The following is a 135,447-nucleotide window of genomic DNA, read 5'->3' on the forward strand; positions in this document are numbered from 1 at the left end:
ACTTAGGCTAATAGTAGCTTCCAATCTTAAAAAAAGCCTTTTCATGATGCTTTCAGCTCCATGAGTACTGTTTTACAATTTTTCAGGGAGTGCAAGTAATCTATGTACTCCTGAATTGCAGAATAAAGACAAACAAAAAAATTTTAATTTTCAGAAGTTTCCATGATGAATCCATGCAATTCCCTGGAAAAAAAGGTGGAGGACTTGGCAATTTGGAGTATTTTGCTGATATCCTACACAAACTACTACTCCTACACACCAGCATTGTGTTACCATTGCAAATGCAAGTTGACTGAACTCAGAAAAGAAAAAAATATTAACAGTAGTAATCATCATCATACAGAGAAGATACAAAAAAAATCATATTTCTTGGTCAATAACTTATGACAGGGGACTATTCATTTCCAGGGATTATCAGCTTCAGAAACCACTAGGTTTTTACCTGTTTCAGTGTATTGGTCCTAGAATTTGCAGATATATTTTCACAAGTGCAGGACAAAGCAAAAACCCAAACAATACCAACCTATGTCCCCAATAAAAAAACTTCATAAACCCAGCAGAGAGAAAGTAAAATTAAAAAAAAAAAATTTGATTTTTTTAAAACTCTACAGAGGTAAAGTGGTGCAGCAGGACTGACTGAAATTAGAATGGTTTACCTGGGCCTCACCCAGCCAGGTTTTTACAACTTCAAAGGACAGAAATCTTACTACCAGACTAGAGCACTTGTATCCCAGTGCCTAGCCACTCATAATTCCTAAAGCTCACACCCACACAGCACATTTCCCATAACCTTCCATTCCCTGACAATCCCTTTTTAACAGAGGAAAACAGCAAATAATTTTTCAACTGCTGTGTAAGGAACAGATCAGAACACTCTTGCACAGACCTGCTCTGTTACCCCCTAATCTGAGGGGCAAACACATCTGCTGGGCTGCCTTGCTTCCCCCTCCAGGGCCCTTGTGAGGACAGAACAAATCCTGCACTTGCAGCTGGGAACCTCAACAGTGCTCTGCTACTCTACAGAAGACTGCATCCACATGTATGAATGACTGATTAAATTATCTTGTTTTCTGTTCTTAAGTCTCCTAAGAAATCTCCCCAAGAGAACAGAGATGATTTGTTGATCTCACCCACAATTACACAGGAAGGGGTACCCAAGTGACTTTTACAACCTGGACATGCAAATCTTAACAAGGGTGAGATTGCATCTACTCATTTTGGCTCCTGAAATTAGCCAGATGTGTCCAATGGCAATCCTGAAGGAGTGGATGTAGCCCATCTGAAGATTCAGCTTTTCTCTTCTGGACAGGAAGAGCAGGAAGCAAGGAATTTTCTTACAAAGATTTTCTCAACAGAACATCCATTGAGGATCAGTGCCAAATTTTTCACTAATAAAAAGTGGCAACTCTAGCACAGAGGTTATGGACTTCCAGTTTAAATATCACTTTCATTCTGTCACATACAAAATCCTGTAATAGGAGCTCCTAAATCCTGTTTGGTTTAGGTCTGAATATGAATGAGTGAAGCATTTACCTGGAAGCCATGTTTTAGTAAATCCATAAATCTACCTACTGTTCAACTCTCCTAAATTACTGAAGCAGGAAGCAGCTTGCTGCTTCCTAAGAATTCACATCAGAAGAACATGTCACATTTTGGTGGATAAGGGTAAAAATAGTTGGTGTTGGATGAGATGCCGTTTGTCTTTCCTGACCTCACACACACAGATATGCATATTGTCAGTATGTGCTGCACATGGGCCAGTCATAATTTCTTTTTATACTCAGGCAACAATCTGTCAATAGAAAATATTATGAATGAAGCAAATACTTTTTTGAGAATCCATAATTGATTTGAAACCAAAAAGGCTACTGTGCCATAGGCAGCTCTAAGCCAAAACTTTTGCAGTAGCACAACACTGAGAATTGTGAGCAGAGCTTTAAACAGGCACTATCAGTTAAGGTTCTGAGGCATCCTCTGATATTTTTCTTCACACATTTTTTTGTTATCCAAGATACTTCTTTTCAGGCTTCTAAGGCTACTTCCAAAATCCTCCTTTTTTGGTACATCTGCTTTCCACACTTCAAGCCCCAATTGAAATAGTCTAAGTGCATAAGAGCAGCCACCCAATCAATAGCTCTGACATGTCTTTTAATTGAAGAATTAAAAGTCATAACTTTGCTTTAGTCCAAGTATTACTAAATTTATAGCCAAACTGTACTGGCAGCAGTCAGCAAGTAGGCAGCTTCCTGTCTTTGAGAGCACAGAAGCTGACAGATTTACTTCCCCACAGTATACACCAAGTGATCAGTTCCCTGTTAGCTCGCAATTCAGGCTTTTCTTTTTACCCACAAATGAGGAAGAGCTCACATTGCTTCAAGGCATGCTGTTTTCTAGCGGTACTCTAACTATTGCTATGCCCATTCTCAAGAGGCTGCTCTCATGGAAAGAAACAGTGCTGAACCAGGAGCATGGTACCAGCTGTCACATTTCTGTCTTCTTACCCTGCCTCAGCACACAGGGATGGAGTTACAGGGGAAAACCAACGCAACACCAGCACTGATATCTCTTGTAAATAGGAGTAGATCACAAGTGAGCTCTTTCTGTGATGGACTCTGTGGGTCCCATCCCTCTATTCAATTTGCAGCCTCTTCCTTCCACTTTTCAAGCCCATGACTAGTTTTGCCTATGAACACTGTACTAGGTGACTGGGATCAAGGGGATTTCTCATTTTTAATCACAGAACAGGGGTTCAAGGGAGAACCCTAATGCAGTCTACTAACAAGGATAGACAGTTGAGCAGAATCCATAGGAGGAATAAAGCAAAATCAGCATCTGGGACAGAAGGAAGAAAAAGGTGGAGTCTAGGAAGTTACAAAACCAATGTTGCTGCACTTAATCTTTGTGTCTGCAGAGATTATATATCCCTCTGTCAGCTATGTCCCACTGGTTAACTGACTGACAAAAAAAAATAATTGTTATTATCCAAGCTACAACTGAGTAGTTATTATTTTCCCTTCCCACTACTTCTCTGCTTCTCTCCAGCAGATACTCATTAAGATTGACCAAGTATCCTCCCTGATTGCCAATCCCTAGCCCTGCATTGCTGTCTATTAAAAACACTTCAGTTCCCTTTCTCAGTATTCACAGATATATATATACATCCAATCTCTGAGGAGGCTGAAACCTAGATTAAGAATTTGAAAGGAATTTAAAAACTACACTAATTTAAAAACTACTAGGAAAAAAAAAAGTTAATTAAAAGTTATGGCATCCCAAAGAACTAGTCAGTTGATCTCCTCTTGAGAATACTGCAGGCACTGCCTCCAGCTCCTCTGCTTTCTCATTATCGAAGGATCAAATCTGTAAGTACAAAAGAAACATGCATGCTCATTACTCCCTTCATAAAAACATCACCATCACTTGAGGGCACCCATCCACCTTCCAAGTTCATTCTGAAGGTGCTCAGCATGAACAATTTAAAGCAGATGTTCAAAGTGTACATCAAAGAATGGGACAAGGTCGAGTGTCACTTCATCCATTAAGTATCCCATAAAAAAAAGTACAGAAGAGTGACTGGTCTCCAAAGTTTATTAAAAATCAAAGAATAGAAAACTTTACATAAAAATATGTCAATTTTAGCTTCCACATAGTTGTCCACACAAAAAATTTAAACATTTTTTAAACCTGTAGCACATAACCACAGTGATAGCCAGGCCAATTCATTTGGTTCACCATGACTGAAGTGTTACATGATACCACTTTTCAAATGAGTTTTGCTTTAAAATGGACACTAGTATAAGACACCAATTAAAGCCTCTGAAGGCTCTTTAATGTAGTTATGCTCAATATTGCTAGTGTGTGAAGACTAAGCAGTACAGGCTCATGTAACAGCCCTTAGATATTACTTATGAATCAGCTCACAATTTTTAGAACTTTGTTATTGTGATGAGTCTGGAGCATTAAGACAAACTTTCTGCAAACAGATATGCACTACTCTAGTTTGGAATGTTGCCCTCTCTCCCCTCAAGGACCTGTTGTGTTTGACAGATTCAGTAATAACGTGAACTACTTCTGCTTCAAAGGCATACAGCATATTAAAAAGCTTCATGCTTGACACCTCATTTCAATATTCAGATACCAGTTTTAAAACCTTCTATATCTGTACACAGTATAGATGTCCTGTTAACAGTATTCTTTAGCTTTCTCTGCTAGTGGACTTATATAACTCACCAGTAGTTTTCTGTATAGCTTAAGAACTCTCACTTAAAAAAAGGGAAGTCAGAGGGCATGAGATGTGACCTACTCCCAGGACAACTGTGGTGCTTTAAAAACTCAGGGTTAGGCAGGATGTACATTTTTCAAAAAGTTAAAGACAGTGTTTGTCATGGCAATACACACTTGCATAGTATACCTGTATGCATCTGTAAATTAAGTGCCAGCCACTCATACTGTGTACAACACTGGGCTGTGCACTCCTGCAACACATTAAAAGATACTTCTTGTAATGCTTAGAGCAGCTGAAGTACTTTTTATATATTTGCTCTTAACAGAACTAATGCATACTACTATACAGATTCCTCAATGGAATCAACATATTTCCTTTCTCCACATTCCTTAAGCCGGGTACCTCTGTTTAATAGTGTTCTTTCAACCCAAACGTTAACAGGTTACATTACTAAAATGCATCAAAGCATGTAGTTCACAGCTTTTTAATTTCATATCAGGACTCGAACCAACCTTTTTCCCATTCCTCTCAAAAGTTTTACTTCTGGTACTACAAACGTTCGATTTGTTGTCTAGTTAAAGAAAATTAAAACTCATTGGTCAGAGCAAGACGATTGATAGAGGCCAGACAATGAGCTAAAAAACACAGGGTCAAAATGCTTTGGAGCTTAGTAAATTCTTAAAACTGTAAGCCAAATCGCACTTTCATTGTGAATCAAGAAGCCTCAAATATTACCAAATGTCATGTTTATAACACTGTTCAGACAACCTGCCAAAACTATGACCCCAACTTAGATAATGCAACCTGGGAAAGGATCTGTAAATTAAAAAACCTCTTCCCCTTAAATATAACTTATGTGATAATATGAAATTAAATTAAAAATTCCAAGTTATTGCACAAATCATACTTCCAATATTTACAGAGAAAAAAAATTGAGCTTTGAAAAAAAAAAAAAAAACAGGAGAGCAGCAAATTCACTTTTATGATTTCTCAACTTGATTTGCTGCAAAGAAGAAAAAAAAAAATAATTCCAAGGGGCTGAAGTTTCCTTCACTTCTAAAATAAAAGAAAAGGAACAGATATAGCCACAGCAAAAAAGCTACAGCATTTGTAAATGTCCTTGCAGTTCTATTGTCAGAGCTGCTTCGGCACTGAATGAACCATTGTGGGAAGGCAGAAAACAAACTTCCACATTGAATAAGGCTTCACAGATAAGCACAACTACTTCTTGAAGATGGACTGAACCACCACACAAAGAAACATGCAAAGAAGTCAGCTGCAGATATTTGGCAACACCAACAAAACGATGTGCTGGACGCTGGTCTCCATCCCTCAAGTGGAGTGGCACTCACTCACTCAGTCTGTCTGAACAGGGAAGGTCATTTTGGCATCTGCCATTATCTGCTCAGACTAATAGGCAAGCTGTCTCTGTGTTTTTTCCTTCTCCATATGTTACGATTGTACTGGTGGTGTCCACGGTTACCAACCGGTTGCCTCATGCCTCCACTGCTCACAGGGCTGTAGCTGTTGCCTTGGCTATGAGTTCCTTTCATGGAAAACTTCATTCCACTGTGCTGCTAAAAAAATAAAATAAGATAAGCATTTATTTAGGCATAAAAACAGCAAACAAAACATATATCACCAGTTGTATTTCCTCAACATATAAGTCACTTCCACAAAACACTGCTTGAAGCAACGGGTCTTTTCATGCTTGTTTATTTGTAGCTGTGCAAGTCCCAAGGCACTAACAGCTTACTAAGTGTTTTCTGAAGAAAATGTCCTGCAAATGAAATGGTGTAGATTTCAAAGCATCCTTAACACCCTTGGAATCTCAGTATGAAATATACTCACTGTACAACTCCCTTATAAAACCATAAGAGAACTTCCACATTAAATACTACTGTGACAGATGGGTATATTTTGGAGTATCTCAGCAAGAGCATGACCAGATGAGATACTTCATTTCTTCAGAAACATCATGAAGAAATGTCAGGGCATGATCACACAAGCTGATGCATGGGGAGTACAAGTCAACTTTCCCCATAACCTCAAGTCAGTTACAGGCAAACTAAACTAAGTATTGTTTGTGAGGAGCTTGTGAATCCTACTCATCTGATCATCAGCTTACACAGTTCCTAGACTGTACCTCATATGCAGACCAAGGCAAAACAATTATGTGATCAGAAATATAGCAGAACACTTTTTTGGGGGGATCTCCAATAAATTGAAACAAAAACTGCCCAGAAGGTTTAGTAGCGGCCTGAGTAAACCTACCCCACCATAAGGTACCACAAGCATCTCTACCACTTAATGGTACACAATAAGGAAGTTGGCTTAATGTGTACGTACTTAAATTAGGTACAAGAGTTTCAGAAGATGAAACAGAAAGACTTCCTAAATACTGGTAACACCAATGCAAGCAACCTTTCCTGAGTTTTTATTGTTATTGTCTGACAGCAATAACTCAACAGACAACTGACTGCCTGTAACAAGAGCTAATTCTAATCTTAAGGGGTTGCACAGGAACACAGAGCTAACATTTGGGACAATTGCTTAGAACACTGAAGTAGCAGCAGGTATTTCATATTCGGTATTTCCCAACGAGTGTGAAGTCAAAAGAAACAAGAACACCAAGCCACAATTGTGTGCACAAAACAAAAAGAGTTATTGAAAGCATAATTCCATAAGCAACATTTTACTGTCAAACTGTTACTACAGGAGACACTGAGCATCCAGAAAGACAAACTGATGAAGACCAGAGTTGAGGAACAACGACAGTTAACTGCAGGGTGGCAAAATAACCTTAAAATGATTTTTAATTTATACCGTGTCCTACAGCAACCTGATCAACCTTCACCATGCAACTTCTAAACACCAAGTGTTGTTCTCAGACTACCAGTGGCAAAATAAGTCAAGGACAAACAGAAAAACGAAACTCAAGCAGAGAATTTTCCATATTTAAGAGATACTACTTCCCAAACATAACTTATTGATACATGTTTCATAAATAGCTTCTAGTAGATATTTTAGCAAGTAAACAACATGAACCTATAAAAAATTAGAATGTTTTCTATTTTGGGCAAGTCGTCCTTCAAGCAAACACACCATGTCACATCCTTGTGCAAAGTTTTCTAGTTCAGTAAGTATAGCTCTGACTCAATTATATACAAACATTTATTTGAAATGACATCAAAACACTAAAAATTACCCTGTAATCGTAAAGTACTAAGAGTAGCCAGTCATCAAAGTGACCCTCAACTATGTGCTGAAGAAAGACAGAGGAAAACTTTAGTATTGCTACTGAACAAGCAGAACAAAACTAGTCAAGGATCATACAAACTTCCAGGAAGCCAATCTATTCCTTTCAGCTGAAAATGTGAAAAATCTGCGAATTTCTTCCTCCGTATCAGTAAAGATTCACCAAAAAAACCTTGGTGAATCCTCACTGATATTGAGGAAGATATACTCACTGATATACTCCTACTGGGAGCAGGATGGCAGGTGACCCCAAGATCAGACAAGCAGCACAGCAAGCATGACAAGTGCATCCACCTGTATCCTAAAAGATGTCATACCCCTTGTTTGCTCAAAAGGTAAACAAACCTTCAAAGAATGATTAATAACCTAGGCCAGAATGTGAACTCGAGCTTGTGATGACGCATTCTGCATTGTTTTTAGGCCATCAAGATAAACACTGTCAATCTACTGGAGCAGGATCTGAATCCATCAGTCTTAGGACTCATCAGCTGAGAGAGGTGCTTAAGGAAGTTGACTCAGGGACCACTTCAGTAAGAGATGATACCTTTATCTTTACCAGTTCTCAACTACATTTTGTTCACTTTTTTTTTACACCATCAGCTTTTAGCATCCTGCATCCTGTGCTATGGCATTTCACAGCTTAAATGAGCATCACATTTAATTTGGCCTACTATGGGATGATGTGTCAGTTCTTGGAGTAAGAAATTTCTTGTCATTCTGTTCTCTAACTTTTTCATATACAGCTGATGACCACACAGACCTAGATCATATACCTCATCTTGTTGAGGTTAAACAATCATTCTTTCTTCACACAGAAGCAATTTCATGTGTTTGATCACTATTGATATCTTTCCCTATTCTCCTTCCATTTGTGTTTTGACTTCCCTCTGATGAGGAAAGATATGGCAAAATCATACTCACTGCTGGTGCTCTGCAAGATGTCATCTTTACAAGAAACTGTCTGCTCAGGGCCTACCACTCTTTACAAAGTTTAAATTATTTCTCTCCCTCCTGATGCATCACCTTGAAATGTCCTTCTGCATCCTTTCTCAAGTAGCCCTTAAGGTGCTTCACACCATCAGCAAACTTCACCAGGCTTCATCCACTGCCTTTTAGATATTAGGCAGCACAAACTTCTGCAAGGCTTTCCTGGTAAACTTTATCTTTTAGAAAAATTGTTCCTCATTTTCCAATTAGTTAATTGTTTAAAATGGGACACATAACATTCACTTAGCTTCCTTCCAGACCTTTGATAAAAGAACTTACTTCATGTTTTTGGAAATCTCAAAAGGCTGCATCAAACACCTTTCTCCTGTGCACAAACTTCTGGATGTTCCCATGCTCAGGACTCACACAATCACTGAGAGATGATATCTGCAGCAGATGATGTCTAGAGAGATCAGATAATCCAAAAAGAAAGCCCTTCCTCTGTGATATGACAGAAATCTTCTATTTAGAAATTTCAACTTCTTTGGATCTATTTCTCTAGATAGAACAAGCTCTCCCATCTTAAGGCTATTGATTCAACAAATAGAACAGACAGTATGGGTTTGGTTTGTAGCTGTGTTGAATAATCTGCTACATCTGGAGGGTAAACTAAAGAATTCACATTTAAGCCAGAGGTGGGGGTGGGGGTAAGGTGGAATTCTTCATCACATACCAGGTTAAAAAAGCTTCTAGAAGAAAAAAACAAACAAAGAAACAAACCCCCCCAGAATCTAACAAAAACCACAACAACAACGAAACAAAACAACAACCAAAAAAACCAAACAAAAATAACCACAGAGGAAAATTTAAAAAAAATTAAAAGCCCCAGAAAAAAAACTCAAGAAAACAAATCTGGTTGCAATAGAGATTCCAACTAATTATTTGCTAAGGAAACCAAATTTCTATTCTTAAATACTGGCAAATTTACTGTACAAAACTGCTGACATTTAAAGACTGCCATTATTCAAAAAGAAAATGTTTAGCCAAAAATCAATCCCCTACAATTTGAAATAACACAAGTAACATAACAGAGCTGAAATCTAAACATAAACAGGCTTCTGAATTGTTTTGGTCTTTTGTTAGGTTTCTTTTTTTGCCTGATAGAATTTCTAAAGTAAGGAGAAAAGAAAGACAGAAAAAATGTTGGTAATAAAGTATCTGTGCTCAACTTAAAAATATATTACAGCACTACAGTGCTCCAAAATGATTGGTAAGTACTTACAGAGGTAAAGGAAAAGCTTAGAAAAGGCATAAGACATTTTGAAAGATCATATATTTAATATTTTGTTGTTAAGAGGATTAAATGCCATGACTGAATCTAGTCTGCAGCAGATCAGACTTGTAATCAAACTCCCACACCTCAAAATCATTTAATGTGAAATACCAGAGAAGTATTCAGTGCTACCTTAATGCACCATTAACACTTTATGTAAACCTTAAATAACATATTATGCATTCTCAAAATATTTCACAAAGTTTGCAAACTATTTCCAAATTCTCTATTTTAGGCTTGTAGCACTCACTTACTGACCTTCTGATCATATAATCTGTAAATACACTAAAAAATTTAACTTCTTTATGAAATAATCTATTTCATAAATAGTATGAAATAATCTAGTGTTTTGCAGAGAAATAATGGACAATGACCTAACCAACATTTTAGCCACAACTACATAAGCAATAAGTCAATTATTAGGCAACCTAGCCTCATTATTTTAGATTAGTTAATAGGATTCTGCAAGATATTTGCATGTGCTACCTGGGGGTACTCTTAACCTGGTAAGATTTGTATGTGGTTTAGAATTCTAAGCTGAAGTAGAGACAAACCAAAGTAAGTTATTCCAAAAGTTGTTCAGTACTGGCTATCTAGGGAAATAAGGCTCAAAGCACAGCAAACAAAGACACTTCTCTGTTTGGGACCTACAGGTCACTTTCAGCTACAACTGATAAAATCTTGAGTCCTGAATAGATTTTATAAAATGAGCCCAAATTCTTTTCTGCTGTTACTAAAAGGGGAAATTTATGGACCCAATCATAAGAACAGCAAAGAAAAGGAAAATCAACATGGGAAAAAAGAGCTCAAAAGCAAGAAAGATTTTATATGTTTCTCACCTTCCAGCACGAAAGAACTTGGAAAAATAAAAGCTTCAAGAGAGCAATTATTTCAATATTTTATATCTTATTTCACTTCATTATAGATTATTGGCAGAGCTACCGCACAAAGTTTAAGGTTCTCTTCACCTTTCACAACATGTTAGGCAGTATGAGTATGAGCAGCTCCAAGATAAATTAGTATTTGAGAGAGCAGAGGGCCTAGTCCCCAAAATGAAGGACTGACAGCAGGTAGCACCGTCAGCATCGCCACAAATACTGAACTATGTTATGGTAAAGAGAGCAGGATGACACACGAAATAAACACCCTTTTTGATCTTGTCAGTACTCAAGTTTCAAAACTGAGGGGCAAGAGTCAAAACAACACTACCAGAAGAGAGAACTCATACTGCAACTTTGCTGCTGTTGTGACATGGGCCATGAAGTGTATCTGCATACTTGTCACTACAGAGAACAAGAGATAATAGCTTTTTTAGCACAAAGCTGACAGTTTCAGACCTTAAAGAGAAATCTTACCTCACTGAGAATTCTCACTTTTGATTTGGAACAGAAAAACTATTACTACAGTAAGAAAAACCCTTTCCAAATGATAAGGTGATACCAATACATGTGAAAAAGTCTGCAGAGGAAATACATATGTGATTATTCAAATCAATCTCAGTTTGTGAGCAAAAAGCTGACTACAATGACACTAGAAGATAAAGCAGTACTATGTTAACAAAAGGAAGGTATGACTTCTGCATTTCCATAAGTATTTTATTTATGGTGGGTTTTTTTATGTTTCTAAGAAACTACTAGGTAAGACTTCCCTGCAACTCAGGAAGCAACCAAAAATGTGGCCAGAGGATTTCATACAGTCCTTTAAACATCTAGACTAGATGTTTATAAGGAGCCCTCTGGAGACCACTTAATCCAACATTCTGTTGTAAGCAGCCACATGAGGTTAGCCAGGGTCTGGTCAGGCTAAGTCAGATTCCATACATGGAAGGATAACACCACATAAAGACTGTCTGTGTAAATACAGGGCAACCTAGATGAAAAATTCCGTATTTACACAGACAGTCTTTCGTGTTTTCAGCTGAACAACCTCTGAAACTCAGATTCAGTTTTTCCTTCTCTTCTTTCCTTAGAAAAGGAAATAAAACATCATCTTCCCCTAAGTTCTGCATGTGTTAAAAACCAAACAATGTTCTGTCACACACAGAAGGTAGGAGTCTGTCATTTAGAATCAAAACTGTTTCCAAAGTAGACAACCATAGCCTACTTCCTATGATGTTTCCAAAGCAGGCAACCATAGCCTACGTCCTATGAAAACACATGGACACTAAAAAAATTACTCCACCCTAAATGAGAGCATTCTCAATTAAAAAAAAAAAAAAAAAAAAGTCATCTGGTTGAATGAAGAAGCCTTCAGTACCTAAACAGCTTAAAAATGCCATTGAACAAATCAGGTCATTTCTGAATTGAATTTGACATACTGAGAACAAGGAAGTATCTCAATACACAATTCAGCATACTTCTGCATTGGCATGAACTAAAATGTCTTCACAAACTTATCCTTCATCCAAGTTGAGCTACACTTTACTGTTTGTACTCATCTAAAAGAAAATTTGACTCGAGTCCCTGACCAATTTAGTTGCAATGCTGCTAACCTTCCAGCACTCATCTTAGAGACAGAAGCAGTATCAGCAATACTAGTGACACAAAGCAACACCATTAACAACTGCTCTGGATAAAAGCAAACTCTGAAACAAAGTATGCTAACCACAGAAGTGCCTATAATACAATAAAAAAAAAGGCAGTTTCTAAGTTTAAATGTTCTACCTTATTTGGCCAAACTCAAAAGAATCTGAAAAAAAAAAAATCTACTCCTGCAAGTCCCTTTACAGGTTTTGACTGTGGTATTTCAGCACTGACATTAAGGTTTCACTTCCTAGTTGTCTCTATAGCAACAAACATATTCCCAATCAGACACCACTCATCTTTACTGGAGACTTCCTCAGACACACTAAAAGCCAGCCAGTGCAGCAGAGGGACTGGTGCTTGCTGGTTTTAGATACTTTGGAATCAAAACATAACCCTTTGGGGGGGAAAAAGAAAGCATCTTAAAAGTTAAATGAAAGAGTTCTTCTGACCTAAGAAAAAGGAAACTTCTTCTCTCTTCATTTTGGTAACCTAGTGAACAGTAATCCAGCATGAATTAAACTTATCTCAAAGCAGCAACAGGGAATGTAGTCCCTTCCTCTCCTTGGGAAGTTACCAAGCAATTTCTGCCCCCTCTACTAATCTGGACATGCGTCTCAGCATCTGTTTCTCCGCTTATTTCTAATGGGCAGCACCGCTTCGTAAACTTCAAGTAAAATCTCAAACTGCTGTCAGCAGAGTAGAAGAATTATTACCTTGGAAAAATCATGGATGATAATGATCCTGAAAAGCACACAGACCTGTGCCAGGAGCTTAATCAGTCCCTGAACGACCTGGAAATTCTCCAATTAATTTTGCAGTACATAAACAGAATTGGCAATCACACCAAACATATTTCAAAAATAAAAATACCAGGAAGCTTTAACAGCAGCAAACTTGCCTAGAAGGCAGTAATTTGTTCAAAATACAGTTAAATGCTCTTGGCACCTCCTGCTTTTGAGAGTTGTATTCAACACCCAGGTACAGCTTTCCAAGCTGAACTAAGGTGGAAAAAGCTGAAGACACCATGCAGACAAATGAGTTCCTTTCAAAATTTTTTAATAGGAAAGAAGATTTGCTTTTAAGAAAGCATTAAGAAATCATGTGCAAATCTATCAGGGCAGGAGTCCTCTAAGATAGTAGAGTGCACCTATTAAGAGTTATAAGCTAGCTGAGTCTCATCAACTCAAAGAAAAGCCACCAGCCTAATCTAGCACAGTCATGCTCCAGAAAGTTGGAAGTGGAAAGGAGATACTTACAGTATTCTGGGTAAAATGATTTCATTTCCCCCTTCTGATTCAATCATGAACTTTATCAAAAAAACCCACTTCTACTTCACAAAATATAAGTTTTTGGTAAATTCAATGCAAATAGCCTATTATCCCATTTCTAAACTACAGGTAGCAAGAAATTCTTCTGATTTAATGTGCTTCTCAAAGGCATTAACATCTTTGTCAAGCAAAGCCACAAAAAAATTCCTGCTTTTAAACATTTAAGTACTATAAAATTCTAACAGAACAGTTAACAATCACTTGAAAGGACAGCCAAGGAACAGAAAGCCAGAAAAAGTGCTACAAAGCAGCTGTTTTCCAGGATTCCGAATTCTAGCAGACATCCAAAATTCACACAACACATTCTCTTCACAACTGTGGGAAACACTCTGAATGCCAACTTGTTTTGTACTAACAACTGCATGCCTCCTAGCTAGCTCCAGGGTACTTCAGAAAAGCAGAGCTGTTAAGGAAAGAATAACCTACACTAAGTTTGCATTTTAGATGAAGTTTAACTCTCCAAAAAACTTAAAATAACTCTCCAAAAAACCTTCTGAAGTTTCAGACTGAACTGTACTCGCTAGCCAGTGAATACTCAACTGCAGACATTATAATAGAAATATATTATTCTATTAGCTTCTCACTAATACATTTCCTGTGCAGGTAAGCTGGTATTGCCTAGGTGGGACTGAGCAGTAGGGAAAGAAAGGAGGGGAAGAACCTGTGTAATCAGTTAGAAGCTTAAAACCAAAGGCAAGTCAAGGGAAGTGATTATTTCCCCTCTACTCAGCATAGGTGAGGTCGCATATGAAGTGCTGGGCCTAGGTCTGGGCTCCCCAGGAACAGAGATATGGACAAATAGGAGAGTGTCCAGTGAAGATCCATGAAGTGCATGCTGAATCAAATAAAAAAAAAAAGGCATTAAGTTGAAAATCTCCTGGCCCTTGATTCCCAAGAACTCTGATAGAAGGACTTGGAGAAGTAGGAAGAGAACCTGACCAAAACTAAGTTTCAAAGAAACCAGCTCACTGTTTTGTTACCACAGGCAACCTACAACCCACAATTTGCATTAAGCCTCATGTGAGGTATGTTTGACTAATAGCTGTAATTATCAAGACTGAGGGAGTGTTTTCCTGCAGGAAGAGGCACTGAGGTTGTACCAGAATGGATACATTAGCCAAAATACATTCAGGTCCCACAATTATGCACATATTTTATTTTTTGGTAAAAAACTTTGTGCATATGTCCATAATTAATCTTCTGTTTTCTACCCTTAAAATGTATTACAGAATATTACAAGTGTAACCAAATCTAATAATTCAAAAGCAAGATAACAAAATAAGCCTAGAAAGGTCAGTACTATTCCTTAAAATTAAAAAAAAAAAACTCTTACAGCTCCACCACCTATATGGTGGTGGAAATTAAAGAGCCTAAAAATCTACAAATACCCCACCAGCTGGGCACCAGGATTCTCAACTACAACTTAAGGAGTCAGACACCTGACATTCCTCCTTTAACTTACTCCTTGGTGTCTGTGCTGCACAGGGGCCTCTTCTCCAAACCCTTTCCCACCCTTTGCTCTCCCCACAGCTGTGACACAGCAGGTAAGTACTTTGATGACCACATGAAGCTCAGCACATGCTCTATGAAGGCTATCCTCAGACTGACAGCACAGATGAGCTGCAGCTGCAGTGTGACAGAGTTGCTGGCTCATACCTGATTACTGGCGGCCACTATCAGGGCTCTCGGAGGCGCAGATTGGGGTTTACCACTTGGCAGGGGCAATGCGGGTGCTAAACTGGCCATAAGCTGAGTCGGTGCTTGAAGACTGAACTGGTAAACATTAGGAGCTGTGCAAGGTGGTGTATCTGATTCCTTTTGGCAGAGAAAAAGGGGAAAAGAAAAGCAACTTTACAGAAAGTACAGTATATACAGGCTATGCACGTGAAAATGCACCCAAATATCAACTCAAGTGAATACTGTAAACATAACGATTTTTGTTCAATAGTAAAAAAAAAAAAGTAAAATAAAAGCCAGCACTACGTTTATTTTATACATCTAGCAAAATTTTAACTGAACATCCATAACGAAGACAATATCAACAGGTCTATGGGAATCACAGGTCAGTTCCAGTCAGCACAAATCTAAAGCCAAAGTTATGTCTCTAGCAAATTCAAACTAGGAGATAAGAACTAAAGCTGGGAAAAAACAGAACAAGAACAGTAACACTCTGGGTGATAGAAGAGCAAGAATTTTAGGTGTCATGACAGATTCTGTCCTCAGAACAGTGTTCTGGAGTATACTGATTTATATGGCAAAGTTACTCACTGTAATTGTCACAGTCTTCTCCCACTCCACCCAGCAACAGCAAAGTTAGGGCTCCACCTCCCAAGAAACAAGTTGATGCTCTGCCCCTCAGGACCAGTATATACACACCAGTCACACATGCTACTGCTCTTGGGGAGTTCTGCTCCCCTCACTTTCCATCTGAAATCTGAGGGACAGTTCTTCAGGGAAAGCAAGATGAATGCAGGATAACAGAAAAGATGGAACTGATATCACTGATTACTATTCTTCCTCCTTCCAGCCTGGTCACCTGCAATCTCAGATGCATCCTAAGCAAACATATTGGTGATGCTAAAGTACTGTGTGTCTGGAGCACCTAACAGCAAGGAGGCAAGCACAGATCCAGGGCTTTGCAGGAAATTCTGAAGTCTGAAAATATCCAACTACCTGTTGGATATTTCCAGTTCTTAAATGATCAATTATTTTCTAAGTTGAGAAATGTGGAAAGCAAGCTACAGCCTTTTAAAACAACTTTGAACACAAAAACTCTTTTAAAACTAATTTTTAAGCCATAACATAATGGCAGAAGTAGCTTTCCCTATCTTTCACTGCCGGTTTTTACCACATTCTGAACTCCAAAGCATTCTGAACTTAAAAACAACGGAAAGACCTATTCTTTACCCCAAACCACTAGCGTTTTTTCCACTGCCAGCTGTTAGGTTCAAAATATAGCAAGAGATGGGGGTTGGCCAATTAGTAGTTTAGAAGTTACCACATTAAAAGGCATTATTGGCTCAGGTCATCACAGATCTTTACTGTTCAAGTAATTACTGAAGCGTTCTATTGCTCTGTCTCTAAAGATTAATTGCTTGGAAGCAAAGACTCTTCACTTAAATCACATAAACTTTAAATAGATCTGCAGCACTACTACTTGCCCTCAAATGGCCTTGTTTTCTAAATTAGATTCTTCAGTTAGAGAATAGGCTGCTCAAGAACAGAAACAAGAGAATGTTTAAAAGCTTTTCTTGGGGAAGAAGATTACAGAAGTGAGACTGACAACTGTGAATACTGAGCAGCCTAAGCAATGAGCTACTACAAAGCAAAACTTGCATCTCAGCTGAATTGAATACTCATGGTAGAAAGAGTCCTCAATAAAACCAATTTGTTAGAACAACCAGTCTTTTATTGGTCTGTATAAAGTTGTGCTTACTAAAAAATGAGATCTAGAAAGAAAGGAGCTGCTCTCCTATTAGTTCAACTAGTGATAAAAGTTACAGTATGCCTCTGTGAAGCAGATAACTGCATCATGAATTCACTAGAGACACATCATACTTGTAAAAACAATCTGTGCAGAAAGTTTCTTATTTATGAGATCAGATATTTATTCTTTAATAAATATGTCCATCATAGAGGGAAACTACATGCTGTAGCACTGACCAAAAATTAAGCTTAGTTGATGCCTGGAATAGGTGGCATTTTTCTCCTTAGTCAAATCCTACACTATCAACACTGTGGGAACACGCTAAGGTCTCCACAAAGATGAGTTTCCTTGGACACTTTTGGTCATGGAATTTATTTAAAAAGCTAATGAGAAGACAGGGAAATGAAGAGACAAGTTCTAAGCATGCTCACAAGTACCAATGAGCTAGCAAGTGGGATGGAGAAAGGAATCTTATTGTCTAGCCAAATCAATGTGCAAATCTGCAATGCAACCTTCACAAACCTGACCAAAGAACAATTTTAGTGTCTCCATTCAAAGGATCTCTTTTCTCTTCTGCTTAGATACAATTAGATCCCTGAAGGTTCACATACCTAACTCAGATGGGACACTTCTCATTAATGAGATTTCTAAGGGGCTTTAAAGCAACAAAAAGTTGCTCAAAAGAAAAAGAGTAGCAGATGGAAGAGAGCATCACAACATTAATTGAGATCAGAATTCACCACAAACTAAGCTTGTGTTGCTTTATTTTAATTTTTTAAAAGGTCTGTTTTTCTGCCTCAAGCGTTATTTACTGAAACACATCTCATACAGGCAGATTGTATCCTTTTTCTAAGGCAATCCTGGATTGCCAGTAGCATTACTGTATGAAGTTGATATTGACTGACTTATATTATTGATATTTTGATGCTCTTGATTTTTTAAGAGTATCAAAACACTTCCATAAAGAGCAGTATTACCCTTCTTAAACTGAAAGATTAAAATTGGATCAGAAAATTGAGCCCAATGTGAACAAATCTGATTTTCCATAAGCACAGCCTACACTGAAGGATTAAATGTTTCTTGGTCTTCTAGACCACATTCTTAAGTGTAACATGCAAACTTCAGATGTTACAGAAGTTCAGGTGACCTACAAGTAAATACATGGAGGTAACACTTTTAACACATTAGGTACACATCTGGAAGACAAAAGCTCTGACCACTCCTAGGATGTGGGCTACAGAGGTCAAATTAAAAAAGATAAATGTTGACTAAAGGGGTATGATCCCTCAATTGAGTTTAGCATATAATATAGGGATAAAGCTACAAGACTGCACCTCATAGCATTACCTCATCCTGCAAGGAAAATATCTTCTAAAGATATCCTTTTGGAAACCAAGAAAGACTAACAGATGCAGGTATATCCTCCTGGGAGGTTTCCATTTTAAAACATGCTCTTTAACCAGTTTCAACTTCCTGATTAACAACTTGGTATGTGGAAGGAAGAGTTCTACTGCTCACAGCCCTGATTACTGTAGACTGTAGTTTACTTTAATGCTGGAGGAAGGTATGGAAGATACCTAGAAACACTGATGAACTTCTGCCTAAACAGAAACAGTGAAACACTGCAGTCATATGAAAGATTAAGAACTTAAATCCAGGCTTCTCTTCTTGACACAGGATGAAAACAAAGTAAAATAATTTACTTTTCTGTAAAATACATCTCCCATTATAAGAAGACTAAGGACCCCATGACCAAGAGAATATTTACTTGCCAAAACCTCATTATTGACTCGGTCTGGCCATAAGAGCTTATTTCAATTCCAATTAGTAACTCAAGGCTTAAGATACCTGGTAACTTCTCAGTTAACAACAGCTACCATTTTAGAGCTTTCCATTTTCAAGACAGTATGCTTTCCTAAGAGCTGAAGTCACATAAGATTAATTCATGACTCCAGTGTGTTTAAGTTTGGCTCAATGCTAAAGGAGTCTAATTATCCTAAAGTCAGTACTCAGAAATAAAAACATAAAACAATAGAATGCAAGTTTCTTGATAATGTGATGAGTTTGTGTTTTCACCCTCATCTCTAAGAATGAACTACAAAAGTCTTGGCAAAAAGATCCTTATTGTTTCCACCCTCAAAATTTCTTCCACTAATTAAACAATTTTTTTTCTCTTTCCCACAACATGCAGGAGCTGGAAGCTGTGAGAGAACAATGACTATTTAAGTAAAAACTCTGTTCCATCTTTGAAAGCAAAGAACTGAAAAGTCTTGTTTATAGTTAACACTTTACACTGTACATTTTCAAGTGTTCCTCTCCTTGCTTACAATTACAGTGATTTAACAGATGAGTGCTGCCAGTCTTACTCCTTCTGCCTCTTTTCCCATTCCAGCCTTTCTCCATTACACCTGTCTTAGCATCTGACATTATTATGTGCTAATTCACAGAGGTGAACCACAGAAACAGTAATCACCTTCTTACTAGTTTCACTTTCTGAATCAGCTCACCACAGGAGTAAGTGAACACCAGTACAGAAAAGCAGGAGTAGCTAATGAAAGGAAATTTGGCTAGCAAATACATCATATTACTGAATTAGCTTAGTAATGTGCAAAACCACATTCCTTTGAACATAAAGCAACACCAGAGGACTTCAGACATTTCCTAGTTTGAAGCCATGCACAGCAGAACTTCAATGCATGCTCTCACTCGAATAGCTTAAGCTCCAGCCTACTGAACTGTGCTTGATAAACCACCATGCTTCCAAAGGTGACTGTATGATCACCTCCTGCCCTCATCCCGTTTCTTCCACAGTGCGTCATTTCCTTTCTTGGTAGGTGGAGCCATAACTTCAACTATGGTGTAAATAAGTAGAATGGAGACAAACAAAATTTCTACTTTTATGGAAGGTCACAAGATAATTTGCATCAATATAGTTGCTCCACTTCCACTGGCCAGCCTATAAATAATGTAAGTCTTGAATTAAGGTGAAATTGGTTGATTTTTCTGCCTTTCATTGCAAAAAGAAAAGATCTTGGTCATTGTGATTACAGAAGGGGAGAAATGAAAGAATATAGGATACAGAAGCAAACTGAAAAATATGCATACTCCAAAAGCATTAGTGTTTGTTTTACAGAAAGACAACTGAAAACATTATCTAATTAGCATGTACCAGATTAAACACAAGCCCTTCAACCACACCTCATTATACCCTGAGAGGCCTGACTGCAAGCTTATTCCATGTTCTGTCAATACTCACTGTATTTCAGATAAGCCATCTTAAATAAAAAAGGTCCCAAAAGTGCATAATTTAAGACTTCCTTTGTTGCCCCAATACTTTTATTTCACAGGCTTTCAACTGGTCTGTACTGCTAACAATATAAAAATATTTCCACTTTAATTTTCAAATTATGCACTGAATTGCAGGACTCCTTATGAAAGGTGAACATGCACCATACTAGACTATAAATACTGAATTTAGGTTTTCTTCCATCCTAAAATGGCTTAGGTACCTCTGTGGGGTTTTTCTTCCATGGGAGGGAATGTTTAGATATGCAAAATTACAGCTTAGACTTCAGCATCAGAAACTAGTCTGAAGTCGACTCTTAAAAAATTACATGCTCCTCTCCTTACTTCACTGACCTCACAGCAGTAAAATCCCACTTTACTTGCTGAATTACAGATTCTCTCTGCATCCTCTGCTGCTTAGAATAACTTATCAAATAAAATTACTTTAGAATTTTGTATTCAATACTGTGCCTCCTGCAGCTTTGTAGAAATTTACACCAAGTTGATATGGAGAAGAGACTGCTCAAGGAACTGATACAGAGGAACTGAAGAAAAGCATGAGACAGTCTAAAACTCCACACTGTCAGAGATACAGGTTAAAAACTTCAAAACCAAACATGGGGCCATACAGTGAAAGAGTAAAATAGCCAAAAGCAACACTGGAAAAATCTGTTCCCCTGTAATCCACAGGAAGTGTTCATAATCTGCATAGCAAGTATAAGAAAAAATATTATCCACTGCTAAGGATTTGGGGCCTAAACTCTTAAATGCCCCAAATCAAATGTCAATTAAATGCTTTTCCCCAGTTAACCCCAGGTTGTCTGCGTCTCTGCACTCAGTGTTGCCCACTGCTTTATTTGAAGACAAGCTGTCTGCAAGTCAGCACTTACATCTCTCTGAAGGCTAAATATTAAGAGAGCCTTTTTAAAGAACTTGCCTCTATTTGTTCAGGAAGGGGAGAAGCCTAAGACAAAACCTGCATTATTCTACACAAAGATGATCAACTATTCATACATATTTGAACAGTTACTTTGGTTAGGACACAAGAATATACAGGCACGTAAAAAGAAGAGAGAAAAATCTGTGTAGCTCCTGCTCTCAAGGCTGAGAATTTTATTAGGCGACCTCCTTTTGCCCCCACTCCTTATACACACAATTTTAACTGCAACTCTATAAATTGATCTGTCATTACAGTGGATTTAACAAGACTTCAAGAAGAGCTGTTACATATTCTGAAGTGTCTGTCCCTCTACTGAAGATAAGCATGCCTCATGCCTGCAAATTTAACCACTTTTAAAAAGCACAACATTTATCCAGACAAGATATGTCATACACTCTATCACCTCTCTGTGAATATGGAAGCACAACAGCTCCTGCTAATAAGCTGACATTTAGTCTGGCTAATAGGAAGGAAGGTGAGATGGCTGATAATTTCATCAGGCATGTTGAGTTCAACTACTAAACCACCATTACTGTAAAGCAAGTAACAGTTCCAAAAATGAGTGTGGATCTTGTATGCATTCAGCAGAACTGAAAGAACAATGAGTCTTTTTCTTATCAGACACATTTTTATATTAGTCTCAGAATGTAACATCCAATCAAGGTACCAAACAGAAAAAACTTCAATAGAATGAAAAGACAGATTCACAGAACACTGAAGGTTCTGCTCAGCAGCATATTCTCGAGCTGATGGGGCTGAACCATGGGCAGATCAAGCACTGACATTCTGATGAAAGGGTTATACTTAATTTCAAGAACCATCTGAAAGAAGCTATTGTAAATGTTAAAAAGTTAAAAAGAGGGGAGGATTGTGTACTCTCCAAAGCTACACTACAGGGGTACCTTGTTCACTGAAATTTTAACTACATTGGCATGACTGCAGAATTCAGAGGTCTTCATGAAATTATCTCATCACAGAAGCCTACACAACATGATCACCAGAAACACTGAGATAAGGTGTATGAAATTTGGTAGAAACAAACTTCTAAGACAACTTGGAGTTTCTGTGATGGACTGGATATGACATTATAGATCCATAAGGTACAGAAAAGGGCTTTAAGAATTTCCTATGAGCCATTTTATCTGCTACTGATATGCAGACACCACTGTCACATAAAATCTTAAGCTTTATTTGGCATAACATTATCAGAACTGCAAAACATACTTTGCACCAGAAATCAAATCAGACCAAAATGAGACTGCAAAAACATACCTAGGATTATTTCTTGGCAGAGACTGTTGATCAGGCAATAGATATTCTCTAGCACTACTCTAGGACTTCCTGAGCTAATGAAAAGCATTTTTCCACAATGCTTAGGCAACAAGAAATCCTGGTCACCAGTTACAGAGTGCAGGTCCAAAATGAAAAAAAATGCACACAGAAAAAAAAAAACCCAACCAACATAGCATTTTCAAGAGGAATTTGGTCATTGCTTGATTGTGAGACTGACATCTGTAACTACCCAAAACAAGTGGAGAGCTGGGGCTGAACATAGCTCATTTCATCTAGTTTCAGATTCTCATAGCAATCATTTAACTCAGTACCAAGGTGAGATTTCTTTAATGCCAGAGGCTTCTTTTCTGTTGTTAAACAGTTTCACTCTGGCTTCCATAAAGTAAAAAAAGGACACTTTGCACTGTCCTTGATGGCAAAGACATTTATAAAACATCTTCCATTATTCACTTCAACATTTGTTGGATCATGTAGGAACGCATCATATTGTACCAACTTACCTGTTTGCAGGAGTGAAGAATATACCTGCTTTTTTCAGGGCAGCAGAGGGCATTTGAAATCAGAAGAAAGCTTCATTGAGAGAGACTTACTACATAGATCAGTTTGATAATTAACATAATTGAAAAAATATATGAATGGTCTGATATTTCTGATAACCAGATTCCTTGTATCCATAAGGTTTTTCAATACATGTTCTTTAGTTTGCTCCTGATCACTAATATTTACATTCTTCACAGAACCAAGGTAACATGGCAGAAATTTTAGTACTCAGTATTTTGCACAGAACTGTATTAGAAATACTGCTGAGTGAGTCAGAGCTCTGTATTGACATGTACAGTAGGACAATCCCATAAACTGAACAGCTCTCCCACTAATAGTTACAGTGATACCCAAAGACAGACTTCTCTTCCATAACATCTTTGATCCAAAATTTACTGGCCCTTTGAAGAGCTGTCCTTTGTGATTAAGATTTTACAGTTGGCTAGAACACCTACTAAAGACAGCATGACTAGAATTTCATTGGCCAGAGAGTGCTAGACTAGGGCATTTTGTAAATAGCTTTGCTACTTTGGGAAATTCATAAAAGAATACCTTTTGTTAAAATTATGATCTGGTCTCATTAGATCAAGTTTTTCATTTTGGGCTGTGTAGACACACAATGGCCTAGAAGCACGTTCTCCTGCAAGCTAGTCCTAGATGTGCAAAGATGAAAGTAAACATCCTCCTGAGTTTCAGATAGTATGCTTAGAAAAAGCACATGAATTTAAATTATATAGGGAAAGAGGAGACTGTCTGAGAAGACAGTTCTCTTGTTCCTCAATGGTACTTAAGTTCTCATCTTTAAAAAGTTGCCACTAGTATGGAGAACTCAGGGTAGTAACTATAAGCTCTTATTTTCTTCCATTTTTCTGAGCATATACAGACATTGAGAGGCTGACTTCTAAATGTTAGATCTGGTTTATGACAATCCAGTCTTGAGAAAAACTTATTGGTCTGTTTTTCTGCTGCCGGAATAAATCTATAACCATTGCTTTAGCTGACAGACCCGTAAGTCCAAGACACCAGAAACAATTATCCATTCAGCTGCTGAGTCATATTTACAGATTATTAATGCAAAACCTGTAATGCTGTCAGAACTCCAAAGGAGCAAATCTTTAAAAACCAAACAGCATGCTGCATTGCAACCAACTACTAAACTATAGGGTTTAATAAAAATTCTAGGATCCCTATGAGCAATACTGCACTGCTCTGATAATGCCTACACACTCAATATATACTGCTAATATTGCTTCCAGGACATGTTGACAAATATATGCAAGGCCTCCAGACTTATCACCAGCAAACAGTGATGCGATGACTTCAAAATACAACTACTTCAGTGGATGGCTGGAGAGGGGCAATGTGAGAAAGTAATGTCACAAGTTTTCAAGCCTATTTCCTCTTCCTCAACACAAGTAAGCTGACTTCTATTATACTGGTAGGTAGAACTCAGAAAGGACCACTTCATCACTATTACCCATGAAACTGTAGCAGTAAATAGAAAAGCAAATACACTATCTAGTGTCTATGATTTAACAGATAGGATTCTGCATCTCACAAACAGCAAAAGATATTCTGCAGTCATGAAAAACACACCTCCTGAAACAATGTCTTATTGTAGAGTTTGTGCTTAAGGTTAACAGTGACATAGGAAATAACATCTTGCTATTAAAATAAAACCTTAATTATTGGGAAGAGTTCAGCAAGCTGTAACTCTGAGGTCTCCTCGGCTCCTGCATTTTCTTTATAACCAATACCTTACTTTCACAGTCCTCCAAGTACTGGAAAATTTCAGATTATTTAACTTTAAATAATTACAGAATCCTTCCTGAGGAACAATCCTTCCACAAGATCAGAGGTCACACTGCACGTAACTCTAAAGTGATGAGATGCACCATATTCATAATTACCTTCTTCTGAAGCTGAGAGAAAAGCTCATCACATCATGCCTATTAATAATGCATCAGAAGTTCTGGCACAAATACCAAATTGTCACACATGCCAGATGTTTCTCTGCTGCAACCTGGGCACAGCACTATGCCAGATCATGGCACAGATCACCTGAGTATGGCAGAATAGGCTTCTCTTCCTGAATCAGGTGCAGCTCAGGACTGCTCAGCCAGAACTTTCTCTTCTTCACAAGCCCAAGTAAGAGCAGGATGAACTCATCAGTCATTTTTTAGAAACCTGCCATTCCATTCCAAATTAAGTTAACATTCTATCAGTCTGCTAAGGACATGATGCCAATATATGACCTGGCCTTTCTCAAAACGACATGGACATGGTTTTTTATTTTGTTAGAAAACATAGCATTTCATTTTACTTTGTGAATGCCCAAGTAGATTTCAGTTCTATCTTGTTGAGATCCTTTTCACTTTTCATTAATTTCTCTGGCATCAGGCAATGAAGTTTCACCTTCAACATCAAGCTAAACTGGACTAAGGGGAGTTCATAACAACTCACCACCCAATGCTGTGCACTCCCAATGTAATAAGCAAATATTTGCATTTTTCATAAAATTTATTACAGCAAAATCTTTTCCACTGATATACTTAAACCAGGAGCATGGCTAATGGTATCACTGGCAAGTATCATGCTGTTCTTTGCTCATTAGCCAGATGGTACCAACTAAAACATTTGTCCTGTTTACTGAAGGTGGCATAAAAAGACAATTCAACGCCAGAAGAACTGTAGCATGAAGTAATTACAGAAAGTAACCAGAACATATATAGGCAGTGCTTGTCCCTCAAAAATTACTATATGTTTATTGAATAAAATTCCCAATTTTTAATTCCATATTTGATTAGTTATTGAAAGCAGTTAAGAAACAGGTATTTGGACCTCCCTTAGCATTATCCAGTTATTCACTTCATAGTTGACTGCATATTACATCTCCTTCCATCAATGCCTTTACCTAAGACAGAATACTTCAGAAGATTCACAATGAGCAGCTCATGCCTTACAGCTCTGTAATCTGCACTGCCCGATTCTGCACTGATTTAACTTTACACCAAAATAAAACCACCTGGCAGAACCTTAAAAGAGTCTGGGAACATACTTCAAGAGACTGCAGACTCCTCTTCCAGGAAGTTATAATAAAGCCCAGCAACTACTTTAAAATAAGGAAGCTGACAAGAGTTTATGCAAATGCCCTGTGACCACCAAAACATGAACTGATTGCTTGGCTGAAAATAATGAGTACTATTCACCTTCACAGCACAATATAATGTTCATGTTCAATTTCAGGTATGGGGAACAAGGATCAGAATTTGACAATGGAAGACTTGGCTTAATGGAAGGATATATGAAGACATTTCTCCTCTTCTACTTGATTAGCTACTGTTAAATTGGGTTGTTATATTTCATTACATCTAACTACTACCACAAAGGGTACCAAAGATTTAGGATGGAAATAAGACTCATTTAATTCAAAAACAAAAAAAATTGATTTCAGTAATGTTTCTGAGCAGAGGACATTACAGTTTTGCTGTAGCAGTTTAGGGACAGTATCCCATTAACTGTTATATATACTGCTGTATCAATTGAGGCTTTGAAGATAATCTCTGCTACTTACTAGATTAACCCGTTAAAAGAAAAAGCTTACAATGTCACTGCTGGAGAGAGATGATACAGAAGAGGCAGATGAACCAGAGGATAACTGCTGTGTGCTGGCCAATGACAATGCCAAGTGCTGATTGTAAGATGGTTCAGAGTCTCTGTTCTGCTGCTGTTCTCCATTGCAGAGAGCTATTGGGTCTCTTATTTTCAACCTATTATCTGTTAACAGAAAACATAAGTATCATTTAAGAGCACAGAATACAAACACATGGGCCTTGAAGTCTAAGAAGAGCTGCAGTTTAACAAGCTAACTGAAAAACAGGCTCAGAAAAACTAATTTGGGTTAGAAAGTTACAGGTTCCTTTTATTTTTTCCTGTATATCTGAATGATTAATTTCAAGGCAAGAGTATTTTGAATTACATCAAAGTCAAGAAAAAAATTTAAGTTGGTTTCCTGCTATACCTACCAAGTTCAGGTGATAAATTAATTTTGCTCCCCCACTTCTTTTTAATCCAGGCCCTGTAGTCAATCACTTCTTGGGTCACTTTGATGATTCTACCTAATGTGCTAAAAAAATTTTTCAATTAAGTATTAAACAAAGACTGTTGGTTACATATTTGCAAGCATTTTAACAAGCTACCAAATTACACTAAAAGTCAGTTTTAGATATCCCTAACCAAAAAATCTTTTTGAACCTTCTTTTTTTTAGCACACCATTTCATCCACTGAAGCACCACTTATATTCATATTATTTTTCTTTTACCATACTAACATGCAAGCAGTGACACACAGGTAAGATTTTTACTCTATATTTCTAAATGGTATGCATATTAACTATAAAGAATGCACATGCTGATAACAGTATATTTGATAAAAGCAATTTATGGTTCTTGCATTTCTCCATACAGAAAATTTTTCCACAGAATCTGGATTATAAATGGGATGTACAGAAGACAAAAAGCATCCCAGTACCACAACTGGCTGTGTGGAGACAGAGACCTTCACTAATCCTTGCTTCTAGATTGACAAGACAAAAGGTGATAAGACCCCCACAATTATAAAGGAAGTACCATGGATCGTGAGGTAGTGGAACAAGAAACAGACTGGCTCCAAAATAAGGTAGGATTTCCATAAATTCATAACAGTGAGAGGCTCAGAGAAAAAGCTTACCTGGTCCTGCTGAACAGTGACCAGTTATCAACAAAGTAGTGTTTTCCCAACACACTTTCCCAACACTCAGCTATTTGAATCGTACTTCTTGAGTCTTCTTGTTTGAGAGATAAATTTTCAAGCTTTGTTTTCATTAGAGACTAATCATTGAAACACTAACTGTAAACTCCACACTCAAAATACATGAAGAAATTACTATTGTACAAAAATGGGCTGTACAAAGTTACCACTGTGGAGCAGATAATGTTATTTTTATTCATCTTCAATGATTACATTAAAGTTTATTTTGTATTTCACATCAGAAAAGTACCTTGTACCAGTATGGAATTTTGTTTTAGTTTAGGTGTACAATGGGAAGGCAGGACATACAAAACCCTAATATATTTAGACTACCTTACTAGTTTTCATGCAATAGGTAGCAATAATTCTCCTACTATCCCAGCAATTACTATCTCATGCAAGACCAAGTATCACATGTTTCATGTTAGTCTTCCAACTTTAAAGACATGTTACTGTTAGGATTGAAAACGTCAGTCCAGTAAACATTGAACCAAATAATATCATCTAAATTACAAGTCCAAGTGCAGCTGCAGATGGGCCACCAGGACAGAATGCATGTCATCCACCATCCTATTTATGTAATGTGGATAAAATGATGCATGCTGGAAAATAAAATCTTGAATTTTACACACAGAATTACAGGTGTGCTTGTCAGCACTCAGAAATTAAAGATCTGGGTTATAATTAAAGATCAACTTTGGGAACCACAGTTCAATAGCTAAGCAGAGCACACTAAGAAAAGAACAAATAAATCAGAGGATCACATTTTGTTAATGTATACTCCCATGACATAACAGCATTTTAAATACTCAATGCAGTTCTGGTTTCTCAGTTCCAAAGAGTAAGTTGAGCAAGAGGAGACAGAATGAAGATGGGGATGACCAAAACTGCAGAGATTCAGCCGTGGCCCTAAAGCTGCAGTTCCCAAAAGAGCAACACCACTATGGGACTCAAACATGCACCAGCTGGGTCTCATCAGCACCAGGACAGGGAAGGAAATCTTGCAGTTAACAAGTTTCATCTGAGAAGGCCTTCAGAAAGAGTAGAGCTTCTACTCGAGGATTACACATAAATTTCATGACTACCACCAGCTGTGGTCTTACAACCAGAAAGTGAACATGGGCTGAGTAACAAGCTTATTTCATTTAAGGAGTTTGTCAAACATGATGCTTCTTCAGAGTATTGTCCTGGAAGTGAAGTGAGAGTCATGATTTCACATAGCAGAAGCAAAATGAACAATAGAGGTTGGCATTTTTATCAGACTGGGTGACTGATATACTGAAGAACAGGCAAAATGGGTGAAGTGACTGCTACACCAACAATTGTGGCAGAGTTGCACGCACAGAATGGGGGAATACGTTCTCTAACCAGAACCAGAATGGGGGAATATGCCCTCTCAAAGGGCACAGAGATCCCTCTTTTTTGGTACAAAGGTAGAAAAAGGAAATTCACTAAGTTATACGGTCAGGAGTCCAGAGGCAGATCCATGCTACGTTGCTTGTGCAGCAAAATTAAAGACGTTCATTATGAGACATCAGAAGCTGAAAGGTGATTAAGGTTATACTGACATACACTTAATAAAGTAGCAAAGAAAGAGGAAGCAAGTGTGATCAAACCAGGTACTGATCTCAAAAGAACATCATTTCCTATGTATGGGACTCAAGCACATCCATGGGTTCAAAGACCAATTTTTTAAAATAAGCATTTGAAAATTGTTCCTAAATTTATTTTCAACACTGAAAAGGCTTAGGAACAAAAAAAGCCCCTATTAATCTATCCTGCCTTTATTGTGAAAAATGTCATGCTTTTGGGGCTTTTATTTCAACTGAGGCCAGAACTTCTACAGATGTCTGAGACAAACAGTTCTTCAAATATGCTTGTTTGGAAGACTTAAAAAATACTGTTAACTGGTTAGTAAAATAAGACACATCTCCTGAGAAAGATGTCCCTTTAAGTTTTTTCCCTTAATATGATCATATAGTAAGACCATGAATAAACTATTTACCAAACCAGTTTATTTTATATATTTTATACATACATATTCTAATATTTCTATATTTATTTATGTCTATATTTATTTCTATATTTATATATATTATTTATTTATATATTTTATATAATATTTTATATATTTATAGTATATTTTATATAAGGAAGAGACCCAACAACTTTCCAAGCACTGAGATGGAAAGATCACTTTCTACCTGGCTATGGCTGTTTTGAAGACTATCACCTGTAAATGACAACTCCAGACATGCAGTAGGACACTGACTAGGCTTTCTCAAACTCTGACCTGTTGGCATGACAGGTCTTTCCCTTATCCAGCTGCATCACATCCAGCACAATACAGAGCCTAATTTATACTGAAGGGCATGCGACAGCAAACCAAGTCTTTCATTTCTCATTGCTTATGACCTCCTCAGCTTCCCAAATGTGGCCACAGAACTGTTTAGAGATGCAGTCTGAGCACACATTCCTAGCCAAACTATGTGACAGACCAGTGTGTGAGCCAATATCCCAATCTGCAAAACATAAATATTAACCTAAGGATGGATTTTTGTCACATCCAGAGCAGCAAAACTTAGGGCTGTGAAACGATACAGTACTACTCTCTACCTCTTGCCCCAAATGTGAACTTCTGATGCTTCTGATCTACCCGTCATCAGCCACAAGCTGGATCAACTTCTTGACATGACAGAAGTGTTGAGATACTTGTTTTCAGTCAGACCAAAAAGTCCATCTGACTCACCTTCTGACTGCAGGACTGCTAGATCTCATGCAAGGCAAGATTCAGACTGAGAGGGAAGGAACAGCACAGCTGACAGAAGATAGTACACAGGTACTTAGCCTGGGCAAGGTACAATATGAAATTACACCTTAATATAAAGGCCATGGATAGGGTGGTAACAGATAATCCACTATTTAAATGAACACTATTTAAATGAACAATAAGCAGAGCTTATTGAGAGCTTGCTGTCAAATATCTGCTAAGGTTTCCTGTGGTTCATCAAGAAACAGAACTGGAAAAATGGTCTCAAAACCAAGTCCAAAGAAGGGCAATGAAGCTGGTGAAGGGTCTGGAGCACGAGTCCTGAGAAGATCAGGTTGCTTATCCTGGGAAAAAAAGAAGCTCAGGGTTGACTTTATCATTCTCTACACTACCTGAAAGGAGGTTGTACCAGGTGGACATTGGTCTCTTCTCACCAATGATAAGTTAAAGCATAAGAGGCAATGACCTCAGGCTGCACTACAGAAGGTTCAGATTAGATATTATAAAGAATTTCAACAACAAACAGGCTGTCAAGCACTGGAACAGGGTGTCCAGGGAAGCAACGAAGTTACTGTCCCTAGATGTACTTAAAAGCCATGTAACTGTGGCACTGAGGGACATGATTTAGTGGTGAACACAGCAGTGGCTGGGTTAACAGCTGAACCCAATGATCTTAGGGGTCTTTTCCAACCTAAATGATTCTGTGAAAATATCATTCCTCACAGACTGAAGAAATGATCTCACTTGAGATGGCACACTCTCTTTCCCAGAGACAGGCTAGGGGCAAAGATCATATGAAAGCTGTTCAAAGCACATACCAATACCAATCCTTAAGCAGGAGATATCCTGCCCATAACTGTATTTCACAGCTAGATTCATGTCTCTGTGGCCCTAAATATTAAGACATCAATCACAATTTTCAGTCACCTTGTCTGAAGACAACACCAAACTTTACCTTGCATACAAGCTGTACAAGTTCAAAATGGATCAGTCTCTTATTTTTCTAAGAGGAAACTCCTTTTTCCAAGATGACAGGAAGCTGATTGCTCTAATAAAATCAACCAAACTGTCAATCAAGCTCTCCTAAGCCATTCTCAGGAGGGGATAGGTAAGATTGACTGAGGACAAAATAGTGTTAAGGTTATTTCTGTAGCTGTAAGAATTACCTTCAGGATTCAGCTGATTACTGTTTCCACTGAGAAGAAAGCTTTTCCACGATAGGAGATAGCTTTTAATTCCCACTACATCTCAGATGTTCTATTTGGAAGCCTGAATGACAATGGTGGTAAGAGTGATGTGAATCTATCCCTTATTATTCTGTGAGACTTGCTACCACAGAACATGATGAAGAAAAAGGCCTATGCTGCTGAAGGACTACTATCTGACTTTTTTTTTCCCCATTGGGACTATCAGAAGTAGCAACTCTTTAGAAAGCCCTCAATTAATGTAGACATATTTTAGTGTTGGACTGACCCTGAAAAAGAACTACAACAATCACCAAGAAAGATGTGAAATCTACCAAGTGTCATCTACAAAATAGAACTCTGGACACAGAAACCTTCCCTGGGAAGAGGAAATATGCATTCAAATCCATCAGATAATTCAAGAACCATCCCACTTAGGAACAGCTAGCCCCAGTTAGGATAAAACTGAATAAACTCAGCCTGGAGAGTTCAGCCTCCTGCAACTTCCTATCCTTTCAAGTCATCTTTGTTTAGCCTTGATCCCTCTAGTAGAACATAATGTTCTACTAGAAGCCAGTCCCTGGTCTTAAATGGAGCCCATTGTTTATAGGTACAGTTATGTTATAGTTTAACCTACCTACTAACAAGTCTAGAAAAGGAAAAAAAATGGATCAGGAGAAAGGACTCCCAGATAGCCAGGCTTTAGGTCAGGTCACCAGAAAGGTCTTTATACAGATCATGGACCACTCTGCCTTACAGCAGGAAGAGGGATCCACAAACATACCCGGATCACCCAAGCACATCAGGCTTAACTGAGACCACACATGGACTGCTGACTTGGCAACAAACTTGTTACCAAACAGCTCATCATCCACTTACAAGTCCTTTGGCAGTGACAAGACTGGTGCTAGGGGAACTATTTGTATACAGAAATTTGTTGAATGCTGTTCCCCTTGCAAGCCAGTGGCATGATGGGTTCTGAGATTCAGATGTCACTGGCACAGACAGCCCAGAACTCACAGACAGGTCAGACATGACACCTGAACACTGCTGCTGGGACTGCTCCACAGGTTTGCAGTTGTGAACAAAATTCAAACATTTCCCAGCTACAGTAACAAGTGCAAGTCCATGCAAAGCGCACATACTGATGACACCTGAGGCTCCCATTAGATGCTATACAAATATACTTTTTAATGCCTGTAGTAAATACATACACCTCATAATGACTATATTCTTCAGAGAAAAACAGAGAAGTTAATGGAGACCAGGACCCAAGACAAGCAGAACTTCAGGAATCCCTAGGTTACTCTACCTGTACTTAGGTAAGACCAAAGTTTCATTCAGTACCAAGAACTGTCAGCCAATACACATTTAACAGTGACCTTTAATATCTTAAGACAGCAGTCTCAAATGTCAGTGTGCAACACTCCATAGCCCCCTTCTGTACCTCCATCACAGTGCAGTCTCAACCTTTGTGAATTTAATACCACTGAAAACCTAAAGAATTTACAGGCACTCCTAAAGTACTGTCAGTTTTAAACTCACAAGTGAAAGACTGCGTCCACTTTGATGTAAGCTTATTAGAGGAAACTATTTCACCTTCCAATGACATTGATGCTGAAAGTTTACATCATGACTAGAGTTTGCAGTTGTACTGAAATGGTTTATGTGACAACTTACAGCCATCCTTCCCTGTGATTAGCTGGGGAGCTCAAAGCCATTGAGATTTTAGGGAAGTCTCAGGGAAGAAACATCTTCTGAACTAGCCCAAATTCACACTAATAGTTAGAACAAAAGGTGCTAGAGCAGATACATGAATGGAAATACCACGCCTGGAATACCAGGCATGGCAGCCATGCCTTCATTATCTTTCTCCTCTCTCTTTCAAAAAACAGAAATTGCAAAGGTGAGAGCTCAAAGTACTGGTTGTGTCTCTATGAAAGACACTAAGAACTGCATTTAAAATGGCATGTCTAAAAGCATGCTACTTTTAATGGCAGTTCTGGCAATACAATCAAACTGGACCGATTCTATTAGGTTTTTTTTAATATAGTATTTTAAGTCTTTAATTCTTAAATACATATCAAATCTTTTAAAACAGTTTATGGGGGCATTTATTAAAGAACCAGGTAAATTCTTAGCCTTGTGGTCTAGTTTTCTAACAGCCTAAACAAGTAATTTGATCACACACATTTCTTTCTGCCACAATACATACATGCATCATACTAAACATTAAACCAGCAAACCCTCCTTTGAAATACTTCAAGCAGAATGTTGGACTCATCCTGGATTTTATCATACTCTCTTCATTTAAGTGCTGCACATTGAGGCATTGTACTCTCATATTCCTGGGCGGGTTAAATTTCTGTGCAGATTTCAATACGACCACAGTTAAACAATAAATAACATTCCTTTTATTAATCTAGAACCAAACATTCCTAACTGATTACACAGACAAATGGATATTGAAAAAGTGAACTAATTACCTCTCAGAATCTCTATTTGGATATGATCTTGCAAGTGGTGATACTGCATGGCTAAGAACAATGTAGGCATAATCAAAAACTTGTTTCACTTGCATGGCACCGTAAGAACTTCTGCCAACGTCGTTTCCTGAAATAATGTGACAGTCATCAGATCATCTTTTTTTAATATCCGTTACCAAAACATTAGTCATACTTAAAGCTCAGAAGCCTCAACAATACAAGCTTAATTCTGTTTAAACCAGTTATCCCATCCTAGCCACATCAGGAACACCTAAGTGTGCCTATTTCAGCAAAAGAAGTTGACCTTACGAATGACACTTAACATTATGCACTCAGTTTACCACTTCTAAAATACTCGCATATAGTGCTTCAAAGAAACAGAGCACAGAGATCAGCTTAAAGCTTTTAGAGCTGTCTTCCAGAGGGAACGTACCAAGCTTAAAGAACCATGTCTCACTTACCAGTAGAGTTCCTGCAGGCCAAATTCAGTTTAAAATTTCATTTGTGTAACCTTCATTATGTCAGACAGACTCACGGAAAACCCTATTTAACCTTATCAAAACTACAGATTAATAAACCATCACATACAGATATTTATCTCCATAGGACAAGCCAGTTTTTCAAAAATCTATCATAAAAGATTCCAGAAGCTTTTATAGTACTGTTTTTTGATCAAGTTTGTAGCACTCTCAACTGCCCTACTTTAGGAATGAGTGACATTTTAATTGGAACTCTTTCCAAATCTATTGCAATGTGAACTGCAGAAGTTAAGAATGTTGTATACCTTCTGTATCAGTGACAATGTACAAGAATAGATCACCCATCTGATACCTAGAACAATCTTGCTGTTACTAGCAGAAGGCATTTGGGAGCTTCATGTGGATGTATTTGGCACCAGACAACAAAATTGACTGTCAGCATTCAATTTAAGAAGCACAAATGAAACTCCTTTCAAATTGCATAAAATATGGACTAGGTCTTGAGTGGGTAGAAAACTGCTTACAGTGCAAGGTTCCCTCCTTCAGAATGATGGGTGAAATGCTGTGAGAACACTAGAAAGGGATGAACCACCAAATATGAAAATCAGATCAGAGCCCATGAATAAATGAAATTAATGAAAAATATAAATTAAAGAAAAATCTGCTTTGAAAAATTGATGGGTAAAGGACAGAATCCATCCTTTGGAGGACAGAATCCAACACGGCTGAGATTGACTTTAGAGGAACGCTTCACTCCCCTGAGTGTTTTGTCCAGCTACTATAGACAAACCTGCTGAGCTTTGCCCATCCAGGGGAAGAAAACAGATTCCTTTCAAAATTCTCCAACCATAATGCCATTCTAGCAGGAAAGTATAATCAGTGAAAGCTAACTGAAAACATAAATGCATTTTGGGAAAACAATTTTTCCAGTAATTCACATGGTCAAATAAAAACCGATCAAGAAACACCTCCTGCTCACTGACGTAACAGAGTATCTTGCTCTGAGGGCACAACTGTGGTATACAGCAGCCACTAATTACAGAAGCCTCTCCAAATGGTTTATTTGCTATTGGACTCTATCCTGAAGTAAAAAAGAAATCAGTGTGGGCCTAGGACAGTGAATCTAGGAGAAACACATGGTAATGTTCTTCACAGAGGACTTCACAAAGGACTTACTCCAAAGGTGGCTGAAAAGTGACCAAAATATTTTAGTAGTCATAAAATCAGAAGACAATGTTAATTATACTAAAAAGTAATGATTAATTCAGTAAGGGCTTTTCAGAGCCCTTACTGTGTGTCCAGCCACATAATGATATCTAAACCTAGATATGTAAGATAATTAAATTCAGAAGCAAAACAGAAATGGAATACATACTAAAAACACATAATCGCACCTACCACTAAATTAAAGTCCATCTGTGGCTGGAGTTGAGGTTAGGGCTCTTTTCCAACCTAAATGAGCCCAATAAATTCACATAACACTAAGAATACACACTCAACATGCACTCAAAGAATCTTTATTAGTTTTGTCTAACCCAATGCTAGGCAGGTACATTTGGCATGTATCCTGCCAAAGTTGTACCAAAATGAAGACAGGGTTGCCACAAAATATTGGCTGTTTCTTTCATCAGTTGTCACTACCTCCTCTGTTGTGCCAGCAAAAGAAATCATAAGCCTTCCCTAAACCAATTAGAGTAAACTTGGGCAGTTTAGTTTTAATCAATGAAGTTGTGTTTGAGTCTTGATTGAAGCAGATTTGATAAGAGAGGCAGAATAGCTAATGCCACACCTTGCTTGGGGTTCCTGGATTGCCTCATTCTGCACCTGTAACTCATTCATAAAACTGTCTGAATTAACAGGTCTTAATCAATTATCCAGTCTGCAGAGCTTTTACTTGGGCTGCAGCTGGAGCTACTGTGAACTGATCTGTCAAGTCTGTATAAAGATGACCCTAGCCAATCCACAAAACAACATAGTAAAAGAAGCCAGAAGATCACACATTTGCATTTGCTGCCCTGAATAGATTTTCTTTTGAGAGATCACTCTCATTAGAGAACCATGTCTTACATAACTGAGCATCCTTCTTTGGTCACAATCTAGACTGATCAGTTAAAAGCACGCAACCCAAATGCTGTCACTCTTTAAAAAAATCATACATACTTCAATCCTCAGATGTACATTAGCAGATTACAATGGTGTGTGATTTCATGTATAATTCAATTCTTATTCTTTCTTACAAAGCCTTCATCCCTAAAGGAGCATGTCCAAAATTTCCATCACTTGCTATCAGTATTACCACTCCATCAGGTAGCCTTCCTTTACCTGAAGCGGTTTTAAGAACACGGCCTGAAAAGGTAAAGGTAAGACCATGAGCTAGAACTGCAGCAGACCCATTCACGTTAAGCTATTAGCTAGTAAACAGCTTTTTGCAACATTCAGCATTAAAGAGGTTCTTTCAAATGCTAACTTCAATGAACCTGGGTATTTTTATAAGCACTTATGTTTTATACACACACACAAACATATATTTGCAGGTTCTAATGATAAATAGCTGATACTGAAAAGCTGCAATGAATCATTCTGGGCAGCCACTAAGGCTAGAAGAGATAATCTCATAGATGTTGCCAATCTCAAATCTATTTACTTCCCATACTTGTGACCTATCAAGATGCAGAAGCAAGCAACATGAAGCATAATAAACCCTCCAAGTTAAAGATTCTCTTTTCCAAGGAAACACATTTAAGGTTTAGAACTTTCATTACTGCCCACAGCAATTAAGAATGAGGAACAAACTTCTCACAAATGGAGCTGCACAGGTGGAACTCCAAGTTTTAAACTTGGTGTTAAAGAGTAGCAATTTAGCTACTCTAGCTACTGCCAGCCTGAAACTAGACCAAAAATTATTCCTGTTCTGAGCATCAGAAATGACTGGAGAACCTTGATAACCACCTGATTCACAAAGGTATAAAATAACAAGCTCCCCAAAACAGTCTGCTGGCTAAGTGCCAAGTTTACAACCAAGTTTTACAACCACAGATTAAAAGATTTGTCAACTGCCAACAGTTATGTCTTGCAAGACAGGATACTGCTAAACCAGCTCCAGACAAACCTCTTCCAAGATGACATCATCTACCCGGCTCCAATATATTCCAGTGAACAAACTTCTGAGTGCCTGGCTTTGCAGTTCTCCTTAATAAATGCTTTTACTTTTTATATATTTTACAAAAAGGACAAGTGCTTTGAGAAACTGAAATGGTGCAGCTACAAGATGCTTATGGAAATTCCCTCCTTTAGACAATGCTAAGGGAATGATTTTCATTCATTACCCTGTCCTAGGACACTAACCCAAGAGGAAAGATCTTTGACTATCTACAAAGACCAAGTATAAATGATTACTTCAAAATTGAAATCACCACTATATTAGTCTGATAACTCAAATCCAGACCTCAACAAGCCCCCCACTTGAAGTGTTGACTCCTGACACCTTTGTTGGAATCCTGGTTCTTAAATCACACAAATTATCATCTTCTGGCACACAATGATCAGTCTCTGAGAATCTCTGAGGAAACCCTGTAGTACCTAAGAGAATCTAAGAAAACCCACTACTACCAAAACAACACCACAATATGGAACCTGGATGCCGGTTCCTCCCAAATCCAGGAACTAACAGAAGGTAATGAGCAGGTTAGAATGATGTATCACGTCCTCCTGATGACACCTTTCATCTCTTAGCCAGACATCACCCATCATTTCACACTGAAAAAAAACCAGTTCCTCCAACTTAAAGAAACTAATCCCATGAAACACATTCCTGTTCTCTGCAAGACCACTTTAAAGCTATTCTTTTGGGTTATACCCTTCAGTATCGCATTGCTGAACTACTGCATACACTCACAGGAGCGACTTGTACACTACTTTGATAACCCTTAAGAAATTGAAAGGGAGAGGGTTTTTTTATCCCTGTACTTTTTGTCTCATTTTGGGATTAAGAAGCCATCTTTTCAAGTACTCTTCCAAGGCTTAACAGGAACGTTATAAACAGTTGTGATCAGGCTAAAAAAAAAAAAAAGATTGAAAAACAAAGTTAAAAACCTGAGCATACACAGTGCAAACACAGGTTTGCAGGGGTAAAACTCACCAGCACCTTATGCTAATTTAAGTTGAGACATCTGTGTCCACTCTTTATGAAAATAATTTATTCCCATCTCCTTCACAGTACTGCCACCAACCCTCAGTCAGACATTGAGTGGATCTGAACAAATCTCATCAGAGATGACTTGTAAACTGGGCAAGGACTTGAACCCTTGGAAAGATTTTTGTACTGGGACAGAAGGAATAACAGAACTAAACTAATTAACAGAATTCTAGATGTTACTAACATACACTTGACAGGCAATTTTAGATACTGTAGGAATATGTGATTAAGTCTGAATCTGAATCTAAGGAGGCTGTACTCATCAGATTTGATTCAAAGAGCCATCCTAGATGTGCTACATAATTTTCTTCCTAGCTTCATCTGGCAAGTTCTGAAGGTCTATGGTAGCTGCTAAAGAATATCCCTATGAGACACAGTGGTCAGATAACTTAAAAATATTGTCAGTTTTCATTTCCATTGCCAAAACACTATCCCCTATAAGAATTATATTATCTCACACCATACAAACTCTTTATTTAATTTAGCTTCATTCTTATCAACTCTTTGACAGCATATAGGTATTCTTTCTTCTAAACTACAGTTCTTCGTTTCTGCAAGATTAATGCCAGGAGGAACAGTTCAGAGCCCCTATTAGACCTTTTTTTTCCTTCTCCATAGTACTATTGGCAGTGATTAAAACACTCAGTTGCACACACAATTTGTTCTTCTTCAGTCCCCAGCAGATAGAAAGGAACAGAACTGAAGGGCAGGAAGGATTTTTGACTCTAAACAATTGTGGCTCATGCTGCTATTCAAACGGGACTTCAGGCAAGTAAGTACACAGCTCCTAAAGGAAATCTCAATGACAATGACAGTTCTGCACAATCACACCCTAACCTATGCCTGGCCAAATACAAGAGTCATGATGGACACAGAGTTACAAACGTATCAGACACATAGCTAGACAAATGAGTATCACAGCCTGCAACCTGTTCTAGGGAAGTATGAACATTCAGCACATTGAGTATTTAGAAAGGTGCCAGCTTTCAGCTCCTGATCCATGGTATTTGCTTTAGAAGTGCTGTACAAGTGCTATAAAATGTCTACACACAAAATGTGACAGTATGGACTTGGACTGCCAATTACATTCTAGAAATATTTGTGCTGAAGTCCAAATTAACTGAAAATTGACTCTGTTAAAAAGCTGGTTTGGAATTTCAGCTACTTGTGATGGTCTAAATAGAATACAAACTGAGTACTATAAAGCTGGAAATTTTCCTGAGGCACTTAGCCAAAATTAAGCTCAATTATTTTGAGGGTTACTGAATTAAAACCAAATCTAAAAAAAAAAAAAAAAAAAAACCTATGTTAAGTACTATCCAAAGAAGATGCAACTCTAAAAACGCTAAATGGCATTCCCTAAAGATCCCTGTGCAGCACAGAAGCCAGTTATGCAAAGTGCTCTCCACACCACCACCACCGCAGCTGTTTTTTACAGATACCCACCCCTGCTCCTGTGCAGTCCCTGTGGTATCACCTTGCAGGACAGGTTCTGCACCTGGGGCATTTCTTTCCCATATGGCGTGATTTATCTGAAGTATGGCACCACAGACTGTGGCAGTAAAAGCAACACCTTCCAATCTCATTCTCACAGCAAATAATGGAGAACTGTTCTGCTAACAACCCTCCTTCCAGGATTTCCTGGAATTCTTTCTTTCACTACCTCTCAATGCTGTCAGAGAATCTCCTTATGTCCTCTGGATCTCCAAAGCATTATGGCAACTACACTGTTTGTATGTAATTCAATTTACTCAGGCTAAGAATCTTGTGAGACCTCAAGCCCATATCCCTCAGCCCTCCTACCTGACTGTACCTCTACAGCAGCAATAGCCTCTTCCCAGTGCAGCTTCTTAACTCATCTGACGGACTAACGCAAGCTGAGAGCACAAGCTGTGCCAGAGCTCTGGAATACTGCAAGAAGTGTACAGTCTTACCAGGCAGAAGAGGATCTTCAATACATAGCATGGATGGTCTGTATCCATTAGTCATGACTTTCATGATTTCTTCTTTGGCAATATAGGCACCTCCATTTTTTATTCTAATACCAGTTTTCAAGTAGTTAAAATTCCTTCCATAGAGTTCAAAAAATTCTATTAGAAGCATTCCAAGGTTTTCATCAGCTCTTCTGGCATCAATTCTTGGATGTAGCTGTAACACAAACCAGTTTTTGCATATTAAAAACTACTAGTTTTCAGACCATAACACAGGGCAACAAAAAGGTCTCATTTAACAGCTGAGTATTTCTTCACAGAAGTCTCATCTGAATAATTCACTCTTCATGTACTTAAACCACTCTCACACAACCTAGAGGAGGCAGCACTTCAGTAGTATCTGAAAGCCAAATTCTTTCATCTTTCCTCACGTAGCTTTTTGAGGATTAGGGAATTCTTTTCCTTAAGTCTCAAACAAGAAATAAGTACTGCATACTAAATTATAGCCTAGTTAGTAACAAAGTAGTACCCGATTTTCTACAACAAATTCATCCCTCAAAGCGTTCAGAAAGTGGGGAGCAATCTAGTTTCCCCAACTGAAATACAGTTTGTCTCTCTCTCTCTACTTATTACATTTGGTACATAAAATCTATAGTAATAGTGCAGTCAACACCATCAGCAGCAGAATATGTAAGTTTTCCATTACCACAGCTGCTGAGAGATGTTAACCCTATATCTCATCATACCTGTAGGAGGCTCACTGTCACAAAACTGTATGAAGAGAAGTTGTAACTTGTTACTATTTCATCACTCAAGTACAGCATCTGCCAGTCTTAAGCATGTCAAAACCTAACCAATATTTAAGAAAAAAGAACCAAACTTGACTGTTGGATTTCATCATTTTAATAAACACTGAAATCAACTACTCTTCACATTCAGTACCAGTAGTCTGGGAAGCAAAAGACAAAAATGCATCCTGCAGATTTATGAAGCACCGTTACGATGATTCAGGTAGAGGCCCTGGTGTAGAGAGCAATGCACAGCCTCTATGCCTTTCACAAGGCTCCTGCTGCTGTTCCAGCTCACACAGGATAGACCCTGGATGTTTGAGAGGTAGTCCACCGGATCTTTCAAGAGTCAAACACTCAGAACCATAACAGTAATGCTGCACTGTGCAAGGGGCATCTGAAGAAACAGTACAATAAAAGGGCACAAATACAGAACCCAAAATATTTATTAAGAACAGAGAAACAAATAAGGAACAGACTTACCTGCAGGAAACTAATTGCCATTAAAATTAGGCTGTAAGAGCTAATTCCACCAGTAAAAACTTCATTCAAATCCCTCTGAAGGAGGAACTGTTTTAATACTAAAATCAAGTACGGTAGCAAAGAATATTTCTGCAAAGCAAAACAAGTTTTATCAATGACAATGTCAACATTCCAAAACAAACAAAGAAGTACACAATCTCAGTAAAGATTCATCTAATACAAAAATATTTCCAGTGGTGTGCTATACAGTGTTTCCACAGGAAGAACTGAAACACTTGCTTTTTTTTATTCTAGAAACAGATGAATAGCCTTCAACTCTTATTTGATCAAAGACCTTATGTATTAAATTTATTTCCCACCTAAACAGTAAGATTTTTATATCCTTCTTTGAATGGCAATATCACTGACTATAGCCAAAGGTTTCACTCTAAATAGTACTTTTACTACAGAGCGTAAAAGGAAACTTTTAAGTGTGTAGCTACACAAGAATTGGTTTTTGACAGTTTAGCAGGACAGTATTCATAATGCAGCATCACTTAAATTCAAGGTAAGCAAACCTTGAAAAGAGACTTGCTTCAGAAGCAAAGTTTAGTACCTCTCTGTACATCTAGGCATGACCATAGAAGGTCTTTCACAGTGTACAGGTTTATTCAAACACCTAGCACTCTAAGTGAACACTGAATGGACACCAATAGATAATAAATTAAAACATCCATGTTTAATTAGTATTAATGAAAATAGTCTTCAGCAATAAACTGTCAAGCCATACCAAAAAAGGTTAGCTAAGCATCTAGCACATCCTTGGTAAGTAGCATAACATTCAATACATTGCTGATACCTTCATGTATTCCTTGATAAATCGAGCTGCCTTCACACCAGTTTCTACATTAAAACTGATGTCAACTTTCACTTCTGTCTCCTGGTCAGTGAGTTTTATTATTGGTACCTGAAAAGATTAAGACAAGAATGTGAATCCCCAGGAATACAACACTGGTGCTGTTCCTTAGCTTACTCAAGACACGTGGATATTAGCAGTCCAAATGATTGCAACTATCAAGGCTGTCTAAGAGGAGGTAACAATCCTGACCTGACTGACCAATGAATGCTTTCCAGGGAGCTGATTAATGTACAATCACCTTAACCTACCATCACTCTAGTACTCTACCACAGCCATTAGCTATCTGCCTTCATAGCTGCAATAGCAGTGTTTCATATGACAACTTAATTTACTTAATGACTCATTCCAATTAATAGGAGATCTTGTAATCTCATAACCTGTGGGAACTGCATTCCTCTGACCCAGTATTGCACCATTCACTTGCTGAACTGACAGGAAACCAGCCTAGCAGAAAGTAATGCCTGTTGGTTTATCAAGATGAACTGGCTCAATGCAGAGTCAAATGAAAGCCAGAAGAAATAAAGCAAAGCCATACAGTAATATGGCAGGAATAAATGAATATAAAATGACTGAATATGTAGTCTAGCTTCGCACCACCACTGGAAGGCAGTGCCCTACAAAATCATCTTAAAATCATAACCTAAACTTCAGCTGAAAAGATTTATTTTAAATTAAACTCTTCATATTTTTAATCTGAAATGAAAAATAAAAAAGAGCAGAAGTATAGCATTTTATACCAATATCAGAAGAAAAAAATAAGAAGGAATAGTACAATTGTAAGCAATTTTCCTAGTGCCATTTTCCATCATTAACTGGTAATACAGATTCTGAAAATCCCAATTGTTGTCAGGTAAACCAAAGACTACCAACGCTACTATTATGTACTGCTACTCTAATGAAAGCCACAGGAATATTATGAACCTAAAAGAGGAAGACTGTTTTAGAGACCACAAAACAGAAGCTTGCTAACAGAAGTTTGGAATACTCACCTTAGTCCCCTGAAGAAAACATCACTTGCCCAGTAACATAAAATTCTCATGCATTAAGTTTTTAACTTATTCAACATGATTCAGGCTTACAAGAAAGATGCAAGAGGTAACACACATCAGTCTTACAAATGACATAAAGCTCTCAAATAGTATATTTTGGACAGGAAAACCCAATGTTAAGTTTGGAACACTTCACTATGCCATCAGAAACAAGACAACCTGAAAACCATGTTGAAAGCTAGACAGCTCTAGCTACTGGCTTAACAAATTCCCCTCAAAGGTCAGTGGAAAAACATTATGCAAATAGTTAACTTATTTTAATGGATATTCTGCAAATACTAACTTTCAGATCTTTATTGACAACCTAAGTATAAAGTATGGCCTTCAGTAAGCACAGTACATAGAATTACCAACGGCCATACAAAAGACTCCGTGCTATTGCTAAGCATATACAGATTCTACTGAAATCTTGCAGAGAGTTTAAGACAATATAATTTGCTCCAGGAATTAAGAATACTATTTATCACCAACATCTGAAGGGGTCTGAAAGTTTTTCAGTTCAGTATTCCACAGCTATGACTTACCGTAGCTTTGTCAAGTACTTTAATGGAATATGGCTCAGCCACATTGTGTTTTCTCAGTGCTTGCTCCAACAGCTGTAAAGGGGGTCGCTCCCATTTCCCAAAAACAACTAGGTCAATATCACTAGACAAAAAGAACACAGCATGAAACCCAGTAAATCTAAAGCACAATATGCTGCCAAAAAGTATGGTAAGATTGGCATTCTACATATTACAAGTACCATGATGATTACAAGTACCAAATGACCACACATGGTGATCATTTTGCAATTTGCAATATAGGTTACCAATAAGCTTCTTCTAGGAGCATTAAGCAAGACAGTCCATGGTATTTTAGGACCCAAAGCAGTATTCTAGTTTTTTGCTTCCATTACTCTAATGAGTTTTTCTCCGAGTTCCTTTCCCTTTTACCTTTCATGCTCCCTCCCCTCTGACTTAGACCAATTCCATCCATCATCTGTCAACTCATGTTGACGGGCATTTGAATAATCCAAAGAATTTTATCAGTGATTGGTATTCACAGAAACAAAATTTCCAGTGCTTTCCTTCTGAAAATTTAATTTATATAAAGACAACCTCATCTTCAAGGCAGAGCTACACAGGTTTCCACATCAAACTGAACCATTAAGTGATAGAAAATACCAAATTAAGTAAGACATTTTGCTCTCCAAAAAGATGGGAATGCAGCACTGTGATGGTTCTTTTGACTTTACACAGTAACTCTGTGGTAAGTGACATATTCTTAGTAATTTATCTTATTTAACAAAACAGTCTTTACAAGGGAAATGCCAAACATTCAGTTGCACTGTCTGTTTAAAAAAAAGCCAAAGACTAACCCCAGACACAAGAAAGAAAAGGTAATTCACCAAAGGGTCAACAAGCAGAGCAGTAAAATAATACATCAAATACAAATCTTGAAGTTCAAAAGCTCTTCCCTGTGTCACATGAATTTCAAAAGTTTTACTGAAAGTTTGACACATTTGCACATTCCATTCTAAACTCCTCTTTGAGATCTACCATTTCTCTAAAAGAAGACAAGAGTAAACTATTACTTACCTAGTTGGAAGATAAAGCCCTGTACTAAAGCTGCCAAATATCTGGACCTGAAAAGAACACAGCAAGAAAACATCTTGCAATTATGAATGCTCAATTCCTTTTACTTTCACAAAACTTCATACTTTTCTCCAGTTCTTAAGGACATAGTAAGTAAAAAAGTTACTTTACTATATACTCTCTGTACAAGCACACTTTTTCTTAGAGATGCTACTTTAGAGGAAATTTGGCTTCTTTACCATGAAATAACTACCAATCCAGCTTGCAGGGAATAAATTTAGGCAAGTTCTTTGCATTACTTATTTCCAGTTTGACAGACATACAAGCTTTTATTCGTTTCTTTCCCTTCTGCTCCTTCCTTTCCTTACAGGACAGCTTTACTGAAACAGTTTAAGGGAATTTTTTTCCAAATGTTTATGTTTAAAAACCAGCAAGTACATCTAAACATATCATTCAGATAAATATGAATACTACAGATTTTACTGTCAAGAACAACTATGAAGTAGCAGCAGGTGTTTTTGTGTGGAAAAGCAGGCACAATGAAGATACATCCACAGACCACATCAAATACTTTCAGTGAGCTTCCCATCTTAAGAATTGAGATGTCCTTCCCTCTCTGACACAGAAGAGCCCAATGCACAAGCTCACTTAGTTTTTGGCCAGGCAACACAGGCCCTTTTCAGTGTTTATATCAATTTCCACAAGGTACAAAAATCTCACTATGAAGGAAAAACACGGGTGAGGATGAAGCAGATCAGCTTTACAGTATTTTTAGCTCAGTGCTGTAGCCTGAGCCCTTCACTGTCTGCCATGGAAGGCTACGAAATCACTGTGGTCTGAAACATTTTTCTGGTGTCTAATGACAAAGCTACAATCTGGCAATCACAAAGGTGATGCTAGAATAGAGTAAAATCTTTTTGAATAAGCAGACTTATTCATTGGGTAACAAAGTGTTTGAAATCACACCAGTTTAGATGGCAATGTATCTCAAGGAGTGCAATTTTCCCACTACAGTGGGGCTAAAGCAATTCCTTGAATGTCAAATTCATGAAGAGTACAAAAAAAATCTGCATTTAATTGCTCTTTCATAAAATATTTTGACTTAAAAATATCCACACATTCAGGACTCCTTGCAGAAATGGATATATAGGTAGTCAGTCCCACTTTATTATTCAAAATTAAATTATACAGAGACAATCAATTTAATAAGCTTTTTTTAAGAAAGGCACTACTAAAAGAATCACATTACCAGCTCTCAAAATGAAAAAAACATTCAGTAGAATTCATTAACCCAAAATCTAGGTTTAAAATTTCCCCTCTTTTTAAAATAAATTTCAAATAAATTTCCAAATATTGCAAGAACTGTGATATTAAGTCAATTGCCTTAAACGTGAAAAGTTACCTGTTCATTCCTAAAAGAAAGAAAGATAATAGCAAGATTAAGTGAACCAAGCTCTACAATTTACTAGAGAAGCAAATCACAACTGAAGCTACACTCACATCAGCGGTAGGCCAGAGATCTTTGATGACTGTTTCTATCCTTTTTACCACTTCTCTTCTCATAGCTGCTTCTTCAGGACGAGGGGACATGAAGTCATAGAAGTCAATGATTTCTTCATGTAGTCTAATGGAGAAAACAAGATCAGTTAAAGTCACAATTGAACTATTTAACTATTACCATAAATTTTACAAGAAACAGACCATAGGCTTTATTTAATATCATCCTTTACCAGAGAGCTCAGAACACTAACTCTAGTAGACATTCACTAAATTTCTTACTGGCTCAGCAGTGAAGGCCAAATTCAGCTCCTGATCCTTAATGATTCTTTTCTTTAGAAAACAAAGCTGAGCCTTAAAAACTACATTATGATGGAAATGTGAAGCAGCACAAGATCAACAAAAGTCTTCAAGCAGGTTTATTCTTCCAGCAGTTCTTACTTCTGTGTATGTAGCAGTTTACACAGACTGCAAACAGGCTACTGGCAATGGTGAGATTTTGCAGAGGACAATAAAAAGGACATTTGAGAATTTCTTGATGTAAAAACATACACTTTGACACTCAAGCCCTTCATTAGCCATTCATTCATATAGAAAGCAACCTTCCAACTGAACTCAAAGTCAGAAATGTTAAATATATTCTCAAGTGTAAAGTATTTTTATACCAATGTTACACGAGGAGTCCTGACACTGGAACCTTATACACCTATTAAGCCCTTTTGTTTCACAGCTACCAGCACTATAGAACTCCTGCTGCCAAATTTGAGTATTCAGGTGAATGTCATGTTTGCCTTCAATGGAAAAGCATCAAGCCATGCCAAACACAAATGCAAATAACTACCACTGTGACATTTTTCCAAAACATCTTTTTTGATGTTGACATATTTCTAAGAGTTCTGTCTAACTCACAAAATGTATCTAGTCAACATTGTAGTGAAATCTAAATGCTGTCCTCAACCCAAAAATTAGTCTCTAGTTTATATACTTAACCTTCCAAAAGCAAAATTTAATACCTCTCTAGTAGAACTCAACTCTTCATCTGAGACTTTTGCAATTCATTTTACTCAGTAACTCTCCTGCTAGCAGGTAACTTCCAAGAGACCACATGCCTAATTTTTAAGTGTCAGTATTCCTTCCCACACACAAAGAGATTTTTGCAGCAAAGCTCGAAGATACTTCCAAAAAGCATAAATATTTTGAACTACTGTTTGCCCTTTCTCTTTTCTTAAACTGAGCTTGGACCCACAACTGAACATTTAACTACACAGCAGATGTAACTAACATTTCAATTTGCTGATGAATCCACTTGATTCCAAAATTTTAGAGCAAGACAGAAAATACAAACTAACATGCTCTTATTTTGTTTTGTTTATAGAAAGTATGCTTTTTTCTTACCTTTCCAAGACAAAAAGACCAACGAATAAAATACCTGAATACACCTAGCAGCACTGGGGACAGCCTAAAGACTTCCTATTCTTCTGCCTATAATAATCTGCAGTAGGCAGATAGAGGGTGAAAGCAAGAAAAGGCAAGAAAAACAAAGGTGCAACCATCCTTCCAAGCCTCCAGTAATTTCATCCGGCATACGTTCAGGGTGAATCCCAACCTGATACCTATTAGCTCAAAGAACTTAATTCCATAGATTTTTCCAGGTCTTTTAGTCCATTTCTGCTTTGTTATTTGTGGCATTCAATGAGAATTTAAGTATGCATCAGAATCAAGAGTGCTTTATTTTAAACTGCTGCCTGGTAATGATTTTATCTGATGTTTTTTCCTGGGGCAAAAAAAAAAAGTTGTTACTGGCAGTTCACCTCAAAACACAAGACTTCTCAGGCTCTCAATCCATTTATCTCTATCCACCAGTAGTTTTCCAAGTGACTAATCCTTACAGGTTTTTGTCTCCTTTGACAAGAGGAAGCCCAAAGTTTGATCACTGCTAACCTCCTTAGGCATGTTTTCCATTTGCACCACGTTTTCTGACAGGTGGGCAGAAAGACACACAGAGTCAACACGTCATTCTGCCATTCAGTCCAGAACGCACATCTGTTTTCATTTTGTTGTCCCTACACTTGGGAATATTGCTGCTTGAGGGTACCTGAGCACATAGCTGCTCTTTAAAAGAAACCATAATGAAGGAGCTTCAAAGTATTTTCTGAACAAAACTATCAACATAGAGCCCACTCACTGTGTGCATTCAGCCCAAATTATTTTTCTTCAGTCATGATTCTATATTTACTAGAATTTAATTTTACCAGCAATTTTATAATCTAATGAACAATGAACTCCCACGGTGTCTGTCTGCAGTCAGCTCTAGCTTTCTATTATCCTTTCTATCCTTTTCTCACTCGTTTCTTCCCTCCAGGTATTTATGAACATATCGAGCAACAGTCTTGACTACTTCTATTTGTAACTTTCCCTTATTATAAAGCAAATAATTTATTCTTTCCTTTGGTTATTTCTAAGAGCTAACCCAGCAAACCTGTAAATGTTTGGTTTTTACAGTCTTCAAAAAGAATCTTAAACATTCTTCTGAAAAAAGATCCACAAGTTATGTTATCAACGGAACACAGGAATATGGATTAACCATAAATCCTTCAAGAAAATGAGACCTGTGAGACACAACTACCTTAATCAAAACATGTACTAGATCCTTTCTTTATGTTTGGTCATGCAAGAAGTTCTGGGTTTTTATGCTATCAGCACCATCCAACCACTTCAGGAGATCTAGACATTTCTGGGGAAAAAATGCATTTACAGTAGCCATCCTGTATTAGGGAAAAGAATAAAAGGGGAACCATCTCCATCACAACCTCTACCACACACAGCACAGCCTTTCAAAAGCAGCCCCAGTGCATCAGTGAGCACAGGAAAACAGCCAACCCACAAGTACTCTCAACTTTGATGCCCCACCGAGCCTCTCTTCCAATGATTAACAGTCACAATTGTTAACCACGTTATGAAAGACTTAGGAGAGTATCACTCATCACTAGTCTACATGTCCTTCCCTCATCTGCTCTTTAATATGAAGTCAGGTTCACATTTTCTACTTCACACTGGCAAGGCAGTACTTGGTTTAATGCTTCAATTTGCACAGGACAACAGCAGAAGTCTAGATATCAAAGCTCATTTAGAGTTCAAGCCACACTCATGGCTAATTCCCAACTTCTTTGGCACATACCACAAGACATGGGTGTATAACCATGTATTATTCTGCTGACTCGATTTAAACTCTTACTGAAATTTAAAACTGCAGTTGCCTGGAGTCAAAGCTTTCTTAAGTCTCTGAAGTCCTTCTCTGACAGAAAGCAATTAGTTCACTTAGTTCTTACTACATGGTTTGTGTTCCCCCTGGTGCCCTTTCACGTCTCTGAGCCCTACTGACTCTGGCAAGTTTCTTGCTTTTGATGTGCACGACTTTCAGGTCTTAATACATGTGGCAACCAGCTCTTAACCGTCTGACTTAAAAGACTTCTATTTTGCTTGCTCTTTCCAGTTTTCCTTAATTCAATTTCTAAAAGATCATCTTGGTCTATGTCCTACTGAATAAGAATCAATGCTATACTCACAGTCAGCATAAGGTAGTACAACCACTGTGGCATTTTATCTTCTGGTTTACACCTGAAGAAGCTTCTCAAAACAGAGATGCTTTTTTAAAACTTAATGTTACAGGAGTTTGCATTCTGTAAACATCTTTGCTCAGATAAAGTTATAGGAACACTGTCACAAAAAAAAACTCCAGCTCTCATGTATATAAAACAAGATCCTGTATGCTGTTCAGGACTAAGCCCAGTATAACTTCTCACTAGCTGAAAGAATAATGCAGTGTCTGAGAAAAACAGATAACCATGGAACAGTCAGCCAGCCAATACAGGGATAGTTTTTACTTAAGTATTTTGTCCACCTACCCTCTATGGTTTTCATAAGCACTTTTTAAGTCAGGACTGTGACATTATTTTAACCATTAGGGACATAATTTCCATCTGCAGCACATAATGTACATGCAGATACAAATAACATCCTAACTGCTCTTTTTTTCATAGAGCTTCCCTTAACATATATACAAGTCAGTCTTCTCAATTTCCTTCAGGCTTCTTAAAGAATTTGGATTCCCAACAGCATCACAGCACCTAGCAATCTCCTGTAACATTTTAAGATGCCCATTGTATTACCTCACTAGCAAATGTAGGCCTTTTAATCAACTTTTTCACAAGACAGCTTTACTGTATTTATAGAAATACTGGGAAAGAAACTTGTTGGTAAGCTATAACTGTACTCTTACTTAATATAAGATGGGAAAGATTAGAACACAGGAATGAAAAAGAGAGGCTACTTGTACTTGCTAGATTATTCAGGTTGCTAATTTTAACAGCCTGGAGGAACCTACCATTTACTGATGTTATTACTGCTAAGCACAGCAAGCATCTGCTGCTTACAGGCTGAACTACTGCAACAAAATAAACATCTTCTGTTTATCAAAAAATTATCCCTTCTACTCTGTAAGGAAAGGCAGCCACTCTTCTAGCCTCTAACACTAAAATAACATTCAGGTGACATTCTCAGACTTTTGCAATGGTTTTCCTCAAAGGCAGGTTTCTAAGAAAGGAGATCATCCATTTTACTCATTTACTGCAAACATATTATACATAAGATTGACTTATTACTTCAAGGACTAGTTTCAATGCAGTGAAACAAAATTCTCAAACATCATAAAGAAACTAGAAGGTAAATTAAAACCTACAGAGACTTTGTTCCCTCAAGTAAGCATCTGGTTCAACATGATTACACTACTAAGCACAATAATTTATTCTAAAGGAACAGTACAACATGATTGCATCTTTTATGTGGAACAATTAACATTTTCTAAAAACAATCTTTACTGAGTATTTTTCTAGCTGAAGGCTAACACATCATCCAAGTATCCTTATTAAAGGAAATAACAGATGCCACAGTTAAAGCATGGGGGTCTAATACTAGGGATGTGTAGAAAATGGAGGTAAGGAAATGGGGAGGTTTACACAGCATCTCAAAAGAATCTCTGTTGAAATAAAGGTTACAAGTCATAGAATATATTCCTCCAATGAAGCAGGAATTCCAAAACATGCATGACTTCACTGTCTCAAGACTAAATGATGAAATGCACGTCAGTCACTGCACATATTTTGGAAATCTGTTGAACTGTACCTTCACCTATGACTAGGGCAAAGCACAATTGCATTATCATGGAAACGCAGGTGAAATCTCACACTACCACAATCAAATGCATTCAATAGTTGAAATCAGTCAATCAGTCTTACAGTCTAAAACTACAGAACACGGTTCAGTGAAATAAAGGAGGAGATACATATCGAGATTATATATATATATACACACACACACACAGAGAGAGAGAGAGAGAGAGTGTGAAAGCAAGGATGCATTCTGAGACAGATTTCTCCCAGTATGATCTAAGATTAAGACATCTGCAGAAGGGGCTAAAATACATCTATGACCAAGAAGAGATGAACCACAATCCTTCCCATTCCCACTCACAACACCCATCAGATTCCTTTACCTTTGTATAATAGTCCTCCTCAACACCAGTAAGGCTCAGGCAGCACTACTACTGCTCCTCTATGCAATGTTCTAAGCTTACAGATGAGAGAAACTATGAAAACACAGTGCTACATTCACAGACCATACTGCTGCACCAAATCAGTCTCATACTACTACATTATTCAGACAGCAATTACCTTTGTCACTGTAATTGTATGGAAGGCAGCAAACTAAAATGACTGGCAGAATAAAAAAAAAATCCCAATTATATAGTACCTACAAATCTCAGCTCTGAAATGTTTTACAGACAGGTAAATACCAAAGTCAAGAATTGAGCTTGCTTTGCATGTTAGCTACAAAGGAGAGATAGGAAGAAAAAAGGAACCACAGAAAAAATACACTGTACATTTTCCACAAGAGATCATATTGTTCTTTTTTCCTCTCTAAGCTTTCTCTTTGCCCCAGAGTCATGCAAGTCAGAGCCCATCCTAACTTCAGACCAGGTTTCTTGGCAATTTGATTTTACGTCTTAAAAACACCTTGACAGTTGATGCACCCAAGAAACTAAGTTTGTTGGATTGATTTATATTGCAAATGTCCAGACCTAAGTAACAATTTGTCTGCATTTTGAAGAAAATCAGAAACTAAAATATTTTTGCAAACTATATCAATCCAATAAAACTCAACTAATTACCTTATTAATGGCTGGATGGGTTCTGAAAAATCTGCATCATAAAAAAAATTACAAATAAGCAGATATACATCTCCAATTCAATACATGGCAATGCAGATCTGCTACATAAGCTTCTGACTTGGACTGATGATCAGCTAATAATAAGCTTCTGACTTGGACTGATGATGGGCTAATGTCAGCATTACTCCTGACTTGGACTGATGAACCTCCCTACACCACCAAGAACACATCACAATCATTTTGTTGCAACAGTGAAGGAGAATGCCATATATTAAACCTTGGGACTGAATCAGCAAGCTTGCTATGCCAATAAATAGAACCACTAAACCCTGAAATTCCTGTCTTAATACCATTCTTTTCCAAATGCTCAAAGATAGCAAGCGATTAACATCCCAGACAAGTCAGACTGCAACAGCAGAAACATATTAGTGATGAGAGACTAATTTAGCCCATGTAGATCAGGTATTCATTACATCAGGTTAGCCACTGAAACATTAAAGAGAAGCAACTCTTGACGTAATTCTGAGCAGCAGACTCTTAATTCAAAATGCACCCATCAAAGCACTACTGGCAACAAACCCTTCACATTCAAAGTCAGCATCTCTGCAAGGCAAAAAAGCTAGAAAAATCCTTTCTGGATTTAAGTACTGCTGCAGTTTGCCATATAACAGAGGAAGCTCCTTCAAAATCATAACCAAAAGAACAATGTGTTTCAGTCTTCTAAAGATATCACACTGGTTGTTTAGTGTGCATCACTAATCAGATTTTAGGGGAAAAGAAGAGCTTTTACTACTTTGTCATAGGATTCCATCAGAAGATGTCTTCAGAAATCCTGAAGTCATGTATAAAGCAGGAAAAGAGGATTGGAAGATTAAGGATATCAACAACGATTATGAGGAACAACTTAACAAGATGCAAAGCTATGACTAAGAAAGGCTAAACTAGTTCAAGAGCCCAAAAACCTGCTTCTGTTAAGTGAATTAAGTTATCAGTACAGAGAAATTTAAGTGATCCAAATGCATGATATGTAGAGAAGTTAGTGGTTAATTTTTTTTTAATTCCTCAGAGACTTCCCTCATCCAGAACTATGAAGGAAGAACTTGTCCCAAACTTTTTAATAGAAAATACTTCGCAGCAAAACCTATTCCTGATAATTCAGCATTCACCAAAAGTCATACACACTCAATACTGCATTTGTACCAGAACAATAAGTAATCTGTCTTTTTTAATTTAAAAGGATTAGCTTTGACATTCAAAACAGTCAAAGTAGCCTAAAGCAGAATCAATGCAATAAATAAATAGCTATGACTATATCAAGATGCTAATGTAACTATCATGAATGGAAGCAGTGTCTTAAAAAAAAAAAAACAACAACAACAACATTCAGAGCTACTTGGAAGAATCAGAGAACCACACAGGAAAATCTATCAATTTTTTTGGATTTCCAAATGGCATTTGGAGTTTGACAATGGTCCCATGCACCCTTATGCAGGCTTATGAAGAAATTAAGCTGACATGGGATGAGGGGAAAGACCCTCCATATAGATAAAGAAATGTTTTAACCAGGAAACAAGCAACTGGAACTCTTAGCTTCCATATTAAAAGAAGAGCCATGGGGAAGCCTCCAAGCACAAAAACATCAGACAAGTCCCATGCTAGTAATAAGGAGACAGAGTACAAGACAGAACAAGATAGCCCAAGATGCAGGAAAACTGTGACACTATCACACACAGGTATGGTTCATGTGAGTCCCAAAGATAAAGCAGGGACTGAAAAGCATACAGCAGAGATAAACATCTAGAGGCAGGAAACAGTTTCAATACAAGAAATAATTTAACAGACTAGAAAACAAACAACTGTCAGGTGACTCAACCTCCCCCCTCCTTCTTTTTCAAGTCACCTGCAAAAAGCACTCATGGTCTGCCTCTGTGATGCACAGACCTGCAACTGGCAGGCACTACAACCCTAGTGACAGCCTCAGGATAAAAAAAATAAAAATAAAAATCATTACATAATGCATAGCTTTACTCAGGAACATCTTCCCACAGGTCATTGCTAATCCCAGATCATAAAAGATCAAGGCAAGACACATTCATACATAAAATCTACAATAAGCATAACAATGCACTGCCTATAACCCAGGTAGTCCAAGAACCACTAATAATCTAAAGCTGGGAGATGCTTCCAGAAAATATCACCACAAGCTCATGTTTACATATTCCTTCCCCAATATTTGGCATTGGCCTCTAAGGGTCTCACCCAGTACAGCTGTTGGTGTTCTTAGTGCCAGCTGTCTCTACTGCCAAAGCCTAACAACTGGCAAAAACACCATGGAGCTGATGCCAGGATTAAACTGCTCCAAACATGTCACATTCTCCTTTACACACAGATGTGAGCACCTGTCATACAAGGCCTTCTCATGTTTTACTACTGTAGCTCAGCCTTTCTGACCTCTAGTACCTCTGGTGACTCTGGAGCCTACTGCTGCCAAAACATTCCTTTCATTCCACTCCCCACAGCAGCAGTCTCTAACTCTACACTAGGTACCCACTTTGCATGGAAATTTTGTGCTTTACCAAGGCAACTTACTTGACCACAGGAAAAAAGAGATGTTCTGTTCTGGACAATTCATCCAGCAGCTACCCTGGAACTTCCCTTCATACCAAGCTTCAGGCATGAAAACAATCTATTTAACTACATCCTGATGCTCTCTCCAGAAATTTACTATGACTAACAGGCAACTACTTCCACTTCTTGCATACACTCCAGCATATACTGCCTACTTCTACCCTGACCCTATAGTAAAGCAAAACAAGAACTGAGTGTAACATGCCAGTGTGACCTGCCTCCTCCATCAACACTTCCACTACAGGTGTCCATCTAGCACCACAGACAGCAGACACCAAGGACTGGACAGCAGTGTGGGTGAAGCACAGCCCACTGTGTTGATTCTTTACTAGAAGGTGTTGGAGCAAGACAGCACTGTTAAGCAAGGGAGAAGTTAAGAATAATCACCCTTGGGAGGCCCCCAAAAGCCCCTACAAGTGCTGGACATCTCACTGCAGACAGTAAAGGCTTCAGAGCATTTCCAAAGTCTACACTCTTTCAGCTCAAAATACAAGAAAACAAAATTTGCAGAAGGGGCTGACAGTGTGGCATGCCCACACATTAATTTGTATCTGACAGCTCTGACAGCAGGATGATAAGAAGAAAAGGTTGATAAACATGCAACCACAGCTATGCACAGCCCTGAATGCAATGGATTTTTAACAGTGCACTGCACTAAACTGTAATTAAATTTATCTTAGTTAAAGTTCTGAAATATATAAAAAAATGCAAAAAACCTCTGTAAGACTGGAATTAGAAACACTGCATACCGGTGAAGAAATAAAGATGATCTAATATAAGCTTAGCACAGAGGCACACCACTGTATCTCTAGACATCACTTTTTGTGCACTGTATCGTTCAGCTGCAAACTGGCGAACACTGAAACAAGTCTTCTGTAGCAGCACTGCCATAAGCTCACCTTGCTCATGAGAACTCTCCCCAAGTACCTGCTGTAGTCATTAGGGAATACTGCCCTGAATCCTCCTTCAGCATAAGGAAATGTGGAGGTCTTGGTGCTCTTGTACTCTACAGCAGAACTTGTTTGTCATTATCGAGAGAGAGTTAAAGACAACAGCTATACAGGGGGAAAAATGAATGCAGGAACTCATCAGACACTAATTAGCCCAGGCAGAGCACCATTCCAATGTATCATAACAGTTCTGGTACCCAAACTAATCCTCAACAAGCCAGTTCTGCTGCTTCTGCACAGCACTGTAATGTGCCAAGCAGATATGCCAGGTATTTCAGCACTAACCTCATTCAACATCTACAATTAGACTGAACACTTAGTTGAAAGTATTAAGCAGTACAGACTCATATCGTTAAAACTGCTTTAATTTTTTACTTACTTTGTTAAATTCATATTAAGAAATAAAATAATTAAATCTGATGTAATTTTATACTATTCACAAGCTATTAGCTGCATCTTCAGAGAAAGCACTCCATTAGCTGTGCATCCAAAAAAAAGCAGTAGAAGCCTTAGCAAAAAGTTTAGAATAGCTTGATGCCCTCTTTTGAAGTAATATCTGAGCACTTCTCAACTCTCTGGATGCTTAAATAACTCAGATATATTTAAGATACTGACTTGACAGAAACAGAAGGTATTTGCTGAGCAAAGAATGCACACCCTAAGAGGCTAGATGTAGTTTTACACACGAGGATACTTTACAGTACCAAGAAACAACATGCACTTCTGAACATCAGTCACAACAGCTTGAATTAACCTCAGAATATTAAAGGATACTTCTTTGCCTTGCATCTGAAACCAATCATTTTGTCATCTAAACTAAACTCAGGCACATAGGAATTTACACTGCTGCTATATTAATCACTCTCTTGAAGCACTGGAATAAATATGGCTTCAATCTCCTCACTCCTTACCTTCCAAAATTCTGTTAAAAGCATGATATGGGACAATCTATGGCATCCAAAAGAACAGCTATAGGATGAAATCTAATCAAACATAGCTTTTCACACTTGTGTTTTAAGGGAAAAATTTCCTTTACAAAGACTGTCATGCTGCTATCAAAGTGGCGAAAGCATGAGGCCACTGGAAAAAAATGAGTGATGTACATAAAACAGAGGAAAACACAGCGTTTAAACAGTATTCCTAAACATCACACTTACCATCACAAAGCCACCGACTACAAGCAGTGTGAATAAAACAATGACTTGCAGTGCCACAGACCATCCTCACCTCTGAATGAGAAAGCAGGAGAGCACAGTACTGACTGCTTCTGACAATTCATCAGAAGTAGGACTGCAGCCTGGGAGAGGGCTAACAGAGATTGCCCTGCTTACTCTGTTACCAGAAGACAATACAGTAACACTGTGAGCCACTGCGTATCACTTGGAAATTTCAGCATGCTGTAGAAAAGCACTGTTTTAGGAACAGGACTCACAGCAGAGTAAGCTCCACCATTCACATACAGGGTAAGCATAAGAGCACCTGTGATCAAGTCCTTCCTCCTCTAATCAATGCCCAAACCAGACTGCAGCTGAAGAGGTTCAGGACCACATTTTTCAACAGTTGCATATAGCAGGATGGCAACACTGAAGATGCTCTGTCAACAGATGATGAGTTATCAAAGAGATACTTCAGGACCCAGCTGACTGTTCCAGGGAACAGCAGGCAACTGAAGGAACATAAGGGATCCACAAGAAACTCCTGTAGGGATCTGTCCCCATCCCAGCCTTTTCAGTGCGTTTTCATTTGAATTGCCAAATAACTCACAAGCCAGGCTTCAGAATAAAGTTAAGCTCACCACTAAACAGGAATTACTGCAGAAGATAGATACCTAAATCCATCAGCAAAAATATTCTTATTTCAATCATGCAAGCACTTCATAAAAAATTAATAACACTAACGAGAAAATGGTTTAAGAATATTCACTTGTTCAAGATTCACCTTAGGCAGCAGTCCTCAAATTTTAAGGCAGAAACTGCTCGTCATATTTAGGTCTATGGTTTCAAGATTCATGCTCTCCTTCAGCACTAGTTAGTTCCCCACTACTTTAAGGAATGCTCTGGAACTACAGGATCGCACATGCTGCAGTTACTGGTATCCCACTGCCAGAATCAGGTGCCACTTTTGTAACAGAGATCCTTGACAGAAGATCAGGAAACACAGCTTCACTTTCAAAGATATTTAGCAAAAAACTTCTCATTAACACCAAAAGAACTACCTACATTACAGAACTGAACAGCACAACTGAATCTCAGCTAAACAATTTCCTTGCAGATGGATTCTCTAGAAACTCATATTTAAAGAGTAACATGGCCACTATTACATGAAAGCTGAAAGAAAACAGAAGAACAGATGATGAAAAAGTTATGTCAATGGCATAGGTGGTGCTGCCTAACAACTACAAAGGACAGAACTTCCAACACTTGGATTTGATTCACAGGTTTGCCATTTGCCATAGACCTGCTGGATGAACTCAGGCTGCTCCTTCTCCACCTGCCTGGAGATCTGCCTCACTTACACTGAGATGACTTAAATTAAAAAGTTAACTCAGTGCTCTACCACATCGCTACGAAAACAAAAAAAATAAAACTTCACACTATTTTAAAGATACTATTGGAACTTGAGACACACAAACTCCTTAGTATAGGACTCAAAGCTCCTAGTGCAAGACACCTCTTGAAGATTCAAATTCTAGCTTCCTGCAAGGAATTTGAAGTTTTAGTGTCAGTCTGGAATTAAAAAGCAGTAGTCACAAGACTTGTCCTCACCCTCTTGAGGTTATGGTTTGCAAAAACATTACTTTAAAAATGTATTTAAATACTTCTTCATAACTTTTAACACACTCAGCACCTGACAGTACTACATGAAAGAGAAAAGGAAGCTACTGTCTTTAAGTTAAACTTAAAAACCCCCAGCTCATACCCTGTTATCTTTAGCTATTTTCCCTCTACAAATATGCAATGCCTTTATTCCACAGGCATCCAAGGGTCTTGATGTTAGGATGTTCCAAGAAACTATTTTTGAAGCGACATCAGAAATCTGCTACAGTCAGCCAATGCAGCTAGCACTTTTCCCAAGAATAAAATAACCTTAACTTTAGAAAGTAACATTTCCCCTTGACTGAATGAAATTTGACAAGTAAAATACAGCAATCTCATAGAGCATCCCAGACACACTTTGTTCAATTTTAGTCCCTTCTCCATGCCAAAATACTGATCAAACTGAATACTCGGCCTTATTAACTACCCATTCATACAAGAAAGGTATGGCTTACTAGATAGGGTAAGCTTCATAAAAACATTCTCTTCAAAAAGACAAGATTTCTGCACATCTATCGGCAGGCTCAATTTATCCTAGAGCTAAAACACACTTGAGAGAAATGTTCTAAGTCTACACTGACTTTCATGTCTATCTCAGACAGAACTCGGAACCTCCCTTCCATGTGATGTTGCTAATATTCCCCAAGCTAACCAGCTTGCTGTAGCCTAAGCAGAGGCATTTAAAAATTAACACAAAGGTTTTGAGTCCCTCTGAACGGAAGCCTTCCACTTCCCCCTTACAATCTGAATTGAGACCTGGTAGCTCTGACAAGCATCCTGCACACATCCTTGCATTAATTATTTGTAGGTGACCTCTGATAATGGCCTGACAACTTCACCTCTCAATCTATTACAAAGTAAGGCCTAACCCCTTGCATATACGGGTTCCCGCACTGCATGAATCGCTGCTTCGGCCAAGAACCACCCAGCCAGCACAGACCAAGGTGATTTACAAAAGGGCACGGGTTTGCGCCCCGCCGTCCCCTGCCATCGGCCTCCCTGCCGCGGCCGGCTCCAGAGGAGTTCGTGTGATCCCACCCCACCGCCCCCCTTCCCGGAGGGGCCGCAGGAAGGAGGCGGCCGAGGCCCTCCTTCCCTCTGGGGCCGCAGCAGCCCCCGGGGCCCGGCTGCTCACCCCTGCACGCCCGGGCTGTATTTCCTGGTCTTCCAGGGGGTGCCGGGGCTCTGCAGCGCTGGCTGAGGCGGCTGCCGCTGCTGGTGGGGGGAGTTGTTGACGGCGACGCCGCGGCTGCCGGAGAGCAGGTAATTCATGCCATAGGTGCTGGCTTTATTCTCCCGTTTCCTGCGGCCCGGGTGGTACTGGTGCTGCTGGGGAGACGCCGGGGGCGGGTGCGGGCTGCGCGCCGGGTGCGGCGGCTGGTGGTGCCCATTCACAGCGTTCACTTTGTTCTCGTGGAAGTTAAAAAACTCCCCGGGTCCAGCCCCGCTGCCCAGCAGCCCGGGAGGAGCCACCGCCACCGCCCGGGGGCCGCCGGAGGAAGAGGAGGAGCCGCCACCTCCGCCACCGCTGCACGATCCCGAGGAGGAGAAGCCGGGGCTCTCGGTGCCGGATTCCACCGACGAGCAGGAGGACGAGGAAGACACGGAAGGCGACTTCTGCAGCCGCCGCCCTCCCTCGCCGCCGCCGTTCACCGCCGCGGGGCCGCCGGGGACAGCGGGCACCAGTCCGGTCAGCAGGGCCGGCGGGGAAGGCGAAGGCGACGGCGGCGAGGAAGAGGAGCAGCAGGCGCCGGGAGCCCCAAGCCGCACGCAGCCGTGCCCGCGGGGCGGAGAGGCGGCAGAGTCCAGCGCCGGGGAGTTGAGGCAGAGGTAGTGCGGGAAGCTGGCGCCGCCCCGGCCCCCCACGCCCTGCGAGGTCTCCCAGATCTGCATCCACAGCGCATTCGCGGGTCCTTTCTGCTCGGGCTGGATCCAGGCCACGCGGGGATCCATCCACGCCCGCCCGCCGCCGCCGCCGTCCCTCACTGCCCGGCCAGAGCTCCGCGCCGCCGCCCGCTCACCGCCCGCTCCCTCGCTCGCTCGCTCGGCCCGGCAGCGGCGCTAGGAGCGGCCCGGCAGCAGCGGCATGTGTCGCGGGGAGGAGGGAGCGAGCGAGGGCGGCAGGGCGGCCGGAGGCAGAGCCGGGCGAGGCGAGCGCGGCTTGGGAGGAAGCGAAGGCGGCGCAAACTGTACCCGGCGCTGCCCGGAGCGCTCCGCTCGCCGTTCCAATGTGGCGTGTCCCCCTCGCCAGGGCCAGAACCAGCACTGCGCATGTCCCGCAGATTTTAAACCTTCACCGGAGACGGCCGCCCTGGCAACCGCACATGCGCGGGAAGCGGGAGGGAGACGGGAGCTGGGAATGCTCCCCCGCCCCGCGCGCCCCCGCCCGCCCGCGCCGGCGCGGAGCGCGCGGCCGTGCCTCAGTCCCGGCGGGCGGCTTCCGCAGCTCCGAAACCCCCAGAGTCACGGGTTGGGTCCGGCTGGAAGGGACCACAGTGCTCCAGCCTCCCTGCTCAAGCAGACGCGTCCCAGAGCACGTGGCACGCGGTTGCATCCGGACGGTTCTTGAAAATCTCCAGTGAAGGAGACTCGAAAACCTCTCTGGGCAATCTGTTCCAGTGTGTGGTCACTCACACAGGAAAGAGGTTCTTTCTCATGTTTAGGTACAACTTCTTTTGCATCAGTTGCTGCCCTTTGCTTCTTGTCTTATGGCTTGGCACCGCCAAGAAGAGCCTGGCTCCATCCTCTTGACAACTTTCCTTCAGATACTTACAGACATTCATGAGGTTCCCTCTCACTTGTCTTCCCTTCATCTCTGTGAGCGGCTGGCACAGCTGCAGCCCTGCCTCCGTGTTGGTTTCTCACAAATACTGCATTGTCTGACCCCTCCATGACACTGCTCATCCCTGTGGAGAAGGGTAGCCCAGTTCCCGCAAAAATAAAAGGGTGGATTTTGAGGAGGAATTCAGGGGAGAAGCAAGTGCAGGCTGACCTCCATTGGGGAGGCTGAGGAGCAGAGGGTGTGGGGCTGGGCAGGGCCACTCTGCTCCCTGGGGGAAAGGCGAGGCCTGGGTGATGTGTCCAGGCAGGGCCATGCAGTTCATTACCAAGCGAAGGTTTTCCTTGAGTTGGTGGTACCAAGAAAGCACTGCAAAGCACCACATTTCCACTGGGTACTTCAGTTGTTATTGGGCTTGAGTCCAGGACTGTGGACAGGACAGGGAGACAGTGCCAGTTGCAAGGGGTGCCTCTAAGGGATGGGTTTTGCGTGCAGTGATCACTAAGTAAAATGGACACTGCTATTGGAACGGGATCAGACACAGACGTGCTGTGATCTGAAGATTGGCTTTAAGAGCCAGTGTCCCAGAATGATGTCCGTAATGGTTCTCTTTCTGATCCAATCTAATTCTTTTTTATTTCCATGAGCAGCTTCAGCGTGCATATGGATAAAGTGTTCTCTCCTCAGGTACCTCCAGAAACTCCAGCAGTCTAGGACTCCCCACACCGTTCAATAGAGCCCTTAACGTGGCTGCAGAACGGCACAGAGAAGAGTGACCGTGCATAAAGCCAAATACTATCAGGGAATTGTAGTTAGAACAGCCCTCCAATGCAGCTGCACAGTACTTCTTGAATGAACTAGCTGCTGCAGAAGGTGAGAAAAGGAGAGGTCCTGCTCTCTATAATCCTGCTAATTCCTTTCCCTGCTGCTTTGCACAATCCCTGATATTGATCAGTCAGCCAATTTAACTTTTTAATTCAGAAAAGACCGCACTTGGAAGAAAAGTAATAGTTTTCAGTAGTTCATTTTGAATTAGCTTATTTTGTGGTCAGAGCTGGCACTAAGGAGGGGGTGGAGAGAGGATGGGAGAACAAGACTGTCATTTGTTAGCAAAAGATAGTTGTGCATGATGCAGTTGTATTCTCGAACTATGCCCTTAGACTTCAGAGCAAGGGAAACTGATATGAAAACTGATATGAGGGTGACAGCCTGATATTTATTACCGGAAGTCATTCAGAAAAATCAGGTCATAAATTTATTTTTATAAAGGAATAGGACTATGTTCAGGACTAACTGCCAAAGTACACATAAAAGTACACAATAAACTACCCAAGCCCAAACCACATGAAAGAGCTATTAATTATTTCTCATGTAGGAGTATGTTCACCACAATTTCTTGCATGGTCAATGAAGTGTTCAGATCTTAAGCAGAGATTTCAACTTGAGTTACTGACAGCAGTCCTTCATTTTATGGTTCATCTTGCAAAGGATTTTGGATTGTTTTGGTTTGGTTTTAATTGAACTTGAAACAAGACAAATAAACAGACCCCTTGACTCTCTTCTTTTCATATAGATGCTGTAAGAAATAAACCAGAGAATTACACTGTCTCTTCTTTCAGTCCTGAATACTTTGCATCCTTGCCTCTGTGATGGCCTGGGTACAGCAAGGAGAGGTGAGGATGGACAGTATTTCTGCAAGCATAGCTGCTGTGGTATGCTAATGGTTGGAGGAGTTACTTTGTAGATCAGCTGTGAAATATTGAGAAGGCTGAGGCAGCTACAGAGCCAACATCTCAGTCTTTTTATTTCCGTGTTTTGACTTTTCATACATCCAGTTAGGGTCACATCTTCAACCTTCTGAGTTAAAACTCTTAAAATAAAGCAATACTGATCAGTGTTTTCATAGAATTGTAGAATCACAGAGTGGTTTGCATTGGAAGGAACCTTAAAGATCACCTAGTTCCAACCCCCCGCCATAGGCAGGACACCTTCCACCAGACCAGGTTGCTCAAAGAGGTGGAGAGGGAAACCAAAAAGACACAATGGCCAGTCTTATGGAGACCTTTCCAAGCTCAACAGTTTCATGACCTGTTTTCTTTGTTTGCTTCCCTGCCCTGCTGCCTTCTTTTAAAAGTTAGCACTTTCAAGAGGGCCTGATTTCCCTCTTTGCTAAAATTATCTTCAAGTTCATTTTCAGGTCTAGGTGGTAGAGACCACTGCTTTGTAAGAGGCAGTAACTCAGAAACAGCTTTTGAATGAGGAGAGACTCTCACCAATCCAAACACAGTCTTGGAAGAGGCTAGGCTGTTTCCTGAAGTAGCCACAAAGAGAGTTGTCCCTCACTGGCTTATGTTGTGTTAGACAGAATTTCTGAAGCTACAATAGTGCTTTGTCAGTTCTTTGTGTGGATTGAAGGCAGCAGATACTATGTAAGTGTAATAGAGAACATGGGATGGATGGATGGATGGAGGGATGGATGGATGGATGGATGGATGGATGGATGGATGGATGGATGGATGGATGGATGGATGGATGGATGGGCGGGCACAATGTGTTTGAAGGTCCACATTTTAAGTACTTGTGGAAGAAGGAAATCTCTGAGAAATCTATAAGCAATGATTTGATAATACACCAATATCTTTATCTCATGATAATTTGTCAAAGCTTGTAGCACATCACTGAAATATCTCTGCAAACAAGGAGGTATTACGTGTTACTACATAAATGTGTACAATATGGAGAAATAATACCCGGTGGTCTGTTGTGGCACGACGACAAGAAAGATTATCGTCTTCTAACACCAGCTTTTTCTCTCCTCTGTTTCTAGCCTCTCCAGTGAGAATCTAAATAAAGCATGTTTCTAATCTTGTCTCCCTAAAGTGAGAATTTCCCTCTAAAAGTAGCAAGTGAGAACTTCCTTTGCAAGGATTAAGTTTTGTTAAAGTCTTGTTGATTTTAATTCAGCTGTTCTTTACTGAGTGAAACTCTACACTGAAGATTAAATTCTCAGAATGTTTGGAAGTCAAGTACAGCTTGGATCGAAAATATCCTTTCTTTTCAGTAAAGCTTCATTCCCACTGTTGAATTTGTGAGGATGCAGGTAATGAAAAGTCTCCCCCTATACTTGGCACTGGTGAGGCTGCACCTTGAATCCTGTGTCCCTTCAAAGTTCCGAGCCCCTCAAATCAGGAAGGACATTGAGGTGCTGGAGCAAGTCCAGAAGAGGGCAGCAAAACTGATGAAGGTCTGGAGTACGAGTTCCATAAGGAATGGCTGAGGGGGCTGAGGTTGTTTAGCCTGCAGACAAGGAGGCTCAGGGGTGACCTTTTCACTCCCTACAACTGCCTGAAAGGAGGCTGTAGGCAGGTGGGGCTTGGTCTCTTCTCCCAGCCAGCCACTGACAGCACAAGAGGATACAGCCTCAAGCTGTGCCAAGGGAGGTTTATGTTGGACATTAGGAGGAATTACTTCACAGAAGGGGTGATTAGACATTGGAATGGGCTGCCCAGGGAGGTACTGGAGTCACCATCCCTAGAGATGTATAAGGAAAGACTGGACATGAAATTTGGATTTTGGCCCATATGATCTTGGTTCTGGCCGCCCACAATCACACTGCAAGCCTCTGATGCATCACCCCCTTCATGCTCACCAGCTCTGATCTCTTTTGTAGCATTTGTGGCCCATAGCCATTCACTTAAGAGCTGGACTCAATGATCCTTGAGGGTCCCTTCCAACTCAGAATATTCTGTGGTTCTGTGGTGGGATGGATGGAGAAGGCACAGAGACTAGGGCTCAGCAATATGTCTGACCACACTCGTACCCGATGAAGGTGAGGAGAGGAAAGAACTGAACAAATCAAGGTCTCTAGATGAGGGTGTGAGAGAAAGGCTGTCTTGCTGAAGGAGGTGCATCTCTAACAAGTGACCTTCAGAGTGTGCTAGTCACCAGGAGATAATGTTGGGGAGGAGGTGAGAGGGAGACAGCTTCCTTAGCTGCATTATCATCACTTTTTTTTTCCTCATTAAATACATTCCTGAATGAGAGAGTGGAGATACAATTTTCATGTGTCATATGTAGCTGATCACGATAGGGAGACAAGTAGAAATCCAGAACATAAGTTTTTGGTTCCAACAAGATATGATTTGGGGTATTCTTTTAATCTGTTGTCTGGAAATGCAGGCTTTTACCTTCTTCAAAATGGCTTATGTCTCCCATTAAAGAAGGCCTAGCATGAGTAACCCTGAACAGGCTTAAATCATGTTTTATTTTCTCCCTTAAAACTTCTACTTGGCTCAGTCCTTCCTCTCTTCAAGGCTCCATGTCCTCTTCTGATGAACAGTAAGCATCAGCCAAATTTAAGTTGTTGAGGTATATTCAGAGCCAATTAAAGTACAGAGCCTAAAACAGCTGTCAACCACCAGCCATCTCCTCTTCCCACCCTGTCTTCTTTGCTCTTACAAGGGCTGCCAGCCCTGTGTCAGAGAAGCTGAACACATGATAAATCAGCAGCTGAACAGCTGCAGCTTCCAGCCAGGCATGTTCATGCACATGAAAATCCTTCCCTAGCTGCCCACATAGAATAGCTGTGTGGTAAATGGAGAACGCGTGGGAGGTGGTTCACAAGCCACTCTGTTCCCTTTGCCTGCAGGGTGGGATCAGAGTGGGAGAGGGTGCACGGACAGCCGGGTGTGATCCTTGCCTCACGCTGCTGGATGTGTGTCAACGCTTCTGGCGGGAACTCTGCCTCAGAGACCTTTCATCACTCTGTGCATGGTAGGGATGTGCAATACTACCAGCAGGAGCAAGGTAAAGGTGCCGCCTTGACATTCCCACAGTTTATTTCCATTGCTATATTTGGGACTCTGATAGGGATTACTTTCAAAAGTCTGCTTTATTATGAATATTTATCTTAGCTTGTTACGCAGTACTTAAATACGTAACACAGCATATTTTTACAGTACTTGGTGACATATTAAATTCCTCTGTATCAAGGATGTTCTATGAAAGTATTAAAGTTGTCCTTGTGTTATGTTTTGTTTCTTTTAATCATTTAGAGAAGGTTTGGGAGCATACAGGTTTTGGAAAGTTTGTTTTTTAACTCAGGGATTGGGAATTCTACCTTTGAGACTTGTGACTTTTCCTGACAGAGGATGTTCTGCTGTCAGCAGTAACACTTAATTGTAGACAAATCTCACAGACTTTATTTCTTCAAAGCTTTATATAGATGTGAAATTAAATTGTGATAACAAGCACAAAGAGGGTTTTAAGGATAATTTCAGCTGTAGAAAATAATCTATGAGAGAGATCATAAACAAGTGAAGTTTATGCTAAATGTCTATAAAGCTTTTGAAAGCATTTTTCTAAGTGGGATCTGTGGAGTTGTATGAAATCAGATGCTCTGTCTTCCTGTCCTGGTTAACACAGAGCCCTGCAAAGAATCACTTTTGTCTGAAGCGTTGCTTGCCTTTGAATGACAGATTGAGAGAATATATTAAGGCCACTCTCATGGAAGTTCATAGTAATAAACTGGTTAGAATTCCTCCCTTACTTGTGTTTCCAATGTAGGTGGTCCCAGGATCATCTTTAGTTGTCACTCTCCAGGCTGCTGCAGAGGACAGCTGAGGGCATGCAGAACATGTTGTGTGAATCCTGACCGAGGGGAGGGATCCCAACTCACAGTGTGGTTGCATGTGCACTAATATGGAAGGAAAAAGGAGATCTGGCTAGACTGTCTTCTAGGAGAAGAATCTATCAGTAATGCATTGTTCCTCCTAGGAACAATATTAAAATAAAACCTCTTCTATCATGTCTGCTGGGTGTAAGCTTTCTGCTGGGGAGAACACGAGGGGACAAGCTGTGAGAAAGCTGATGTAAAAGTCACTTAGTGAGGATGTGCTCTGGAACCCTGATCTGCCAGGTTAACATGGCAAGCAGACAGGGCACCAGCTGCTTCTGTACTAAACCTGGAAGGATCATTTATGCATAGCAGAATGACCGTGGTTAGAATTAAGGTTACATCAGGTGTCAGCAAAAACTATCATTGTGAAAGATGTAGCCCACTTTTATTAGATCTCATGCTAGATCAAAGCCATATTTGATCTTGTGCAGATTTTGAGAAGATAATTTATCTTGTGTGGTCAGCTGCCTAAGTATTTATCATTGGTTCATCCTGCCCACTGGTCCTCAGCTATAGGCAGCACAGGCACATACCTACACGAATTCACTCTTTAAATAGAAACTGCTCCATTGCAATGCACCTCCCTCCCCTTAAATATATCTATGTCCTGCCTCTCCACCTTCAAAGCTATTATTTTTAACTGTTCTTAGGCCACAATTAAATTACTTGGACGTCTCAGGAAAGATATTTCCATGAGAGAAACAGCTTTTTGCCAATATAAAAGTGCTGACCTGAGCTGTATTTGCACTGGGGCCATGGATAAGTTAGCAGAGAAGTACAGAAGATCAAAAGAGAGCAAGATGTTTTGGCAGGTGTACAGCAGCTGTTGGATAGATTAGATAGGGACTGATAAGAAAGAATAATATGGTTTAGCTGGTCCTTTAGAATGAGGATAGCAACAAAGATAGGAAAAGCATGCATCAGTAAGAGAACATGGCTGGCAATTTTATTTGATGTAGAGAAATATCTGGAGTATATAGAGAAGTATCTGGAGTAAGAGGAGCAAAACAGGTGGAGTGGTCAGAAAGCAGATGTTGGCTAGGGGCTTCACTGTCAGAGTGAAGGCTCATCAGTCAGCACACACATGTCCATTTGCTCTTTGAAAGACCTAAAATCAAGGCCAGGAACCAGAAGAGTATTCAGTCACCTCTCCCCCAGACTTCCTACCAGCACTCCAAATTTCTTGCACCAAATCCTCCTTATGGGTCCTATCCTGTGGTTTAATACAGGAATCGTATGGCACTGTACAACTTTCTCTGCCTTCCTTGAGAAATAAAAACCAGCCTGACGATCACCTTTTTCCAGTGCATAGACAGACTGTGTACAGACAACAGCTGGGACTTCTCAGCACTTCTTCAGCTTGTCAGTACCACTTCACCTTGGGACCTTACACACATGCAGTCCAACAGATATGCCTTTGGGATCCTGAAGGCTGTAGATGAACAGAACATACCTGGGCGTTCCAAACTTGTGATGGCAGTGCCAGTATCTCCTCTCTGTGGGTATCAGCAGTGAATCACACAGAATATTTTAGATTGGAAAAGACCTGGTCCTCGAGTCCAACCGTTTGACCCAGTACTGCCAGTTCCACCACTAAACTGTGCCACATCTACACATCTTTTAAATACTTCCAGGATCCCTTCAGGGAGTCAACCCTTGGTGACTCCACCAGTTCCCAGGCAATCTGTGCTAATGCTTGACAACCCTTTCAGTGAAGGGTTTTTTCTTAATAGCCAATCTAAACCTCCCCTGGTGCAGATCGAGGCCTCGATGTTCTGTAACTTATTACCTGGGAGGAGAGACCGACTCCGAGCTGGCTACACCCTCCTTTCAGGCAGTTCTAGAGAGTGATAAGGTCATCCCTGAGCCTCCCTTTCTCCAGGCTAAATAATTCCAGCTCCCTCAAATGCTTCTCATTGAAATTGTGCTCCAGACCCTTCCCCAGTCCACTGCCCTTCTCTGGACTTGCTCCAGCACCTAAATGTCCTTCTTGTAGTGAGGACCCCAGAACTGAGCACAGGATTTGAGTACTCAGCAGCACCAAGCAGAGGGGGAGGATCACTGCACTGCTCCTGCTGGCCACACTATTGCTCATACAGGCCAGGAAGCCATTGGCCTTCTTGGCCACCTGGGCACACCTGAACACACAGCTCATGTTCAGCTGACTGTTAACCAGCACCCCCATGGCCTTTTCCAATGTTCAGCTTTCCAGCCACTCTTCCCCCAGCCTCTGGTGTTGCACGGGGTGGTTGTGATCCAAGGGCAGAACCCAGCATAGTGAACGTGATTGTTACCTGCAATAGCAGATTCCATTCCACAGCCATGCAAACTGGGTTAAGGAGTCTGTTCATAATATTAGTCTCTAATCTCAGCAAACATGGGCTTCACAGTAAGTCTATGACTCTGGGCTCCTGGGCTCATAAGCTCTATGGACATGCAGGTAACATTGAAGAAACAACATTCATTTGTTGTGGTGAGAGCAGAAAAGGCAAGAGGAAGGGTGAAATGCCAGCATTTAAGCAGATTAGGATTTCAGATAGCTTAAGGTTACTGTGCTTAGTTTAAGAGAGCAGAATATCTGTTGCTCTCTCCAGGCAGGTCATGGGCCAGAGCAAGGAGAGGCTGCCATTCCTGCTGCTGTGTGCCAAGCTGAAGCTCTCATGTAGCTTTGTGATGGGGCAGCTTTGCTTTTACCCATGCCTCAAATTCACCACTGGCTCAAAGCATCCAGAAGCTTGGAAACAGCTCCAGGTTCCAGCAGAGAGGCTTCACAGGCTGGTGATCCACTCCACTGAGTCCAGGCAGTTCATTGATGATTCTAGTGCTTCTCAGCTGAGTGAGAGGTCTGACAGCCCTTCAGCCAGGAGCCTGCCTTGGGGGAATCTGACCTCCATGCAGTACTACAACTCAAATTGAAGATCTTTGCCATCATTGCTGACAGATGACACTTGCAATGGGACAGGCTTTACTTGCAGAGTCTCCTGCAGAGCTCATGGCGTGGTATTGACTGACACCATCAAGCAGATAGGTATTCATTCTGTGCACAGAAACATAGAAGTTCAGCTTTTTTTTTCATTATGGTAGCAAGGATGCATGGACCTCTTTCTCCTGGGAAACAAGTTAATTTGGACACAAGACAGATGTACTGTGGCTCCACACTCTGCCTGGTGGGACACAGAAGGGCTCTTTTCATCACCAGGCTGTAGCTGTTTTCTCATTCAGCGTTGTCTGGTGATAGCTGTGAAGTTTATCCCAGCTGGTTCCTCATGAAGCAGTGACAGACATATGCATGAGACTTATTTTTGTTGGATGGAAATAATCAGTGTAGACTGATCAGTCCCTTTGCCCTCTCTTGAGCCTTCTCTTCCATAACTTACCATGGGGACCTGTACGCAGTATCAGTCTGTACCCCACAACGCCCAGTGAGATGCTTCAGAAGTTCCATCACATAAATCTGTGGCTGACTCTTGGCTGTGAAGTGCAGACCCCTTCAGAGTCTTCCCTTGAACTGGATCTGTTATGGATAGACAGGGGGAACATACAAGGATCTGTCCTGAAGATGTGGAAGCTGCCTTTTTCACCTTTTGCCCTGTACTTCTTCCTGCTGTTTTCTGCTTTCAGAATCCTTGTGACAAGTGAAATCTTTCCAATACCCGCCCTAAGTGTGGTATGTTTCTTGTTGAGGACATGTTATAGTTAACCATACACTACTTGGCTTTGCAATATTATTCTCTTGCATGGTGCTGGCCTGGAAACCATCAGTTCCTACAAGCAATGGCTCTGGCATAGGGCTAGGAGACAGGGTGGAAGTGGTTTCACCTTGATTATACCATATAGGATAGACAGCTCTGCCTCAGCTTTCTACACAGCTACAAAGAACAATTTCTTGACATTTTTACTGCATGGCATAATTCTTAGCTGGGACTGATTCAAACTCTCTCATTCAGTTTGAACTCTCTCATTTGGGCCACATGGAAGCCAGCAAGAATCACAGACAAAATGTTTTGACCTCACAGGAATTACATCTACAGTTACCCACAAGGAAGAAAAAATGGTCTGTGATGTCTCAGGGCAGATCTCATCTATCATCCTGGAAAGTTTCAAATTGGATCTGCTCGAACAAAATATTTACAGTATACATTAGGAAAGATAAAACCTTTTCTAGATCAAGTAGAGCTCTGGCTGAATGCCCAGCCTTGCTGCCAAACAGCTGGCCTTGCTGTTGTGCAAAGAGTAGAAAGAGGCAGTATGTTTCTCTGGAAGAATCTGTACAGAGGCTAACAAAGATAAGGGGCCTTGTCCGTGGAAATGAAAATTACCTGTAGTCTTCACAAGTATCCATTCCAAATCCTTACTGGAGAGCCTTTCAGAAAACTGATTTACTTACAATGAAAGCCCATTCAAAGGCTGTTGTTTAAAATGCCTTTGGAGACGTGTGTTCCTAGGCTGAAAAATACAGTGTTATGGAAAGCAGTCTCTATAAACAATAGAGCTGTGCTTTGTATTTTGCATTTTCCCCTACATCTTATGCTACAGTCACCTACTTTAGAACATATTTGAGTTGAAAACAGCTAATAAATGTAGAACTCAACTTTTCTGGTCAGTACTAGCATTTCCCTTTCTGCTCCTTCTGTAAACAGTGCTTTGCAAAAATTCACCAGCACAAACACAAACAATTCTATGATAAAGAGTTTTGATATTATTAAAAGCAAAACCAAAAAACCCAGACCAAAGCCCAACCAAACAAAAAAACCCAAAACATAAAAAAAAACCCACCCCAAAATAAAACTTTGCTCTGAGTAGGCAATCTTTTCTCCACAGGAAACTCTCCAGGAACCCCTCTGATTATCAGTTCATGAGATAGTCCATAAATTCACTGTGTATGAAACAATGTTACATGAATAAATAATTTAATGGACTTTTTTCCCCCTGGTGTTTTTTATTGTTGTTTGTTTTAACTGAAGGTGTTTAGTGAAAATCTGTGGCAAGAACAGACTAAATATATCAGAAGCCAGGATGGAGCTGGTATATTTAGAATTTTGCTCTCAGAATTTTGCATTTCCAAGTGGTGTCAGCTGTGAAGGTTGAGGACCCAGGGCCTCTTGCTGGATGCCCTCCATGTCTGAGCACAGTCAAGGGTGGATTCAAACTGTGTCCCCATGCATGCATGGGCTGGTGCCTCCAAGTGCCAGTGACTGAGATCCAGGGGCAGCTACTGGGCAGACTGGGTGCCTGAGCCCAGCTGCTGGACTTTGTACATTTGTATTGACATATTTCCCAGAAACAGACAAAAAACTTCCAAGCCCAAACAAAAGTTGTAAGCCCCTGAAAGGCTGAATTAAAAAATTCTGTGGATGGGTTTCCATCTTTCTTGGCTTGCTTGGCTGAGTGCTGTGACACCAAAGGAGGGTCTACGCACTAAGTTCTTGCAAGGTTTAGCTATCAGTAACTCTGTAGAGGATGGTGCCTCTTACTGAGGGCTGCCATGCTGGGGGCTGGAGGGGAAAGAGGATCATGAGGAGGAAGTCTAGCACTCCTTGTTGTTCTACATGTTGTGCAAAACAGACACAGGTGGCTGGTGCAGACCTCCGCTGGTAATTGATTCATGCTTGTTTGGGGGTGCATTCTTGTCTGCTTCCAGGGTCCCTGAGGTGGAGGAGAGGACTATCTTTGAATTTGCTGCTGTGAGTAACAATTTCTGCTCTAGGCAGTGCTTAGAGGGGACTGGAAACTATGATGCAATAGGTAGCCAGTAAGCCCACATCTGTGCAGCACCACAATAAGACAATAGAGAACAGTGTTAGACTGGTTTTATATGTTAGAAAATGTTAGATAATCATTTCATGTTTCTAATTAGGCTAGTGTTAATGAAGACACAAAGTGGCAGAAGATGACAGTATTACTCGATGAAAAATAAGGCACCGTTTGTCATCAGCAGTGTTACTAGCAATTTATGTTTTTGATCTGATGCAGAAACAAGAACATTCAAGAAGATCTCTGAGGTTTAGCCACAGTAGCAGATGGGGTTACATCTGCAAAGGAGATTGTTTTGTCTGCTTTGAATTGAAATTAAAAGCTGTTGCAATGACAATTCATCTAGTATGAAGAATTAGGAAACAAAGTACAATTGCTTTGAGTTTTTTTACTCTTATAATAATAACCATTTAAAGAGTAGTAATTACAGCATATTATTCATTGAAGTCTGGAATGTCTACATTGCATGGCAATTTCAGTTTAGGAAAACCACTTAAAGCTATTGACAAAAGACTTTTCCTACAAGTGCCATGTTAGTGTTTTATTTTGAACTTTTATAAATTCAAATGTTTTATTTGGCTTGCACGACAAGGTTTTGATAATAGGGGGCTACAGGGGTGGCTTTTGTGAGAAGCTGCCAGAAGCTCCTCCAATGTCCAGCAGACCCAATGCCAGCCAGCTCCAATACCAACCTATTGCTGGCCAAGGCTGAACCCAGCAGTGATGGTGGTGGCATTGCTGGGATAACAGCTGAAAAGGGGCAAAAAAACCTGCAAGTGGAGAGAGGAGTGAGAATTTGTGAGAGGAGCAGCTATGCAGACACCAAGATGCTCAAGGAAGGAGGGGCAAGGAGGTGCTCCAGGTGCCAGAGCTGAGATTCCCTTGCAGCTATGGGGAGGCAGCTGTGCCCCTGCAGCCCATGGAGGTCCATAATGGAGCAGAGATCCACCTGCAGCCCAAGGGAGACTCCACACTAGAGTAGTGTTCCCTTTTTGCTTATGAAAATAGCACATTTCTTCCTGGTCATTTAGCTTTCTATTCATAACATTATATGGCTGTATGCTGTCTGCATAACTACTCATATTTTCTAAACTACTCTTCCTAGTATTACTTTATTCTATCAGTAATTATCATATACTGCACTGTTTCAGACTAAATATTATGTTTAATCTCATACTCTATTTCTGAGGCCTAGTAAAATCTGCAAGGATTATTTGAAGTGTGAAAAGGACTATTTTCCTCTCTGGTTACTGACTTCAGTATATCCTGATGACTGTCCTTTAACACTTGAGCACTTTCACAGTACTATTTGGGATTTCAAATTCAGTTCTTCTTTTCCATCCTGATGGTGATACCATCACCACTTTTCAAAGAGACAGGCAGAGAAAGAGGAAACATACTTACCTTTGAAAAACATTAAAAACATATAAATCTACACTATTGCACTGGGCTGCTTTGTCACAGGGCTTTCTTGCACATTAGCAGGACCCTGGCTCTGCACAGCATGTGCCTCTTGGTCTTCTGAAGCAAAAACAACATGTGGAATGGGGACATAAGTGGAAGCCTCTTGGACTGTTCACCAACAGACTAATATGGATTAAAAAGGTTAGATTCCAGCCCCATGAAGCAGCCAGCAGAGCACAAATATAGCAGGTACCTGAAGCAGGTTTTTCTTACTTACGTTGGACTGTTCTTTAATCTGGACAGTGCAGCTCAATGTCTGAGCCCCCATTCCCAGATGGCACAGCTGTTTCTTTTCTGGCAGAAGTTTATAACTAAATTTGCTGTGGTTTTCCCTTTCAATAGCCCAAGAGAAATGGAGTGCTCCCTCCCAGAGCAGCTGGAACATGTGGCTTTGCTAGTGCTAGCCCTTTGGATCCAGCCACCCATGTCCTCTCAGAAACTGGACAGATATTTCCAAAACAAGAGGGAGCAGGGACAAACAACACCACTGAGACACTCCTAGCACATTGGTAAGGCATCATCTCCAGGGCAGTATTACACCAAAGGATACCAATTGTTAGTTTTTCTTTCATCTCTGTGAACAAATAACCTATTGCTTCCACTGCCCCCTTGTACACAACAATGCATCATGTATTAGCTTTGATTTTTAAGCAGACATGTTAAATCAAGCAAGAGATGTAAAAAACATGCTGTTTTAAGATGTACAAGAGCAAGCTTCAGTTGTGTAATTCTTTCAGATGCAAACCTTGGTTAAGGCTTTGCCCTTCAGTTGTCCTGCAACATAAATTTAATTGCTTGCTTACACATATTTTTCTGTGGGCACATGAGCACATAGATGGTGATAAATACGTTGCATCACTGTAAAAAGTGGTGCAATTTTAACTTGAGATCTGCTTTCCTTACAAAATGGATGAAAGGCTGCCCTGACAACTGCAACTGTTATTGGTAAAACTGAGAAGCATAGAACAGACTGGGACAGTCTCATACTAAAGTTATTAATATATTTCAATCACAAAAAGGATTTAAAATCTGTGTTAGGCACTCAGGATTTCCTGTCTGCTGGAAGAATTCAAGTTTCTACAAGTCATTTGTATACTATCTTCAGTCCCCGAAAAGATAATATCATGCTGAATCTTAATTAAAACAGTTGAAACAGCAGCTGCTACAGTTTTTCAATGAAAAAAGCAGCAGGAGAGGAACCCAAGTGAGCAGCCTCTGCTTCTGTTAATCTTTGCACTAACTGCAAGTGTAGAACATCTCAGCTACATACTTTGTTTTACGTAACTAAGAATGTAACACTAGACAAATTTACCTTGTGACTCTTAATAACTGCTCTGAGTGCATCTCATCAAGTTCACACATGCATCTAGGTCATACTAATCCAATCTTGTTTTTACACTCCCCAAGATCTCAGCTGGGATAATGAAATTGTTGATACAAAAGCCTTGGTCAATCTCCACAAATTAGAGCGGGGATTACTAACAGAAAAAAAAAGTATTCAAGCAAGACACCAGAAATCATGTTTTATTAGTAAGGGATTTGGGGGAAAGATGTATCAATCTGACTAGAAGCATCTCTATTAAAAATAGCTACAGATATACCCAACAGCAAGTATGCATGTTTTCTCCCTCTGGAATGTGCAGAACAGAGTTCATTCTCACATTACATATTCTTGAGAAAAATGTTTCAGTATTAGATATTTTCCAACAGAAAAATCTGTCAGAGGTGCTGAAAAGGAAAGGGATTGCAAGTGATGGCAAATGAGTGGGATATTGTTTAAACAAAAGACAATTCTAGCATTTGACCAAGTTGATCACATGCTTTCACCAATGTACCCGGGTCTTGAAATGTGGGAATCATAGAGCATTCCTTTAAGTTGGAAAAGACTTCAGAGTTAATTAAGTCCCACCTTAAAGCCAGCGCTCCCAAGTCCACCACTAAACCATCTCCCTCAGTGCCACAACTACATGCATACCTCCAAGGATTGTGACTCCATCACTTCCCCAGGCAGCTTGTTCCAGGGCTTGACGACCCTTTCAGTGAAGAAATTTTTCATAATAGCCAATCTAAACCTCCCCTGGCACAACATAAGGCCATTTCCTCTCATGCTATCACCGGTTACCTGGGAAAAGAGATAAACTCCCACCTGGCTACAACCTCCTTTCAGGCAGTTGTAGAGAGTAGTAAGATTCCCCCTGGGCCCCCTTTTCTCCAGGCTGAATAGTCCCAGCTCTTTCAGCTGCTCCTCATAAGACCTGCCCTCTAAGAACTGCCTCAAATAAAATCTGTACTTTACTTAGGGAAGGCTTTAGAAGTATGAGAATATAAAATATAATCACACAAAGAACAAAACCGTCTGGCTCGGGTTTGGGATTTTTCTTATTAATCCAATTAACTAACATTTCTAAACATGCTGACATTCACAGCCCACAGACCTTAGCTTTTCCTTTTCTGTAACAAGAGAGAGAACAGGGATAAGCTATCAGACTATCACACTTCAGATCCTATCCCACTGTAGGCAAACCATAAATTAACATAATGTGGGCAAACCAACTGAACTTTTAGGCAAGATAAATATTTATTAGCATAGTAGCAGAGCAAAATCAAGACATCTGTTCAAATTTTCTGGAAGCTATGTTAGAAGACTACTGACTAGAGAGCTACAGCTCTTGAATATGGAGATGTAATAAACACTGACCTTTCTTTCACTGTTTAGTATTTAAAAGAACATTTGCCTTTTCAAAAAAGGCAAAAAAAAAGAAGTGTTAGATTAGAGTCTGAAGTGCTGCAGAAAGGTGATTTTTTACTGGTAGGTTGACCCATTAGTGATTTTTAAACAAATATCCCTGAAGATATAAGATATTTTGGTGGGTCGACCCTGGCCAAGTGCCAGGTGTCCACCAAAGCCACTCTGTCACTCCTCTCCACAAATGGACAGGGAGAAGAAACCAAAGCCTAAGCTTCATGGGGTGAGATAATGACCAGAGAGATCACTCATCAAATATTGACACAGACAAAAGAGACTCAAATTGGTGATATTAACTGAATTTATTACTAACAAAACCGGAGCAGGATAATTAAAAGTAAAATACATGTTAAAAACACCTTCCCTCCACCTTTCTCTTCTTCCCAAGCTCTACCTCCTCCCCCAGGGAGGCTCAGGGAGACAGGGAATGGGGGCTATGGTCAGTTCATCACCTGTGGTTTCTCCTGCTCTTCAAGGAGAGGAAGCCTTCCCCTGCTCCAGCATGGGGTCCCTCCCATGGGAGACAGTTCTCCATGAACTCCAATCTGAGTCCATCCCGTGGGCAGCAGCTCTCCATGAACTGCTCCAACATGGATTGCTCTTCCACAGAGTGCAGCAGTTCAGGCACAACTTGCTCCAGTATGAGTTCTCCACAGGGTCACAAGTCATGAAAGCTGCCCTAGCATGGGCTCCTCTCTCCAAACAGCCCTGTCACAACCCTGCTCCAGGACAGGGTTCCCATGGCTTCACAGCCTCATCTCAGGCAGCCACTTGCTCCGGCATGAGGATCCTCCACAGGCTGCAGGTGGGTCTCTGCATCCCCATGGTCCTCCATGGCCTGCAGGGCCACAGCTCCAGCAGGGGAATCTCAGCTCCAACACCTGAAGCAACTCCTCCCACTCTTCCTCTTGGTGTCTGCATAGATGTTGCTCTGCCCAAGAACATATTTTTTCCTTTCTTAAATATGTTATTACAAAGACATTACTATCCTTCATGATGGGCTTGGCCTTGGTCAGGAGCAGGCTGGCCCTGGGCCAAGCTGGCATTGACTCTACCAGACATGGGGGAAGCTTCTAGGAGCTTCTTACAGAAGTCACCCCTGGGGCCCCCATCACCAAAATCTGGCCACACAAACCCAAAAAAGATATTAATTCACCATAAACTACATAAGTGTTTAAATACCTTGGGGAGATAGTGGAAAAAACATAGGATTCAAAAACCCACAAAGAGATTTTTATAGGTGGATGATTTAGACAAGAAGATTTTTAAAAATGTTGCAGAGATAACAGGATTTATAAATATCCTGATATGTAAGACTCAGGTTCTAAAATTATCTTCAGAATATGCTTTAAGCGAACTATTGAACTTTCATTGTCAAATAACTCCATTTTAGCATTGAGGAGTAAATCAAACTCTTCACCATCTTCCTCTCCCAGCAAGCATCATGACTGCTCATCAAAACAAATCTTCCTGGAAAACTTAGCATCTGGCAAAATTATGTTACTAATTTGTTTTGAAGAACATAACCCAACATAGAAGTGCAAACAGAGCAGATGACACTTGGTAAAAGTTTGAATTCCATTTATTTTCAAATTATATTAGCAGCAGAGTTTTGGGGTTTTGCGGAAAGATTTTTCAGTTAGTGTTCATTTGTTTGTTTTTTAATTTTTTAAATTATTAGAATTTGGTTGTTCACTTGGGGGGTTTGTTGGATTGCCTTTTTTTTTAGTTTTCCTTTGAGTTGTTTTGGGTTTGTTTTTAAAATTGCTGACACCAAAAAAAAAAAAAGACTCGTTATTATTACAATCATGCAAAAGACACAGAACTTGAAAATCTGTATGCTTGGGATCCCATCATGTTCTTGAAACCATCTGGAGTCCTTTGTGAGCAAAAGGTTGGGGTATGAGAGCGGACACAGGGCTCCAGAATTTTAGAATATAAAATAATCTAGAATGCTAGCAACAGAAGAAGGAAGACACTTGATTTTTTTAAAACAGCATAGTAAGAAAACTTTTTTAAATATCAAGGGTTTTTTATAAATTAAGTTAGAAAACATTACACAATTGTTAACAATGCCAAATTGGCCTAAGTATCCTAAGTAGACTTCCAAAACCAGTTTAGAGTGAGAAGACACATATTGCATATTGAGATAGTTATCAATTTTAAGAGGTAGATGACAATATTAATCTATTAGCAGTAAAACTTTTATGTAAATATCATTAGATATTGTCTGTACAGTGCCCCTATATTTGTAAGAGTGCAAAGAGAAGGAAAAACACTGCCTCTCATCTAAAAGCAACTGTATTCATCTAATTCCTTGGTCTACATCACCAGCTCCTCTGGAAACGCAGGTGGGGGGAATCTAAAGGATTACTAAGGCAAGGAAAAAAAATAAAATCAACCCTGTTTGTGTATGTAGGCAGAACACACCATCCAGACTGCAGTGAGAGTAGCTGAGCTCACAGCACAATCCTCAGGACAGCTTGCCTACATTGAGTGGAAACAGCAGAAGCCCTCACAGGCAGAAAAAGATGCATCAGAAGTCATGCACAGTACTTCCCACAATGCCAATTCAGACTCATTGCCTAATGTATTTATGAAGGTGCTTCACTGCTGGAAAACCATTTCTGTTCCTATTCACCCTGTCCATCAGATTTCTGGGTTACCATTAAGAGGAAAAAGCAGTAAGTAATAGCAGCACTGATGGAAAGGCTTTGCCACAGTGATGAACCAAGTGTGTTGCTAACCTGCCAGCATCTGTAAAATGTTGGCTGTTACTAAAAGCATCCATCTCAAAGTGTTAAAAGCACGGCTCAGTACAAAAATGGGATGACAATTTTTCTGTCCTTTGGATAGTCTTCAAATTTCTCAAGGTACCATCTGAAAAATAAAAAAAAATCTGATGAGTATTGAGTCTTCAAAACACTGCTCAGGAAATGAAAGAATTGTACAATGTGTTTAATTTAATCCATACATGTTTTTGTCTACAAAAAAAACCCAAATAAACAAAAGAATCCCCAACACCTTTATAACCTACTCTGGATAGAAAAATGGCATTTACTGCACTCATCCTAATGACATCTAATCACCAAATATAACAAAACTAAGTTACATCTGCCAGCAATGGGAAATCAAACCAACAGACATGGTGAGATATGTCAGGGAAGGAATAACCCATTATTTCAAAAGGTATGGCGTTATACATACTGAGTATTTACATATTTTAAAATTAGAGGGAGAAAAAATAAAATCAAAAACTTGTCATTGCATAATGACTTCATGTGGAAGCAAGGGATACTTCACACACTGGAAGGAGAGTCCCATTCTGCATAGAAGCATCTTTGGCTGCAGTTAGAATCTGGGTAACCAAACTGAACATGATGAACATTGCACTTGCCTTATTGCTAACACCCCTCAAAGACCATCACTATTTTCAAATCCAGACAATTAAAAATTGCAGAGAGCTATCAGATATTATTTGTGCTTTCACCTTTCATAACAAGCATGCTTACTCCTATTTTTGAATATTTATTCTGCTTCTCTGAAATAAAAGAACTAAGTTGACCTGGGCTCCTTGAAAGTGCAGATATTCATAATATCAATAGCTAACCAACTGCAAGATCAAAGCTGGAATAAACAGAACAAAACATGCAATGCATGATAGGTGCAACCTGCATCTAGGGAATACAATTATTACCCTATTTACCCATTTCAGTAATTTATTCTAAGTTTTTTAAATAAACAAACTAAACTGACATGTTTCTTCACTTACATGGATTAGCTATTTTTTCCTGTATCCCTGTTCCATTTTCATGCATTTTTCCTTTAGTGTAAAAAACTTCCTTTAACAACATTTAGCTTTTCTTGATGTTCTGAAAGAATGCCATCAAGGCTTAAGATGGATGGAAACCAAGCATGGAATTTGAGTCTGAAGAAGGTAATACACAGGAGAGGCAGGAGAACCTGTCCTTGCTTCATCTGCCAAGGAGGAGACACTCAGAAGTCAATTGGATGAGCCCTGGGCAACTGGGCAGAGCCTTGTGGTTTGCCACACACCAGGTGACTGGACAACCTTCAAATGCTCCTCCCAACTCAAGATACTCTGCAACTCTGCTCACTAATAGCAGGTGATAAAACAGGGAGATGATCAAAGGCAACAGGTTTGGAAGGCCCAGGTTGGATAGTGGAAGAAACTTGTTCTCTGGGAAGGTATTTCAGACCCAAACATCCTACAAACAAGGAACAGGAAAACCTCTTTCTGGAGGTTTTTAGCACTCCATTAGACATAGACATGGCTGCCCTCACAGATGGTCAGTATTTTTTTCCTTTCCTCCTTAAATTCATGTTTATTTCCTTTTATTCCACTAAGTTTCAACATGAGAACCAAAGCAGGAAGCTGAAAATATGCAAAATAAAATTAACATGTTCAAATTCATTTAAGCATGCTATTCCTTAATGAGAATCCTTTCAGGAAACAAGTCTCCCCAAACTATGGTCCTTCTTGTTAGCAGGAAAGCCACACTATAAACACAGTACATGAACAGTCAGAATGTTTAGAGCAGATAGTTCATTAAATGTCATCTATCAGAACTGTTTTCATAATGTCCATACAATTGATTATAGACAATATGATACAGACATGACTATAAAGTGTGCCTGTTAAAGACAGCTTGGGTGATTGTCAAAAATTTATATATTAGAGAAACAAGTTTGAGAAGGGAAAGTATAGTATTTGATTAATTAAGACAATATTGCTAAACTTGCCTATAATTTTTACAGATCCAGGATGAACTATCTTCATTTAAACCTTATTTTGACCACCTTGTTGTACTGTGTTTATGTTCTGTACTATTCTGCTGAAATTCTGCAATACTTAGTTTTCTCAGAGTATTCTTTATCATATTCTGCCCTACAGCAACATTCTCTTTCACAAGACTTGCTCTGCAACATCCCTGTAGGATGAGGCATAATTTGTGAAATGGAAATGCAGTGTGGCATAGAGACAACAGAACTGACAAGGCAGGAACCCTTACTTGTGGTGTTGTCTTGCCCTTGAACTCAGGATGAAGAGAGTGCACAATGCAAATGCAAAGCTTTCAATGGTGCAGCAGGCAAGGGCAAACCCAAACCATTCCAGGATCTCTCCAAAAAAGTTGGCTCCGCTGACATACTCAAACATTCCTCCTGAAAGCAGGACAGAGTTAGGTAACATTGAACATCTCGACTAAGGCATTTTGAACTTTTCTGTACACCAAGTAGGAGCTATATCACCAATGTCTCTATTTGATTTTTAAAGGCAGAGGAGACAGCATTTTTCAGTTTAAGCTGCACTATGAAGGAACACTTCAGACCTCATTCTAAGACAGACCTTTTGTAGCCCCACTTTTTCTCTTTAAATAAAGAAAGAAAAGCAGATTTACTAGCATCAGAAGCAAGTACATAATTATATGCCTTTGTGAATAATTACTTAATGACTTGTTCTTTGATCATACCCTAAAACTTTTTTAAAATACGTAGAAATAGAAGACATACTCCCCTTGAGTCCCAGAAAATACTCATAGGGTTACTTAGCCTATAATTTCATTTCTTTAAATACTTTAGAAAATAAGTTAATTATGAACAGTACTATTATTATGAAGTAAAGTTCCAAATTTGTTTTCTAGCTTATGAAGTTATTGCACTTTTGTTCCCATTCTTCATCAGATTTGCTGTTTCAGCCTCTACAGTCAGTGAAAATTTGGCAGCCTGTGTTAAATCGATTGTATAGACAATTGTGCATAAACAATTGGTACTCAGCTGCTAGGAATTTTATAAATCAAGAATTTCACCCTAATTCTAAAGTTGGTGTACAAATGGATAACATCTCAGTATGTGCTTTACCAGTAGGACTAAACAAACAAGTATTTGGCAAATGTAATAAAGGACATGTTTTGACCTTGCTCTAATTACACTACCTTTGTGACAAAAGAAAAGTAAAATTCTAGCACTTAAACTGGATAAGCAGCATCAAAAAGATCAGCTACTCCTGATCTCACAGCAAATAACGTATTTCCTTCAGAACCTTTTTGAACACTGAACACAATATAGTATGTTCATATTAATTTTTCACATAAGCACTTCCATTTACATCTATTAAAATTACAATTATTTTGAAAAAATAACAGTTGACTTTATATATCTTAGTTCTTACAGTTTTATTTAAAAAAAATTAACAATCGAGAAAAAGCAACAACTAAGAAAAAAAATGTAGTGAGATAACAGAATTCAGAGGTATTATCTTTCTGCTCTCAGTGAGTGTAATGTACCCAGAAGAGTGCCTGTTTCCAAAAGTCATAATAAACCTTAACACTTCAATATAGCCCCCGTAAGAAAGCCTTTCATATTCTCCATTTTCCCATGAAGGCCAGAATTTACAATGCCAAATTCATTTGGATTTCTGTCCTCCTTTCCCTGAGTCTCCCTTTTCAAAATTGTTGCTGTTCTCCAATTACTTCAGGTACCTCCCTCTTATATCGGACATGAGATGGGTCACACATGGAGTACTTCCTTCATTCCCCTGCTGCCCCCACACTGAGTGAATAATTTAGGTCTTTCTTCTCCACCCACCTGCTGATTCTCTGAAAAGCTGGGCAATGCTGTTACATTTTTACCCCTTTTTAAAAATATAGCCAATGTTGGTCAAGAAACCCAAAGATTTGCACAAGCCAAGTGATATAATGAAACAGATTCCTTCCAATATTTGGCTTCAGGGGGAAAAAAAATGTTTCCCAAACTATAAAATCACTTCCTGTGGTAGAAACCAAAATTTCTACCACTTCCCGTGGTAGAAAACAAAATGCTATTTCCAGTTGCCTCTTATATCATAAATTACTATCTCCTCTAAAATACACTAAGCTTTAGAAGGCCATTTTCACACAGAATCATTTTAGATTGGAAGGGATCTCTTGAGATAATCTTGTTCAACCAGCACAGTTGAAACAGGATCAGCCGGAACAGGTTGTCCAGGACTATGCCCAGTGTGGTTTCGAGTCTCCCTCCAATCTCTCTGAGCAACCTGCTCCATACCTGTATGTTTGACCATCCTCCCAGCCAAAAAAAAAAAAACAAAAACTCAGATATAATTTTATGTGCTTGAATTTTGTGTCCACTTCCTCTGCTCCTGTCACTAGGCACCACTAAGGAGAGCCTGGTTCTCTCTTCTTCATAATATATAAACTTTGGTAAGACCTCCCTGAGCCTTCTCTTCAGTCTGAAGAGTCCAAGCTCTCTCCACCTCTTCTTATATGAGAGATAGCTCTTTTTGTTGTATTAATTTCTGTACCATTTTACTTACCTCTTGGTATCTTGTAACCAGTTTCCCCTGGTTTTCTCAGATTTCTGAGAATATGATCAGAATGAATATTGATGGCCATGCCAACCAACCATCCTAAAAAACCTGAAGAGAAATATTGAAAATACAATATTTAGTGCACTGTGTTTGTTCAGAAAACAAACTACAGTCCAATAGCACATTAGGCATATTGTCTCAAAGCAGTAGTAATGTAAGCAGCATAAACAGCTCTGGTGACATCCTGCACAGTCCCAGTCCCACACTGTGCTCTTCAATCAGCAGAGCTCACAGTATCAACAGCTCCCCAGATGGGAAATAGCACTTTAAAAAATGAAGTTTATTCCTATGTTGCTACTTTTATAAATGTATGTACGTGCATATATGCAGATGTAACGTGTATGTTTCCCTAACTTTGACATAGAAAAATATGCTAAGATTTTACACACTGAAAGAAACAGCCATTTTTAATCTTCCCAGAGGGACACATCTTAGCCCTACTCTCTTTGACTATGTTACTGATAGCACATCAGAATTTCCCCAACAGATTTCTGTGCAATAAAAGGAATACAACTGTGAAGGAATTAACATGTCATTTACTCATTCAGCAAAATGGTTTAGCCATTTATTACAGCCTTTTGCAGAAACTGAGATTGTTGTCACATTCTGCATCCTTATGTTGCCATGAGGGTGGGATAAATCAAAAGGAATTTAGGATTGAAATTCTTTTTTTTTTTATCCCTTGGCAACATGTTACCTATGTTATCTTCCCTTGAAAGCAGCATTCCCTGCTGATAAGGAACAGATAAGATCTGTGTTTTGAAGTTAACTAGTGCCTCATCTCAGATTCTGTGATAAGTTTTTTCAACAAGACACAATCACCTGGAGCATCTAGATACCTATCATTATTAGGAGAGACACTGGTAACCCACATCCCTTGCCTGCAAGATTATACACAGATTTGGACAATGCATACACGCTCTTCAGGTTTGATGTGCAAAGAGAGCAGAGGTGACACGTGTGCTTAGCTGCCTGGTGGCCAGATAAGAAGCTTCATAAAAAAAACAAAACAAAAGCAACAGTTGAGGAGCTGATGTTCTGTAACCTGCACCTTGTAAGTTACGGGTGCTGTTCTGTTTTGCAGACCTCCTGCTAAAGAAGTGTTTTGATGCACACAAGAGTAGCCATGAACATTCAAAGGAGGTAGTTGAATAGGGACTTAAAGAAGTAAGAAAAGACATAGCATACTGCAAAGGGTTTGAAGAAGCTAAAGCAAGCAAAGGAAGAAAGGAGTTTCCAGCTACAAGTGCAGACAGATTAGGAAAGGACACAAGGGTGAGGCACAGAGGTGTTGGTGTCCTGTTTATAGCAGTCACCACTTCAGGGTATCACCAGCTCTTTTGGTAAATTCACAAGCTCTTTATTGGCATACAGGTGTAAGGTTCATGCTGAAAGATTATGACGTTGTTCTTGGTTTGCAAGCTTATCATTCTGCATTTGAAGCAGAACATTCCTGTTTCTCTGAAAACACACAAGTTCACTGCTCTGAAATAAACCAACACACAGTCCAGAGAAACCATGAGGAAATCACATCAAAACCATATTCCTGCTCCAAATCAATTACTGCTGTAGATATAAGTTATTGTGTTCCCCAAAACAGACAAACTTTATAAAAGGGTTCCACAGTGAGAGGTTACACAGCCCACTACTCTGCCTTTGACTGATGAGGCAAAACATTCTGGTTTATCTTCAGATGAAAATTATCTTTCTGTAAAGATTTCATTAGGAAATGATACTATAATTTTAACAGTAGGCAAAAGTAGATGTCTAGGAAGCAAAAAAATTGAGTAAATAAAATATTTTGTCACTAAATACCTTAGTCTTTTAATCATATCCCTGGCTTCAAGTATAAATGTAACCTCACTTCCCAATTGGGAGTGAATGATCAACCCCTCCACCCCTTCCTTGTGTGGCCAGTTTTGTCATTTGACAAAGCCAGTCCCCGATTACAAGGGCAGCTGGATTGGTGCCTGTGTGTGTATCCAGTGTAGATATCCTGACACCAAGGACTTGCAGCATTTGCCATGGCATGTCAGTAGTTAGCAGCTACCCTTGCTAGGTTTTTTACTCCATTAATTTGTTACTTTAGTTTAATCTACATGTTAGACAGAAAAGCTTTGCTTCTTCTAAATCTGCATGCTGCTGGTTCCATTTAGGGCTTCAAGCTTCTACATGAAAAAAAATAATACATGACCTGGATTTACTTGGCTGTTATAGAGTAAATACAACAATCAGATCATCTAGCACTGCAGAAAGAAGTGTCAGTTCACAGGCTAAAAAAAGGTTAAAAGGCCGCCAGCTACACCAATGAGAAAATTATAAGAAGACTTATAAAATGGCATTAAAGATACTATAAAATCACAATTAAGAGCTATGAAGACAGAGGAAACTGACACCTGATGTTCTCATAACATGATTTAACACACCTGTAATGAAGCGTGAGCCGCCCAGCCAGCCTGGAGGGTAAGTTGCATAGGTGGTTAAGCTTCGGCCCTGCAAGTACCCGTTGAAAGCACAGAACAGAAGCGCTAACACAAAAGTGAAAAACGGTGTTGGTTTTCCTTCACGGATCAGAAGGGGAAAGATGAGTGCCCTATAGCAAACAAAGAAAAAATGTATTGTATTAACCACAAAAATTATAGCTTTGAAGTCCAAACATTGCCCACACTACCCTACTTTACAAATTCTCAGCACCAGCCCTTGGTGTCTGAAAGGATAGCTGCACTTGCTTTAATATCTAAAACATTCTTTTTTTTTTTGCCTAGTTGGAATTACAAAACCAGTCCTCTCTACTGTATGGCAGAAATTTTGAACTTAGCATCCAAGGCAATTACTTTGGTGAGAGGAATAAAGACAACTGATATTAAGCACAGTCCATTTTTGTCCCTAAACCCTCAGTTGTATCATCAAGCTTTCTGAGATGAGCTAGGAAACAAGACCCGTCCACTAAATTCCCCCAGCATCTCCAGGGGAAAAGTCAATCCCCTTCAAATTAACCTAATTGACCTCAGTTTCCTCCCTACCCTGTAAGCCAAAACATTAATTGCTTCACCTTGACAGTTTTGGTCTACTCTATGACACCTCTAAAGACAGGACAAACCCTCAATTGCCATCCCATTTGGGAAAGGAATCCTGATTGCTTTTCCTGGGGGATTATGCAAGTAAACAAACTAGCTCCAAACAAGAAGAGCAGGTGAATACTCTTGTGCTCTTTCTTGTGGAACTAGCCAACTCCCAATTGTCTATTAATTTAATTATGATCTATAATGATACAGAAACAGGATCACTGAAGCCTGAGCATTCTTCATGTGTTTTCCACCTACCCAAGGACAACTGCTTCAAAATAACCTTTCCAAAAGAAGTCCAACCCTAACAGCTTTCAAGAAAGAGTAATAAATTCACTACAGGATTATTTAAAGCATGCAATGCCACAAGAAACAGAACAAGATAACAGAGGTCTCTTCCAGTCTACACTCACCCACACAAGAGTCCCTTGGGTTTGGCAACAGCAACAAGCAAGTGGAAAAAAAGAAACTGCAGCACAGCTCACCTTTTTGTACAAATCATTGCCTCACATTCCTAGTTATTCCCAGACATCAAGGATGAGTTAAGATCCCATGTAAAAACTAATGTCTTTACACTTAAGAATAGAAAAAGGGGGAGCAAAAATTGCAGGTTTTCAAAGGCAGCCTCCAGGCCGACCATATGTCATATACCTCCCCACTACAAGACTGTGGAATACACTAAGTCAAAAGCAAGAGCTTTTCTCAATAAGTACCAGAAAATACCATTTCAGCCACACGAGGGGCTTAAAATAAACCTGACAAATTGAACCCTCCTGTCCTGGTGGCAAATTTACTCGTGGAGTAAGACAAGTAGCTACTGTCCATAACTTGAAGGGAACAGCAAGATCGCACCTGGGCTCCAACTACACTGCCTTCTCCAAGTATTTTTACAAAATGCCTGAATACTGTTGACTACCTGGCAACACAGTACACTCAGCCTCAGCTTTGCCAGTATTTTAATGAATCATTGAATATATTGAGCTAGAGGAAACACACAAGGCTCATCCAGTCCAACTCCTGCAACAAACCCTATGTTGAAAGACAATGCTGAACAATATAATTAGAAAATAGCTATTGTTTAGTAACATCAAGATTATATCAGTACACGATGCTGAACTTTCCTTGTTGTAACACAGTAACCTTAAGACAGCCTGCTCAATCCACTGCTGAAGCGGGAGGCACAGCAGCAGCAGCACAAGGATGGAGCGGGGCGCTTAGGGAGCGCCAAGAGCATCGCCGGAGCATCGCGGCGCACAGCGCGCACAAGGCAGCCGGCACCGCATGGCCATGGCTATTCGCCCAGCTGCCGTAACAACACGGGACATATCGCAGTGCAGCGAAGCAGAAGAGACGTCAGTAACTATTACATTAAGTAACAAACGCTAATTAACAGAACCGCAGCCCCTTCGGTCGGGAAGCAGCAACCAGGTATCTCTATGAAGACCGACCCCTTCTCCCGCCCCCAGCACGGCAGGGAACCCCCGCCAGCCACCCCATCCCCGCCGGTGCCCGCGGGCAGCGCCGCCCGCCCGCCCGCCGCCACACCTGTGCGCGTAGTGCAGGAGGAAGCAGCCCAGCAGGACACGGTTGGGCCGGGCGGCCGCGACCGCCCCGCCACAGGCGGCGAGCCCGAGAGGGACGAGGAGCGAGGGCAGCTCCTGCAGCACCCAGGCGGGGCGGGCGGGCAGCAGCCAGCCGAAGCGCCGCGAGGAGTATCGGCCATAGGGCATGGGGATGAAGCGGAGCAGCAGGGCGGAGACGGCACCCAGCACCATCAGCCCGTAGGAGAAGAGCTCCAGCAGCCGCCGCTCCTCGGGGCCCTCGGCCCGGCGCCACAGCGCGCACACGCCGCCATCGCCGGCAAAGCCCATCGCGCTCCGCCGCCTCGGTTCATCTGGCACCGCCAGTGGCCGCCGGGGGCGTGCCCGCCGCCGCCGCCCCGCCCCCGCCCGCCCGTTGTGGGTGGGGCCGCGCCGGGCCGGGCGCTCGGGAAGTTCCGCCGGGAAGCGGCGCCGGGAGAAGGCGGGCCCGCGCGTGCGCGCCGGGAGCACGCGGCAGCCGTGCGGTCTCTTTGGCCGGCCGGGAGCGGGAGGAGAGCGGCCGCTCTTCCTCACGGCGGGGCTGGTGGCGCGGCTCGGCCGCCGCCTGGCTGCCATGGGCCGCAGGGCGCGGGACCGCCGGCGGCAGCAGCAGCAGCAGCGGCAGGAGCGGGGCGGCGGCGGTGGCGGCGGCAGCGGGGACCAGGCGGTGAGAGCCGGGCCGGGGGAGGTGAAGCGGGGCGGGGAGAGCCGGGGCCTCTGGGCTGACGGCGGCGGCTCTTTTCTTCAGGGCTGGGCCGGCGGCTACCCCGAGATCGTGAAGGAAAACGAGCTATTCGAGCGGTACTACCGGGAGCTGGGCATCGTGCCCGCCGGAGAGTGGGACGCGTTCATGGCGGCGCTGCGGGAGCCGCTGCCCGCCACGCTGCGCATCACCGGCTACCGCAGGTACGGCTGGGGGCTCCCGCACCGCGGCTGCCAGAGCCGCTGGCACACGGGGAGGTGTCCCAGCCACGGCAGGGGGGTGGAGCTGCGCCACCCTTAGCGCTCCTTCCAACCCGGACCATGCTGTGATTCTGTGATTCTCCATCCGGTGTCCCTCCGGGTGTCTCTCCATGCAGCCACGCCAGAGAGATTCTCCACTGCTTGAAGGAAAAGTACTTCCGAGAGCTGCAGGACCTGGAGGTGGATGGCCAAAAAGTCGAGATGCCGCAGTCGCTGAGCTGGTGAGTGATCTGGAGGCGAGATCAGGCATTCTGCATGGTTCCCTTCAACCAGCCTGGCTCATCCGTCTATTTCTTCTGCCTCTATTCTTTTACCGTCTCTTTTCCACCAGGTATCCTGAAGAGTTAGCCTGGCACACTAACTTGAGTAGAAAAATCTTACGCAAGTCCCCACAACTGGAAAAGTTTCATCAGTTTCTGGTTAGCGAGACAGAATGTGTAAGTTTTGAATAGATCTTTATTTTTTTCTGGCATATCCTGAGCAATGTTTTATTGAAATACATCATGAAAGATGGAGACTCTACTTTTTCTTTCAGAATTTGAATAGCTCAGAAGAATCTGGATTTTGTGGTGCTGTTGGTCGTGGTGCATCCAATGATTCTGGTGCATAATTGCAGCTAGAAATATTTGCCTAAACTAATTGCATTTTTTTGTTGTTGGTGAGGATGTTAAAATGAGTCCCTGGAAAATGATCAGTTGCTGTTAGAAACCAAATGTTTAGACCTGATAAAAAGTGCATGCATGGGCATGACAGCATTTAAGTGATGGATGTTTGTCACTTGATTCAAGTGATTTCTCCTCTCTTTTGAGCGGAAACTGCAGAATCAATACAATTAGAGTAAATACACAAATACTAGAAATTACAATTGGGTGAGATACTGTGATTTTTTTTTTAAATTAAATTCTAGCAGAATTTAATCCTAAGTTTATAGCAGTGTGTTTCTGACTGCTTTCTTATTTTATTACCTAGCAATTTAAAAGTTTTATTGCAAAAGAAATGCATTCTTTCACGGAATGAAAACAGATTTAATTTCTTTTTTCCTTTCAAGGGAAACATCAGTCGTCAGGAGGCTGTTAGTATGATCCCACCTCTGCTGCTTAATGTTAGCCCTCATCATAAGGTAAGTCTAGAATATAATGTGTGCTAAAGTTTGTTCCCTGAAATTTGCTTAATTGAGCTACAAATCACAAGAGCAGTATCATGGCTGATACTCGCTTCTGTTTTGTGTTGGTACATTTTATGCTTTCTGCACATCAACAGCAACGCTCAACTAATGTTCAGATCACAAAAACTTTATCAGAGGAGCATCTCCTTTTTGAGCTGTGTGTAATACCCAGCAAAAACCACTTTGATTTTAGGCAATTGGATAGTCTTATTTCCAAAGTGAAAGTGTGTTTAGCTGCATCTGAGTTATGTATTCTTGTTGCAACCTGCTTTTAAAGTAACTGTTTTTAACTTCCTCTCCATCACACTGTGAACAGATGTAGTTTTCAAGATGCAAGTGATAATATTCCCTACCTCATAGATTTCACTCCTCTATGCCTTTTGAAGGAGCTGAAAAATTCTACTCTATAAATAATCTGTTAGATGAAATATTTTGGGTGAGCTGAAACATGCTGTTGGTGGTGGCTAAACATTACAGGGTGCTAACTTTAACTAAAGTGTGTAAGGAATGCCCATGGTATTTTCTTAGGGCATGCCATAGGAATGAGGATATCTGGTAGCAAACTTTCTACTCTAACTTTGTGATGTTTTCATACTCTGTACTTGTTTGGAGACCGAATCTGTAAGATGGCCTTACTCTCTTAAACTGTTAAATTAATGAGCTAGTTGCCTTTTTATCTCAAGCAGCCACATTGTGTTCTTCTTTCTTAAATTTTCATGCTGTATCTTAACTTTATCACTAACATGTGTTTTAAAGACTAGTTTGTACACAATTGTTTCTATATTAGCAGTTCTTAGCATCTATGACTTTTCCCCTTTTTTTCTCCTACTTTTCACCCCAACCCAGTGTATGACAGCTATGGCTGTTTTATGTGAAGCAAGGTCTCATCTCTTTTAAGTGAATAGTAAATTGAAAGTCTTGGTCCTGATGTGTCACAGGTGTATTTTTATTTCTGTCTGGAGTTGAACACAGGGCGAACACATTCATCTTAATGTAAAACATAAATTGTGGGGATATTTTTGCACACACCTTACATTGTATATGATAAGCTAGCAGTATATAGGCTTTACATTGAACGTATAATTTGGGTGAGTATTGCAGCAGTTTCCAGAAATGTAAGATTTCATAAATCAGGCTAAGAATAGGTTCTTTATCGTCTCTTGTGCCAAAACAGCAAATGCTTAATGATGTAATGGTGCCCTGACTTGTCATTTAGGGCCTTTCATGGTCCTTAGTGCCTTAGTTTAGGAGCTGCTTGTTAGGACCAGAATTGCAGGTTATTTTGCTTAACCAGCATGTTCTGTATGTCACGTCTTCCACAAGGATAAAAGTAATGATTGTCAAGCATTTCCATTTCATTTTTAATCTATTTTTCCCATTTAATTTTCCCCTACCATCAGTTTACTGGACAGTTTTAGAGTATGTTTAGAGTTTTGGAGTATATTTAGCCTTGTATATTCTTCATAATTTTTTGTACTTTGTTTTTTTCAAATTGGTGTTTAGAACAATCATAATTCTACATTTTCAAAAATACTTAATTTAAACACGAACATAGTAAATTTCTCAAGCACTGAAAAAGTACAAAGCAGGAATTTTAAAAATTTTCTTATGTTTGTAGATTCTAGATATGTGTGCTGCTCCTGGATCTAAGACTGCCCAGCTCATTGAAATGTTGCACGCAGACATGAATGTTCCTTTTCCCAGTAAGTCTGGAAAACTAAAAACTTGTGACTTGGAATTTCTGCTTTTACTTGTGGTAGATTGTTTTAATGTCACGGATGAGTAACTGCATTTAACTACATACTGAATTCCCCAAGGGGTTGTTATGAGATTAAAGGCACCCATTTGAAACTTCATGGACTTCCTTTGCTTGAAAAACAGACATGAATTATATGTATCTTTTCAGTTCAAATTACAGTACATGTGATTAGAGCTTTATTTCTGTATATAAATCAGGTTTACTTAGTAGATGGCAGCCCATGAGCCTCTGTGCTTTCATGGTATCCTGAAAACACTGGATTAAGCTGCTTTAGACTTAAAGAAATTGTGATATTTATTGTTTTTGCAAGCTTCAGAATCTTTGTTTTTGTTTAGATGCTCACAGAAGATACTGCCCCTTGACACTGTAAAGTTGCAGAGAATGTGTGGATTCTTTCTGCATTGTACTGAAACTTTGCTGATGTAGAGATTGTCTTTGGTGACAGTGGGGGTTTTTCTATTTTAGAGATTTTTCTTTGAGAAGTTGAAGGGGCCTTGGCTGTGTCTTACTGCCACAGGATGGGAGCTAAAACTGTTGAGACTGACACATCAGTTAACCTTCAATATGCTTTAAGTTATGCTCAGTAAGGGCTCCCCTATTCATGAGCAGTCTTTTAAGTAAAAATCTTAAGGTGAAAGATTTACAGAAGTCTCAGAGATAAGGTAATAAACTATGTAAAATTATTTATCTGTTGAATAATAAAGCATTTTCCCACTATTTTATGTTCCCAGGTGGTTTTGTAATTGCCAATGATGTTGACAACAAGCGCTGCTATTTGCTGGTTCATCAGGCTAAGAGATTAAACAGTCCATGCATCATGGTGGTAAATCATGATGCCTCCAGCATTCCTAACCTTCAAATAGATGTTGATGGAAGGAAAGAGATCCTATTCTATGACAGGATTTTATGTGATGTCCCCTGCAGGTACCTTGCACGTAAACTTGAATACATGGATTTTACTGTTTTAAGTGCAGTGCTAAATTTTTTATGTTACTGAATTGTGCCTTTTGAGGAGGTTAGTGAGTTAGGATTTATAGTTTGGAATGCCTTTTAAGTGTGGGGATACAGAATCGAGGTGAATTTTTTCATTCCAAGTGGTCCTTAAATTTGATCAGTTAAAGGGCTTCAAATTTTGACCTTATGTTCAGGACACAGAAATACAAAGGCAGTGTAGGAGAACTAGTTACAAGGGAGAGGGATTGCTAATATTGTGCTGCTGTAAATTACTTTGATATGGAAAGAGTCTTACACACAAATAATACAAATCTGTTTGACCTCTGTTGCAGTGGAGATGGAACCATGAGGAAAAACATTGATGTATGGAAGAAGTGGACAACACAAAACAGTTTGCAGCTCCATGGGTAAAAATGCTTATTGCACATCTGCACTTCTTTCATTTTTCTCTCCTTTTTCTATATCTTTAACATCTGCATGCATTCACATGTTAATATATGACAAAGTAGAGACTAGGAAGAGTCATTTTTCTCTCAGATCAAGAGCTTAGTGCTATTGAGAGGAAGTGTAGGGTTTCAGATGTGAGGAGGAAAGCATGTGATTCTAAATTGCTTGTATTGTTTTGAATAGCTGTCATGGAAATATTTAATTGATTTAGACAGGATAGCTAATAAAATGGAACAAATCACTTGGTTGGGATTCTTAGCATTTAGGCAGGTAAAATACTGCTAGAAAATACAGAAAGTCGTAAAAGTTATTAGTGATATTTCAGAGTCTTTAGGATTCTAGAGATCATACACAAATTCAGTTACCTGAGATGGATTTATGTAAACTGATGGTGAATGAGTATTTAGCCTAGTTCAGGCACATGGTAAAATGTAGTGATTGAAAAGATAACAAAACTCAGAACATTTTATTGTGTATTTTTAACAAGCTGGGGATACCACTGGTTAGTGTGACTCAGCTGACCTATGACTTCTTGGCAACTCATTCATTATTGCAGGTCTCATTTTGGTTGGAAGTATGTAGGTAGGGTCTAAATCATGGTTCACCTCAGCGATACCTTTCTCAGAAGGCCACTGCTATGTTATCCATAATATTTGTAATATTATTGTAAGCTATGTTGTCCATAATACTTGTAATAGTCAGATTACTCCTCATTTTAACTGGATTTCTGAGAAGAGTCATATTTCCAGTGTTATTTTTCTAGAGTTCTCCATAATAAAACTGATTGGGCACTAGAAGGAAAAAAATATGTTCAAAGTTATGCTGTGTTAGTGTTAATGTTGCTAATTGTTGCTTTAATGTAATAGGTGTCATTGTGAGTGTGTCTGCAGTATAGAGTGCACTAAGCTTAGTTCAGCACTGACTATAATTTGTGTATTTCTGGCAGCTGTAGAACTCCCCAAGTGCTGGCTTAGTCCATGGAGAGTTGTGTGTCTGCAGTAAAGCTGTTTGTGTGTTTCTGAATGATAGCTGGCTAGACCAAGGGTGTTCTGTTAGTTTGCAGTTGAGAATTGCAACCCGTGGCGTTGAGCAGCTGGCAGAAGGCGGGAGAATGGTGTATTCCACGTGTTCCTTGAATCCCATAGAAAATGAAGCTGTGATCGCATCTCTGCTGGAAAAGAGTCAAGGTGAGAATGTAAGCTTGAACAGAGTGGGAAACTCCTTTTTTATTTTTTTCCCCTCAGCCAAAAAAGGCTATGCGTATGATGGTACTAGTGATAATCTTAGTGTGGGTAATATGCTGCTGCTTTGCACAACTGTGGAAATCTTTTTGTACCAATAGTATTTCATTAATCTTGCTATGAACAGTCTTCTTAAATGGGAGTGAATCAGCTGCAAATACAATACCTGAAGAGTTGTGTTAATGATACAGAAGGCACGTAGATCAGTGGTATTCTGTCTTTGTTATCTGGCTCCCACTAACTGCTGTCGCTGGTTGGAATCCATGTCTGACATCTGTAATTCCTTTGGAAAAGCCAGTGTGGAACATTGCTGCTGTGCACTGTAGGGAGTAAAAAGCCTGGGGTGTAGTTAAGCAGTTAGAGCAAAGTAATTGTACACCAGTAGGTGGGAGTCACTGATAGCTTTAGCATCCTTTGCCCCACATTTTGACATGCTTGGATTTTTAATGTGTTTAAACTCACAGGGGTTTTTGCATTTTTGGCTTGATTGCGAAGGCTGAGGTTACAAGAGGTGGAAAAACTGAGACAAACTGGGAAGCTGCACTGCATCACTTTGTGATAGTAGGGTTCAGTAGCCCATTTAGTAGCTGGTGTATACTGTTTTTTTCTGAATCAATAACCTGAAATTTGGAAACATCTAATTGATTTGGCATGGAAAGTTCCACAGACTTTTTAAAGTTGAGTCTTTTACAGAGCAGAAGCAGCTCTATTGCTCCTGGAGCTGCACTTACTCTGGAAGTTGGTAGCTTGTTTTGTGTAATGTTTGCTTTGTGCCAGTAGCTATTCTGGCCCCAAATTATGCATGAAATTTCATTGTCTTAGAAACAGCACTTTTGCTACAGTGCTTGCAGGTTAATTAGGAATTGTCTATGTAATTTCTACTCCCACTCTTCTGTGCACTGGGGCAGCTTCATCTTATGTCCTGTGTGCAGCTTTGATCACTTTCGATATAAGAAAATTATTAAACTATTAGAAAGCATGCAAAGGAGGGCAGCAAAGATGATAAAGGGTCTACAGGAAAAGCCTGATGACGAGTGGCTGGAGGAGACTGAGGGGAGACCTCATTGCAGTCTGAAACTTCCTTGTGAAGGGGAAGAGGAAGGGTAGGTGACCAGTGACAGGACCCATGGGAATGGCCTGAAGTTGTGTCAGGGGAGGCTTAGATTGGATTACAGGCAAAGTTTTTTCACCCAGAGAGTGGTTGGGCACTGGAACAGGCTCCCCAGGGGAGTCGTCACAGCTCAACAGAGTTCCAGAAGTGTTTGGACAATGCTCTCAGGCACAGGGTGTGACTCTTGGGGTGTCCTGCAGAGGGCCTGAGTTGGACTGAATGATCTTGGTGGGTCCATTCCAACTCAGCTTATTCTGTGAAAGGACATTTTTATTTAGAAGTAGTTTCTTTGGTAATCATAGACACGTTTCCAGAACATTACAGTATGCTTGGCTTATTGAATGCTGCCATAGTAAGCAAGCATTAATTTTAACAGTGACAAGGTTGGAAAGCATTTAAGATCTAGTTGGGACAACAACTCAAAAGCAGTAGGATGTGGAGGCCAGCAATTGCAGCACCTGGGGGAAATTCAGTGCTTTGAAGGAAGGACTGGCTATGATGCTCAGATCTAGACTCTGCCCAGTGGAGGTATTTTGAGGCATACTTGAGGCTGTGATGTGTCCCAGCAAGTAAATGTTATCCTTGGAACTTGAACACAGGTGTAGCTTAAGAAGGCAGTAGTAAAGAGGCAGTGCAGTGGTCTGCAAGGGGCATTGTACCTCAAGAATTAGTTCAGGTCAGTCCAGAAGGTTTGTTGGTAGTTCTAGCAGTGTTACCTTGCTGAAGCAGATGGGTGAAGGAGATGAGAGATTGCTTTTCCCTTAGGCATGAGGGAGTAGGGAGAAGGCCTTTTTGTACCATGTAGCAACTATTGGAAACTGTAGCACTTCTGACAGACTCTTCAGTGCCTGATAAGTCTGATGGAGTCTTAAGATATCAACTGAAGTCGTGCTGTAGGGAGGCAGGAGTATTCAAAGGATGGATACAAAACATCAAGTGTAATCACATTTGAGATGTCATTTTTGAATTTTTCTATGAATTCATCTATCTCCTTTTCATTTATTTAAAAGACTTACTTAAGCTGTCACTGTAAGAGTAAATGGTTATAGTCATGTAGGACAGGTTGCTAAATTGTGTACAACATAGGAAAAAACATACCTGACTGTTAACTATCTTAAGTATTTAGAATCACAGAGAAGCAATGTTAAAAGTTATTATTTTCTAGGGAGATCACCTATTTATATAAGCAGTAAATTTTTATATAATTCCTTCTGGACTTTGGGCAGCTTGAGATTTTATTCAGTAAATTAAGCTGTTGATGTTTCTTGTAGTAATTTGATACATTTTAGGCACATAGTCTTTTGTCATGTTAGTGTTAAACAGTTTGGAATTTTCCATTCCCTTTTAAAAATAACATTCTCTTTCCTCTCTCATTGGAATATATTGGGATTGTAAGTCCTTGAAATTAGAATATTGTAGGCATCTCAGAAGGCTTAGTTATACTAAAAGTTATTCCCTGAAAAATACTTAATCAGTGTAGTAAATCCAAATGCTGAGTAAATGAGAATAAGAACTTCAATGATTCCTTTGCTTAGAACACTGATGTTTAATGATACAGGTTGTAGAGTATTTCTCTGCAGCTGCTACAAAAATACCTAGCCATTATATTTTGGGTAATTTATGGTTACATCTTATGTAGTTATTATTAACAGTTCTTCTCACCTTCTTTGTTAATGTAAGTGGTAGAAGTTGTATAGCATTTTATTTCTTGAAAGTTTTAAATGGTACTATTCATAAAATGGCTTAAAACTTTAAGGAAAACTATTTTTATAAAAGTCAATTGGCAACATAACTCTTAAATTCTGTTTTCAAAACATTTATGTTCTTGGGATTTTAGGTGCCTTAGAACTCGCTGATGTCTCTTCTGAGTTACCAGGTTTGAAGAGGATGCCAGGAATTACAAAATGGAAGGTACTTAACCTGATATTTTTGTTAAGTTCTTGATCTGTAGTAGAGTGTTAAATTAGGGAAATTCTGAAGTGTAACATGTCACAAAATTAGGTTGAGCTGCATTAATGGCAGAGATTTGATGTTTAGGGGAGAGAGCTAAGCTGAAAGTCTTTGCAAGGGTAGGTTCTTTTCTCCTCATCTGCTCTCCCCTTATCTCTAGGTTTCTTTCCTCTGTCTCCTATATTTTCTTGCTACAATTCCCTACTGTGTTGTGTGTGTGTGTGGCCTGTAGATGGCAACATAATTTCAGCCACTTTTAATGTTAGCCATCCCTCTCTGTCTTCAGGATCCCTGAATGTTAGATTCTGCAGTGCTTCAGCTGATCCATTTCTTTCATTTGGAGTAAAAGCTGTGAAGCTGTTTCTGCAAATAAGCTGTTAAACCTGCAGTGATGGGACTAATCCTAGAATAGTAAGAGCATCCTGTATTTTGTTCCAGGCCTTAAATTATTTCAGTTTTGGAAACAAACTAATAGGAGGGGCAAAAAACCCAAAGCTGCTTCAGCTTCCTGTCAAGAGTATAGTCAAGAAATGTAGAAGCCATCCTGGTAGTGGGGAAAGATACTGATTAAATTTTAATTATGAGTGTGTGCCTTTGCAATACCATTGGGTCTTCTGTCTTACCATCTCACTAGTCTCTTGCAATGCCAGGTAGGTTAATGCCTGTGTACAGGCTAATGAACAAGATCCAGGAAATAAAGATTTGTATATGTTCTGCAGCTGCACTGGAAATGCAGCTTAGAAACTAGTTGATTTCTTTCTTCTTACAGTTCCTAAAGTTTACACTGTATACTTGTACCTGAAGAATAAATGTAATGCATAACTGTGGCTCTGTGATCTTAATTTTACCTTTTTTTGGTACTCCATAAAGGCACTATATATATATTTATATAATGATCACTAAGGGTATTTTCTATTCCCTGTAGCATCTATTCTCTGTTTGCAGTTGAAATATAAATCTCCTTAATAGGTTTTAAAAACTAGTCTGATAAAATGTGTTGAAAGTTTGCCAGACTTTCTTCAGACCTGATTTGCTGCTACTGTATATTTTCATGCCTCACTGGTAAGGATGTCACTATGGATGTATTTACTTAATTTGGTGCTCTTTTTACTTGGTGTAGTCTTTTGTTCCCTGGTGCAGGATTTTTTTTCTAGGAGCTCTGTGATTGATTGCATTGAGTATTCCTGAACATCAGTTGACTGTAAGTCTCTGGAAACAGCAAAATCTGAAATAAGGTTTTGTTCAAGGGACACTTGGGTGCTTGGAAATACCATTCAGTGCCCCCTCCGTAAGCCAGACGATGAATGAACTCCAGTGAATTATTTTGGGCTTGAAGGAAGACACCTTTTTAACTCCAGATTTGGTCATCTGTTCCTGCAACACTTTTATTCTTCCTTCTGCTCTAACAGGTGGTCAGTAAAATATGCAATGGAGAAGAGTTCAGAGTGTTCTTTGGTGCTTTGTCGTTCTACTAGTTACACCAACTTACCAGTTAGGCTGGCAAACCAAAACTGAACAGCACAGGACTGATATGCAGTTTTTCCAGTAAAACCAGAATAGTTTTTTTTTTAGACTTTGGTTATTTATCGGTCCTGTTGATGGTTTTTCTCAAGCTTGAGTCATGACTTCCAAAGAAGAGCAGTTCAGAAGTACAGTCTGTCTTGTCTCCTTCTAGCACTATGAAATGTAGCATATTTTGACTTGAAAAAGTAATTCTGAAAGTACAGTAATTTCTATTTCAGGAAATGTAGAAAGGCACAAGGTGTGATCTGATCAGTGTCTGAGAAGTGCCAGACTTCATGATGCTGAAATCTGCATTCCAAAGTTCACAGTGAAATTGTAGTCTAGATAAATGTTTCATTTCAGTTTCCACTAGAGCACTTGATTAAACTTTCAAGACAATCACAGTGAGATGTTTGAAACTGCTTCACCATATGTGCCAGTCCTGAAGTTGCCATCACTGCAACTGCTTTACTTTGTTGCCTTCACAACAAAAATGTGATTAATTTATTTCAGAGATTAATTTTATGCATTTGCCTTGTGCATCCCCTTTTGGGACCCTTCTTACAGCTTTAGCATCCAGTACAAAACCAGGCATCTAGAGCTCTGAAGTCAAATTTTCCCCGGCTTATTTTTTCACTTTGGTATCCTTGCTTGAAGAACATTCAGAATGCCTTCCTGTAAGAGTTGTGGCTCTAACCTTCTGCTTGTATCTTAAGAGTCCATCAGAAGCTTTGATCCTTAGCCAGACTGAGGTGATGTTTTGTCTACACAGTGTCTTAGAGCAGATCTGTGGATAAGTTTTGAGTTCTAAGTAAAGGTACAGGTGCTAGAAAATTCATGGGGATGTTTCTTCAGCAGCTCTCCACTAACACATCTCTGCCAGTGACTTGTATATGCCTGTGTCATGCAGCTTTCTACCTACCAAACTGTTGTGTTGCACTCCTGTATATTTCTTACGTAATGAAATTGGGATTCTTCAGATTTGATCTTTACTAGACTGCAGTAGCTCTTTTCCCTTATATATATATATATATATATGTATACTGCTTGGAAGCTGCCTATAACACAATGCTTCACAGCCAGTCTCATGGGAAAAAAGGAACAGTGTGTCTTAAATCTCATGGCTCACTGATCTTACATATTTCACCACTGTCCTTCCACTGGATGTTGGTGGTTCACATGTTTTAGCAGGTTAACAGAGATCTTTGTAGTTGATTCAGCATCAATCTGCACTTTGACTGTATGCTTTTTTTTTTGAAGCATATGAAGTGAAGCAAAGAGCTGCAGCTGGCAAGAATCTCCTACTCTGAAGCACACACGTACAATGCACAAAGAAACAATACACTTTAAAGAACTTAATTTTCTGTACCAGAGAATAACTTCTTTATTTGGTGTCAGAACCTTGGTTTGCAAGTATTTTAATTAAAACTTGTAAAATGGTGACCTATATTCTTCACTGAATTTATATTTATCCCTTTGAAGGTGATGCTGAAAGATGGACAGTGGTTTGAGGAGTGGAAAGATGTGCCTTCAAATAGACAAACACAAATACGTCCTACGATGTTTCCAGTGAAAGATGAAGAGAAGCTAAAGGCAATGAATCTGGAGCGCTGGTAAGTTTCCCCGGAGTAAATCTTAGGAGGATTTGATGTAACATGTACGGTTGTGAGTAAATTATAATTAGGTCAGATTAAGAATGTGTAGGTTTGAGTATATTTTGATTGCTTCATATGTTGTAATGGCAGTGCACAATATTGTAACTCAGGAGAAATTACTGCAAGCTGCGTAAGAGAAATAAGTGCTCACGTGAAAAGGTCAAATTCTTTGCATCCAATAGAGATAAACAGTCAAAATTACTGAAAAAGTATGCAAAACTTTAACATATTGACAGTGTGACTTACTTGCTTTTAAAGACCTTCCACAGCTATTCTAAAAATATTGTTTAGAAATGAGTCATTAAGGCTCAAGTGTGAACAGTGAATGAATGTGTTGCGTTGATGCAAGTAATTTTGCCACAATGCTCTATTTAGATCCTGTTTCTAGTTTGGTAAATTAAATCTGCACAATCCTACCAGGAATACTTACCTTATCCTGAAAGTAAGTATAAATGTGAGCCTTCTAGTGTTTTGCGATTATGAATGCAGTGATGAATGTGCTGCAACATTTTTTTTCTTTCTAGTCTTAGGATATTGCCACATCACCAGAACACAGGTGGCTTCTTTGTGGCTGTCTTAATAAAAAAGTCTCCAATGCCATGGAATAAACGTCAGCCTAAGGTAACTTCCTTTAAATTATCTAAAATGTAAATTGCTAGTAATGTTTCAGGCTTTGTTTTTGAGTTTGCACATAATAGAAGACAAACTACAACTGTTCTGTATCTGCCCTTCAGTTATAGTTCAGTGTGTCAATTTAAAATAAATTCCTAAATCCATGAAGTACTGAAGAAGTACTTATGAAAAAACCATGAAAACTTTTAAAATAGAAAAAAAAAATTAAAAGAAAGGGGATTTTGAAATAGTAGTTAAATAACAAGCTAAATCTTGACCCTAAAATTAAGGCTTTGGAAGAATTATAGAAGAAGATTATATCGGATAGCTAAAGCTGTCACTTCCTTCAGCTGTGTGTGGTCCCCTGCTAAAAGGCTTTTTTCTGCTGTGTTGTAAGCTAATTCTGATGTCAGTTTATCTCACTCTGTGGCTGGTTGCTCAGGAGTGATTCACTAGCAGATTAGCAGATCAGCAGCGCAGGGAATGGATGTAAAACTGTTTGGAGCAGCAGCTTCAGCCATCTGACTTTAATCCATTTGTTGTCAATTGTCTTTAAAACCCTGTCAACAGGGTTTTAAGTTGATGTGATTTATTTGATCTCTTAGATTGTCATGTCTGTGAGAACTTATGTTGTGAATCCCTTTTAGGTGTTTATTTGATTTGCTTCATTAGAACAACTTATGAGTAAAATGTATGTGGCAATAGGGAAGCAGCATTTATTCAGAAGTAAACACCCTCCAAATAGTTTTATGATGTTCTAAGTTAAAACATCGTAGCACTCTAACAGAAGGTGTGCAGCAGCAGGATGCATGTGTCATTTTGAGTGTCGGGAGGAAAACAGCAGATCCTGTTTTAAAAATCTGAGGGCTTGAACGTGATTTTGTAGATGGTACAGAAATAGCTTTCTTGGACAATTGCTGTGAAACTGTCCAGATCAGTACTGGAGGTAAATGCAATTTATAGTGGTATCTTGATCTAGTAATCAGATTAACTCCCTGAATGGATCTGTTTAAGCACTTGCATACAAATTGACAGGAATTAAGCACATACAAAGACAACATAGGTGCCTTCTGTTACAAGCTGGATACTACTTTTGCTTTTTTGAAAATACTGTAATTTGAAATAGGTTCATCAGAAATTACCACAAAGAACAGGAGATACTGAAGTGACAGCAGCTAATTCAGGTAATGGTTCTGACTGTATTATTGAAGAACCAACACTTGCTGAAAATGAAGAGTCTAAGAAAATGCAAGAATTGCAGAATTTGGACACTGAGCAGAGTAAAAAGGAAGGAGTATGCGGGTAAGGACCATGTCTAAGTATTTGCCCTGTGACAGGTCTGCAATTCCTGAGTATTCTGTAGTTCTTTTGTAATTTAGAAGTTAATAAAAAAAATTAATTCATTCATTCAGTTGTCTTGCATTTCCAAGTTTTCTGTCTTGTCTGTGTTCCATTCAGCAAGTTTGGAAAATAACCAGTTTTCTTATTAGCATTTGTTAAGTCTGTTAATACTTTCTTCTCTGTTAAGGGAAAAAATACTTTCAGAAGTTGGAAGATCTGTATTGTCTTCACAATCATTCCATCAGAAATCTCTGTTTACTTGTTTTTGTGAACTCTGTTTCCAAGCACTGCTTGACTTCCTTATTTTAACAAGTTAAACTGTGTGTAGTGTTAGTCAAGCACAAGAAAATGCCAATATTCTCTTTGGCATACTGTTTTTACAATAAGCCAAGCGTTGACTAAATGAACTGAATATACTGATTTTAAAGCAAGTGAAATTTTAGTGAAATATACAATGCAATGTTATTTCCTTTTTAGACCTCCACCATCTAAAAAAATGAAGTTGTTTGGTTTTAAAGAAGACCCCTTTGTGTTTCTCCCTGAAGATGATCCATTGTTCGTTCCTATCCAGTAAGAAAAAAGATGTGTCTGTTTTGGCAGTATGATTCCTATTAGTTCAGGGATGTTAGTAGTTCAAGTTTGGTTCATTACAAAGGATGGGTCTTGTTGGTCTTGCATAACAGCTTTTGCCTGACTTTGCACCAGGGCCCCCTCTCCTCAACACTTAAATACTTATATGAAAATAGCCAACTAGAGTTTGCACTGGAAATTTTCCAGTGTGTCTCAGTGTCTATAACAGCTTGTCTTTTCTGATGTCATGCAGCTTAGAAAATCTAATCTTTGTGTTCTGAAGCCAAAGTGCTAAGTGCTTGCAGAGATAGCTGGAGGAAATGGGCTAAACCATGCATTTTGAGGATGTGATTTTATTGCTCAGTTAATCAAAACAAGTATTATGGCCACAGGAAGTTTTATGCATTGGACCCATCATTTCCCAAGATGAATTTACTGACTCGAACTCAAGAAGGAAAAAAGAGGCAGCTGTACATGGTTTCTAAGGAGCTAAGGAATGTGCTTCTGAACAATAGTGAGAAGATGAAGGTATGGTTCACAAGCATCAGTGTATATCTCCTTGGACTTGCCAAGTGTACTGTTTACATAGAGGATTAGCCCTCTGACAGGCTGTATTTTTTTTTTTTTTTTTAGTCTAGATGAATGTTTCCTCTCTGTCCCTCCTGTGATAGAGATGAAAAGTTGACTCTGAGAGGAAAATAACATTCTCTGAGATGAAAATCAGTACATATTGGGTGGATGAAAGAGAACTTAAAAGTAGAGAGAGGGAATATATAAGTTGTGTGTGTGCCAACATTTCTATGTAATCTTCAGGTAACTTTACATGTTTACATTGACAATGTTGTATTTATCACCCCCTTAATTATAAAGGTATTAACAGCTTTGAAAGCCAACCAAAAAGATAAGTTCAGCTGAGTTATGTACTGGCTGGTATTACACAGGGATATTGTTTCAAAGTAATTTTAACAATTAAACATTTTGAAAGTTCATTAAGCTGAGTGAAAATGGGATAATAAGTAGTTTTTGTGAATAGAGGGAATTTTTTTTATGATTCCCTGTGGAAAATGTCTTGCAAATACTAAAGATTTGTCTCAAAAGTCATTGTGTAATTTAGGTTGGAATGAGGTTATGTAGTCCAGCTTCCTTCCTACATCAAACAGAGCTGACTTCAAAGCTAGATCAGATACATTCTGGGGACTCATCCAGTCAAGTCTTGAAAATTTTTGAGAATATTCAGTACATCTTTGCAACAGATTTTTGAGATGGGTAAACAATTACTCTTTTATCCCCTATGCAGGAAATGGCTACATAACTGACAAAATTTTAAGAAACTGGTGCATTATATTAGGTAGTGAGGCTTTGAGTACCACAAAGGATGGATAATGTCCAAATAGTGTCCAGCTTGTGTATTTTTTAAATCCTGTCCTTGACTGACTTTCTCAGAATCACACAGAAAATTCTTACTCAAACTAAAATTAAAATTAGATATTAGTAGTTTGTTGCCCTCTTTTTAAAACGGCCACTTCCTCACACTGTTCAGTTTTCAATATAGAAAGGAGTAAAAGGCATTTTATATTGAGGGAGTGCCACATTTTTGTAGCAGGAGTTCCTTTTTCCCTTGAATAAGTTTTCACATTAATTCAGTATTCAGTGCAAATGAACTTTTAGTTGAAGAGTTGAGGAACAAACAAGTTCAGAGTGGTAATTTAGAATTTATGCTCCCTACTGATGTTTATTGGCTTTGCTGTTTGCAGGTTATCAACACAGGGATAAAAGTCTGGTCTCGCAACAGTGATGGTGAACAGTTTGGATGTGCATTCAGATTAGCACAAGAGGTAATTGCATAGCACTGTGTTCTCAAAGGAGATACTTTGGTTTCCTAGAGAGCCTCATAAGACAGCTGGCATTAACTTTGTCAGATTAATGGTAATTGACATTTTCAGTATGGTTTAAAATTTTTTTTCTGGTATTAGGTAAAGTGCATACTGTTTTTGACATTTTTCATTGAGAAATCAGTGGTTAAATTTTGAAACAATTGTCTTTATTTATTAAACAGGGAATTTATACTCTGTACCCATTCATTCATGCAAGGATTGTAAATGTCTGCATAGAAGATGTCAAAATTCTGCTAACCCAGGAAAATCCATTCTTAAGTAAATTTAGCAGTGAAACACAGAAGAAAGTCAAAGATATGGGTAAGCCTGCTAATTTTGCTGTCACAAAATGACAAAATTATTTTTCTTCTTTGCACAGAAGGCTATAAAATCCTGTAGCATAAACTGTGTTTGCTAAAAATTTGGACTAAATTTATCTTAAAGATACTTGTTAGGTAAGTAAGCATTACTGAAAGCCAGTGTGCTGCTAGAAATTGTAGTCCTTTCTGATTGCAGCCTCTAAGGTTTTTGAGCTTGATTACAGAAGAGTTGCCAAACCTATGACTTCTGCAAAGTAGTGCTGTGGGGCAGCATTTAAAATGTCTGATGAACAAAGATTTTATATGTGCTTCTGGTTTTTGTGCTTGTTAATGCTCCAGTTGAAACTGTTTGTCATCTGCAATTGGTTGTCATGACCTTATGTATCAAATACAGTTACTCAGATTTGATTTTCTTATATATGGGGAGCGATGTCTACTCATATTAAACTTTTAATTTCCTCTACACTGGATGCTTAAAGATATGAAATTTGGTTTTCAGCCTTTTGTTATTGTTTTATTTCCAATTCATTGCTGATCCTTGTAGTTCCATGTTTGATGAGACAAAATGGGAAGAAAAAATGTTCTGAAGTTTGGTCTGGCATACTCTTATGTTCATTTTAATTAATTAAAAGTTTTTTGCTAGATTCACTGAGTGACTTAATCCACTGTGTGTATTTTGTATTTTAATTTGTTTGTTTGAGATTTTGGAGGAGCCAGTGTTGGCAATTGCATCTGTGACTATGTAAATACTTTGGTTTGAAAAAAAAGGGAATAAAATCTGGTATTGTCTATAGTTCAGTGTACTGATGTGGATAACTGCTAACCATGTCATGCTCTGTGTTTGTCTAAAACCTTGTTTTCTTGAATATTTCCAGATTACAATCATTGTATCATTGTAGCAAGTAACACATCTGTTTTGTTTTGTTCCCTGTAGCAATGGGAAGTATAGTTCTGAAGTACGACCCAGACCCTGAGTAAGTAGGATGTGTTGCTTTCCTGTTGATTATGCACTCCTAAGACCTGGACAACAATTTATTTTCACTCAGGAAAAACAGAAGTAGAGGCATAGAGATGCAGTGAGGGAAACAGTAAAGCCATATAGGATACAGAGAATAAGACAGGAAAAGAAGCTGTCTTGTCTGTGAATTCTTAAAAAAAGCATAGAATTTGGCTTCATAAAGAAGAGCTGGCAATTGTGCCAGTGATCAACAGATCTGCAGAATCTGCATGTGATTTCTTTGTTTGTTTGTTTCCCTGTAAAGTCCAGCGTTTGGAATGGAAAAAGTTACTTTTTATTGTTCCTTTTTGTGGACAAAACTCTTGAGAATTTTCTAAATGTAAACTTTCATTTTACTGTTCCTTGTAATAGTTTTCAACCCAGAGCCAGAAAATTATTTTGCTTGCTGCAAGAACTTAATAGCATTGAGTTTCTGGGTTTTTGGCTTGCCTGCTTGCTTGTAGACAAGCAGGTGTCTGTGTAGGTGTTGAAGTTAAGAACAATGTACTTTCATCTTCTTTGAATAGTTACAAAATGCATTCAGTGTTAGGACTGAATTGGTGTATGGCTATAAAATGAAGTTTTGAAGATGAACTTTCTCATAATTGACTGAATTAACTGCTTGTTTGTAGAAAACCTCATGATCTTCAGTGTCCAATAGTGCTGTGTGGTTGGCAAGGGAAGACATCACTGCGTGCCTTTGTGCCCAAGAATGAGAGACTTCATTACCTGAGGATGATGGGAGTTGAAGTGTTTAAAGCAAAGAGGAAAGAGGAGGACTTGGAAGACAAAACTGAGGAAGAAGTTCAACACAGACTGCTGCATACAGAGGAAACAATGGATGTGGAAGATAAAGAACATGATTTAGTACCAAAAATGGAAGCAGAAACAGGTGAAAAGTCTTCCCAGAGTCCTGCCAAAAGCAGTGCTATGGAAATAGAAAATAAAATTGAGGATTTAGATCAATCTAGTAAAAATGCCAACACTCATGTAAGCCAGGAAGGCAAAGACACGGATGCGAGTAATGTGAAAGATTAGGTTTCTTTCTGTATTACTTGGCAGCTTCCATGAGGCTCACATCCAGACTTTTGCTTTTAGCATGAAACTGTATTTTAAAATTTGGTCAGAATGGGATGTTCTTCTTTTAAAGTTTCACCTATTTTATATTTTAAATGAAAGCTATAAAGAAATTTCTCTTCAAGTGTGTCTTCTTTTCACCATTTAAAATTCCTTTTTATTGGTGGGTTTGTGTGTCTGTTGCTGGCAACAGACCAGGCACCAGTAAGATCTCAAGTCTGTATTTTTAATGTAACAGTGGTATGCACAAATGCACTGCATGTGTGTAACTGGTCAAAAATTCCTTCAGAAGAAAAACCTGGGGTTCCATTCAAAGCACATAGATTCCAAAAACATTTTTTCTCCTATGATTGCTTATCCCACCTACCACCCAATATGGTTAGTGTTGATAACTGCAGGTTCTTTAAAGGGTAAGAGAATCAGTGTATCCAGACAAGGGCACACACAGGATATCTGACTGACAACCTGGTGCATGGTTATTCAGAAGAAAACCATGTCCAGCATCCTGGGAAAAAAAAAAGCAGAATGCACTTTATCAGAGACTGATGTCTGAGGTTCTTCTTCAGAGTGATTAATTGCTTGAGAGACCCAGGCAGTAAATATTGTTAGCTAGACCTTCAGGTGTGCTGAGTGTGCCTGGGAAGAGTCTGTGACCATCACTGACATCTGCTGTGGTCATCTGTTCCTCTGTCAGTTCTTCAAGTGGGAGTCATCTCTAATTTTTGTAAGATAATTTGTTTATAGCTGAAATAATAGTTTAAAAGAAAAAGCATAGTGGTATATATGTTTTTGTATAGATGTTTAAAAGGTTATTTAGGTCTAGAAGGGTAATTTATTTAGTCTGACTTTAAAAAAAGTTGGCTACCTCAGAGACTTGGAATAGAAATTCTGTCCTTTGTGGCTTAGTTTCAGCAGTACTCTACTTCTGTCAAGTTGGTCTGAAAGGAAAATGACCAGCAGTATGAGGTATTGTCCTCTAGGACCATAGTGATGCAGATACTTGTTAGGCTTGTCAAGCAGAATTTTACCATGTCTGTTTTTATTGATGAAGTCTTATGTGGCTTGGATCATTTGCTGTATCTTGCTACAACAGACTTTTTGATGTCTGCCCTTGAACTACTTCATCAAAGGGAGAATTCTTGAGGGACAGACATAAAAGTGAAATAATGCCATGTCCTCTGATGAGATATTAGTCTCATGCAGTGAGGAACCATTGACAGGACTCATTTTCCTCTTGAGAGTCCATAAAATAGGTTAATAAAAAATCAGTTCTTGCCCTTGTATTTTGCCAAGGTTTGAGTTTGTTATTTGAGTAGAGAGCTGTGATGGGACAGCTTCTGTTCTGGCAGCTCCTTAGGCTGATGAGCAGCATAGCAGAATTTTCTTTTGAGCAGAGATGTGTGCAAAGTATATTTTTAATCCTTAAAGTATATGAGGAAAAAGATTTTGCAACTTGAAACTTCAAGCATATTTTCATATCTTTGCATTTATTCTGGCATATTGGGCGTTCGAAATGGAAGAAGAGTGGAAAGGCCAGTGTCACTGACAAGTCATCATTGTATTCTGCAGTTCTCAGCCCTGAGGATGATTTGAATCCATCCAATCTTTATGTTCTGATGAGCTCCATAAATTACATAAAGGTCAAGTGTTAAAACCTATGTGAAGAAATGAAAATTTGTTTTGAATTATGCCTGCTGTTACTGTATCTACTGATGTTCTTGAGCAGCAGCATCAGCTTCTTTTCAGTCAGTGGCTCTGCTAAGCATACAAGTTTGACAGGTTAAGCTGAGAAGAATACTTGTTGATATAGACAATCCAGCAGAAAGCAAACTATAGAAAATGAACTGTCCTGGTTAGGATTTTTTGACTGAGCTTATGACTGGCAGACTAAAATGAGAGTAGGAAGCTTTTATCTGGGAGCTAAAGAAAAGTAGGATCTTGTATCATAAACTGACTGAAATTCGGTATAACTTCTTGGACTTGTAATAGAGTAAGAGTCCATGATTTTAAATGGTCTCGGTAGTCCCATTTTCCTGTGTTATCTATGAATTTATTTTTTTTTTTGCTTTGCCCTTGGTTTTTTGGAGGTGTATTTTTTTTGCTGTCAAGTGCAAGTGAGAGAAAACAAAGAAACTAGGGGTCTTTCTTGTGCTGTTCAGCAGTTTCTGTATCTCCAAGCAAATCCAGAGATTGCAGATTTATTGTATTTTTTTTAATACTGTGATTTTCCTTACACCAATTGCTCTGTCCCAGTTGATCTTGCCTTGATAGCCAGAAAGGAAAATGCACAAAATTGTGTAGGTAGTGGCTGAAAGCAGTGTCCCAGTTTCCCAGGCTGGGAGCCCAATGAAATGGGTGTGTTCTGTTTGCCAGGGTGGTTGCTGCAATTTGAAAGGAAGACAAAAGAAAAGTGATAAGCAATCACATTGAGCTTGAACACAAGTTATGAAGTCTGTCCTTGTAAGTAGTCCCTATTAAATTTTGTGAGATTTCTCTAGTTAGCATTGCTGGTTTTTAGAAACACAGGAGTGTAGATGCCTGCACTGATGGCATGGGGTTTTATAGGTGATAGAGGGGAAAAACAAAAAATTTCATGCATCCAAATGAATAGTCTGATAATGTGCTGCTCAGAGAAGTCCTCAATAATAACTGCTGGATCCTTAAGAAAATCTGCTGACTGAAAAGTCTAGAAAGCTAAGGAGAGAACAAAGGGAACTCACCATATGGGATGCTTTTCTTCAACATTTACCTGATAGTAATTTGTTACTTTTGTATATTTTTTTTAGAATTTTCTTATTTTAGTTTGCCAAAAAATTAATATACCATGGCCTAGTGCCACTAAGGTGATTTATTCTTTTTCCTTAAAGGTCTGAATCCTATCAAAAGTCAATGAGGCTTCTCTAAGTATACAGACCCCTTCAAAAAATCCAGCCCATGATTTTCAAATTTAGATTAAACAGCAAAAGAAAGCAATTTAGCTTGCGTAACAGCCCCTTTTTGAAGCAGCGGCGAAGGAAAATCAGCGCTTTTCTTCCTTCCAGTGGGAAAACTCCGTGCCGGAAAACAATCGGCGGCGTGCTCACGCTGCACCGCTGCCGGAGCTGAGCTCGGCTCGCTGGCTGTGCCCAGGACAAGCCTTGTAAACAACCCCCAGCCAAGCGAGGCGGACACAACAGCGGCTCTGTTATTCCCAGCTCCTGTCCCGACCCAGCCGGCCGGGGTGCCCGCACGCCTTGGCCGGGCCGTGCAGCTGCGGCCGGCGAGGGCGCTCCGCACCTGCGGCGCCCACAGCCAGCGCAGGGACCGCGGGGACCGCAGGGACCTCAGGGACAGCAGCATCGAGCACGCTCCGGGCTGCGCACCCTGCCCGCAGCACCCAACACGCACCGGGCTGCGCACCCTGCCCGCAGCACCCAACACACTCCGGGCTGCGCACCCTGCCCGCAGCACCCAACACGCACCGGGCTGCGCACCCTGCCCGCAGCACCCAACACACTCCGGGATGCAGACCCTGCCCGCAGCACCCAACACGCACCGGGATGCAGACCCTGCCCGCAGCACCCAACACACTCCGGGATGCAGACCCTGCCCGCAGCACCCAACACGCACCGGGCTGCGCACCCTGCCCGCAGCACCCAACACGCTCCGGGATGCGCACCCTGCCCGCAGCACCCAACACGCTCCGGGATGCGCACCCTGCCCGCAGCATCGAACACGCACCGGGCTGCGCACCCTGCCCGCAGCACCCAACACGCTCCGGGATGCGCACCCTGCCCACAGCACCCAACACGCTCCGGGATGCGCACCCTGCCCGCAGCATCGAACACGCACCGGGCTGCGCACCCTGCCCGCAGCATCGAACACGCACCGGGCTGCGCACCCTGCCCGCAGCACCCAACACGCTCCGGGATGCAGACCCTGCCCGCAGCACCCAACACGCACCGGGATGCAGACCCTGCCCGCAGCACCCAACACGCACTGGGATGCAGACCCTGCCCGCAGCACCCTACACGCACCGGGATGCAGACCCTGCCCGCAGCTTTCTTGTCACACCTGTGACTCACTCTTGTGCCACACAGGTGGTTGTATTTAGTTGTCATTTCATTTGCTTCTCCATGTTTCTTAAACACGCCTGCGTGTTGTTTTTTGACTAAAATCTGGTTTTCGCTAGGGTGGAGCTGCTTTTGTGACAGATTTAAGTTTCTTCAGCACTCGGTATTTCTATTTACTTAACATTTAAGCAAGCTGTTGGCTACATGGGTGCTTGCCCAGGTAGCCAAATGTTTTCTTTAAATGATTTATCCATGCATGGTTTTGGCAGGATGGGTAATTCCAAACCGTCACTTGAGAACATGCCTGTACACTCCTGCCTCACCTGAATACCTCCTTGTATTTCTGATGTTTTGCCTCTCTCTTCCCATTTTCTGCTTGTCATTCCTTGAAATCACAGACTTCTCCCTAACTGGTTTTTTTTGGTGTCACTCAAATGTTTTCAGGTGTGTTTAAAAACAGACTTTTGCCTGTTCTCAAAGGGAAAACCAATATGACTGGTGGCCAAAACAATTCTTACAATTTATGTAAGAAAGAGGTAAATATACAATGATCCTTGCCCAGAATATTCTTCCAGACTCCTAGAGTTTCTTGGACCAGAGATTATGTCTTTGGATTTAATGGTCCTTTATATATTTATCCTCCATAAATTTGCTCCCTGAGACCATGTGGACTTTTAGCTCTCATGACATCCTGTAGCAGGGAGCCCTAAAATCCTACCTCCTGTTGTGTGAAGAATTATTTTAGCATCTAATAGTTTTGTTCAATGATCCCTGCTTCTTGCACTGAAAGCCACAACAAGCAACTGATTGCTGAGTAGTTTTTTCAGGACGCTTGCAATTTTATTGTCTTCTGTCATATCCCTTATCAGTCCTCTTTTTTTTCCAAGCTGAAGGGTCCTAGCTGACTTGTTTATTCCCTCTGTGGAGACTACTCCAGATCTTTTGTCATCTTTATCAAATGTTTCTGAACTTTTCTCAATTTTTATGTCCTTTTTCAGAGGGGAATAACTGCACGTGGTGCTTAGGATGTGGTGTTTGTGGAAGCATGTGCTCACTCTTCTGTCCTCCAGTACACTGCTTGGTGATTCTTCATGCTACTAAATATCAAGCTGAGTTTTCACTGGAATTGCTTGTCATAGCCTCATTATTATGTTCTGAGTGAGAATCTGGGTTTTTTTAGATGTGCTGATAGCATTATTTTCCCCACATAAATCACTTTTGTCTGCATTGAGATTTGTTTGCTATTTCATGACTCAGTTGCCTTGGTCTTGTAAGGTCCTTCTGCAGTTCTTTGAAGCTGGAGCTAAACCAGTAGTTGCTGACTAAATTGTGTCCCACCAGAATAGCTTTCTGGGAGTCTGCAGGTCCTTAGTTGCTCTGAAGGGATCCTAAGCTGGTTGTTTCTTTATAGCTAGGTCACAGGAAAGGAATTCTTCAAAAGGCTGATGAGCAGGATGACCAAGCCCAAAGAGACTATAGTATTTTCTTTCTAATATTTCAGTAATTAAATATACATCCACAAAATACTGTCATAGAATGTCTGTTGTCTGGAAAACAGTAACTTACTGGAGGGAAAAAAGGGTCTTTAGGAGCACAGCAAAACTTCTGACAGTTCCCCTGAATCTTTTCCAGGGCTAATCAACCTAGAAAACTACCAAGGAGGGTCTTGAGAACCACCCCTCAAATCCTCTATGGCTTCTCAGGCTTCAGATTGACCAACTAACTTGTTGTGCAGTAAGGTGATATTCTGTACATTGTGTTACCAGGGTTTCTGGCCCTTGTAGGTCTGGATGTCTCCCTGGCCAGCTGTTTGTCTGGTACACTGTCCAACTGTGTGTCCATATTTTCAGCTGATAATTCAGGGCAGTGAAGAAGGACTTTGAAACAGCTTGAAATACTAAAGTCATCTTTGTCATTTGTCCCAAGTGTCTTTTAAAGCCATTTTACCCTATAGAAAACTTTGCATTTTCTCTATCTTAAAATTTCCTAACTTTGAATCTGAATATCAAGAGACGAGTGCACTCAGCTGATCTGAAATGGTCTTCACCTTAGAACTATTTCTCTTTTACAACTTAGTAATATATTTTTATGGTGTTGTTTAAATTCATTGCTGCAAAATCAGCTTAGGTTATCTGGATTTATATTTTTTATTGGTGAAAGTACTGTAGAGCTTGTGAAAGGTGGCAGATTGACAGCCTTGAAGTTAAGCTGATTGTTCCATTATTTCCCAGCCTCTCTTAGCCTTCTAAAGACATCTGTTCTTTTCTAATCTCCCATACTCAGTTTTTCAGATGACTGCTAAGTCTTCTGAGTCAGTGAAAGCCACTTCTCTAGGTATTCTTTGATGAGGTTTATCAGTCTTGTCTAGTTTGTGAAGCTGTCTAATTTGGTTTGGTGTAACTTACTTCATTACTCTCTATCTTGTCCTTCCTCTGCTCCCTAAGAGGAAGAATATTCATGGATCTTATGTGCATAAGCAGCCTTGTTAAGGGCTAGGTCATCATTTTAGATACACTAATTACTATATAAAGAATGCAGGTCCAAAAGAGATCATAGGTAACTCAGTTTGAAATCATCTGCTCATCCTTTTTTCTTGAATATATTTATCAGCATTTTCCTTGGGCCATTCATCAAGGTAAGAACAAACTGCAGAGAATGATGTCTTGTTATCCTGAATTTCTCTTGCTAAGTGGAATCTCATTTTGCAAAGGAACTTCTCAGGGCAAAGTGATGTGACTCACAGCAAAGGATACAAAGATGCAGCAAGGGAGGCTTCAGTGGGACATGAGGAAAAAATTATTCCCTAGAAAAGGAAGAGTGCTGAGGCAAGTGGCCCAGAGAGATATGGATCTCCATCCTTGGAGATCTTCAAAACTTGTCTGAGTGAGGCCCTGAACAAGCTGACCTAGCCAGGCACCCAGCTCTGCTTTGAGAAGGGGGTTGGAGCAGCTCTCCTCCAGAGCTGATTCAAACCTCAGTCTTTTTCTGATCCTAGGATCATTCCCAGGTGAGTGTCTTCAGCCAAGCACAGGCAGCTGAGGCTTTTTGCTGAGTACACCTTCACCCACCCTCTGGCTCTTCAGATGTGGAAATGTTGCATTTAGTGACTGGGAAAGCACCTGCACCTGTCTAACTTGAGTTAACCCAGCCTGCAATGGTCTAATAATGCATTTATGGATCCCCTACTGACTACCTGCAGTAGGTTGGTATTGCCAGTGCTTTTCATTTTCTGTAATTCTGCCTGATTCAGTGGAATCTGTCAAAATGCAGGAGGAATAACTTCATGGTTCTTTCAACTATATCATGAATCAGAGGATAAAAGAGTTGAAACTGCTGATGAAATTGTTAATGTTAGATTGCTGTGGTAGAAATGAATCTCCAGGGTGGCATTTTGTACCACTACCACTGTTTTGTTACTTCAGGAACCACTGCAGAAGTACAAGGCTGGGGAATTGTGTCCTGTGTTCCAAAATGCTGCATTGCTGGCTGAGGAGAGCTGCAGCAGATGAATAATGGGAGGCATCTACAGATCTGAATTGTTCCTGTTTTCATTAAGTCGTATGTTCAGCTGTAAATGTTACGTTGTCTCTAGAGGCAGAGGATGAGTTGTACATAATGACTGTGAATTTCAGATAGAAAGGGCAGATCTGAGCAGTTTTAGAACTATTTTATTCTCTCAAAAAAAAAAAAAAGAAAAAGTGAGCACGGTTATTTGGTTACTAGACAGCACAGGAGAACCATGCCCCCTTTAATTTTGGTCAAGAGTTGGCCACTCACCCCAGCAAGCAGCAGCCCAGGCCTGAGCTCTGACCAGGGGCGATGTTCACACTGCTCAGTGGTGTGTGGTAAAATGAGATGGTGCAGGAAATTCAGTTTGTTCATGATCTCAAAAAGGAAGTGACGGTACTAAAGGAATGGCAGCTGTGAGTCACTTGTCCTGGTGGGACTACAGGATGTTCCAAGGAAGTTGGAACATCTTCCCTTTCTCTAGGGAAGAAATACCAGCGGAAGGTGTTAATAGCAGGCAGGTGGTTTGACTGTCTTAAAAAGAATTGTTTTGTGGAGAGAAGTAACATATGTGTGTGCTGATGGTCTCCTGTAGGTCATACAGGATGTCAGCCAGTCCATGGAGATATTTCTGGTGCTCTGGAACATCTTAAAGGCAGTCAGAGGCAACATAAAGGCAACTGAGCCTTACTTCGCTGTGGGTGGAACTTCAGGTTTTAACTGAATTGCTTCTGATACTAGCCAATCTGGGTTTTTTTCTGATAAAAAAGTTGTTTTGTAGGGTGGTTTTTGGTTGGTCTTTGGGCTTTTTGTTTTGCATTGTTTTGTTTTCTCATCAAAGCATTCTCAAGCAACACTGGCAAAAAAGGGGAGAGAAAGAGAAATCTAGAAAATGTGTGGCAAATAACAAAAGCAGTCATCACAACTGATGAACAATTTCTTTGATTTCTATGGAGAATCCAGTTATTCTGCTTTTCACATCCAAACAGGATTTGAATTGACATCCAATGTTTGAAAAATTCGCATAATACCTTACTCAAAATCCTCAAAAAAGAACTAATTCTTTAATGTGTTCCTTCCTGTGACAAATTGCAACAGGTCATGGATGTGACACACTTTGTTAAGGACTGATATCATACAAGAGGGTTTACAGGGTTAAAATAATATGAAATTGCTGATCATGCTATTACAGAGACTGTGCTGTTTCCTTGGAGAAGAAATAGGGGGGATAATGTGATACAAATGGTGTGTCCGAACAGAGAGAATAACATTTAACATTTTGTACCCCAGGCTGCCTTGGTACAGGGCTGTGATAACAGGGTGATGCTGTTGACCTCCATAAACTACATTGAAAGGAAAGTCGAACTCAGCCTGATTCTTTCCTGAAGTTTATAGAAAAGCACATTAAATCAGATTTAATCTGAAAAAGTAAACATCATGGAACAGGGTATTTCCCTGCTATATTCCTTGTAGCATGCCAGCCGTCTCCAAGAACCTGATGTCATTTTCCGTCTCTCTAGATTAATTTCCGGGCTCTGTTCTTGAAGCGAACAAGATTGTGTTTCAAATCAACTCTGTCCCCTAAACTGAGCATGCAGGACTGTGCAAACAGGAGAACAGGCTGGCTTGGAAGGGACCTGGGGAGGAGGTGCACTGAGCCTCCTGCACCACTAAGGACCAACCTCCCTGGTTGTTCAAGGTCCAGGTGAGTCTTGCATATGTCCCAGGGGGGACTGCCTTGCTGGGCAGCTGCTTCAGTGCTTTCCTGCTCCTGTGTGGAAGCCATGAAGCAAAATACGGCCAAAAAAACCCCAGGCACTTGACCCTGTCATAGAAGCGTGGAATTATTCAGGTTGGAAAAGAAAGATCTCTGTGATCCTGAGTCCAGCTGTCAACTCAGCACCACTATGTTCACTACTAAACCAAGTCCCAAAGTGCCACATCCACATACCTTTCCAACACTTCTATGGACAGTGACCCCATCACTACTTCTCAGGGCCGTCCATTCCAATGCTTGGCAACTCCTTCAGTGAAGACATTTTTTCTAATATCCACTCTAGACCTTCCTTAGGCCATTTCTTCTTGTCCTATCACTTGCTACTTTGGGAGAAGGGGCTGACCCTCACCTCACTATAATCTTCTTTCAGGTAGTTGTAGGGAGTACAGAGGTCTCCCCAAGCCTCCTTTTCTCCAGGCTAAACACCCCCAGTTCCCTCAGCCACACCTCATAGGACTTGTGCTCCAGACCCTTCCCCAGCTACCTTGCCTGTTTCTGGACATGCTCCAGCTCCTTGTTGTAGTGAGAGCCCCAGAACTGGATGCAGCACTCGAGGTGTGGCCTCACCAGCACTGAAGACAGGGTGACAATCACTGCCCTGGTCCTACTGGCCACAGTGGTTCTGACACAAGCCACCTGGGCACATGCTGGCTCACATTCAGCTGGCTGTGAACCAGCACCCCCAGGTTCTTTCCCAATGGGCAGCTTTCCAGACACTCTGCCCCAGTCCTGGAGAGCTCTGTGGAATAATACTTTATACAGCTGTACTGAAATACTGTGTTTTCCTGAAATACTGTAGATGTGTTTTAACACACACACACACAAAAAAGCACAGTACACAGGATGACAGAGAGGTCTCAGTGGGAGATGACTGATTACTAACAAATTACCATTGATTTAAAGAGGGAATATACAGATGATAACTTTTGTCAGGCTCACTGCTGAAACTGCCAATAGAAGAACCCTACTGTGAAAGAATGAACAGTAGATGCTAGTCATAAGATTAATATAAAAATCTGAAACAGCTGGTAAGGACAACACTTGTGTTTATGGCTGGCTGCACCAGCACAAATGCCAACTACTGTTTCTAAACAAGATCTGAGAACAAAAATCTGGCAAATGCACTGTGATTACTGGAAATCACCGTGTTTGCCTCCAGACCCCTGACTGGGATTGAAGGTCTCTGACAGCAAGACTGGCTTTGGCTCTAGAGCTGCTCACCCCCTTCTGCCTGGAAGATGAGTGCTACTAACACCAAACTGCTCTCATGTATGGCACAGGTCAGGGATGCCCAGAAACAGCCTCCCAGACGAAGCCAAAGCAAAGGCAGCCTCTGAGAGCAGCTTCACAAGCTCTCGTTGTGTTCTATGTTCTTCAGAGGGGTGTGAACTTGTTCTAGAAACTGCTCCAAACCTCTGGCTCCCGCCTCCCTGGAGGATGTGGGATGTGCCTGGAGGAGCCCAGGGTGCTGAAGAAGCTCTGAGTAGAGCGGTGTGCCTGAGCACTGCTGCCTCAGAGCTAGGCGAGCGGAACCATTGCAAATGCCGAGTTAAAGCTCCTCGTTTCCATGAGCACTGCGCCCCCGCAGGGCTTTCCTGGCACAGGGGAAAAGCTTGTGTGGCCTGGCTGTGGATGTGCTCCTAAATGCTGTGTGCCTGCTTCTTCCGAGAAGGATGCATCCATTCACAAAGGGCTTCCCAGCAGGGAGGCGACACAGGCAGCCAGCCCCCAGGGAGGCTGTGAGGCAGGGGCCTCCCTTCAGGGAGAAGGGATGAACAGGAAGAGAAGTGGAAGGGCAGAGGATAAGCACTAGGATAAACTTGGGAAGGTGGGAAAGATTGCTGGGAGCCAGAGGGATCCTGCAACATTAGGAATAACGAGCAATTTAAAGTATTGCAGCTGGCTGTGGGTGAGAAGGAATGTGGAAGGATTCTGAACGTCAAACATCTGATGTTAAAAGGAAAAGATGCCTCTGGGGAATTGTGTGTACAGCACTGGAACTGCTGCTTTCCAGGACTGAGCAACGTGATAAAGCACTGATGCACTTACTGGCTCCAGCTCCTGAGGGAAATGTGCCCCAGCAAGAGCTGCTCTCTCTGGTGCTTGAAGGGAGCAATTGAGGCCATTGCGTGGCAAGCAACGCGGCTTCCCAACAGCAACCGCCTCTGCAGGCAGCATGCCAGGAGAGATGCCAGTTCTGGGCTCAGGAATTATGGTAAAGTCTTCTGAGGATGGGAAGTACCAGAACAAACTGGTGAACAAAATAGGAGGCACCAAACCAATATAGCACACAAAAGAGTAGCCTGTTCCAACAGGCCCAGTTGACTTGGGCTCCAGAGTTTGGAAGGGGCATAAACTGGACACTGAAGGGACACTGAATCGCTGGACACATGAAATTATGTCATAGTATATAACACATGGTAAACCTCAATGCAGACTCTATATTCAATGTTTATTAAATGTGTATATATTCAGATTACCTTAGTTGATTTACTTTGTGTTAAATGTTTATATTTATTTATACTTTAAATCTATTATTTTAAATTTTTACTGATTACTGATAAACGATATGTATTTTATATTATAAACTATCTTACATACTCTGTATATTCCATATGTATGTTGTTATAGGTTTATTTAACAGAGGGTGTATAATATATGCACATGTTAGTATAATTATACAATACACTCTGTGCTATTAGATTACACAATAACATGCCATATATTATTTCACAGAATTATGGAATGGCCTTGTTTGGAAGGGACCCCTTCAATCTCATTCCAAAGCCCCTGCCATGTGCTGGGACAGTTTTCAGTAGACCAGATTCCTCAGAGCTCCATCCAACCCTGACTTTGAACACTTCCAGGGATGGGACGTCCACAGCTTCTCCAGGCAATCTGTTCCAGAGCCTCATCACCCTCACAGTAAAGAGTTTCTTCCTAATATGTAATCTAAATCTACTCTCTTTCAGTCTGAAGCCATCTTGCCCTGTCCTGCTCTTGTAAATAGTTCCTCTCCATCTTCCTTGTAGCCTCCCTTCAGGTTCTGGAAGCCTGCAATTAGGCCATCCTGAAGCCTTTTTGATTTATTATGATTTATTACATAATACAATGTAAGCAGTTCTATTTACATTATAGAATGCATAAAATATATGTATAGTGTTGCATTATATACTCTGTGTATATTCATAATATTACATAATATATAAAATAGTATCTATTACATATTAGACATTACTTTCTCACTGAATCCTGGTTTTATGCTAGAAGGTTAAGGACACACAAAATGCTGAGTGTCTGTCTTGTTCTGTTGGGGTTTTTTTTATTTTCCAGATAAAAACCAAGATTTCTGGGTGATCCTCTGAATCAAGAGCTAGTAAAACGTATGCCTGCAGCTGGCAAATAAGTTTAACTGATCATTTGAAACAAAAAAAGAAAACCAAAACCCAACCAACCAAAATAATAATAAAAACATATATGAAGGATGACTTAATGCAATCAATCATTTAAAAACCTTTCAGGAAGGTCCATTCTCAGTAGCTATAAAACTGCAGAATTTTCTTATGGCTACAAATCTGGCCATGATACAACAAGCAGAGCAGAACAGACAAATCAATTTTCAGGGTGGCAGAAGATTAGAAACATCAAAACGTTTAAAAACATTACGCTTCAACAAGTGATCTACGTAACATTAAATACGTGGACATTTGGAAAGGGGATGTGAACAGTGAGTCAGCAAAATTTGTGGAGACTTCAAGGCTATTTGTTTTGGTTAAAGCCTGAGACTATTACAAGGCAAGTTGAATGAAGAAGAACCTAATGAGAGACATGACAAATGGCCCTCCATAGTCAACACAAAGGAAAGAGAAGTGGAAGGAGAAGCTAAGCTTCTTCAAACACTTGAATTTTAGAGGGAGAATACCAACATGGTGGTGACATTTGGGCACTGCTGTAGGCAGCTCATGGAGACCTCTGCTTGGTGGGAGATTCCATGAGGATAAAACACTGAAATGTCACCCTGAGACACAAACTGGGCAAATGTAGCCATTCTTCTCTTTCTTTTGAGCTGGTTTTATTCACTTCTCAGCAATGCAGGCCTGTCTCAGAGGCTGCCATAAAGAAGACAAGAGCCAGCAGCTGTGATACTAACTGGACATAAGGAAAAGGGGAAACTCCCAGAGGGTAACTAAGCACTGCAACTGGCTGTCCAGAGGGGTGGGGAAGTGTCTACCTTTTGAGATATTTGGAATTCAGGAGGACAATGTTCTGAGGAATCTGATCTAATGTCCCAGATGATCTTTTTTGGAGCAAAGGGTTGAATGAGATCATCTCCATTCCAACCTGAATCATTCTGATCCCCAGGACAAGATTCTGATTCTACCCTGTGAGCCATTAGGACACAGAATTAGATGACTTTCTCATCCAGCTGGACAATTAATTTGTACCAATCTCAACACTTCTATATTACACCAAAAATACAAGCCAGATGCCTCTTTCAAATCTTGCCTAGCACAACATAAAGCAGCTGTTCATATTGCACATCATGCACACAGGCTCGAATTTGCAAGTAATATTGAAAGATTTTAAGATACAATATATAAATATCATTAGGCATTCTTTAGGGAAAGCCTGTGTGTTTGTAGAGCATGTTCTGAGCCTTCAAATATCCTGGCAATAAAGTTACCAAATAGCCAAAGCTGCCCGGCATGTAACCATGTGAAAACTGAGATTCCTTTTTGATCAGCTTTGAGCAGAAGGATCAGGTACAATAATAGACAAAAATCAAAGCTCTAACTGCAAACTGAAGAGCTTTGATGATTGTAAAGATGGACATGACCTGGCAATGTGCACTTGCAGCCCAGAAAGCCAAAATGCATCCAAAGCATGTCCTGAGCTGCATCCAAAGCAGCATGGCCAGCAGGGCCAGGGAGGGGATTCTGCCCTCTGCTCTGCTCTGCTCTGCTCTGGTGAGACCCCACCTGCAGTGCTGCATCCAGCTCTGGGGCCACAGCACAGGAAGGACAGGGAGCCATTGGAGCGAGTCCAGAGGAGGGACACAAAGATGATCAAAGGAACGGAGAAGCTTTCCTGTGAGGAAAGGCTGAGAGGTTTGTGGTTCAGCCTGGAGAAGACTCCAGGGAGACCTTGTAGAAGCCTTCCAGTACCTGAAGTGGGTCAACAAGAAAGCAGGAGAGGGATTTTTCACAAGAGCATGAAGTGATGGGACAAGGGGGAACAGCTTCCAACAGAGAGTCAATCCAGACATAAGGAAGACGTTTTTTATGACGAGGATAGTGAAACACTGGCAGAGGCTGCCCAGAGAAAACACTGCTGGTTGCCTGTGGATGCCTCATCCCTGGAAAAGCTCAAGATCAGGCTGGATTTTGACCAACCTGATCAAGTTGAAGATGACCCTGATCATTGCCAGGGGCTTGGACTAGCTGACCTTTAAAGGTCCCTTCCAAAGCTCCCCATTCTGTGATTCTGTGATTCTCATCCTTTCAGTTGCTCCCTGAGGGCATGCACAGCTCTGAGGCAATGCTGTGCCTCCTGGCAGCCTTCAGTGCCATAGCCAGTGCTGAGTCATTTGGAGCAATCTGGAGAAGCCATCTTCTCTTCAGAATGACACACGGATCACGCTGAAGTTGACACCAACTCTTACTGATTTCCATAAGGTCACCTTCCACTTTCTGAAATAGTTGGGTGCCTTTACACTCAGTTAAAAGTTATTTTTATTTGAGTAAAAAACATGCTTGTAACTAGTGCTGTTAAAATGGATAGGATTTTGTTGTCTTCTTTGGGGGTGGGGATGTTAACTATATTTGTCTCTGAAAAGGTGAAGCTTCCTTTTAAGTGATTTAAAGTGTTATGTGGCTCAGGAAGGAAGGAATGTATGCATGAAGGGAGGGCAAGGTATTTCCTGGCAACTGAGATTTAATTGTGTGAGTCCCTTTTATGTATGTTTGCCTTACTGATAGTGACAAAAAGAGAAAGTGCAGAAGGAATGACATGAGGGTGGTTGTCTGTCTCAGCTCAATTCATTCTCTTGTAGCTGATTCTCTGAATTTGCTCCCTTTGGCTAGATCGCTAACATCTTTGCAGGTTGGTCTGTGTTAACTTTGCTTTCCTTTCTTCTCCCTTACCCTGCCCTACTCTTCTCCCTCCATTTCTACCCCAGCCCAGGGAATCTGATAGATTTATGCTTAGGCACCAGCAGATGATTCATTTAGAGAAGTAAAAAAAAAAAGGGAAGGGAAAAAATGTATCTTTTCCCTAGGTAGCCTGTAGACAAAGAGACGTCTCTGTTCAAGGAGCTGTGAAATAAGAAGCAGTCTCCTATTGCATCTTTCCTTCTCAGATGGAGAAGCTAAGACTTCAAATTTTCTTACAAGAGGGTGGATTCTATCAAAGATACCTAAATGGTTCTCTTCCAGAGTAAAAAATTTAATCATGTTGAGATAATTTACTACAGAGTATTACATTTTGACTAGTTGTTTGAGTCACAGAGGTAATGCAGAGATAATCTCTTTGCATTACAGATGTTGACTAAACTTTGCCAGTGTTGTGATCTAGTGAGCAATGGTATTCCTGGTTTGGCAGGCTATGAGGGAATCAGGGGCAGGACAAGTCTGTGGAGCTGGAAGCAATGCACAGTGGCAGGGGGGTCTATTTAAAAGAGATTTTTGTGCCCTTAGTGTAAAAAGGTAAGGACATTTCTAAGGATCCTTTGAGGACATTTTTTTATTGGAAACAGGAAGGTCCTATCCTTTTACTAGTTTCTCCCTATGTAGAGAAAAATCTGGCTAAATGTTTAAAAAACCTTCTGTGCTTTGCTCAGGTCAGTTTAAGCTGGATATGCCAGCTGTTTACTTTCATGAGTTAATGAGTATTCTTAAGCTTTCCTCATTTGTTTAAGAGCATCAGCATTAGAGGACAAAGGGATGTTGGTACTGGGAAATCAAAATGCTGCTTCAATTTCTCCATTACATTAGAGCTCTTGTTGCACGTCATGTGGCAAAATCTCAGATCACTTGACAAAGTGTCCTGAAGAGAGAATCTATTTCTTGAAATTAATTTCAGTGACAGAGATGAGATGACCTTGTTATAGACCAGGACTCTCAGATTCATACATCTAGTTCTAAGAGGAAATGGCTGCCAGAATTGCTTTGATCCAGCAAATCATAATTTGAAGCCACACAAAGGCTGCAGCATGTTTCTTTGTGGTCATTAAGCTAAACACACACTTCAATTTACTTTTTAAGGACAACTTTCCTCTCTCATTCCAGCTGGTACATTGCACAAAACTCCCCAAAGAACATATCAAATTAAGTATAGCTCTGCAGTTACAACCTCTGCTTGCTAGCTGAGGATGCAGGGAATACACTAACATTTCTGCGTGCTCTCCCTCCCACCAGCAATTTTACATTTAAAAGGAGTCTGGCCTTTGATGGTGTCACAGACAGGACCCCTTGAGTACAATCCACATGTATTTCTAATCACTTGGGAAAACACTGGGAAGGTGGAAAGGCATATTTAACAGAATAGCTGCTCAAGGCATTTTAAGTAATGTAGGACAAAGAGCTATAAAGAAGGATTTTCTGGTCATCTTTCAAATATCTAGGCAACACTTGACGTCTCATCTATCCCTCTTTGGCTTTGTTTACTGGCAGGAATGAATGTTCTTCTTTCTTAAAAGAAGATTTCAAGAGAAGCCAACAGCATAAACTGAAGCTTCTCCCTCAGGAGGCTGCAATAACTTCTGATTCTTTTCCTTCCAAAGAACCTATAAGCTCTTCCAGGGACACAGTCAGTAGGTGTACTGCTGAAGGGTGTTTCTGTCTCCTCCTCTGCCAGCTTCACCGTGGTGGATCCTCACCACTCATACCCTGGTTTGTCTAGTTACATTTATGCTTCTTCCATAAAGAATTTACCATTGGTATTATGGGCAGCATCCACCTGTGACTTTTTGAGGGCTGGTGCATGAATTGTAGATAGCTCCAACTAGCAATGGATGGATCACATCATCTGTCCATGAAATTCATGTCACAAAATACTTGTACTCTCAGGTCACTTCCAGTGGGCAGGAACCTTTAAATGTATTACTGCCAATATAGAAAGAAGAGCAGAAATGGCCCTAGATAAAGTTATTATTCCTACCCCAAGTTCTGCAGAAGATGTCTGTGTAGTTACGCCCCAGGTGTGCAAACATCATGGGCATTATGGTCAAAAAAATACCAGAGAAGCTTCTGTTTCATCTTTGGTCTTGATTTGGGTTCAGGGTTCACCTTTATATGTGTGTATGTGTATATATGTATACATATATGCATCTATCTATCTATATCTATATATATATATATATCTATATATCTATGTATATGTATATGCATATGTATAAAAGTAAATACCAAATAAAAATACATATAAAAAAATAAAAGTACACCAGGAATAACTGACTGCCCATAGAGTAACTCTTCAGAAAGTCAGGATGAGTGTCAGATTTTTTTCTGCTTGGTGATGGAGGAGAGGGGAGAAGCAGCTCAGCACAGGTGCACCTTGTTTGCAAGAGCCCTGTAAAGGGTGGGCACCACCTGTGATCACTGAGAGCAGCAAAACTACTCTTGCAGTGTCCAGCATTCAGACTGATGGCACTTCCAGTGTGACTCCATTTTGCGAGATGCAGAGGATAAGGGAGCTGAATCACAGCACTATTCACTCTGGCAATGTTACCAGCTGTGCTCTAGGGCGACTCACTTGGAATACATGAGCCCTTTGTTCCATCCCTTTGTTTTTCCAAGTGCTCTGACTGTCCTTGTGAGGGAGGGGTACTTGACAACACAATTTTATTTCAGAAATGGGGTCAAAATAAGTGAAATCAGAGAAGGTTTTTGTATTCAGGTGCAGTGATGTAAAGCATACAAGGGAGCAGGGAAGGAAAGGTAAATCCAGGTCCTCATACTGCCTGTAGAGCCTTTGACCCTATAAGCTGGACAGGGGAAGTACATGTATTGACCCAGCTGGGATCTGTTATGCAGCAGAATGTGGACATCAAATGCAAAGCAGAAGAATTGTACTGTGACATGATCTAGATGCAGGACATGAGGAAACACTAAGAAAGTTTGCAATGACACTAAACTGGGAGGAACTCCCTCAAGGGCAGAGAGGCTCTGCAGAGAGACCTTGAAAAATTAGAGAGATGGGCAATCACCAACTGTATGAATTTTAGCAAGGTCAAGTGTTGGATTCTGCACCTGGGATGGAGCAATCCTGGATGGGTGGACAGACTGGGGAATGAGATGTTGGAAAGCAGTGCTACAGAAAGGTGCCTGGGGGTCCTGGTTGATGAAATGTTGAACGTGAGTCAGCTCTGCCCTGGCAGCCAGGAGAGCCAACCCTGTCCTGGGGGACATCAGGCACAGCCTCACCAACTGGGCAAGGGAGGGGATTGTCCTGCTCTGCTCTGCACTGGGGCAGGCCCCACCTCGAGTGCTGGGGGCAGTTTTGGGTGCCACGATGTAAGAAAGACATTAAACTATTAGGAGCATCTAAAGGAGGGTAATAAAAATAGTGAAGGGCCTTGAGAGGAAGTCATATGAGGAGCAGCTCAGGGCACTTGGTCTGTTCAGCCTGGAGAAGACAGGGGAGATCTCATTGCAGTTACAGCTTCCTCATGAGGGGAAGAGGAGGGGCAGGCACTGATCTCTTCTCTGCGGTGAGCAGTGACAGGACCTGAGGGAATGGCCCAAAGTTGTGTCAGGGGAGGTTTAGGTTGGATGTTAGAAAAATGTTCTTTACCAAGAGGGTGACCAGGCCCCAGAACAGGCTCCCCAGGGAAGTGGTCACAGCACCAGCCTGACTGAGTTCAAGCAGTCTTTGGACAACACTCTCAGGGTGTGACTCTTGGGGTGTCCTGTGCAGAAACAAAAGTTGACGATCCTGGTGAGTCCACTCCAACTCAGCACATTCTATGCTTCTATGACATGACATGTTACAGGAGAAAGTCCCTGTCAGAAATGTTACCAAAATCCTTTTATCCTCAAATGTTAATTTGTGGAATGTTTAGAGGAGGTAAAACTAGAGCAATATTGAGAACAGAGGCTTTGGCTCTAAGAACTCAAGGATAGCTCACCTTAGCAATTGTGAAAGACTTGGACTGTGACGCAACTTCAATTGGAGTAGCTTGCTTTCTGTAATTTAAATATCTTTCTTGCAGGAGATCCCTTCTGTAAGCTCCAGGCTTGCTTTCCATGACTTCTACCAAGGGAAGTATTTTTCAATCTTGCATTGCAGGAAAACTTAATGACAAACATATTAGCTTAAAGTTTTTCAGGGAAAGCAGAATTAAAAGTTGTCTCAAAACACCAATTTACATGGAAAATATTTGTAACAGTGGAGTTGTAGCTGGTGTAGGTATGCAAGAGTTTTAGTGTGAATTACTGACACCTTCAGCAGGTGTTTGTACAACTTCATACTCCAACATCCATGCAGTGAAGTTGGAGCACAGGGTGCTTGGAAAGGGATACTTTATACTATCTGGAGGTTAGCAGCTTTATGAATCAGGCATATTTTTGGCTATAAATTCTGTTTTCCCAATACCTCTGAAAAGCAGAATTTTATAATAAACATAACAGACTAATGAAAACATTTAGTTTGGAAAAGACCTATGGGGATCTCTAGTCAAAATGTCTCTGCTTCAAGCACGGATGAGGTTACTCAGCACATTATGCAGCTGAGTCCCAAAAATTTCCCACAGTGGAGATTCCATTATTGCTGGCCAACCTACTCTAGTGCTTGCCTGCTTGCAGGGTTGGAAAATGTTCTTCCCTTCATCCAGCTGGGACCTTGCTTCCTGCAATTTGCATCTACTACCTCTTGCTCTTTGTTCACCTCAGAGAAGTGGCTTCTTGCATGTTCTCTGTAGTCCCTTTCTAGGTAGTGCAAGACTGCTGTCAGCCCCCTCTCAGCCTTCTCTTCCCAGTCTAAGCAGAAGCTGCTCTCTCAGTCTCTTCCTGCACATCGTAGGCTCCAGACCCTGAATCCTCTTGGTGCCTCTTCATTTTGTCAAAATGTGCCATGTTCTGGGGGCTAAAACTGGACATAGTACTCTGGATGTCAACTCACAAGTGAGGGAAAGAATCACTCTCCTTGACCAGCTGGCACTGCCTTTGCCAGTGCAGCCCAGTGTGTGGCTGCTTTTCCTTGAGGCCTTGAGACAGGGATGCAGTGCTGATCCCTTGTAACTCCTGTCTTCCCAGGACTCCAGGCTCTTTCCTGCAGGGCTGCCAGACAGCCCCAGCCTGTCCTGGTCATTTGGGTGGCTCCATTTGAATAGAGGGTCTGTCAAACTTCATGAAGTTCCTGTTGGCCCATTCCTTCAGCTTCTCTGGGTCCCTCTGAATGTGAGCCCTGCCTTCCAGGATATCAATCACTCCTCCAGTTTGCTGGGATTATCATAAATTCTATTAATACATTAGAAAAGCATGTTTATGTAATAATCAAATAATTAAAACCTCATCCAGTATAAGGCATTACCTGTGCTGTATTGTTACCATGCATTTTCAGAACTAAATGATCCTGGCATAAATGGTTTCTTGTAAGGATGGTCTGCTTTCATTCCTGAGACACACGCTAATCCATGTCAGCATGGATTTTGTGCTGGAACTGAAGTCTTGGTTTTGTTGAGGAATATTTAGTAAAAGTCTGCAGATCTTGCTAATGCAAATGGCAAGTGAAGTATGTTTCTAAATCACCCAGGCAACTAGAATTGGTTCAGTTACATTTCACTAATTTGTGCCAAGAGGACCTGCAACATACTTCACATATTTCTGTTAGTGAACCACAAATAATTTAAAACACAGGAGGTCACGAATAAGAAAATACAAGAATATTTGACAGCAAAAGATAATGAATGCTATGTGTGGTGGCAAGCACGGGGTATAAAATGCAAAGTTTTCAGAGTTCGAGGAGTTATCTCTGAATTCCCGTTTGGTGAAGCACAACTGCAATGAATATTTATTGCCACCTTATTTAGCAGCATGAACAAAAGGAGCTGTTATAAATAAACAAACGCTATGACAGTTCCACTGCTGTTAGCTTGACGTTCTCGTCTGCAGTCAGTCAAACCGAAAGACAAAGCAATCAGCGAAAAGACAAAGTCAAACATCCAAATTGCAGAGGTTCTATTTTTGTGTTAACTACCGTCATCGCTGATTTGTCCATGACTTGTGAGAGGAAGCTGCTGGTGAAATTTGACAGGCGTCAGCATGGCATTTGCGTGCTTCTAAATTCAAACGAAGGCTTTTCATGTAAATTTACATGACTTGCTTAATGTTTCCTTAGCACATGAGTAAAACTTTGAAGGGGCTAAAATTTACAAAGCAGAGCAAGGTACACTTAAGAGGATGCAATTAAGTAGTCAGTAATGTGGGACACACACACACATGACAGAGGAAGGCTGTCTTTTTAACGTTGCAATGTTCTAGGGTGACTCTCCCTACAGTACCTCACCTCCACCCTTTGATGTAAGGACTAAACCACCTCTACAGTGCAACTGTTCTGATAATAGCAGGTGACTCACTTCCAACCTATTTGTGCTCAGACCTAGTTTGAAAGCCACTTTATTCTTCAGAGCCAGCATAGCAAACTCTAACTGTGTTGCTAACTTACACGAAAACCCACAGTGTGTATTTAGTAACCCATCTGCTCTGCAAGCAGGAACTTGGGTCAGAGGCATACTGAACCCTTCAAATCAATCCAAGTAAAATTCATGTTTGTGAAGTGCTTGCAAGGTCAGTACTTGACAACGAGACAGGATGCACACTGTCTAGGTAAGCTCAGAGGCTTGCTGCCCCCCTCATCCCACAGCTGGCACTTGGTACGGCAGTGCATGGTCTCAGTGTGTGTGCACAACCCTCTCTGTCTCTCTTGTTCACTTAGATCAAGGCTACATCTTCCCCTCAGGAATGCACTGGGAAGGCTGGAGGAGATAATATCCAGGAGTTTTACTTCAGCATTGCTATTAATTGTCATCCTCTGAAATGTGTTGTCTGTAGCAGACTGTTTGAGTTGGTGCTTGTCAGGGAGGGAAAACATAACTGGAAAATTATATTGTGCCAGCAGGTTGGTCTACTTAATTCTATTGCATAGATCATAGCACAGTTTCAGAGGAACTCCTCCACCAGAAGTTACTGCATGGAAGAGACAAACTTTTCACTCTGACTCTATGCAAATGCTTCCTCATGATTTCAGCTGAGTTTTGGGATGCCTCTGCATGCATCACATCTGCCTACGTAACACTGACAAGTAAATCCTCAGTGCGTCTGCCAAGCTCCACACCCAGGCATTCAGCTGGAAGTCAGTTATCCTCTAAAAACTTCTCCAACAAAAAGTGTGTTCATAATCAACCACCTCACTGGAGTCATGTACATTACCATGCTGATCATACTGCCAGTGTAAGATGAAGACACCTGTGGCTCCATGTGGGTGCCTGAAAATCTCGAAAAAAAAATAAATTAAAAAGTGGAAAAGAAAAACCATTTACTTTAAATTAATTCTTTAAACCCCAAAGCCAGTGAATTCGACACTATTTTTCTCTGTACAGTCAGCCTACCAAGAAGCTATTTCTCTCTCCTGCAAGTTCCTGTGGAATGGAAATCGCAAGCACATCGGAGCAATGGCCATCACAGCCATCACTGCTTGGCAGTTGTGACTTTCAGTGTCTTTCTAAATGAGTTTTCTAAAAGTATACATATATGTTACATTGTCATATCACCTGTATTTGTCATACTAGAAGGGCTTTGTTCCAACCCTGATGTTCACTAAAGAAGTTTCATTTTAGGAACTTATGCACTGCTTTCAACAAGGATAATGAAACGAGTCTCTTTTTTTAACATAATACAATATCACAGCACCAAATAAACAGACCATACCTATGATCCTTCTCTGGGCTCAGGACTGAAGTTTAGGCTGGAATGAAGAAGACACACTCTGTTTGGGACAGAAAACCACATAAGTTCAAGAGGTCTTTGACTGCTAAGGTTTCGATTGTTGAATTTTTAGGACCAATTTCTAATGACATAGAAATACATTCCCATATATAAATCATCAACTCTGTTCTTTGTGGAAATCTTTCAGCATTTAGATATTTAGCTTTTTTCCCTTATCATAAGCTTGCTTTTCTCAGTGCCTGTATTCATTCAAATAGTTTCTCAGTCTCAAAGAAGATCCTCCAAAAGGATATATTCTAAAGAAGCCAGGAAGTAACTTCCCAATACAGCTTCACACCTCCCCAGATGATAGGTTCAAATTAATCATCTGTTCTGGGGACGGCAGATGGAAAATAATGTTCCTGATAAAATGGGTCTAATGAGAGCCGGAGGACCTGTGCTGACTGCTAATTTTACAAGAAATCCTAAGGAGACTTTTGATTGGATAAATGGGGAATATTGAGGTTTGCTGTCTGCAAAAGAAATCCTCCCACTTTGCTGATTTTGAGGAACTTTGACCAAGCAGATGACTGTCCAATCTGTTTTCGTTTTGGCCTCCTGGGTTTTAGAATCTGGGAATGACACTTGAGTTTATTTCTCAGTCACAGAAGAGACATGACGGCCTGATTTGCGTTCCACAACACAGCTCCAAATCCTAACATCCTTCTTCTCAGCTGCCAGAAGGATAGAACATGGAAGAAGCTCTCACTTTCTGGGATACAAACAAAAAGGACATTATTGGATCTTAGGTACCTGGAGCAGCTCTGCAATAAGTTCCTGCAGTATGTCCTACCTAAAATGCTTTTTCTGATGCTGTGCTGCCTCCCTAAGGGAAGGGTTTTATACTCTTCCATTATCAGCCTTTTTTAATTGTCATGTACTTTACTTGCCCAGTTATATTTTCTCCAGACCATACTTCCTCTCTCTCTTCTCAGGTCTTCCTCTTTTCCTTCCCCTCAAACACCTTTCCTTTCCTGATTTCTTCTTCACTTTTCTTTTAGGCTTGTCTGTATCAGAGAAAGTAGAACTTGTCTAGCATACAGCTAGACAAAACCCATGAACAAATTTTCCCTAAAATAGATAAACTCTCTTTACGGATCTCTTAATTAACCACTCTCCTAGCCATCTCCCTCCCTCCCTTCCTGCTCAGAAGCACAAAGCCTCTGCACTCCCTGCTGTCCCCTTTTTCCTGCATGCCCCCAGCACAGGCTGCTCCTGCCATAAGCCATCGTCTCTTTAATAGCAGCAGGATTATTTTTGGTGCAGCAGGAACTTCATCCTGCCCTAGTTCATGCAGTGTACTTTGCCTTCTTTCCTCCTTGCACGAGTTGTTGCTGCAGCTTATCATCGCACGCACTCTGCTCCCCTTCTGCTACAGCTTCAAAGCACTCCAGATTTTTTGATTTGCCTCTCCTACTGCTCCAAGACACTGAGTGATGCAGAGAACCTCCTACAGCCAGAAAGTAACTGTGATTTTTAGCGATGATGTTTGCTCTAACTATTTAAAGCACACTTAAGAAGACACATAATAAGTAGGTTTGAGGGAAGTGGTAGCAATCCACCCACTACGTTCCTTTTAGCTAACCCTTTAATTAAATATTAAAGATATGGTTCTCAGGAAGATTTAAAATAACCCACTGACAGAAAAAAAGAGACAGATTAAAAAACAGCAGAAAATGAAATAATCCCCCCCCAAAGACTTACCACACCTTCATGCTGTTTTTAACATTATTTTACTGTGCTGATGAGGAAAGAGCTTTTCTGAAGGAAAAAAACAAACCTTATGATTTCCAGTGCTAGATCACTCTCTATGTTCTCAGGGAGTCCTGCTAGGAATTACAAATAATTTCATACTTAACTAAACATACCAGTTTCCCTCTTACATAAGGGAGAGCAAAGAAAGTTTATAAATATTGAGAAAGTAAATTACTTGAAATGTTATTCCTCACTCAAAAGACACATTCTGCTGCTGGATGCACAGAACTGATATGCAGTTTGAGAGGAAAAGTACATATATACACTGTTTATAGCCTTGTCTCCAAGCATAAAGCAGAGTGAGATAAATGGCAGCAAGATCTGGGCAGATTTGTGGTACCAAGCATTTCTCTTTGTAGCTGAGTTAAGGCACACCACAAACGATCAGAGGAGAAAGAGAAGTGACTACTGATGGAGATCAGAAGTGCAAGAAACCAGGTTCTTGCAGTGCCCACAAAACTGAATGGCTCTGACCTGCATATTCCTTTTGGTGAAGGCTTTGATTATTTTTCTCCCTATCTAGCTGACAAAGCTCAACAGCCTCACTGAACAGCGTTTT

The 135,447-nt window shown here is 40.2% G+C and overlaps 3 protein-coding genes across 7 annotated transcripts; 1 reads left to right on the forward strand and 2 right to left on the reverse strand.

Annotated features, from left to right (window-relative positions):
• Positions 1-3,570: 3,570 nt before the first annotated feature.
• On the reverse strand, positions 3,571-62,023 carry TENT4A (terminal nucleotidyltransferase 4A). Of its 4 annotated transcripts, none has more exons than XM_036406528.1 (12): positions 60,960-62,022; positions 47,208-47,331; positions 45,711-45,757; positions 44,658-44,778; positions 43,025-43,132; positions 42,187-42,315; positions 40,919-41,132; positions 34,311-34,437; positions 27,107-27,207; positions 26,686-26,858; positions 15,253-15,411; positions 3,571-5,799 (listed from the first exon to the last, which is right to left on the reverse strand). In XM_036406528.1, exons 1-12 carry the CDS (start codon positions 61,775-61,777, stop codon positions 5,623-5,625), a joined length of 2,298 nt encoding a protein of 765 aa, XP_036262421.1. In that variant the 5' UTR covers positions 61,778-62,022; the 3' UTR covers positions 3,571-5,622. The 4 variants fall into 4 exon arrangements, with proteins under 4 accessions (XP_036262421.1, XP_036262420.1, XP_036262424.1 ...); XM_036406527.1 differs by having other exon boundaries at positions 3,571-5,802; XM_036406531.1 differs by lacking the exon at positions 15,253-15,411 and having other exon boundaries at positions 60,960-62,023.
• Positions 62,024-78,531: 16,508 nt separating this feature from the next.
• SRD5A1 (steroid 5 alpha-reductase 1) lies at positions 78,532-90,567 on the reverse strand. 2 transcript variants are annotated; one of them, XR_004979828.2, is made up of 6 exons: positions 90,242-90,567; positions 88,058-88,224; positions 85,578-85,679; positions 83,278-83,428; positions 80,992-81,124; positions 78,532-79,175 (listed from the first exon to the last, which is right to left on the reverse strand). XR_004979828.2 is itself a non-coding variant. In XM_036379196.1 (5 exons), exons 1-5 carry the CDS (start codon positions 90,565-90,567, stop codon positions 81,058-81,060), a joined length of 813 nt encoding a protein of 270 aa, XP_036235089.1. In that variant the 3' UTR covers positions 79,811-81,057. The 2 variants fall into 2 exon arrangements, 1 of the variants encoding a protein (XP_036235089.1); XM_036379196.1 differs by lacking the exon at positions 78,532-79,175 and having other exon boundaries at positions 79,811-81,124.
• A 207-nt stretch (positions 90,568-90,774) lies between these two features.
• NSUN2 (NOP2/Sun RNA methyltransferase 2) lies at positions 90,775-109,939 on the forward strand. Its single transcript, XM_036406799.1, has 19 exons — positions 90,775-90,943; positions 91,025-91,182; positions 91,356-91,460; positions 91,571-91,676; positions 92,288-92,359; positions 94,023-94,107; positions 94,895-95,087; positions 95,450-95,524; positions 96,621-96,751; positions 99,754-99,827; positions 102,852-102,982; positions 103,549-103,645; positions 104,763-104,938; positions 105,455-105,547; positions 105,940-106,075; positions 107,302-107,382; positions 107,604-107,742; positions 108,676-108,715; positions 109,371-109,939. Exons 1-19 carry the CDS (start codon positions 90,851-90,853, stop codon positions 109,774-109,776), a joined length of 2,391 nt encoding a protein of 796 aa, XP_036262692.1. The 5' UTR covers positions 90,775-90,850; the 3' UTR covers positions 109,777-109,939.
• Positions 109,940-135,447: the final 25,508 nt, after the last annotated feature.

Source organism: Molothrus ater, chromosome 1 (genome assembly GCF_012460135.2).
Source record: "Molothrus ater isolate BHLD 08-10-18 breed brown headed cowbird chromosome 1, BPBGC_Mater_1.1, whole genome shotgun sequence".
NCBI classification, from domain to species: domain Eukaryota; kingdom Metazoa; phylum Chordata; class Aves; order Passeriformes; family Icteridae; genus Molothrus; species Molothrus ater.

Coding starts and splice junctions, on each gene's coding strand:
- NSUN2 (XM_036406799.1), top strand. CDS start 90,851: ATGGGCCGCAGGGCGCGGGACCGCCGGCGGCAGCAGCAGCAGCAGCGG. Junction 94,108..94,894: donor CATGAATGTTCCTTTTCCCA/GTAAGTCTGGAA, acceptor TTATGTTCCCAG/GTGGTTTTGTAATTGCCAAT. Junction 103,646..104,762: donor GGAATAAACGTCAGCCTAAG/GTAACTTCCTTT, acceptor AATTTGAAATAG/GTTCATCAGAAATTACCACA.
- TENT4A (XM_036406527.1), bottom strand. CDS start 61,777: ATGGATCCCCGCGTGGCCTGGATCCAGCCCGAGCAGAAAGGACCCGCG. Junction 15,412..26,685: donor CTCTCTCCAGCAGTGACATT/GTAAGCTTTTTC, acceptor CTCTGCCAAAAG/GAATCAGATACACCACCTTG. Junction 5,803..15,252: donor TAGTGGCCGCCAGTAATCAG/GTATGAGCCAGC, acceptor TTATTTTTTTAG/CAGCACAGTGGAATGAAGTT.
- SRD5A1 (XM_036379196.1), bottom strand. CDS start 90,567: ATGGGCTTTGCCGGCGATGGCGGCGTGTGCGCGCTGTGGCGCCGGGCC. Junction 88,225..90,241: donor CTCCTGCACTACGCGCACAG/GTGTGGCGGCGG, acceptor TGTTTGCTATAG/GGCACTCATCTTTCCCCTTC. Junction 83,429..85,577: donor TGGTTACAAGATACCAAGAG/GTAAGTAAAATG, acceptor TCCTGCTTTCAG/GAGGAATGTTTGAGTATGTC.